The sequence below is a fragment of the Nannobrachium achirus genome, assembly GCF_963921795.1.
Source record: "Nannobrachium achirus genome assembly, chromosome: 6".
NCBI lineage: Eukaryota > Metazoa > Chordata > Actinopteri > Myctophiformes > Myctophidae > Nannobrachium > Nannobrachium achirus.
The window spans coordinates 33,658,868-33,802,469 of record NC_137815.1 but is presented as its reverse complement, the minus strand read 5'-3'; the positions used below and the strand labels follow the sequence as shown (position 1 = coordinate 33,802,469).

Sequence of the window (143,602 nt, the reverse complement as noted above, 5' to 3'; positions counted from 1 at the left end):
CAAAAAAAGGTAATTTAAGATCCACCCTAAGGCACCCTCACAAAAAACATGCAGAAATCCTGGTCTCTATACTGCCTCCCCCTGGCCAGCCTGATGGAGGGGAAAGGAACTGGTTGGAATAACATGTGCCTTCCACACACTAAATCCAACCGGGGGAAACTCCCCCTGTCAGGTGAAAAGAACCGACTTGGACTCTTCATGCATAAAAGGAAGCATGAGGTCAGTCTGTTGTCTCCCCAGGTTGGCAGAGGGAGTATAGCGCCCAGGATTACATTAGATAACTGACACCAGGTGAAAAATGAGTTACAAAATCGTGGGATAAAAAATAAAATAATAATAATAATAATCTCCCTGACAGGTTCATTTGGTTCCATTTGTACACTGTCAGACTTATCCACAAGTTTCCAACATCCCATCGTGCATTGCGCAGAAATTGGACGCTCACAACGGCTGCATCTGCGACGCGACGTGAGCTTGTATGTCTGCTGTTAACCGGAAGTGTGGTGCAGTGTGGTGCAAAACATTCTCCAGTAAATTCCCGCGGAAAGAGGTGGATAGACCTTTATGGGTCAATTTAAACCCACAGAGTCCCTGGAATCCACTTTCAGAACTAGAAGTAGTGCTCTTCCGAGCACAGGTCTCCACCAGGTCAGGAAGGTTATTCTGGCCTCTGGTGGCGTTATAATAGGCCAATGTGAAAATGGTGACAGGTCTTCTTCAGCCTTTCACGGACGCTTCATAGACGTTGCATGCATGATTTTGTTAAAAGTCGACCTGATGGTGGCGCTATAACAGACCAAATGTGAGAAGGGTGGCATTTGTTCCTTGACCTAGTGGGAATGTGCGTGCAAAGTTTCACGGAAGCGCAAGCTGCGTTCATGATTTCAGGCATTTTGTTAAAAACGGACCAATCCTGGAAAGTTTGGAGGCCAGTCTAAGGATGAAATATGAAATATCAGACAAATGCGTCTTGATCACATGACTGTAAAGATACTGTGTACTGATTTGTGTGGTTTTTGAAAAAAAAAAATCTGGAGAAGTATATATATATCCAAATATGTGTTTTACATAAGTCGGCCTCCTGGTGGCGTTGTGAAAAGGCTGAAAAAAGGGTTTTCCTTGGGAGTGTGCGTACAAAGTTTGACACGGATGGACAGGGGCGAAAACAGTCTCCCCATGCCTTCAACCTGGTGGAGACAATAAAGAATAAAGTATAGTACATGTACAGTACTCAAGTACTGTACATACGTACAAATTCTACTGCACTACATCTCAGAGGCATATATTGTACTTTTTACTCCACTACACTTATTTGAAAACTTAAGTTGCTAGTTACTTCTTCGTAGATTTAGATTATTATTACAAAACATCCCACTTAAGCCATACAGTATATTCCTTTCGGCCATTTGAAAATAGACAATGTACCAGCTCACAATGTGACAGGGCTTATCAACAAGGTCATAATAAAAGGACTTTTTAAACTGAACGCCTTTCTCTGCATGGACACAGCATGCACCCAATAATAAACTGTAGTAGGCCTACAATGACTTAATCAAGTACCACTTGATTTAGTGCATGCATTGAAATTATTTATAACACTGCATGTACAATCCTATAATTAAGTGAGCTCCACGGATGCACATGCACATTCACACACGCACATTGACACATACATTCTCTCTCACACACACACACACACACACACACACACACACACACACACAAACACTCGCGCGCACACACGCACACACGCACACACACACACACACACACACACACACACACACACACACACACACACACACACACACGCATGTGCGAATACACGCGCACACTCTCACACATGCACGTACGCACACACACACACACATGCACAGACGCACACAGGATGATTTCCTGCCTATCTCAGTTTCTAAATGAAATGGTTTCATTGCCAAGTCAGTGAAATTGCTTCCTGCGTATACCAAATCCTCAGTTGATGGAGCTGAAGGGCAGAGTACACATACTAATATACTCTGCAGTAAGCAGAAAAAACTAAAGAAAAACACACAAAATAAACATGTCAGCAGAACGCACCCTTTTAAAATCATCATCCACTCCACCTCCCACTTTCCAGCAGTGGTAGAAAAAGTACTCACATTATTTACTTGAAGATGGAGTGACATGGCCAAAACAGCTAATTAAATTAATTTATTGTAGTTACTGTACTGAAAGTAGTACTTTCTGTACAGTAACTAAAATAAATTAATTTGATTGGGCTAATATGGGGGGAGGGGCGGAGTCGATTATCCATATCATTATCTTTTGAAACTGCCCCAAAAAAAGCTGTCCGAGGTGTGTTTCCGACTTTCTAAACCAACTTTAAAACTATCAGTTCTAGGGGTAAAAACTATATAGCATTCGCTATAAAATCAATGGTTAGACCGGTAAAAAAGTACATGTCTTCTTCAAAAAAGGTGTCAGAGATTAGTTACGAAGGGTCAACACGCTTCTCCCCGTCTATGAGACGGTTTTGTCGGCCATACCCTGCTGTGTCTTCCCCTAAACCTGACTGGAGGACCTGTCCGGGACACCGGAGCAAGCTTAGAACGAGCGTCCAGCGATCTCCTCCTCCTCGGCAGCTCTGAGCCCTTTTAGCATATATGTCCTGCTGTCTCGGAGGACTGAGGTCCGTGGCTCATACACTCTGTGTGTGTAGCCTGTGTGTGTGTACACACACAATAGCTCTCCAAAATAGCCTTGCGGTGCGGCGCTGCTACACGCTAACAACAACCCATCACGTTGTGCGCGGCACGGCACGGCGGACGAAGTATACATTCACTGCTAACTGATACGGCCCCGCCTCCTTTTCAGACTGTTTAAAGAAACACCACGTGACCTACTGTATCATAATGTTAAATTTCGGCCGGTGTCGCCACTCCTTTAAGTAAACGTATCAATACCGGTACTGCAAACCGGTAAAAGTTACAAGAATTCAAAATTCACTTGAGTAAAAAGTACAAAGGTATTGGTATCAAAAGTAGAAAGTAGCCTACTCATGATGTAGAATGTCCCAGAATTGTTTTCAAATAAAATGTTTAAAAAATCTTTTGAAACTTCCAGCTTCTGTACTAGCGTGTTTGAATACAGTATAGACCTCATATACACACTGACTAGGAGTGTAACGATACATTTTAAGAGCAGTACGATGCGCATCACGATACATGGTTGACGATTCGATACATGGACGATATTGGTTCATTCATGGCGATATGATACGATTCAAATGTATTATTATGGATATAAATAAGTAAACACAGTGATTCTCTGGCAAATAAATGGACATTGTACAGTATTTCAACACTTATGGACAAACCTGCACCTTTAAATGAACACAGAGATTACACACATGTATTGATAGACCAAGAGTAGCTATATGGAATGGAAAAGTAATTAGACCCCTCTTTTACATGTTCTTCTTAAAATTGCTAAATACAGTACAAGGAACAAATACTTAGTTTCCATACATTCGATTATTTGTATTGCAAAACGATTCGATAGCGATTATGTGCAGTGTAAAATGAAACAATACGATACAAAGCCAAACAATACGGTATTTTGCTGTTTGCACATCGATATAGTAGATCGTTGCAAATTAAAATTGATTTTTTGATGGTTACTATATCGTTACACCCCTAACATTGACTGATCCTCCTATTATGTTTCCCTGTCTGATAACAGATGCTGTGTGGTGTTTATTGTAAACCCGAGACTGAGTGAATGGTTTTCTGTGCTGCCAATGTTGCCATGTCTGCTTATTATTATAAGCGACTTTGGGCTTGTCTATCTGTAAAGCTTGTAAATAATTGGTAGTTGTGGGTTGCGTTTATTTTTATTTTTATGGGGCTTGTGTCTAGAGTGTATAGTTGCTTATTTGGGCTTGCTTCCTAAATTATGTTCAAACCAGTGGCTCTCAAACATTGTCAAATCAAGGACTGCCCGTCTGCCCCAGATTAATATGTATTTGTCCACAGACTCCCGCCCTCCAAATCTGTATAATTTGTGCCAGCTATTACAGTATGTTAGCTTTACACGTATGTAGATCTGCCTTTTTCAAATATCTGCTGCAAATAGGTTCAATGTGACCTATATAGTCACTTCTTTTGGGCTTGTTTTCATATACCTCTCTCATAATCTGGCAACAAATCTCTGTACCTGCCCATACCTGCTCTTTCTCTCTCGTTGCACTCCAGTGGAACTGCAGATCTGTCAAGCAAAATTGTGGTTTTCTGAACTGAAGAAGTGCGGAACTTACTGGTCTCACAGGGGTGAAAGTGGTTTGAAATTCCGGAACTGTCATAAATTGGCCGCGCGGAAAAAAATTGGGAGGCTCTAACCCCCCAAAACCCCTGAAATGCATAGAAAACTGCATTTTGGCCTAGTTATACACACAATAAAAACACTACAGGTCCTACACCTGAATTAGGCAACCGCATTACACTTACTGTAACATGAAACATGATTGAAATCCTAAAGGAAATATCTATAATAAGCCTCTTCATATTGTTCATTGTTCCATACAGAAGGGTAAGCATATATAGGCCTATATATTATTATTATATTTATTATATTATTATATATATTATTATTAATATTATTATAACCAGTTATCTAAAGTAACTAAGTACATTTACTAAAGTACTGTATTTAAGTACAGGTTTTAAGTATAGCCTAGCCTACTTTACTGGAGTATTTCCAATACTTTTAATTCTACTCCACTACATCTCCCATTCCCAGATGCAGAATAGAATCATTTTGGTCTATTCTGCATCTAGCTTAAGGCTGCATCGCATCCAGGCACAGACACGAGGGGCTGGCATTTTGGCTGGCATTTCGGCTGGCATTTCGACTACCAAAATTTAATTCCTGGCTACGCCCCTGGACTATACAATACTCACCAGATCTCATCAAATCAATGCATTCTTCCTTGTTGTAATAATAATGTAACATAGTCCCAAATGTCCAAGAGGGGCCAAAGTCCAAAGTCCTGACAAAAACAACAGAACAGTGTTTGAGGCAGAAAGGAGCGAAGGAGGAGTGGTAGAATGAGGAGGAGGAGGTTTGACTATAAAGTGCACTGTAGTGAAAAACCAGCGTGGGAGAGAGGAAAGGGGAGCTAGAACAAACCACAAACCACCTAGCATTTGATCTTCTGAGGGGAAATATGCATCTCGTGATACAGGTGTTAACAAGCAAAGGAAAGTTGTTGTTTTATCACAAGGTTTGAATAACAGTCTGCGGGGCTATTTTATTCAATATTTATAACTTAGCAGCACAGTAGGCCAACCTACTCTTATTATTTTTCAGCATAAGAAGGCAGATCTGTCAGAGAAGAGTGCGCAATGGACTCTACACTGGTGAAAGAAGAAACAGCTGGAACTGGAAGTCTAACTTGTTGCGTGTGATTTAAAACTGGCATCCATGCCTTTTTAATGCTGTCTTACAACAATGAAGTGGTATTTACTCGCCTCTCTGATCCTTGTGGCCCTGCCGCTGACGAGCAACATGCTGGATGTCCCTGACACAGGTGAGCCTACTCTACATCATGACTTGAAGTGCAACCGGTCTGTAGATTTCAAGTCCATGTACTGTATATACTTCCGTCGTATGACGGTAGCGCTCGTAGAATGTACCAGATCTATATACAGTATAGCTTATACTGTATATTGCTATAGCTTATAGATATAAACCATTATCTATAGCTTATAGATCTCTCTCTCTCTCTCTCTCTCTGTGTATGTGTGTGTGTGTGTGTGTGTGTGTGTGTGTGTGTGTGTGTGTGTGTGTGTGTGAGTGTGTGTGTGTGTGCGCGCGCGCGCGCGCGTTTGTGTGGCTTAAACAGGATTTTATGATCTTACAGAATAAGCCATGGGTTTATCATTTGTGCTTTAGTGACATATGGTTTCGATTGTTCTTAATGAATGGCTACACCACAGGTAAGTGTAGGTATACAAACATGCATAATTATGAAAGTGTGTTGGCATACACACAGGCTATAAGTGTAGGTATACAAACAAGCATAATTGTGAAAGTGTGTTGCCATACATTTGGGCTACTATTGAAAGGCCTGTTATTCACTCATTTACCTGTCATGGGGGTACATTATACATGCCACCTTACTTCTTCTGGGACAACATTTAGGATACTTTTAATGTACATTTGATCTCAAAGGTTAGACCAGACTGACACATGATTATTGAGAAAAGGTTGTGACAACAAACCCCAGCTTCCTTGACATAATAAAAAATGTGATGGATGATAGCCACAACTAATTAAAAGTAAACATTTGACCTACTGTATTAGCCTCTGGGTTTTGACTGGAAACTCATATAAACCTCATGAGGCTTACTGTATACGGAATCTGTGGAATGTTCCTTCTTACTTTTTTTTTTGTCGCCTCCCGCCGGAAAATGTACCCACAGAATGATTCTGTATAATTTTTAATTGCACCATCCATCACAAAAGCAACAAAGCTTTATAGTACCTTAACATTCCCCTGAAACACATTCAAAGCATCTGTGATGTGACTAGAGATGCTCTGCGTCCGCGCATAAAGATATGAACACATTTTTATGCATTCATATCCCAAGATATCCCTCCCAACGGAGGCTCAGAGACTTTTGGCACAATTTGAAACTAATCAAGTACCAGTCAGATGACATGCCCAACTCTCTCTCTCTCTTTCTCTCTCTCTCTCTCTCTCTCTCTCTCTCTCTCTCTCTCTCTCTCTCTCTCTCTCCCTCGCTGTCTCTCTCCCTCCCTGTCTCTCTCCCTCTCTCACTCTCACACACAAGCACTCATTCACATGCACCTTTCTCCTGTGGAATGCAAAAAATGGCACCGGTGGTTGCACACTCCTCCTCTTCTCCATCAACGACAGTAATCTCTCCACTTCATCTTTCAGATATCATGCTGCGCTAGCCCGCTCTCTCTCACCAAGCGCTGTTCATTTCAACGGTCCATTTTTTGGTGGAAGCTTCTGATGTTTCTATCATCTGTGTGTTGTGTGTGTGTGTGTGTGTGTGTGTGTGTGTGTGTGCGTGCGTGCGTGCGTGCGTGCGTGCGTGCGTGCGTGCGTGCGTGCGTGCGCGTGCGTGCGCGTGCGTGCGCGTGCGTGGTGTGTTGTAGAAACACTGTACATACAAACAGAGCAATTACCTTAAACCAGGGGTCTTCAACAGGTGGTCCGGGACCCCTAGGGGGTCCTCCAAATCTTTGTGTGATAGAAACTTTTTTTTCTCCTTTTTTATATTAACCACTTGAACCCTATTGTCCATATTCTGAGAACTTTACTGTGAGGCGTTGTGAGCTTGTAGATCTGCTATTTCAGGCTAGCTTGTAGATTGGCTATTTTCGGCAAAGAAGTTTGATGTAGAGGGGAAAAAGAGCAGACTATAAGTACAGAGTGAAAGGTCAAGCTTATTAAGTATTGACGGTTCAAGTGGTTAAATATCTGAAAACACAAATTGTCATGAATCCAAAATACACTGATGATTGTGCCGTCAAATGATTAAACTATATGGTATCTATGGGTTGTGGGGGTCCCTGTTTCATCTCTCTCTCGACTAAGGGGTCAGGGGTTGAGCACAACATTTGCTATGTGGATATATAGGCCAACAATTCCTGACAGCAAAGCAAATGCACATAATTGACTTAATTTTTATGGTTTTTGCAAGTTATATGCCTCAGTTACGTATGTAACATCTCTGGGAACGCATCATTTCTATTCTCTTCAGTTTTGTTTTGGTTGTATATTGTTCCACTTTCGCTTTCGTTAACGCGTGAGTGCGTGCATGTGTGGCGTGCATGCATGTGTGTCATTCTGTCTCCACTCTCTCCACTGTCTCTCTACCTCTGTATCTCTGTCCCTCTCTCTCTCTCTCTCACTCTCTCTCTCTCTCTCTCTCTCTCTCTCTCTCTCTCTCTCTCTGTCCCTATGTATCTCTGTCCCTCTCTCTCTCTCTCTCTCTCTCTCTCTCTCACTCTCTCTCTCTCTCTCTCTCTCTCTCTCTCTCTCTCTCTCTCTCTCTCTCTGTCCCTATGTCTCTCTGTCCCTCAATGTCTCTCGTCCTGCTGCCTCTCTAATCGCTCTAATCTCAGTAAATTGTTATCTGTGCTTTTAGGCAGCTGGTCTGGCTGATGCCTCTTCCTCTGATCGCTCTCTCTCCTCTCGTTTCCCCTCGTTTCCTCTACTTTATAGTGCTCCTTGTTTACTTGCTGGCTCCCTGTGAAAGGTTTAATGACTGTGGACCATTATCATTGCAAGAAAGTATTGGGTGTGTTGTGTTCTGTGTTGTGTTCTGCATCTGCAGAGATCTTCAGATGGTGGAAGGGAAGCCGTGTGAACGACACACAAGGGAGAAAGTGATGCAACATGCATGCATGATCAACGATCTAGCTAGGGACTAAATTAGAAATGAGTGTGTGTGTGTGTGTGTGTGTGTGTGTGTGTGTGCATGCGTGCGTGCGTGTGTGACTGTGTGTGTGTGTGTGTGTGTGTGTGTGTGTGTGTGTGTGTGTGTGTGTGTGTGTCTGTGTGTGTGTGTGTGTGTGTGTGTGTGTGTGTGTGTGTGTGTGTGCGCGCGCGCAGCTGCGCACGCGTGCATGCGTTTGTGCACGTGAGTTTGTGTGCGTGCGTGCATTTGTGTGCCTGCTATCCATTAACACAGTCAACTGTGTTAATGTAATTTACACTTATTGATTATCTGTTCTCCTTCTTGAGGTTTAAAAGCAGAGACATCAAACATGTTCAGCTTGAACCCCCCGAGGCCTGCCTAACAATAATGTGAACGTGTTCTGTGGCATTTACTTCCAATCTGATATGGTGGAACAGGTAGGATTTATTTACCCATAGCAAAGCAAAGACATGTCAGTGCAACTCCAGCAATTAGCAGCACACCACCACCACTGTAATGCTTGGTGTTGTTGGCATGGTTATCATATAAAGACCTCAAAACAGTGATGTGGGCAAAGACATGGTTAAAACTGTGTTTATGGTCATAAACCATATACTGTATATATTCTGTATCAGTGGCAAATGTATTTACGCGTTACCAGTGGTGTAAAGTACCTAAGTACAAGTACTGTACTTAAGTAAAATTACTTAGGTAATTTTACTTACTTGGGTAATTTCACCTGAATGAACACAATGCTCATTACTAGGCCTCATTTTCTGATAAGCAATTGCAGTCAATTTTGTCATGGGGAAAAACACGCTCTATAATTTGCAATAAATGTGTGTGTGTGTGTGTGTGTAGGGGGAGATACCTCCCCCTACACACACACACACACACACACACACACACACACACACACACACACACACACACACACACACACACACACACACACACACACAGTTTAAGTAAAATCACATGTTTATCATTATTACAAAACAATACTACTTCAGATTTCGTCCATTTGAAAATAGCAGATCTACAATGCAGCTCACAATGCGTCACGATGCAAGGCATTGTGAGCTTGAAGGACACAAAAGATTTGTCATACATTTTGAACTTGTTAAATGGGACATTCTACCCAATGAGTACTTTTACTTTTGGTACGTTAAGTATATTTTATTTACTCAAATAGATTTTGTTTCCGGACTTGTACTCATATTTCTATACTGCAGTATTGATAAAAGTAAAAAATGTGAGTACTTTTCCCCACCACTGCGAAAGACACGCGTTATCAAGTATGGTAGCTGTTTTATCATATTGGTGGTTTCCAGGAGGAAGTCACTTGAATGAATGAAGATAGATCACACACATGGCTGACTGTTACCGTGATTTTATTTGTTTTGTTTCTCTCTCTCTGCATGTGTGTGTGTGTGTGTGTGTGTGTGTGTGTGTGTGTGTGTGTGTGTGTGTGTGTGTGTGTGTGTGTGTGTGTGTGTGTGTGTGTGTGTGTGTGTGTGTGTGTGTATCTGTGTGTGTGTGTGTGTGTGTGTGTGTGTGTGTGTGTGTGTGTGTGTGTGTGTGTGTGTGTGTGTGTGGTGGGGGGTATAGGAAGTTCTATTTATTGCAAATTATAGTGTGTTTTTTTCCCCGTGACGAAATTGACTGCAATTGCTTCTCAGAAAATGAGGCCTAGTAATGAGCATGTGTTCATTCAGGTGGTGAGAGAGAAGCCAGGCTTCTCAATCTGTTTTAAATATTTTTTCACTTTCCCTCGTGCCATATATTCTATGGCATCATCATCTATACCAGACATCAGGGACGTGCTGGGCCCCTGATTCAGCCCGGGAAAAAGAGTTGTAGAGGCCCTCATTGCGCGCTATAGAGAGAGATCTCTCTCTATAGCGCTGCTGCTACTCAAAGATTTGCCATTTCAGATCATGACAAGTGACAAGCCAGTGGGCCAATTACATGAGTTATATTTTGTCGTTGTCGGGTGGAAACCTTGTATGTCCAAAACCGTTTGTTTTTTTATTTATCATTTTTAAAATGATTTAAACTAGTGAAAACAGCCGATCTACAAGCACACGCCTCGCACCGCGAGGCGTTGTGTGCTTGTAGATCTGCTGTTTTCACTACTTTTGTGTGATGGCCTTGTATGGTGAAGCAGGGCTTTGCTTTGCGAAAAAATGTACACATTTGAAACTTGGAGATAAAAGGTTTTTGCCCGACAGTGACAATTTACTTTGTTGGCCGCCCAGACCCCAAAATGGAACAAAGGCAGACATTTTATTTTAATTTTTTTCCTAATGGCCGGCCTGGACCGGCCGGTAATGAACCGGCCGTTCGGGAGTTGTCCCAATTTTCCCAATGGCCAGCACGTCCCTGCCAGACATTGTCAAGGACAATAACAGAGTTTCTGACATTAATAGGGGCTGTCTTGCCTCTGTCCCCTTTCCAGGAATGTAAACCTCAGACCATTGTTTTGTATTGTATTTGTGGTAGTTGTTGCGCGTTGTGCTTCACCACTACGAAAGGCTTGTAGTATATTTGAAAACTATATCATAGACACAACAAAGATGATCATATCTGATGGAAATTACGTAGGGGTTGTTAAAAAAGAAATCCAGCCTCTGAAAGGAAAGAGTCAACATATCTTCCTCAAAGGATTCATCATGGTGCTGGGAAGTAACTTCCCAGAGAACATATTAGCCTAGGCCAAGGCTACAGGTGTTAACTAGAACTGCACTCTGTCGAGGTGCCAACTTGTGCCTCGTGCACAAGTAGGCCTTACGCCATGAGGTGCGCTCACCACACTGGCATCACCAGGAAAGCTGGTCCCTCATTGGCTGTTAATGATGATGTTGCCAGAAATGCTGGTCCCTGATTGGGCTACGGGCTTAAACACACACAGCTACCTACCTACATACGCAGCCGAACACAGTACTAATAACGCAGTAATAAAGTAAAGACCACTATTGTGTTTTAATATTAAATAGCTGTTGATATTCCCTCTGTTCTGCTAGCTCTGAACTGCTGTGAAGGAGACATTCTCCTCCTGCTGGACTCCTCGGGAAGCGTCTCGTCCTACGAGTCCTCGCGCCTGTTGCGCTTCGTGGCCGACCTCCTCAGCCCCTTCTCCCTGGGCCCGGGGCACGTGAGAGTGGCTCTGCTGCAGGTGAGCACCAACCCTCGCTTGGAGTTCGGCCTGGGCACCCACCAGACCCAGGGAGGCCTGAAGAGGGCTCTGCTCGGCACCAAACAGCTCCTGGGAGACACCAACACCGAGGCGGCCCTCAGACTCGCCCGGCAGCACCTCCTGGCAGCAGGCACGTGCACACATAGACATCAAAGGGGGCTTGAGCCTCTGCCCTTTTATCCATCTGTAAAAAGTACCCTCTCCAGACCATGAATGCAGTTTTTACTTTGGCGAAAGAAATGCAAATGCCCTCTTTCCATGCCATGCCATACATGAAGGCAGCATTCAAGATAATTGCCTTGTCCAAACTCTCCTGAACATGAATGCAGCATCTTATGTTGAAAGAATAGCCCTCTCTGTGTAGAAATCCATGCCATTACACCACATCTCCAGTATTGACTTGATTATGCTTAGTTCAGCGTGGTATCAAGCACCGAAAATAGCCGTCCTCCAAGCTCACAACACGTTGCAGCGCGACGCGTTGTGAACTTGGAGGTCTGCTATTTTTGATATTTTCACCAAAATGCCCTTTTCAGCCCCTGCCTCTCTAACGTTCTCTGCACGTCCCTGCCTGGCAGGAGGAGCACAACCAGAACAGGAACCGGCGGCGCTCCCAAAGGTCCTGGTGTGGTTGACCGACGGGGTAGATCCTGGCGATGTGGACGGGCCGATGTCGGAGCTGAAGAGAGACGGAGTGGCCGTGCTGGCCGTGTCCACGGGACATGGGAACTTCAAGGTTCTGCAACGCTCTGTGACACCGCCGGTCGAGTCTCACCTCTACTTTGTGGATATCGATGACATCAGTCTCATCACAGAGGATCTGAGGGAGGCCATCATTGGTGTGTGCATTTCATACATTATGCACGTGTCGTGTGTTGTACACGTCTTGCATACGGTTAGTTGTTGAACCTGATAAGAATCGTCATACAGTACTAATAGTTCAGTCAGATAACTCACATAATACCAGTGTGAATATAATATGTGATGCAGTGCAGGCATTCAGGCTCTGATACGTATTACTCCCTGTTTAGAGGGACAACCATTAAAGACCTAGTGAAATGGCTTTTCTGGGCATTTTATTTTGAAGTTTCAGTCTGAAACGCAAGCCTGTCTGTATCTGAACCAAATTGATACTTTACAGTAAAAAAAAGTATCTTTGCCACCACTGACACTGAGTCAGACGACAGGCTGTCTGTCCACAGCTGCCGCACAACGTCACGGCATGTAAACACGGCGGTGTCGGCTCGGAATGAGTCAACAAGACAACAACCCATGGCTAAAATACTAAAATGGAATATATATATCCGACTAAAACCATTGAAAATACAAATATGATAAAACACTACATTTTAAGAAACTACCCTAAAATCTAAAGAACTGTCCGGCTTGTGAGGGAGAAGCAGGAAACACATTACACAGTGAGTGTAACGGCGAGTGGTCTGCTGAGTGCTGACTGCTCTCAATGCAAGTACAGTGAAACCACGCCCCCCTGATTCAAATCTATATGAAACAATCATTAATATTAATTAGATATGCCTACCGGTATGTCACACCACAGAAATATGTAATGAGTGGCGCCAAATATTTATTTTCTACCCAGAAACTGGAACTGTACACAGAAATAGCTACAGAAAGAGCAGCTCTTAATCCACAAGCCTATGGGCAAATTGAACCATATCATTGCTCCCTAGTCACAAGTGACTCATTGATATAACATATATTTATAGAAAAAGTGATTTGGGGTTTCATGCACCTTTAAGTGGTTAAGATCAGGGAGATTACAACATCCGCCATGAGAACACAAAAGCCACAGCTATAAGGTGGCGGTGGGTGAAAAGAAGCAAAAATACAGTGGAATAGTTTTTCAAATGGATTGACCGCATCACATGAGTCATGACTAGGGATGGAGCTGGATGGAGATTTTTATTGATAATGAGCAGCTTATCGATCCTGCTTATTGAGCTAGGCTTTTATCAAGCCCACTATTGAGCGTTTTCTAATATTATTATATTGTGGAAAACCGTGAGACGACAAATTCTGAACAGAACTACACATAGGGTTATGGAAGCAGAAACCAGCAGAAACCCATTTCTCTGCAGAGGTGATAGATTGTAGTCTGGTACTGAGGTGGCAGAGGTGCTAAGGGGAAGCATTTTTAGACAGAACTTGTTATGTTCAATTACAGATTGTGCTGTCAGAGTGCCATTTTTCCAGTAATGGCGAGTGCCAAAGTGCAGCCATCTCATCGAGCCTCTGTGTTGACCTGTCTTCCAATTCAATATGATTCAAACAGGCTTTATTGGCACGAGAGAACATACGTTTACATGATCAACCAAAGAAAATATGAAACAAAACTAAGAAGAATGTTTGTACAATGTGTGTGTTCAACTCTTCCTCTGTGTTCTGTTCTCTCCCATTGTCTCCACTCTAGAAATTATCCGCGCCGAGCGTTTGCGTGTGGTGCATGTGTCCTCCCATAGTGCCGTGCTGCAGTGGCGCCCTGTCCTGAGCGCAGACACTGGTTACTATCAACTCCGCTATAATTGTGTTCGGAAAACAGAAAGAGAACACCTTTCTGGTGCACGAAGCAGGTGCAGTGGTGGACAAAGTACTTAACCTTACCCCAGTATTCTCACATGTTATGTATGTAGTGGAGTGAAAGTCAAAAGAATAGATGCTCCAAAAAAATTACTTAAAGGGACATTTCACTTTCAAAAAAACGTTTGGTCGTTTTATCATCTAATAAGGCTTTTATGAACAGACAGATTTTAGTTCGCTTGATTCAATATTTAGATATTTGATGTAAATGTTATCAGACCCTCCTCCTGCAGGACGCCTCCCCATACACACCCATTGTAACTTCACACTCCATTTTAACCATGATAGATTCATTAAAAACAGACAGTATTCTTTCTGGTGACTCATACTACCCTCGTAATACGTGAGCAGGCCATGTCTTTTCGATAACCTTTTTCATTTATTTTTAATATTTCTTTATTGTATAAAACTTTTTCCATTTTCCCAAAGAATTATTAAAAATAAATGAAGAAAGTTATTGAGAAAACATAGCCTGCTCACGTATTAGGAGGGTAGTATGAGTCACCAGAAAAAATAATGGGTGTTTTTAATGAATCTATCATGGTTAAAATGGAGTTACAATGGGTGTGTATTGGGAGAGGCCCTATCCTGGAGGGCCTGATAACATTTACATCAAATATCTCAATATTGAATATTGAATTAAAAACTGTTCAAGGTGTTCATAAAAGCCTGATTAGATGATAAAATGACCAAAAATTTTTTTTGAAAGTGGAATATAAGTACAGTATTCAAGTAAATGTACTTTGTGACTGTCCACCACTGACCAGCAGGTGTACTGGCCAGCAACACAAACGCACCCAGCCGGGAGACTCCAGCCGGGCAGAGCTGACCAACCTGCTGTCTGACACCACCTACACTGCTTCCCTCACCCCGGAATCCAACCAGCACTTTCTAAACACACTCTCTGTTACCTTCACCACATTGCCAGGTGAGTTTAGATCAGGGGTCTTTAACATTTTCAAGCCAAGGACCCCTTAGTTGAGAGAGAGAGATGAAGCAGGGACCGCCACAACCTGTTCAGAGATTCCTTATAGTTTAATTGTTTTGACAGCACAATCATCAGTGTATTTTGGATTCGTGTCAATTTGTGTTTTCAGATATTTAACCACTTGAACTGTCAATACTTAATAAACTTGACCTTTCTGCTCTTTTTCCCCTCTACGCTAAAGCTCTTTGCTTTAGCCGATCGCCGATCTACAAGCTCACAACGCCTTGCAGCGCGAGGAGTTGTGAGCTTGTGGATCTGCTATTTTTGGTTAAAGTTCTCAGAATCTCAGAACACCACCGTTCAAGTGGTTAATATAAAAAAAGGAGAAAAATGTCTCTATCACACAAAGATTTGGAGGACCCCTTGTAGTTACTCTGAGGACCCCCTAGAGAGACTAGGACAGTCAGGTATATCGAAACCAAGACTGAAGTGGGCTTTGTGTGTGGTGAGTGGAGAATGACAGTTTAACTAGGTGGAAAAATACAGTAAGGCTTGAGAAATGTGCCTGCAGAGCCGAGATATTCAATATGCTGAACTCTCGCCAGAGGGCAGAGGCTGCGCTTGGTTGGGTTCCAACTGAGCTGGGGTAGCTGCTGGATTTGTCATAATCTAGGGTGCTTGATGCCTAAAAACCCATTAAATTAGCCTGGAAGCCTATCGGTTACACCCTGAAAACTGTGAAAGCATATGAGTCATTTTTGATAGTGTGTGTGTGTGTGTGTGTGTGTGTGTGTGTGTGTGTGTGTGTGTGTGTGTGTGTGTGTGTGTGTGTGTGTGTGTGTGTGTGTGTGTGTGTGTGTGCGCGCGTGTGTGCGCGTGTGCGTGAGTGCGTTCCTATCCCTTTTCTGATTTGACAAAATAATGATCATGTGGATCTATACATTACTATACTTATGATGATGATGCCATCATGCTACTCCAAACCACATTGTTTCTTCAGGAAGAGTATTTTCTAGTGTGAAGTGAGCTCTCACTTCAGCTTCACACTAGAAAATACTGTTCCTGAACACCGCTCATTTCACAGGGTGTGATTTATTTTTAACCACGCTTCCCAATGCCAGTGCGTGTTTATCTCAAGGTGTTGCGCAGAAACACAGCTGTCAAATAAATTCCCTTTTCTATATACACAGAAATGTACCTACCTATCAATACCTCCTCTCGTTCCAGAGGTAACAAGTCCGGCGGTGGTTTCGGTGTCGGACTCGGGCCCTCACCAGGTCCGTGTGAGCTGGGGTCCGCTGCAGCCTGCTGTGCAGAGGTACAGGGTGGAGTATGGCGTCATCCCAAGTGGACACGTTCAGACCGTGACACTGCACAGTCACCAGAACTCCACCCTGCTCACCGGTCTGGAGCCAGGCACCACCTACCTGGTGACGGTCAGCGCTCTGTATGCAACGGGCAAAGAGAAGGCCATGTCTGTCAAAGCGTGCACTCAGGAAGGTACGGTTTTAGAATTTTAAGTGCCCTTACCTTGGTAAGGGCATGGTCACACTGCACTTTTATTCTACCTAATGCATTGACAGAATCCGCTCTCATAGGTAGAATAAGGCACGGTCAAACCAGACTATGGCTGCCGGCTAATTAACTAAGGTTATTTGCAGCCAGCACAGCACATACAAAAAAACTGAGTAGCTTGCAGCGCATTCTGTCCAAATAACAAGTGACGCACCTATCACTCACTTTCAGGACCCGCCCTGTAGCTATACAACACACGTAGCTACAACCGGTTGTCGCTTCCTGAGTCTTGGGACAGTCCGCCTTTGACCCGATTGGACAGAGGGCGGAAAGCAGCATCTGCGTCGAGAATGTATCTGCTTCAAATAGACAAGGCGTATAGAACATAAACACCAAGTTGTGCGTGGCACATGGAAAGATGCGCTAGACCATTAAACCATGCCATTCCATGCAGAATCCACCCTCATAGGTAGAATAAAAGTGCGGTGCAGAAATACTCCTGTTACAAGTGAAATTCTGGTATTTAAAATGTACTTGAGTAAATAAAAGTACTGGTCAGCATATACTTCAAAATACCAAAAGTAAAAGTACTCATTTACTCAGAATGTCCCATTTTGAATAAATAATGGACCTTGACATGAAAAAGGTTGAAAACCACTGCTATCAATATTTTACCCCCGCACTACCCTATAGGAGCACTCCCAGCACTGGCCGACCTCCAGCTGACCCGTACGGGGCAAGAGGGGGCCGTGCAGGTAGAATGGCGTGGCCCAAAGGCTGACCTGAGAGGCTATTGGCTCAGCTGGGAGGCCGAAAGAAACACCCAGAGACCGTCGTCAAAGCCTGTGCTCTCTTCCGTATTCTTGCCGCCCGGGACGCAGCGGCACACACACCTCGCACCCAGCGGTCGGGTGTGTGTGTCCCCTGTCTACAGGTCTGGCAGAGGAGATGGGATATGCTGCACGGCAGAGAAGCAGACAGGTTTGTGCAAGCTAGTGATATTCATATCTGATTCCTACGTGAATGGATATATACAGCATATACTATATATACAGTATACCGGTATATAATCTTTATTTCAGACCTGTGGGTCCATATAAAATAAGACAGCTCATAAAGAAACAGCATACAAATACTGTACAAAAAATAGAGACAGTTCACTCAAGCACATTTCCATATTGGGCCCCTGGTTGGTTCCTAACGACTTGTGAGCCATGAAATATTTGAATAACTGAGCCAGACCTAATCTTCCAAGGGAACATGTTCTTTGTAATGGCATATTTGTCTGGCTCAGGAGGACAGTTGTCCGGATTTAAAATGCGTGTTTCCTAAACCCACCAGGATTGAGTTAAGACCCGCCTCGAGGAAACGCGAGGACTTCCACTCCACATGGAGTAAAGGCATGAAGACAATATAAAACTTGTAGGTTACTGAGAAAAGCCTGCATTTGCACAATGCACAGCTATTAATTTGTCACTACAGTGCTCAAAATAAAAACTCTTACTAATTATCAGTTAAATTGTTATAGTTTGGATATGGCTTTGGGCGTATTATGCTGCGTGTAATGGATCGGTAGGTAGTAGGTACAGTAGCCTATTGCTTTGCACTTGAGCGAGCAGCACTAACGTTCATACGCACTTTCATACTTAAGATTATTGAGAGGGGCGTTTCCGCGAGGCGGGTCTTAACTCAATCCTGGTGGGTTTAGGAAACAATAATCTTAAGTATGAAAGTGCGTATGAACGTTAGTGCTGCTCGCTCAAGTGAAGCAAGCACAGAACTAAAATTTCATATGACTGTCTAGTTGCTCTGTTCTGGTACCAAAAGCAACACGTTCTCAATAGGATTCCATTCATTTCCCCCGAACTTTTACATTTCTTACCTTAATAAACATTGTCATAAATACTTTATGGTTCCTGTCGCTAGTTTAAAGCCTTGTTTCAATCATCATGATATGCGTTTTGTGAAAATATGGTCCAATTTATGTTATAATTGATGTTAAAGCAGGTATGCTGTAGGAGGGGCTTGTGATCATAGGCTTGTGATGATTCTTCTTCGTGTGCATTATTTTCGGCAAGCTCAAGACAAATGTCCCATGTATCCCTGCGGTTGCACGTGACCGTTGGCAGCCAATAGCATTCCTTGGGTAGTAAGACTATGGTCTGGCTATGCGAGGCTAGACCCCACCCTACACCACTCACACATACCCACACCAAGCTGTCAAGGGACAAGTCAAAATATTCAGGCAGTTAGATTAATTGAAAAACAATATAGAGGCTATTACGCCAATTCTTTCTGAGCCTGGATGTGTATCAATATTCAGAACAAATGACTAATGTCTAAATAATTATTATATACATGCATGGTGTGTCAGTGCTACTATATTGTACCACCAGAAAATAATTGCCTTTTCTGCCTCTGTCTCTCTCCTCTTTGTTCTTTCTAACAGACACAGTGAACCGTGGCTAGTAATTAAAAAGCTGTGGCAATGAAGCAGCTGATGTGAAGATAATTGGTGAAATCAAGTGTTTTAATGGCCGCACTGGGCTGGCAGCAGTAACCGACCCTTGCTCATTATTCATCATGACCACTGGTGTTGTAGCCGTAGCGCTCTCAAAGGACCAAGATGACGTTTCCTGGATTCTTCAGATCAAAGTAAAGCAGCTCATGCAGAATCAACAGCCCCTGATAATGAAATGTCCATGCCTAAGGCTACTACTACACAGTAACTAACAACAGAGATTATTTATCTCTTTTGTGAATTATTGAATGTTTTAATAATACCTTGTTTACTTTGTTTTGTATTTAACGTGCTACTCTCTTGTTGATGAGTTAATTTATGTAGATGTTCGGGGCGGGGGGAAAGCGCTTAAAGAGCGGGTGCCATGATTCCCCCCCCCCCCCCCTATAAAACATGATTATCTACTATTATGATTACACTAGGAGGAACATTTTTTCCAAAAAAGTGTACAGAAAGAGTTAAAATGATGTTTTTATGTGGCCACACCCACCAGTTCATTGGTATGCGTGGTTATCATGGTGGGTGGTGACCCAGCTGAAGTTAGCCACACCCACGTGTGTTGGGTGAATGATAATTAATTTAGGGGAGGGGTTGATTCTGTGATGTAATAAGTATCTGTGTTTTTGGACCGGCACGTTTGACCCCACAAGGTGGCAGCCTACAGCTAAAACCCAAATAGAAAGGCAATACATAATTGCTCATAACAACCACACCAGGGGGTCTAATGAAGTATACTGTGAACCTCCTAGACACATGAAAACCAGAAAAAGTACAAAACTATGGCACCGCCTCTTTGACATCCTGCTCAAGGCCAACATTAAAGCTGTACTGTGGAAGCTGCTCAACTAATGGTCAGTAGCGGTATTGCTTTTTCCGGCCGGAGTCGCCGCGGCGCGGACCACCGCGGCCGTCACGAGCACCTCCGCCTCGCCGATACGCATCCGTAGAGCCGTCTCCCGTCATTTTTAGACCAGGATTGAGGGAGTAGCAAGCAAGATTCCTTCACCAATGTAAACACAGTTGCTGAGGGAAGCTACTTCCTTTAGAGACAGCAAGACTCGCTGTGATTGGCCGGTGGTGTATGATCTGCCCTGTGATTGGCCGGTAGTGTATCATGTGGGAGATGACATAATTTTGCCGGGAAATTCTCCCCCCCTCACAACTCATAGAAAACATATAAAGAGAAGGCTTCAGAAGCTGAAAATAACAGAGTGGGTGTTCTAAAGCTTTAGCGATTTAACAGTTAGGACAATTTTAAGATTTGTTTTATAAAAAAAGTTACATGGTATAACTTTAAAACAATGTTTTAATCAAAACATGCTATTAGTTGATGTTTTAGCCAGAGGGGAGAGGTTTTTTCATACAAACCACATTATAGGGAAGCTTTCAAGATAGGTAAGCAATCTGGGAACCCATGCTATACAAACCTAGATGTTAGGTTAAATATGTAGAATTTGGTCCAATTTTGAACTGTTCATTAGTTCATTAGTTATTTGTTGAACTGTGCTTATATTTTTATAAGCTCTTATAGGCGGGTGGAGATAAGTTTTGTGGCAGCAAATGTAATGTTTTCAAAATATATATCTAACTATTAATTTACCAAATGTCTGTCCGTCCGGCATCCGCCATCTGACCACCTGTCTGCATGCTGACATCACTGATACTACACAGTGTCACCACCATGGTAACAGCAGCATGCTGAAATAATGCCCACATTTTGAGATGAGCATGCTGACATCACTGAATAAACAGTGTCGCCTCGCCACCATGGTAACAGCCGCATGCTGAAACAATGCCCAAATTTGGAGATGATGTCCGCCATCTGTCTGCATGCTGACATCACTGATAATAAACAGTGTCGCCTCCATGTTACATAACAGCAGCATGCTAAAACAATGCCTACATCACAGACAGGTATTGCACAACTGGACGTCAATGGTGACTGTTCTGCCCAACGGGTACCGGCCTGGGTTCTCCAACATTACTTATGAGACTCCTACATTCAATCCCTCATATACTGTGCACACCCCCGGGCACAGGACTAGTTATCAATTAAAGGAGTGTACCCTTTATATTTAAATGTTACTTTGAGAATTTCATTTTATTTATGTTGTAGAAAGGATATCATTAGTAGAGTGCAATTTCATTAAAACATTGCCATTTGGAAAAGTACATCATAACAACAACACAAATACTGTGACACTGTGTCTCTTCATATTAGTGCTCTCCCATTCTCTCGACTCTAGCTACGCTTCAAAGGAAGAGGGACAAACCCAGTAGGTGTTCCCTTTTCTTTGACGATGGCTAGCCAGATTGGCGCTCTCCAGTAAGGGAACTGGTCAGATATGTTAAAAAAATGGGCATTAAAATGACACTAATTAATAGCAATAAAATGCAAGTCTCTTGCACACCTACAAAGGCGACATGGTGCATATAGTCTACATTTAGGAGAAGACCAAATGACGGTCCAACGCACTGAAAAAACCTGCACAATGTCTTGCAATTGAAAGGTTTTTCATAAGAAATCACAACATTTAAGTCTGTATCAGGTTTATCATTTAGGGCACTGGTTCTCAAACTATTTTGGTTGCAGTACCCCCCCTTATACTGATTTCTGAAGCCAAGTACCCCCTTCCCCTGACTACAGCATTTTGCGTATAAAATTGACATCACAAGTCCAGTTCCAATGCCAATATGTTCAAAATAAAACAGCATCATGGCAAATAAACATTGCTTTCTATTCAATAACAATTTGGTTTTACAAATTTACAGATGAGAAGGTTCACACAAAGACTGGCAATGTTTTGTCATTACCCATAACAGTAAAATACATACCTGTATTGCCATTTTCTCCTGTACTCTCCGGTACCCCCATGTGAGAAACACTGAATTAGAGTAAGTAACCCTAACGCTAAAGATAACCTGTTGAAAGTCTAACAGACCGATTGATTGATTGATTGATTGATTGATTGATTGATTGATTACTTTACAGTTCAATACAAGACATTCAAACCTTTTAATTGCATTTAACGACAGTGATGTGTGGGAGTTGTTTCTTTTTCAGAAATGAACACAAAGTTAGCACAAAAGATATTCAAGAATAAGTAGATTTATTTATAAATTAAAAGCTCAGATGTCAATTTTGTCTAGACTCTAATGTTTTGCTTGTTTAAAGGGCCATCTAGTGGTTATCAGTTGTAATTACAAAAAAGCACCTATGCACAAATACCAAGTTGCATCAAACCACTTTGGGTAAGGCAAGTAAATTCAAAGTGCTTTGCATAAGGCATTTAATAAGATATACAGTATGTCATATATTCACCATCTGTTGGAGAGGGTGTGGACATCTGTTATGCTTTAAAAAAATGTAATAAAAAATACACTACATAAATTCGCATGAAGAAGTTAAAAGTGCAATTTTAAGAAGGCTGAAATGTATAATAAAATACAGTGGAGAACAAACTAAACGTATTTATTGTTTAACTGAATGCTGCCTTAAAGCATGTATGCATGTGGCAAGCATCTACCGGTATGTAACTTTTTGTTTTATGAATAGAATGTAATGTGTGATGATGGGAAGGCACCTTTAGCAATTTTTTTACATCATATTTTAGAAAATATATTAATGTTATCTCACAAAAATCTTTGTAGTTTGACAATTGCACTATACTCCCACTACGTCCACATTGGGAATCACTGATCCAGATTTCTTATTATCCAAGAGGATGAGGAAGGAGGATATACAGTAAGCCATGGAGGATTTGGAAAGGGGGAGAGGATGCAGGAGAAAGGAGCCAATCACATTTTCCACAGACATGGCTCTATGGACCCCGGGTGTAAAACAATCATTCTACCACTTTTTCGAGTCACGTGTTCAAATACTGGATTCTGATTGGCTAAATTCCGGAGGTTATGACAGAACAACTGCCGCAAAGTTGGTAGTATACCTGATTGCAGACCGGAGCACGGGGCGGAGTGAACGCGGCAAGGGGAGTGAACGCGGCAAGGGGCGTAGTGAACGCGGCAAGGGGCGGAGGCGTTTGATTATTGTCCACTACATTGCAAGCGGCGCGCAGGCCAGCGGACCTTGGTCCTGCTCTTCGCCCCCGAGCGCCGCAGGCGCGAGTGGCCGCGAAGAGCGGGCCAGGGCCGCGCGGCCGGCGGAGCGCCGCGCGAGTTACGAAGCCGTGGTGAATGCAATCGTTATATTTATGCCCAGGCCGTAAGGCCTGGGCAAGCCCACGATAAACATCAGCATTGATGGCTGAATGGATAGCGTCGCCGACTTGAGTGCCAGAGATCACTAGTTCGAATCTCACCGTTGCCCCACTGCACACGTCACCGAAGCCCACGATAACCGCCGCGTTCACTACGCCCCTTGCCGCGGTCACTCCGCCCCGTGCCGTGGCCTGCAATCAGGTAAGGCTCCAAAGTTGTGTGAGGACTTGTCACATTTTCCAAGATCACTCCGCACATCCGGGTACTTTGTTTCCTTACCGGGGATTTTGAACACCTTTCAAACCCAGTGCCACAACAACAACAACAATGAGTGACTTCACGATGAACTTTGATTTACTCGGTGGATTATCTATGGACGAGTGGTTGGATTCTTTACAAGATGAAGAGAAACCCAGTGCCAGTAAGAGACACTCGGATATATCCGAGAAGGAATTAGATGCGCTCGAGTTATGTCGTAGTGAGCCCCTGTCCGGTACCGTCAAACAAACTAACTGGAGTATGCGGTGTTTCCAGACCTGGTGCACACAGAAGAAAATTGTCACCGATTTGACAACCATCGGCAAAGAAGATTTAAATAAGATACTACGAGAATTCTACGCTACAGTCAGAAACGCTAAAGGTGATGAATATAGTGTCAGTAGTTACGCTGGTCTGCGAGCAGGAATTAATCGTTACATGAATGATCCCCCGTTGTCCCGAGGCTGGAGTATAATATCTGACAGTGAGTTCAGTAGCAGCAATTCTGTTTTTGTCGCTGTGATGAAGAAACTGCGTAAGGAAGGAAAAGATACCTCGACCCACCATCCATCCATAACAGAAGCAGACTTTAATAAAATCAAACAATCCAGTGCTCTGTCTCCTGCAACACCCCATGGATTGTTACATAAAGTGTGGTTCGATATACAGCTACATATGGGGCGACGCGCAAATGAGGTTTGTTTATTATTATTATTTGTATTATTACTTTACTACTGACTTGTGTATGCACCTTGTGGGACTGGCTCTAATCTCGTTGTTCACTGAACCTGTTCTGTGTAATAATGACAATAAAACTATCTATCTATCTATCTATCTATCTATCTATCTATCTAGGGAAACCGTGCGCTGAAACCAGAGTCATTCGTCATACGTAGAGATGAACAGGGTCTTAAGTATGCAACGCTGACGTTCAATGAAGAGACCAAGAATCACAAAGGTAAGGTAGTTACAACTGTGTTTTCTTTCGTATGGTAGATGTGGTAGAACTATCTATCTATCTATCTATCTATCTATCAAAGATTACTCTGAGAAAAACAAAGAAAGGCTGCGTGGATTCATGTATGAAGAAGCCGGAAACCCACTGTGTCCAGTGGCTTCTCTGGAGAAATATCTTTCACTGTTGCCACCTGGAGCGCCTGCGTTCTACCTTCATCCAAAGAAGGATTATTCCAAGGGTCCATGGTAAGTTCATTGCCTTAATTTGTCTATGCTGTTTTTAGCTGGTCAGCAGGACCAGCTCTTTAAACAGATTACATTGTCCTGAGACATTCAGGGGACCTAGGGGACCTATTTGCCGATTGGCTGTCCATGTCACATGGTCACCGAGCTCATGATCCATTGGCCAGGCCCTCCAGATCTGTACTGCTGTAATGACATATTTTGTCCAGCAGGGAGCACCATTCCTTCACACTGAGGCGGTGCCTGTGGCCAGCCTGCTTGTGATAAATGAAACAGAAGAAAAGAGAGGTCTATACTTGAGTAAAAGTACAAAAGTATTGGCATCAAAGTACAAAATGTTTGTATGATTGCTTGTAGATCGGCTATCATTCTTTGATTTTCACAAGTCATTGTTGACATCATCATCCATTTAAGCTTTATAATTAGCTTCATACTAACATTAACATTATTTTTCTTCTTTCAATTCTAAACGTAGAGATTAGGTTATGAAAGGAAGGTGATTAGGTGATGAAAACTAGCAAAACTATAGCAGCCATTCACTTTAATCAACGCGATGCATCCAATGTAATTGTGATGAGGATGTCAAACAAACGTTAATCACGTCGTATTTAATTATACTTCATCTGTTACAGATGATTGTCCAAAAAAAACGTACGTTATTTAAACTGTGAGCCATTTATAGACAATATGCAGTGTTGCCCTGGGCATCGTTGTAGGCTGTAGTAGGTGATGTGTCACACCATCTGCATACCATCTGCATTAACATATGAACTGAACGAGTATGCAAGTTGTCAATGATTTAACTCTATGACCATGATATGGGCTTTGGTGTGAAGTCATGAAAATATCGTACCCTACACAATTTACAAAAGCAACACAAAGTACATTCATTGATGAGCTGCTTCTTCCTGTCATCTGATCAGTGTCCACACAGTAGATTAATTCGAGTTGCATTTTAATATCAAATGAAACAGAGCAAAAACGATGTGCTGAATGAACCAATGCGAGTCTTTGAGAATTACAGTTAGTATCTTCACAAATAATGAGCACATTTCTAGAGACACGGTAACACATTCATTGTACTAAATGACAAGAAAGCATATATTTAGAACGATATGTAGCAGTGAAATACCACAAGATTTTGGAAAATGCCTACAATCAATACACTTATTTGAACACCTTGGTTACATTAAGTTCTGCATAATGCGTACTTTCTGCTTTTGGTACATTTCAATACAAATACTTTTTATACTTGTACTCAAGTAAATTTTGAATACAAGTCTTCCACTTGTATGATACTTAAGTAAAGAATGCGAGTACTTTTCCCACTACTGCCTAATAAGCATGCTAGTTTTAGTAAAATCAGACATCACAGATAGATTTATAGAGTAATAGGCTATATGGCAACTGTAAACTTAGCAGGAGTCCTCCAGGCTATGGGGGAAAGTAGCTGATGGAAAAAGTACTCAAATGTTTTACACTTGTTTTTTTTAAAGTATCTTAAAAGTATCAATACTGCACTGTAGATGTACTCAGTTATAAGTAAAAGTCACACACACACACACACACACACACACACACACACACACACACACACACACACACACACACACACACACACACACACACACACACACATACACGGGGGGGGGGGGGTGGCAAAATTCATAGATCTAGAACACAGACTTCATAGATATAGAACACAGAATATGTACAGTACAGTACAGTGAGGTACAGTATACAGTACAGTAAAGTACAGTAAGGTAATACGCAGTTATTACTGTTGTTTGAGCACGCCCGAGTTTTTTCCAAAAAACATTTTTTTCCAAAACTTTTTTTTTTTCAAAAAACATTTTTTTTTTTTTTTTTTCAAAAAACATTTTTTTTTTCATCTGACCAGCTTATATATTGACTGTGTCAATTCTTGTTTATAAATAGTCCAGTTTTTCACTGCCCTCTAGTGGTTGCTGTATCAACGTCACTATGCGATTGCATTATGTGTAGACTACACTTCATTGACTCAAATGTTTATTTTTCACGGTTTATTGTTCCTAGGTATGCAAAGAGACCCCTGGGTGTACACTACCTTGGAGAAATGCTGCCTAGGATTTGTAAATTGGCTGGAACGACAGTGTACACTAAGTAAGCATTCTACTTCACTATGTGTCAGTGGCAAAGAATGCCAGAAAAGTCGACCTCTTTCAAAGTCGACCCCAAACTCGTTTCCCAACGGGTCTGAGGCCTTTAGCTAGATGCAGAATAGACAAAAATCAAATATTTGCTTCTGGGGGTCCCTGGAACAAAATATTTTGTGATGGGGGTCCGTAGCCAAATACATATCATTCTGGGGGTCCTTCACATAACAAAGTTTGAGAAACACTGATGGCCACATAAGTTTTTTTCAGAAGATTGTTATGATTTAGAAGACATTTGTAGAATGTGCCTATCAGTGGTTAAGGACCCCCAAAATGTATTTTTGGCCGTGGACCCCCATCTCAAAATAGTTTGTTCCACGGATGGACCCCTATTGCTAACCTTTTTGTTCCAGGGACCCCCAGAAGCACAGATTTGATTTTAGTCAAATCTGTGGCTAATTTTAGCCACAGACCCGTTGGGAAAAGAGTCTGGGTCGACTTTGAAAGAGGTCGACTTATCTGGCTACCGTGGCAAATATCATACTTTTACTCCACTACAATTATTTTACATTTTTAGTTACTATTTACTTTGTAGATTATTACAAAATATAGTTGCCACTTCATCCTTTATACATTTCGTTTATACATCTGAAAATAGCCGATCTACAAACTCACACTTTTGGTAGTTTAAGTACATTTTGATACCAATACTTTTGTACTTTCACTCAAGTATATTCTGAATTCCAGGCTTTTACCTGTAACAGAGTATTTCTACATTGATTCTTTTTCCACCACTGACAGCAGGTGGTCATCTGCTGTGATTCAGGAGCTGCACTGATGGCTCTGCAGGGGAGAAGGTCACAGGCCTGGTCTGACCTCATCTCTGAACACTTGACAGCACTGTACAGAGTCAGAGACCTGGCTAGAAGTATAGAGAGGGGTTTTTAAGCAGGGGCGTCAATTGGGTATGGCAGGGCTATGCAGCTGCCATACCCTGGGTCCAGGGGTGAACATAAAAGTTACTTTTAAATATAAATCCATGAATGTCTCTTTGTCTATCTGTGCTGAATATTAAGTTGTTAAATTACAGTAAAATAACTACAAATGCAAAATTTAACAAAATGGTCACTTTAACAAGGTATTATAATTGTATTCTCCCCATCATGACATAATGGTATATTCCCAGGTTCCGCAGGTCAGCTGCACAGGTGCAATGCATTATTGTTAATTGTGGCACGTTTACTAAAAATGCAACATGCAACATGCAACATGACTGGTGTCACTGTCGTCAAATGCAATTAAAAGGTTTGAATGTCTTGTATTGAACACATCCGAAATCCGAAAAAAAAAAAAAAAAAAAAAAACTCTCAATAACAAGTGACACTGACCATCCTCTGCATCGCCACTTTGACCTAATGCCATCTGGGCGAAGATACAGAACCTTGGCGTGGGAAAAAGTTCGGTTTAAAAGGAGTTTTGTCCCCTCAGCCATTGCTGCACTTAACAATATGTTAAACAATCGCCCCCGTCGCTAAGAGGGTCTTTTTCTGTGTACAGTGGGGTACTGATGACTTGTCTACGTGATATGTTGTGTTGTCTTTTTGGCTATGTGTTACATGTTGTTTTATGTTTGAACAGACTGTGAAGACAAATTTCCCTTCGGGGACAATAAAGATTATTATTATTAACTGTAAAGTAATCAATCAATCAGTGGACACCAGACATCAGTCATGTTGCCATACCTTAGCTTTTTCTGAACTGACACCACTGTTTTTAAGAGTCTCTCAGCTTGTGTGGATTATGATGACAGGCAATGAGGCTGTGGATGTGGCAGGCAGCCCACAGAGTCTTTGTTCGGGAGAGGAGGTGGATGTGTGGGCAGTGATGATGGAAGAAGTACTCACATGTTTTATTTATGGAAAAGTATCAATAATGCAATGTAGATATACTCTGTTACTCTGTAGAAATCCCATATTCAAAATGCACGTAAAAGTAGCCTACTAAAGTATCAGCATCGAATGTACTTAAAGTACCAAAAGTAAAAGTACCGTGCAGAATGCACGAGTTCAAAATGTTTAAAAACTATTTTGAAAATAGCCGATCTACAAGCATTGTGAGCTTGTAGATCTGCTATTTTCAAATGGCCGAAATATAAATAGGGCTTATGTGGTTAGTGTGTTTTGTGATGATAATCAAAATCTACAAAGTTACTATAGTAACTATTTTCATATAATTGTAGTGGAGTAAAAGTACAATATTGTCCTCTGAGGTGTAGTGGGGTAGTGGTAGAGGTTTTGAAAAAATATTAAAGAAAATTAAAGAAAATACCTCAAAATTGTACTTAAGTAGGCTACTTATGTAGGGGCTTATATGTACTGTACTAGTTACTTTACACAGTGGATGTGGGCATATCCTTGGAGAGCATTGTATGATAAAGGAGGAGATAGCTATTAGGGAAACTAGAAATTTGCGGCCGCTGACGCGGCCGCTCCATTCCTAGGACTTCGCGCCCTCCGGGCGCTCAGGCAGGACTGCTCTATATTTGATCAACATAAGGGTTTAGGTTTTAAATCCGATTAAAATGTTTTCAATACCTTATTGTCAATATCTATCATGAACAAAAAGGCACACTTGTTCGGACAGCAATAACTCAGGAAACAGGAACAATTGTGTAAGGTGTCCAGTGTAGGCTGGGCTGACAGAAGACGCAGTTACAATACACAACATTGGCACACGCACACAGTCCCAGATAATGTCAGCACTACTGTCCCGTTCTGGGAAAGGTAATGTCTGCACTACACTGTCCGTGCCACCAGGGGACACAGTAGGCCTACTACACTCATAAGTCCACTGCACCGTGGAACTATTTGTAAGTCTGTGTTTCGGCCGGAAGGTTTATAATGGACGTACTATGATGTAATTCGCCCCATAGCATTAAATTATGTTTTGTTTAATTGTACATCGTGCAAGTACAATATGTTCAGGGAAAGCAGCTAGGAATGTAGGGGGAAAATGCAGCGATTTATGTGTGAAAGGAGGAATCTGTAGAAGCAGTGGTGTGAGAGTCTATCAATGACATGCTTAAACACCACCATGAGCTGGCTTGTCAATTAGTTGTAAGGATGAAAGGTTTTATCATACAAAATATAAAATGAAGGTTAGGGTAACATCGGGATTGAACAGGTGACTATAACATGGTTAGCCACTTCCAACATGGCATATTATATTGTATAATGTGTTGCATAATTGCCCTCTGGCAACCACAGTAACTCATATAACATTGAATGACAGACATAGAGAACACAGTAGGCCCATGCAGAAGATACCATCAGTAAAAACACAATGCAAAATAAATAGTATTTACAATAGAAAGGTCAGGGGGAGGTAAGGATAGGCTTTGTTTTCATTTACCAGTTTCGAGTAGCAGACGCCTCTAACTGCTCTAAGTGGCTTTTCAGCGCTGTTTTAAAGGAAGGTAGGGTTTTACATTCTGTTAAGGCCTTTGGTAGGGCGTTCCACATTTTAGTGCCATAGCAGGGCAACCAACGTATTTGACCCTTTTTGTGCCAAATCTGGGTTGGACATCATCTGTGGAGCTGACCCTGAAACTTTGGTCAGTTAGTAGTAGTACCCAAGTCCAACAGTGGGAGGCAGCAACATGCTATATAGTCTGTCTGCCGTAAACTCGCAAGAAGGAGAAGAGAAGAAGCCTGTTTTTACGACAGTAGTGGAGTACTATCATGGCGCCCGGAGATGGAGAGGGGATTCTCATAGGAAACAAGGTATATTCCGAGGTTTACCTGACTTTAGGCGGCTGCCAGTTACCTCCGGAGCGGCTAAAGAACAGCCCCTCCGCCGAGCATGGGCTGGCGGCCGACAAGGAGGAGCAGCTGAGGCTGCGGGGCTGCGAGATGATCCAGGCGGCGGGCATCCTGCTGAAACTGCCACAGGTTGGTGGTTGGTTAGCCACGTGAGCTAATAATGCTAGCATAACTTAATGATTGTGGTTTAAATCTGTGATTCTCAAGCATTTTAATTTCAAGGACCCCCCAGTTTGACATGCGTAAGGCTACGGACCCCCGTTTAATGGTATTTCTATCTCTGCCTATGTGCTTTCTTGGGTTTAAATCGTCCTTGTATGATCTGAACTGTACTGTCTTGTGTTTTTCCTATGCGAACCGCCAATAAAGTATTCAATCAATCAACCAATCAATGCTTTCAGTCAATAATGCCCAATAATGGAGCTGTGAGAGCTCCAGTGCTCTCACTTCATAAATTAGCTCCTATCTGACACGTTTCTATTGGTAATCAATAGTAATAGTAATAGTAAACAATTAGTAGAAGTGTTAATATCCTTGAAGTGGAAAAAGACTTCTCTATAAATAAGAACGTGTGTATAATCAGACAGTCTTGCATTCTTTACTTTGGAGTGCCGCTGTTATATCGCCTTTTCCACTTTGATGGTATTTGAACCTAGTTATTTATAGCTGACCAGTGACCACCCACTGAGCACTAGTTTAAAATGTGTAAAAAATGTGTCTAAAAGTGATTAGAAGTCTAATCTTAGATTAGACTATATAGAGTATAGACCGTCTATATAGACTAAGATCTGATGTTTATGATGTCAGTCATCTCCAAATTTGGGCACTGTTTCACCCTTTTATGTCCATATATGGTGTCCCGTGATGTCAGTCAGTGATGTCACTGTCAGTCATCTACTGGTCACTGTTTCAGCATGCGGTATATAAAATGTAGTATCAGTGATGTCGGTCATGAATTCATCTCCAAATGTGGGCACTGTTTAGTATCAGTGATGTCAGTCATCTCCAAATGTGGGCTGACTGATGTCAGTTAGCCCACATTTGGGTTGTTTCAGCATGCAGCTGTTACTTCTTCTTTCGTGTGTCATCGCCCTTGATGATTGGTTGGCGACATTTTATTTCACAAGATGTTGGCAACTTTCACTTTTAGACCAATTTTAGACTAGTGGTCAGTGGGCACTGGGCACCCCACTGCCTATTGTGCCTAAACACAAAAGCATCCAGAGGAAGCGCACCTGCTTCTTTCTCCTTCTTAAACTGTTATCATCCTTGGTTGTATTCCTCCAGGTTGCCATGGCCACTGGACAGATTCTCTTCCACAGGTTCTACTATTGCAAGTCATTTGTTCGACACTGTGCGGAGGTAGGCTAAACTATTATTGCTTCCCACACAACACATCTAAAAGAAAATGGGCTCATGAAAATGTTCATTATTTATGTCTATATTATAATTAGTATCTTGAAAAAAAAAACAGACCTTCAAGGTCAGAGGAAGAGCCGCCTGACTCGAAATGTTACCAATAAATTAACCCACGATTGAAGCAGCATTCTGGTGTGTGGAGAATGCTGCTTCATATATATATTATATTGTATATATTATATACTGTATATATTATATATTACCGGTATATATACACATACATACATACATACATACATACATACATTTATTTTTGATCCAGCACAGCAGGACGGAATGTGCCTGCCTTTTTGCCACTGTGTGACACCTTTTTCATAATGATTATCTTCCCAGGATTTGTCCCTTCATCATGTACACTTTTCATTTCCAGATGGTTGCCATGGCATGCGTCAGCCTGGCCTCAAAGATAGAGGAGGAGCCGCGCAGGGTGCGGGATGTCTTGAATGTCTTTCACCATCTTAAGTTTCACAAAAGGGGAAAGTAAGGCATCTTCATTTTTTTGCCATCTTTGTAACAAACAACCTGAAATGCTATTTCTGCTTACCTCCTAACCAGGGTGTCTTTTAAAATTCTGTCATCTGTTTGAAAGGGTTACATTCCTGTTTGTGTTAAGCCTAACTTGTGCTTTGTCGTTCAGTGGTGTCATTCACCAAAAAAAAACTCAAGTGAGTAAATTAGTCTTTTAGTCCACTGTTTCTGACACCAGCCTTACCTTGGTCTCTTGTTTGGCTCATAGAAGCATGTATCCCCCCTTGTCCCTGGATGCTGCCTACATAAACATGAAAGCAAAGGTCATCAAAGCAGAGAGAAGACTCCTAAAGGAGCTGGGCTTCTGTGTGCACGTCAAACATCCCCACAAGGCAAGCTTTAGCAGCAGCAACATCTAGTACAGTGGTTCTCAACCTGTGGGTCGGGGGGCCCAGATTACATTAAAGTGAGAATTTAAAGACATTTAAGACCCTTTTAATGCATAAGGGGAAAACAATACCTTTACTGCATCAAAAATAATCAAGAAACTACTATAAAAACTTTTACTGGTTAAATAAAGGTTAAATAAAAAAAAATAAAAAAAAAATAAAACTGGTCAAACATTGGCAAAATTGTCAAATACAATATAGACTCTCTCTCTCTCGCACAAATTGTGAAAATAGCTTGTAGATCGACTACTTTCCCAATTGTATCTGTGGAGCCGAGTGAAACAAAATGTAATGCCTCAACTCCTACATTCCAAGTGCTTGTCAGGGTAGGGCTGACCCATGTTCAAATACGATTATTTTAGGAGGGTCATAGCCTGAACAGGTTGAGAACCACTGATCTAGTACCCCGCTTTCTCTCTTGGCAACACATCACACGATTTGTTTTACCACGTTCAATTAAGGTGTATTCACTTGCATCATAAAGCAGTATTTGTATTTTGACATACAGTATGAGCTTCCATGCTGGCAATGTTGATTTAAATTGTGAGATTTCTTTACTTTACTGGTCTCTGTCCTTTGTCACAGGTCATAGTCATGTACCTTCAGGTGCTGGAGTGTGAAAAGAACACGAAGCTGGTACAGATGGCATGGTAGGCACTTGAATATATCTTATACCATGTGTTTCTCACATAATTGTCATCTGAAAACTTTGTTCCATTGCAATAACCATAATCTAAGAGTAAAATGTACTGCTAGACTTAGTATGTTCAAGGTGTCACCATGGTGATTATACAGCTATTTATTTACACATTACTCATGTTTTCACATCCGTTTTCCTTTTGTCTTTTGCTGATTTAGGAACTACATGAACGACAGCTTGAGAACGGATGTGTTTTTGAGGTTCAGCGGCGAGACGGTGGCATGTGCTTGTATCTACCTGTCAGCCAGATTACTACAGGTTTGCAAAATATTAACTCGGCTGAACATCAGTGACCCAAAATGCCTGATTAACTACTACAATGACATACTTGGCTTGTGCACCAATGATACTTTTGTGTTTCAAGTCGAACCACACAAACACTGACGTTATGATGGTCATTAGGCTGTCAGGAATATGACATTTTACAGTACATGACAATTAATTGTCACTCAAATAATTGTGATTAACAATTTAAACGTTTTTTGTCGTTGACATTTATGTTTGGCTTTTAGCCTTTGAAGTTGCACAGGCTTTGAAGTTGGCAGATATGACTCATAACCTAAATATACAAAGAAATTATATTTAACAACTTTATACTATACAAAGAACATTGATAGTGGAAATAGCCGATCTACAAGCTCACAACGCATTGTGAGCTTGCAGATCTGCTATTTCTACTATTTTGGAAAATATCGTAAATCGCGATTTCTTTTGTCACAACATTTTCATATTGTCCCATCGATACTTCCTACAGATTCCCCTCCCAGAAGAGCCCCCCTGGTTCCGGCTGTTCGGAGCATCAGAGGAGAACCTGAAGGAGATCTGTACGAGGATTCTGAGGCTCTACTCCCTCCCGTTCGTCTCCTTCTCCAGTTTACTGCGTCATGTGGAACAGTGTCGGCAGGCTCTGGATGAGGCCAAAGTCAAGCTAGGAGTAGGAACCAACCCCAGTGGAACCCCGACTTTAGAGCCTCCTAGCTGTTTCTCCCCAGCGTCAGCATCTAAAGCAGGTGACGATGTGTTAAAACGCTCTTTGTTCTTTGCCTTTTCAGTGGAAAGCAGCACAGTTCATGTTCGAGAAGCATTGACTGATAAGAAATATATATCTTATATGTGTTTGTGTGCTGCGGATTATTTAGCTGGTGGAGCGGTCACACACACGTGCATGCGAGAATGGGGAAACTTTTGCGTTTTCCTAATTATGTATTTACCTCGCAGCCACCTGTAATTTAATTAGTTCATGAATCCATCAGCCACTGTTATCCAACTCTTTTGACTGCTTCAGACAGAACACCTACTAGGTTACTTAGCAGGTCACACAATGGATGCTTCATTGATATGCATCAACCAGGTCGTTCATTGCTGTTAATTCAAGCTGTGACACTCTGGGTCGATCGGTAGGTTTCGTAAAGGTTGGACACACTGTACGATATTTAAGTGGTCTGCGATTATTGGATTGTTAAAGTATTTCACACTACATGAGTGTCTTTCTTGAAATCATAATATCATGGTTTTCACACTATAAGATTGATCGCCGACAAGGGATCACACACTGACAAATATTTCACTAGGATGCGATAGCCAACATTTGTTTTTATTCTAATGTCCAACGAAAACGTGAACACACACACACACAGAAATGCTCGGGAAGGGATCGCCGAACGTTATTATCACGGCCAGATCTTCTCGCAGTGCCTTTCACACACAACAAGCAAAACCTCTGCGAGCAAAGTCCAATCTTGGGGCAGATTGGCGGTTTTTGTTGGCGAGCGCCAAAAATGGTCGGCGACAGCATAATCGGGGCAAAAAGTCATGCAGTGTGTACAAGCCCTTAGCGAGTTGCGGAAACAGCCAATTGTGCATGTGCGGGCGTGCGTGCAGCTTCAAAGCTAGTGGAGCTGCGCTCCACATAGCTCCACCGTCAGCACACCGCTGTACATACTGTAGAGTTAGATCCCTGCACAGGCCCAAAACTCCAACCCGAGCCCTTGTCCGTGGTGTTCAAGCCAGGCTCGACCCCAACCCGACAAGGGTCTGTAATTTATTTCCCCGAGCCCGACTCGAGACTTGACGTCAAGTCAATGTAATCTCTCTGATGTGCGCTGTCTGATACACACAAACAGAACACACATGGCAGGCCATGGGCCGCCGGTGCGGCGGTCCGGGCACCCTAAGACTGCAATGCCAGCCTGACGGGGGTTCGAATCTCGTTCCCACCGACCTTTGCTTTGTGTCACTCTCTCCCCATTTCCTGTCAGTCTACTGTCCTATCATTAAAGATAAAAACCCGAATATAAATCAAAAAAGAACACGCATACATACCATATGCTACTAAGAGAAGGTAAACTTGTTATAGTTTTAGTAAACATAACTACTAGTGCCACTGACTTCTCAAACATTAATAGGCTCAAAGAATAAAGCCATATTACATGATCCAGCAAGAAATAAGTAGGCTAGGTTTTATTATCTTGCGTTCTTTTTTATGAACTGTGAAGAATGATCCATTGAACTGTGTAGGTCTAGGCTACTTGTGTTATAGTGAGCCTAATGGTGTATAAGCCTCATTCATGTTTGTTTTGTGTCACGAGTGCTGTGCGTCACATCCACATTTCAACTTCAGGCTTCAGAGATGTTCAGAGGGCTAACATAACTAACTTAACATAGCTAACAACATGGACTCACTGAAGGAGCGCAATGAGAAGGGTTCAATTCACTGTTGAATACTGTTGCTCGGTTGTTCACAAGAGTTATTCATTATTAATGAGTCTTAGTCCAACCTACAGTATCGACAAAATAAATTAATCGTCTCGGTCATTGGATCGAGGCAAGGCCCTCCGCAACTTGACGTGCTTGCAGAACTCTACCGTAGAGGGCTTGTAATTAACACCCATCAACCTGCCAAATTGCTGTTGTCGGGTGACGCTGTCAAGTTACTAGCCAATCTGGCACGTAATGAACCAGGCTCTAAATATCACTGTATCTGTGAAGTGGGCTGAAGCCTCAACAGGAGGACACAGTTCTCTCAGTCCTACAATTTTCAGGAACAGAGTGTTGTGCTTGTGTAATGCAACTGCTCTGACACTTGCTCTAAAATACCCACATTGGTAATCCAAAAAGTTGATGTTAAACCTTTAAAGGTGATACACCATGAAATTTCACTTTTCCTATTTTAAAACCTTTTTTTGGGGTCCCACTAGCACCTTCTATCCTCACAAAGTCCCATTTCTGACCGGTGTGTCTTTCTCTGGTTTTGAGAAGGCGAAGGTGGTACTGCAGCTGAAATGCTCTGAGAGCCATTCAAAAATGAGAGAGGCTCTCTATTCAGGAGTGGTAGTTTAGCCTCAAACCTTTTGAAAAACGTTTTTGGGACATAAACAATATGACATAAATACTTTTTAAGTGCATGGTGTATCACCTTTAAGTACTGTGTGTGCGCGCGTGCCTGCATATCTGTTTTGCGCCTTTTCTGACACTTGAACTGCATATTGATAGAACATGGATTGTTTCTATTTTTCCTTTCAGTGTCACCTTCTGCAACACAACCTATTCAGGAGTCTCTGTCTCAAGTTGCTCTCAGGAATGTCTGCCGAAAACTCACTAATGGAGACGGGTAGGTTTGCTTCGTTCTATATTGCTTGGAGGCAGTTGATGAAAATAGATTTCAGCCATTTGCCCCACATGCTTTGCACATGATGGTTGTGGTGGTGATGATGACATTGATGCTTGTTGCTTTTCATTTTACCGCCCATTCAGAAAGACCAGGAAGAGTCGTAGTGCTGAGAGGAGGAAGGAGAGTCCCCTCACCCCTCCTAAACGCAGGTAATGGAGATCAGCCACATGCGTAAAACATTCACAGTTTTTGGGGGTTCTTCTGCCAAAGAACATGAAATGTGAACTCTCTCTATTCCAGAGGTTTTCAACAATTTTCATATCAAGGTCCATTATCTATTTGACATTTGAGCCACGGGCCACCATTTGATGAGATGTAGCCTCTCAGACCCAAAACGTAGAATATTTTGTTATCGTTGAATAGATTTTGATTTTTCAATTCCATGCTGTATTTGTTGGTACAGGAGAGATAAAACAAACGTTCATCAATTCTTCTACATTTTCTAATTGTGTAGACTTCTTGTAAATTAAGTAATGCAGATGTTTAACAATAATTTAACTCTTGAGTGTACTGTAAACATATACATTTTACATTTACACTCTCAACAGTTAAAGATCTATAAGGGTCCATTTGGTTACCAACTCCATCATTTAGCTGAGGACCACCTGGAATCCCTTCAAGGACCACTGGTTGAAAACCGCTGCTCTATTCTATTCCCTCCCCTTTTCCCCATTTCTCCACCCACCAGAGAGAGAATATTTTCTCCTCACCTGCCATGTTTTCCCACACTCACAATTAAAAGCAGATAAAACTCTCCTGTGATTTTCCTTTTAGTTGTTAGTCTGTGTGTTTACTAACATTGTTCTCATGAAGCAGGTTTTTTATGCATATTGATAAAAGATAATAAAGATCACCATGCGGCATTGTGATTTGATCTGACTCTTGAAAAGAAAATCGGAGTTGAAAGTGATATCTTACAATATTCTTCATTGTATAAATAAATGTCATTCTCCATGGCGAGTCACTTTGGCGTTTCAAAACAATTATTTTAAGCTGTTATCAAAGCATCATATGAACCACTTGTTTACAAACGGAGACAAAACAGTGCTACGTGACGTCTTTACCATGGTTGCACAACATACTAAAGTATCAGTTACGGAAAGGTTTGGTCCCGTTCTTGACTATCTTTACTGCATGTCTCTCCCTATTTCTCTCCCCGTCCCCCCCCGTCCCCCCACACACACACACACACACACACACACACATTCTTTACACAATCAATTAAAGGCAGAAAAGCCCCCCAAAAATCTAGCACACATTTTGAAAAGCAGATAGTGCCCAGATGGATAATGAATGACCCAAATCTACTCCTGTACTCCTTCTTTCAGGCGCAGTCGCAGTGTCTCATCTCCTTCCCGTTCGAAAAAACACAGAGACAGAGAGAGAGACCGAGAAAGGAACCGAGCCAGAGAGAGAGAGCGTAAGGAACGTGAAAGGGATCGGGGAAGAGAAAGGAGAGATGAGTACTCGCGCAGAAGGTGATTTATCATCAAGAGGAATTATCAATCATGGACCAAGCAAAGGCTTTTTCCAAATGGGTTACTTTTGTACATTTTTTATGTTTTTTATTTTGGAAAACTGCCCCAAGATCATGAATGCAACTAAATGCAAATTTGTTTTTGTATTAAAATGGCTTTAGATTATATCCTACTTGTGGGTTTTTTTGTTTGTTTTTATGGGTTTCTAAAATGGCATTTGATTTTAAAAGTATGGTCTTGTCTATAGCAATGTTTCCTTACCATAGGGTCACAGCCCATTTTGGTTTGCAGACCCGTTTGTATGGGTCGTGACTGAGTGAGGAAATATCGTTTTTTTTAACCTACAGTATAGTATAAAAAATATATTTTCTGAAATAAAACCAGATATTTTTTTCTTCATTTTTTTCCAAATAGATGTACAAACTAAAATGTGTAGACATGTGAAGTTCACCTTATAATGTAAATCATCTAGTTTTACTATTTTCTAAATTACCGCTTAAGTGGTTAATTCATACATTTGTACAAATTTCTCTTTTGGGTCTCAAGCTCAAACGTTTTGGGAACCCTTGACATGGATGTTGCAGCGATGTAAATAAATAAAAGGAGGTAACAAAAAAAATAAACATTGCATGGATGCAGCTGGGACGTATCCTCAGTGATGTCGCCCAAGGTCAAAGGGGATTTCGGTATCGCAACATCACACCCCTCGCTCAGGTGACCCAGACGGGGTGATCAAGTCCCGACTTAACGTCCCAGTAGCTGCACGATCAGTCCCTTTAGGGAAAGACAGGGCCACACTCCGCTGGTCCGGAACTACTCTGCTGAGACTGGGAGAGGCAATCTGGTGCATGGAAGGACCAGGCTCTGTGGGTTGACTCCTGGCCGGGCTCCTACGTCTCACCAGGTCCACTCCTGCTCTCACCAGGTCCAGGACCTGTGCGTTTACCACCAGACTCCCAGTACCAAACATTTAATTCAGAAGCAGTTAGGAGACTGGCCCTCCTAAAGGCCTCACTGTCAGTAACATTTGCAGAAAGATTACTGTATGTTCATTAGGTATGCTGGTTTATCTTGTCTCTTACTGTGGAAAACAATTCCACACCTAGCAGTTTACTCATTCTCTTTCAATAAAAGGAAAAGTAAGAAGCAATTACTTAAAATGTGCTGCCTGCTTAGATACAACCTCAATGCGTATGCCGGCCCTAGAGAGTTGAGCAATTTAACACAAATGGAACCAAAGGGATCCATAGTTACAAAGGGGAAAATTAATACAGCGGATTTTACTTTATTAGACGTTGGAGCTGCAGGGAAGGGTTAGTGTAAGGATTGGGTGATCTTTGCCTTGATTTGACTGATTTGCATAAGTGCATAACATTGTTTATGTATTTACTGTAAACCTCTGTACCCAACACAAAAACATGTAGGTACATGCACTCGTGGGCAAACAGGATTCCTCTTCCCTGGGGATGTCAGCATGGCTCTAATGAATCCAGCTGCAAAGGAAGCATCTTTCAATAAGGCAAACTGATTAATCTCTTGTGTTTTATTATGCACTTTGAGGTCCCTAAGGCACCTTGAGGTCCCTAAGGCCTAAGTGATGTAGTAAAGTCCTGCCAGTGGAAGTCTACTTAATAGTAATAGCAATAGCACAATGTAGAAATACTTTGCAAGTAAAAGTCCTGCTTTCAGAATTTCACTTGAAGTGAAGAGTACACATGTTTTAGCTTTAATATATACTTGCAATATCAAATGTAAAAGTACTTATGTAATGCCTCCATCTCACAATCATATTATTGGATTATAATTCGTAGTGTTATTTGTGTTTATCACTTTAATCTTGCACAGCTGGCAAAGATGGGACCAATTTGAATTACGCATGTCCTTTTGGGTAGCTTAACCTATAATACATCATAATTGATCAGCTAATATATTTAGTAATTATCGAAATCTGCAGAGTAACTGTTGTTAAATTAATTGTTAAAGTACAATATTCGTTTCCGAGTTACAGTTTACAGTTTAGGCATTTAGCAGACGCTTTTAATCCAAAGCGACTTACAATAAGCAGGTAATACATCACTATAATAAACAAGATAATATTTCAGAGCATCAACAACAATAAACAAATGTATATGAATATCAATCTACAAAAACAATATAATCAGTAAAGAAAAAAGGATTCTAAAAAAAAACTAAAAACAAATGCTAACTAGCTTCATGTATGTTGTATTGGAGTGCTATAAAGTATTAAAAAAAATACTAAAGTAAAAGTATCTAAATTATACTTGAGTACAGTACGTAAGTAAATGTACTTACTTTACACCATTGAGTGGTGCTCTGTAATGCTTCCTGTGGGTATTCAGTGTTATCTCTTAACAGGACTTGTGTTACCAAAACAATGCTGGAAAAGCTGTTTGGCTGTCAGTTGAGGTCAGGTGAGGTGCCGACGACGTCTTCATGCTGCTCAGTCTTCAGACACCCAAGAGAAGGAGCATCCGAGTCATTATATAAAGACTTGAAAATACTGGCTTGATTTGCAGGTTGCCTAATAAAGGACTATTGACCTTTTGGAATAACAGAATGAAATCAGGTTGGAGGCTGATGATGCCGGAGTTGGGACAGTCATCTGAGGAACAACAAAATGAAGATGGAGAGTAATATGAGGGCAATGATTTAGGTTTTTACATTGTTTTGCCTAAAAAGAAAAAAGGTGAATTGTTCATGTTCTTACTCAAATGGATGTCTCTCTTGAGGATCATGGAGACCTGTCAGCGGAGGAGCTTGTGGGGATGGGACTCCGTGTCTCTGTGTCCCCAGCACAAACGGCTTTCTACATCATGCTGGTGCTGCTGGGCATTCTGGGCAATGCCACCGTGGTGGGGGTGATTGGCCAGAGTGTGTTCAAGGACCCCAGTGGTGGGCGTAACTCGGACATCATTCTGATCAACATGGCCCTGTCCAACCTGCTAGTGTCAGTGCTGAGGAACGCACTCCTGGTCATCTCAGATCTGGGACTGGAGGTACAGTAGGCCAGTGGTTCTCGACCTTTTCAGGCCGCGACCCCCAAAATAATCATATTTGAACTGGAAACCCCCCCCTACCCTGAAGAGCAATACATTTTTAGGCATTGCATTTTGTATAACACGGTTCTAATGTGAAAATGGCGATCTACATGCTCGTAGATCCGCTATTTTCACAATTTCTGCCTCTAATATTTGACAATTTGGTCAATGTTTAATTTGTCTTTATTAAAAAGTCCTTAAATTGTCACTTTAGAAATGTGCAGATACCCTCTATACCAGGCGTCTTAAACGTTTTCAGGCCAAGGATCCCTTAGTTGAGAAATAGATGAAGCAGTTACCCCCACAACCTGTTCATGGATTCCATACCGGTAGTTTATTGTTTGACAGCACAATTATCAGTGTATGTTGGATTCATGTCAATTTTTCAGATATTTAACCACTAGTACTTAGTCTGCTCTTTTTCCCCAATACACCAAAGCTTTTTGGCTAGATTTCTCAGAATATGGACACTAGGGTTCAAGTGGTTAATATAAAAAAAAAATATATATATATATATATATATATATATATATCACTCAAAGGATTTGGAGGACCCCCTGTAGTAATTTTAAGGACCCCCTAGGGGTCCCGGACCCCTTGTTGAAGACCCTTGCTCTATACACTTAAACTTCATGTTGGTTAGGGTTGAGTGAGAAAACAATGTTGCACATCAAGTTAATCAACCCCCCCAAATAATTTGGGGACTCCTCTTGGGGTCCCGAACCCACGGGTTGAGAACCACCGCAGTAGGCTACAGTATTTTGGCTAAAAACAAGTTGTGTGTTATGAAGGACAAAGAAAATGGAGTTAGTTTAGGGGGACGGAATTGATAAAAATGAGGAGTGATTCGCAGTCTTGTATTCGTGCCAGTGAATAATATTTTTCAAAAGTTTTGTTTGGGCACACACCAAAGGGCATAAAGATTTCACGGCACAACTGTATTCATATCCATGCAAACATATAACATATAACATGTTATCACTCTGGAAATGTTTATTTATTCACTTACTAAATCGGTGCCATGGCATTGGTCTGAAGGTTCATTAGTCCTAAGGTTCATTAGTCTGAATTTGTTAAGAATACTATGCCTAACTCTAACCCTAACCCTAACCTTAACCTCAGTAACCCTAACTAAATTCGGACTAATGAACCTTCGGACTAATGAACCTTCGGACTTATGGGCAGTCGCCACTAAATCAACTTGCCAAATCAACATTGATAACTATTACTCAAGAAATATCTGTTAAAATAATTCAAGAACTCATTTCAAACTTTGCAAAATTACATCAAAGCAGCTCCTAGGGCTTTTTGTGTTAACCTTTTAGCACCATTGTAAAAAGGTACCACTGTACTACAGTATTTGCAAACTGTTAATAAAGTATTCAATCAACCAAACCCACCTCTCTCCTCTTTATAGCTGTACTCATCCAAGGAGTGGTGTCAAGTCCTCATGGGGGTGTGGGTATGGCTTCGCTCGGTCAACGTGTGGTCCACACTTTTCCTCAGTGCGTTCCACTTCCAGACCTTGAGACGTGTGGCCCCGCCCGCAGGCAGCTTTCACGGGCCCCGAAGCCCCCCCAAATCTCTGCTCACGGGCCTGGCCCTCATCTGGCTCATCAACTACCTCTACTCCATCCCTGCACACATTTTCTCTACCAGCGGAGACCAGAACAGCACAGAGGTGAGAGTCTGCTCTATAATCTGCTCTATAACAAGTACAGTGGTTGAAGGATTGTCTGTTCAAATTCCTGTGACAAGAAAAGATGGTGTTTGGAGCTTCAAGCCCCCCCTACACAGTAGGGCAGTGATACTAAAACTCAGACCCGCGGGCCACAATTTTGACTGGCCTGTCAATCAATCGATCAATCAATCAATCAATCAAAAGAATTATGATAATAAATAAAAGACAACTCTCGAAGTGAAGTTATTATCTTATCTTTAATTACATTACTGTTACATGAATAATCATCCCGGAAGGCAAAACTGTGGCACTTTAACCCAAAATGGACCTTCATTTTACCATCTCATGCAAATTCAATACCACCATGCTTAATTTTCCAGAAAACAACTGTTAAGATGGACAATAGGCACCAATGAAAGACAGAATTTATCCAGTATCAATAATGTTGTCATTTTATCAACTGGCCCCTTGCTATTTTTGTAATGTGGCCCACAGGTCCAGCTATTTGTGTATCCCTGCAGTAGGGGGTCATGTTTAATTAATCTAAATCACAGACTCTTACCATATCCTCTCCTTCCCACTAAAGTGTTCACTTTCTCCTCCTCCTTCTCTCCTAGACACTGATGTTGGTGAGCAGCACCACGCGCCCTCTGCTGGGATGTGTGTGGAACTTCCCCTCCAGCTACAGCGGCCTGGCTTATGCCACCACCTCCATGGTGATTCATGAAACGATGCCCATCGTCCTGATGGCCATCACCAACCTGGGCTCCCTTTACACGCTCTATGCTCACGGCAGGATGCGAAGTTCAGTGCAAGATGCACCTGTCATTAAACGGGTACCGGCCGAGAGACGAGCTGCCAAGGTGAGGGGAAGGACATTGACTTGGGCTAGGACGGCTTGTTCAAAGTAACTTTACTCTGAAATTAGGTAAAATTGGAGACTTGTAGATAGATTAATAGGCATATCAAGTTATACATGTGTGTGTATTGTTATTACACTAAAATATTAAACACAAAATGAATCACTTATGTATTGGGGACAAAGTAAACTAAACTGAATCATCAGAAAATATCGCCTTTCTTTTTCTCTTTTCATGACTTCCAGGTTATTCTTGCCCTCATCATGCTTTTCATCGTATCCTGGGGGACCAGCATCATCTCTGTCAACTATTTCAACTACAACCGTGGTTCTTCAGCTGAATTCCTTCTTGTCATCGCTCGCTTTGCCAACATCATCTTTATAGCCATGTCACCCATTGTTCTAGCAGTTGGTCACCGGAAGTTGCGTTCCGTCTTCAGGTCTGTAGTGACTCACTGACAGAACCCCGGGACATAATTGCTGTGCTGTCTTTGATTTCTTATCACGTCACATATCAGCTTGTATGTTCTTTTAGCACGGAAGTCTCAGTTCATACAATACAGCTACTGTAATTGCATATGTCAGGGGGCTTCAACGTTTTCAGGCTAAGGACCCCTTAGTTGAGAGAGAGATGAAGCAGGGACCCCCACAACCTTTTCATAGATTCCATATACAGTAGTTTCATCGTTTGACAACACAATCATCAGTGTATTTTGGATTCATGTCAATTTGTGTTTTCAGATATTTAACCTCTTGAACCGTCAATACTTAATAAACTTGACTTTTCATTCTGTACTTAGTCTGCTCTTTTTCCCCTCTGCACGAAAGCTCTTTGCCAAAAATAGCCGATCTACAAGCTCACAACGCCTCGCGCTGCGAGGCGTTGTGAGCTTGTAGATCTGCTATTTTTAGCTACAGTTCTCAGAATATGGACACAAGGGGTTCAAGTTCTTAATATAAAAAGGATTGGAAGATTTGGAGGACCCCCTGTCGTAACTCTGAGGACCCCCTAGGGGTCCCGGACCCCCTGTTGAAGACCCCTGGCATATGTCATAATGTGTATGTGTATAATGTGTGAGCATCCTAAACGCTTATTACATTATTTCCCCACTGCTGGAAAACAGTAGGAAAGTTGATTGGGGCGATGCGATAGCTGAGTGGGTAGGGCACACGCCTCATGGATTCTCTCTGTGTTTTCTGTCTCTCCATTGTGTACATATCAAATGAAGGCTCAGACAAAGCCCACAAAACTACAACCCCTAAAAAGTTGATTAACAGGCCAGCAAAGGCAAATGTCGATCTGAGACAAGCATCTGAACAGCCAGAGGTGCAGATTTACATTTACATTCCTTTAAATGCTTCTGTATTAAAATATCAAAAAATAAGACAATCTGTCATTTATTGTTTGAGCTACTATATTTACATTGCAACAATGACAATATAAAACTGGATCTGGATTCACATAGTGTCACCCCAGTATGTGTGGAAAACTGCTATTATAAGACTCAAGGACATAAAACATTACATTCACATTGTGTTCTTATTTGATTTTTGCTTTTGCCTTTACACTCTCCTCCACTTTTACGACTTGTCTATCATTTTGGACGGAGAAAATATTTTCTTTTGTCTTTTTGTCTTCATTCTCTGGAGATTGACTCTCACATTCGGTGTCCTCTTTGCGACACCTGAAGACTTTGGCCCACCCCAGCAGCATGCTCGTGATTCGTCTCCTCAGCTTGCCGTGTCCCAGGGCCACCACCGTGGGGCTGAATCCTACAAACACTGACGCAGAGAAATGGGCCACGCTGAGCAGCCCCTCGGAGTGGTGTCCCCCGTCGTGGTTGTAGTAAGTAACCGCAGCAACCTGCAGTACCCAGCAGACCACAAAGAGTGACACCAGGGACATGATCACGTGGCCTGCCTTACGCTCACTGGCCACATGTCTTTCCAGTTCCCCCTGGGTCTGTCCAGACGCCCCCCCGGCGGTGACGGCTCGTATGTGCTTGGCCAGTGCGTGCAGTGTCGCCAGGTTGGTGCAGACCATCAGCACCAACGGTGCCACCTCGTTGAATGCCAACGAGGTGGAGGCGAAGGCCGCGCCCTGTTCGGCCGAGGGGAACTCCCACACGCACCCGAGAAGAGGCCTGGTGGTGCAGCTGATCACCATGAGCTCCACGGTGGCGTTGCCATGAACGTGGGTGGTGTACACCAGAGCTGGCACAGAGAACACCAGGTTGACCCCCCACACCAGCCCTAGGACCACCCACACCCGCCGCCTCTCCCGCTGCTGAGCGAGGGGCCCGAAGGCCACATGCTGGCGCTTCAGGGTGGCACAGTGGAAGGCACTCAGGGCCAGAGTCACCCAGCAGCCTACGGCCCGCCACCACACCCACAGCAACATGAAGAGGCGACACCAGCCGGGGGACAAGGACACATCCAAGCCCAGGTCCGATATAAAGATGGGCACTGTACGGAAAAGCGATGTCAACAGGTTGGCCAGCGACAGGTGCACCAGAATAGTGTCGGAGGGAGGGAGTCGCCGAGACGGACTGTCGTTGGCTGACTGAAGCACCTGAGGTTGAAGAGAACACAGAGGACAGACATCGATTAAAATGTAGCTGTATCACAAAAACACTGAAAGAACATTCCTGGGATCCTTCTGTTTTGATGTGCAACTGTTCAGTGCTCTCTCACCACATGGATGACCACGATGTTTCCCAGGATGCCAGTGAAGACCAGAACTCCAAACAAAAAAGCATCAACAGTGAGAACCTCCGACATCACATCGTCCTCAACATGGCAATGGCATTTCTTCTTTTGTCCGTGGCGATCATATACTTGTATGAAGTCACCGCTACTCACCCTACCTGGGCTTCATTTCAGCCACTCCTATAATGTTGTTCACGGCAGCGTTTTATATAGACATGTACATGTGCACGCCAACAGATCCAGCCCAAAGAAAGAGCTGTGCCTTCCCCGTTGCTGACCCTGCTCAAGGTCAATTTACTTTGATATCTTGTTGCTGGGTAACTCTGCCAGCACAAGCTGATTTGGGCAGTTTTTCCACCTCAGTAAGGAATTGCAAAACACAGGACTCCTGACAATTGAAATCGTAAAGGTCACATTGGATGTCTGGCTGTTATTTATGAGTGTGTATTTGTTTTTTTGTGCCCTGTAGTGTTTTTATACTTGTTTCCCATATCCTTCAAATGGGGGAAAGAGGGTCAGGTGAACAATCAAGCATCATTTGTAAAATATTGTACACTTAATACACTTATAACTTAGTACACTTATAAGTTATTCTTATACAGGTGTTGAAAACTAGCACTCATGCTATATACTGTATATGCATGAGGTTTGTCCAGTGTGATTGTGATGTCCATGCCAAACGCCAAAACAATAGGTATTATACATTTTAGCCTTTATTATTTGTGTGGTTGCTATTAGGCAACACACTATTGTTCTAGGTCAGATAACTTTTATGCCAGCTAAAGTGAACTTGTTTTCTGTTAACCTTTTAACTGAAGTTATCTGGGTTGTAAGGCCAGATATCTTGGACAATATAGATTAATGTCCAATCAGAAAGGATTGGTCATGCTTCAATTGACATCACAATATACAGTATAATATAAATGGTAAGACGGAATTCATTTCCCTGTGGATTCCTCGCTACTCGCGTCAATGCAACCAGACTTGCAATTTACCAGAATTTCTATTTATTATTTTACATTATACTTTTATACTACTTGTTATCTTAATGGTCCTGGACGTCCATAGCTAGCCAAATGCTCATAAAAGCAGATCAGGGATGATGGATCGGGGAGGATGCTTATTCCATATTCTCCAAAGGTCTTGTTAAGACAGTCAGTCCCACTGATGCAGCATTTTCTCTTATTAGTCAGCCCTGCCTACTCTCCCTTGGTACAGATTGTTTACTGGTTTGCAGAGTTTCTCTTTTGGTGGAAGCCATGAAGGGCATAATTATTGATCTGAACTGCCCTCGCCGCGAACTGCTGAGAAGGCCTATCTATCTATCACTGAAGCGTATCTCAACAAAAGAATCAAATGTGACAAATGTCAGTGTTATCTAAATTGTGTTTTTAATTTCTCCCAATTACAGACCATATTCTTAATTTTCAAACACTGCATTTATTTATTTTGTATTCTTGTATGGTCCCCTTGTCCTAACACTGAGACTACCCCTCTGAAACATAGACTGTTGGCTAACTACAAGATGTTTAAATAAACAACAAATGGTAAACTAATAAAATAAATCTCTGATTAGACAGAATAATAATCATTAGACTAATAATGTATATAGACCTATTAGTATTTTCGTAGCCTATGTTGTTACACGGTTTCACCACCTGGGGCCGCTGTAGTCCATTTTAAATATATCCAGCATCCCACCCAGCATGACCAGAGAGAGAGAGAGACGAAGCTAATTTCTGGAACCATAAAACGTATTGGCATCTGTGTTGTGTCTGTATCACTGTAACGTATTTTTCTCTTTGAAAAACAAAAAACAAAACCATATAGATCAAGCCCCCGGAGGAGTTAACATTTTATTAAGGGATGTAAACCATTTTGAAGGGAATGATTTATACCTATCTGTGGCTGTTAGGTGATTATTTATCAGTGGTTGCAAAAGCTCTTGCAAGAGAACCCAGCAAAGGTGGGTGAAGGTAAGTAGGCTTACCGCCAGAGGGACGGGTGCTGAGTTGAGATAACGCTTTTTATTGTTCATCATAGATAGACTGCCTGTCACTGCCATTCACCAAGACAGCTGGACAATTGAGTGGGAACGTGAAAGATAAAGGGGATGACTCTGACTCATTTACACTAATTGACTGTTGACACATATTTGGCACAGCTGGCACGCACTTGAGCTCGCACTCACGCATGCATATGACTGCACACACGAACACCTCCAACCACCAAAGCCTTGCGTCCAGACAGGAAGAAATACAGGCTACAGCAGACAGCACATGTGATGGCACATATAGCGGCATGATCCTTTCTTTCCACCAAAGTAAGTAGGCTAAGTTTGTTTTTCGAGAGACCATAAATGAAGTGTCAGACAGTGTGTGGAATAATGAGTTGACCTAGATCGTAAGGAATAGGCTTTTTTGTTCACCGTTGGTGCATTACATTGTAGCTTAGCCTCTGCAAGGTCATACTTGACTCTCATTCTGTCTCTATCATTAAATGTTATTTTTGTCGCAGATGCTGATTGCTCCCGTTAATGGAGGCGACTGTATTTGCAGACACATTCCATCGTGCGCATTGATATAGAACGACTCTTCTCTATGGCAGACACCAGCCTGCCTTGTCCCTCTGCAGATCTCATCCACTATGTCTGAAAACGATTCAACAAAAGGAAGGGAGATGAAAAGTCAGCTAAGACCAACACTGTTTGCCTTGTCGGTTGTCTTGCTCTGCACATTTCAAGAGACAACCAGCTCGAGCCAAGCAGCACGAGGCAGCTCAGCATCCTCAGCATCAGCACCCACGTCTCCATCAGAGGAGGAGGCGGGCGGCACGAATCAACTGGGTCTGGGTGTGCCCCAAAACCAGCTAAACAAGACCAACACAAGTTGGACACATTTCAGCAATGACACCTCTGTCAATCATGGTAATGACAGTAGGCTTACACCAAAGATTTTCAAGGAGGAATCTGGTCATGTGAATGACTTACTCCACAACACCAGCAGAGACAACATTCCCACTGTGATATCAGAGAGGTCACGACCAAGTTGGAAGGAGGAGGCAGGAGGGGCACCAATCTGTGCCTATCGTGTGATCGAGGGAGGCATCAGTGGGCCGTTGTGTTTTCGAAACACCCATTTCCGTTTCCAGTGCAGTCAGAGTGACTGCAGGACTGTCAAGTCCATGGGGAGCCTGGTGGCAAATATTCTTACCAACGGCAGTGTGCTGTTACAATGGGCACATCATGACGGCACTGCTAGGGAAAACATCCAACGGAAAGCCAAAGAGAAAATGACTGACCATGAAGCAGCAACCGCAAATGTGAGTGGGCAAAAAGCACCTTTTACTCATCCTCCACCAAAGACTGTTTTCAACGGGAAAAGCCGCAGGAGGCAGGGTGGCTTCGAGTTGAGCTGCTGGTGGAACGGAAGCTACACACAGTTTGAGTGTGCCACCGTCCGCCTCGCCGCCGGCTGCAGGGATTTTCTATTGACTGAGTTGCACGAGAACATCCCGTACCGAATCTGCCTGCGCTCCCTGCTGCACTCCGACCCGGCCGTGAGAGGAGCATCAGACCTGGACTGTGTAGAGTTTACCGTGGCCCCCTCTGGGATGCAGGACATTGTGATCGCCATGACAACCGTGGGAGGCGCCATCTGCGTGATGCTGGTCATCATCTGTCTGCTGGTGGCCTACATCACGGAAAACATCATGAGCCCCGCGACACAGCACACATATTCCTACCATACACGCTCTCACCACTGACTGTCATCACACAGACCGTCTAACAACCATAAATAAACAAAAACAAAACAGGCTACACGTCTCAGTCACATATGCAACACGATTGCATTGCTTGGTTAACCATATCTAAATCTCACACTAATAATTATGTTTGATTCAGCCACATAACATGGACTGAACATCCAAATGTGAAAACACAATTTCAGGGAAGGAGTACAACAATAACACTAACCAAAACTGTTGATTACGTGGATTGTGGATGATTACGTGGTCATTCTATACTGTCAGTATAAAAAGTCTGTATGTCATGTTGTAAATGTTTGCAGTGCAATAGGAATGAGAAAAAACAAAGTTGTTTGCTGAATGTTATTAAATACACTTGTTGAATACATACATGCCATTGCTGTTACCAGGGGTCATCGCCATGCTGGCTTGTGGTGGACATTTCTGTCAAAATTCCAGTTCTGCCAAGGACATAGAAAATGATTTGACAATAATATTACCAGAAACACATAGAGAGAGCCCTGGATGACATAACAGGTCTGTAACTCTTAGGGTTCCTTGCAAATAAACCATTTGAGAACCACTAAAGTACTAGTGGACTCCCAATGTGACGTAGTGTCGTAGTAAATACATACTCTGAAGAAAACCTGGAGGCTTACATTCAGTAATTGGGTCTTATGATCAAAATAAGAACATTATAATGGTGTGAAAATGAAAACAATTGCCACAGACAAGACCAAGACTTTCTCACAGACACATTTGTCCGTGTACGGACATATTGATGACCCCTGCTGTTACACAGAAATCTAATTTCATGGACGGGTCATCCATGAAGTTCATCTGCTCAATAACGTATTCTGTCCAGGCTATAGATTCACGCCTGATTTATGCTTCGCTGTACAATGATGTAGCATGCAGAAAATAGACGATCTACAATCTTACAACGTGCACGCGACACATTGTGAGCTTGTATTGTAGATCTGCTCTTTTATGCACGCAACATCATTTATACCATGGAACATATACAAGTCTTTAGGCTATGTGTATTTGTATGATTTGTACTGTCATACACCAGTCGTTTTCAACCTTTTGCATATCAAAGTCCATTATTTATTCGGCATTTGAGCTACGGACCACCATTTGATGAGAATTAGCCTCTCAAACCTAAAACTTCGTTGTGGGTCATCACTGGATAAGATTTTGTCCACAATTCCATTGAAGTGGTACCATAGGAGAGATAACAGGCAAATGTTGATCCAAATAAAAATCCACATTCTCTAATTGTGTAGACTTCTTGTAAATTAAGTAATGAGGTGTTTAACAATAATTTAACTCCGTTAAAGATCTAATAAGGGTCCATTTGGTTACTCTCATTTAACTGGGGACCTCCTGGAACCCCCTCAAGGACCACTGGTTGAAAACCACTGTCATAGACAATTACATATTGGCCCTTAGCCTCATCATATGTAACCTCCACTTACATTTAGAACAGAATTAATTCGCTTTCTTTAACATTTTGCACCATGAAATTATAGAAGGGACAAAGGTAAGGTGTTTTGATCTTTGGGTGGACTCGTCTCTCCCGTTAGTTATGCGTTCGTACAGTCTTTGCAAATACTATAGGCTGCCCTTATGTCCAGTAATTAATTAATTCAGTCAATAAAGTATATACTATAAAAAGGTCCATTGCATAATTTCTGTGGTTTGCTGTATGTGACTGCATGACTGTGACTGAGATTTATGCAATATTTTGGTCTAGTTTACATCTAAACTTGCACTCTACCAGAAAACACCCTTGGGCCTTGTCTGATTGATTGAAGACTTTATTAGAGGTTTGTGTAGGAAAAGGTACAGTACAGTTCATTGGTCTCAGACAAGGATTCACAAGTTTTAACTTTATTTAAACGTTTTGTTGAAAGCATAAAAAACCACTAACCATGGTTATGTTATTAATACACATGCATGTGTATTAATAACATAGGTGTAAGAATGTACACTTATCATCATCTTTGTTTAAAAATGTATTTTATGTATAAATGTTGGCCCTTTAAAGTTGTGTCCAAAACTCCGTCAGATTTCTACAAAAACATAATTTAATAAGGGATAAACAGGCTCTATCTTAAGGTCTCCTGTCTCTCTTCATGCATTTTTAGAAACTTATTTTAAGCTTTCTGTTATTTTTTTGATGAATACATTAAATAATAACGCCATATATAAGATGTGTCTCAGGCTAGCCATAATAAGTCAACTCAAGTCCTAAATCCAAGCAGAAAATAAAAATGATGGTTAACGAAAACATATTCTCTCCCATGCCTTTCGGCTGGTGGAGACAAAAATGATGATAGATAGAAGATGAAGCATGTCTTGTAAATGAAGGTGTAGGCGACATCGAAGAGATGATAAATAATAACAGCCTAATATAAATGTTATATACGTTTAGCCTTTAGATGAAAACAGCAGATCTACAAGCTCACGACGCGTCTTGGACGCGACGCTACATGGGCTTGTAGATCAGTTATTTTTCAACGCGCGACACCGTCGTACGACGAACCCTTTCTGACGTATGTTCGGGGAAAACCAACCCTCCAATGACGTCACCCTTTAAAGCCGTAGTGGCTCGTCGGCAGCTCTGCTGTGCTGTCGTCTAGAGCGTTCTCCGCCATTTTAACATTCGCCTCTTGTGAAAGAGAGATAGGCATACCAGTGTTCAGCCGTTCTGTTCAATGACCTGCGTCTAGTTCAGTTCTATGTAGAAGAGCCTTCTCTTTTTGCCTGTTTCTCGGGAGATTCAACAAACTTTACTTGTTAAAATCCTAACATTTGTTATTCTATTCCAGAACATTCCACTAAAAACCGAAGATTTTCGCAATGCCGAGCCACCCGCTGCGCGTGGCGGTGGTGTGCTCGAGCAACCAGAACCGCAGTATGGAAGCGCACAATATCCTCAGGTAAAAATAACAGCCAGAGAAACCCAAGAAAGAACCAGAAATCTACAGGGAAGAGAAGAACCTGCTACTGCAATTGTTCAAGGCCGTTTTCGACCGCTGCCACCACGCCGTTGTTTTGTACTCTGCCTCCCCGACAACAATTCGTCCTCCTCGGCCTCATCGCTGCCTCAACAATGGCCTCGGAAATCGGCACAGATCTAACATTACACTTCTACCATCGCAGTGGCGCTCGTTTTTCTTTTGGAAATCTTGTTTTTCTTTATAATTCGTGGTCATCAAACCTTTTAACATTTGTTTTCGTTACATTGACACAGGTTCTTAAAAACGTCACTCTAGATTGGATACATCGATACTAGTTTTTTTTTTTCTCTCCACAGTTTTCTGTACGCGAGCGCCCTCTTTAAACTAGACATTCCCCGGAAGAGTAAACTTAACTCTGGGGCGGCTTGTGAAATTTCTTTTTGTTTGTTTTAATGTTGTTCTATTGGGCAAATAAAAGTTTGTTCAAAATGTCCTTTTAGCTTGGCTACTGCATAGCCCAATTCGTATTGGGTAAATCCTGGACTTGAACAACGGATAGGAATAGGATTGTCAGTTGTTTAGTCACTGGCACTGCACCCTTTTAGGAAATGGAAAGCATTCTAATCTATTTGACGGATCAAGATAGCCCCCCCCCTAATTTTTTCCCTTTTCTTTAATTAGTCTAGTGTGGTCATCTAAAAAGGGCTTTGCTTTAACTTTTGACACATGTTGGGGAAGAGCCTCATCAAAGCTAGTGCAGAATAACCGCTTAAAGGAGCATTTCACCCCAATACATTACTTATTTTTTATCAGTTACACACCCCACAAAGCCTTGAATTCGTGGAGATTTCTTTTTTTTTTTGTCACATTCCTGAGTCAGTCATCAAATTATTGGCATAGGAATGTGACAAAAATAACCAATAAATGTAAGGCTCATAGGGTGTGTAACTGATTTTGGAAAGGGGTGTTCAAATATGGAAAAGAGGTGTTCTTATATAAATTGCTTAAAATAGGTCCAGTACAATTTTGTTAACCTTTTGTTTTGTCTTTTATCTCCGCAGCAAACGTGGATTTGCTGTGCGTTCATTTGGGACAGGGAGTCATGTGAAGCTGCCTGGCCCTGCCCCGGACAAGCCCAATGTCTATGACTTCAAAACAACATATGAACAGATGTACAACGACCTGGTCCGCAAGGACAAGGAACTGTATCCCCTGCATTCATACACACACACCACACCACACCAATGACACACTCATACAGAGGCAGATACAGATTTTAATACTGAAGTGAAAGTGAACACGTCCTGCTTACCTTTGTGTGAGGAATTCATGACGGCGAATTCAATTCAGGAATTCATGTGATGGCTTTGGAGCACGACATTGGAGAGATGGGTGACTTATATGACATTTGTATTGTGGTATTTACTTATAATGGAGAATGACGTCTGCACATTGTTCTCATCTCCCAGTAAAAAAAAAGGAAAATAGATTTAAATAGATTTTTGTTTTCTACTGGGAGCTAAGAACCATGTGTGGACGTATTTTTGTTCAGCATCTGTACATTTAAGTTGTGATGTTTTCTTCCCTTTGGACTCCTATTTCTTTAGGTATTAACTGGTAGGTGAGTTAAACATTAACGTTAAAATAATACCTATTTATGTAAATTGGAAATCAAAGGTACCATAAACATTTGCATTTAAAAGTTAGCAATTTGTAAGGGGCAGACATGCCCAAGACATAGGCCTAATTACTTTTCCATACATGCTACTCTACCATTTCCCTTTGGCAATTTTGGTTGTAGCTGCAATTGAATACGCCTTAAAGAGATATTCCACTTTCTGAAAGACTTTTGGTAATTGTATCGTCTAATCTGGCTCATGTGAACACCCTGGACAGATTTTAATTTGCTTAATTCAGTATTTAGATATTTGATATTCCTTTTATCAGACAGGAACGTCCTGGGCCCCCTCCCATACACACCCATTGTAACTTTATTTTAACTATGATGGATTCACCAAAAACAATTTTTCTGGTGACTCATACTACCATTCTAATACGTGAGCTGGCCATGTTTTTTCGATTACGTTTTTCATTTATTTTCAAGATTTTTTTATTGTATTTAATACAATATGTACAATGTTTTACATTTTACAAAACGATTATTAAAAATAAATGTAAAAAGTTATCGAAATAACACAGCCAGCTCACATTAGCAGGGTAGTATGAGTCACCAGAAAAAAGAATGGGTGTTTTCGATGACTTTCTCGTGGTTAAAATGGAGTTTGAAGTTACAATGGGTGTGTATGGGAATGGGCCCAGGACGTTCCTGTCTGATAAAATTAATATCAAATATCTAAATACTGAATCAAGCAAATTCAAATCTGTCCAGGGTGTTCACAAAAGCCTGATTGGACAATAAAATGACCATTTAAAAAATAAAAAGTGGAATATCCCTTTAAATAGCATTTCAGTCATGTAGTGGAAAAGTTTACATTTGTTTTTCTGGAGGTAATAACGTAGGTGTGCACCAGGTTCCTTTTTCAGAATATTTAAATCTTTGTAAAGTAATGGTCAAAGTTGAATTGCTGAGACACCAAATAACACATGAATATATAAATGTTGGTGTCAGTGGTATCCTGGCTTTTAAATTGTTCCTGTGACTCACCACGAGAGGGCACTGTGTTTCTGTAATGCACAAATGGTGTCATTATTTATATGTACACTGTTACACTAGTGTATATATTTTTCAAGATGTCTGTGAGAAGTCCTGCATTCACATAAAAAAAGACAAGGTGGTGTTTTACTAGTCTTGCCACCCCTATCCAACGCCATCATTCTGCAGGTTTGAGGAGGGAGTTGAACTGTCTTGCGTTAGAGTTCTTTTGCTTCCTGCTGCTTGTGTTCCTTAGCCTTCTGATTCCTCAGGTACACACAGAATGGAATCCTGCACATGCTGGACCGCAACAAGCGGATCAAAGCGAGACCTGAACGTTTTCAGAACTGTAAGGACCTGTTTGACCTAGTCATCACCTGTGAGGAGAGGGTTTACGACCAAGTGCTGGAGGGTGAGGCTTTTGACTTGTAATCAATTTAAGCATGTCATGTTGAATAACCAAGATATCAATATAATAATGAAATGATAAAAAGGATGTGCACAATTCACTAGCATACTGAAGTAGCATGTTGGTCACTTGTCAGTAGTGGGTAATTATCCTCCACACTCCCATGAGACGAGTCCACCTTTGTCTCAGTCCCTTCATAAGTGGTGTGTGCATTCAGTTTCTGTTAAACCCAGAGGAAGACTGTATTGTCAAAATGTTGGTTTGTCTTTTTAATAAACGTTTGCATTGTGGCTAAGAGCTGTGCGTCCTCCTTGTCAACAAAACAACCAAGAGGTGACTTAAATGTACTCAAAGATTTGCTTTTTAGGGGGGACTTTTATGCCTTTATTTGATAGGACAGTAGACTGACTGGAAATGGGGAGAGCGATGGGGAGTGACACACCGCAAATGTTGTCAGGATTGGGACTCGAACCATGGAATTACAGCCTATATGTGGCATGCGCCTGGACTGCTAGGCCAGGAGGCGCCCGACTTAAATGTACTCTTGTTAGGCATTTCAGTGACACTTTTCTGTACATAAAAACTGTTGTGTTCTGTTTACATGTACTGATATCAAGTGTTGAACCCCACAGATCTGAGTTCCAGGGAGCAGGAGACGTTACAACCAGTGCACGTAATCAACGTAGATATTCAGGACAATCACGAAGAAGCCACACTTGGGGCCTTCCTCATCTGTGAGCTGTGTCAATGTGTGAGTTTCTGCCATCATATATATTGTCTCACTTAATAGCATGCTTATGTAGAACGATTAGAATTGCTTACGTTTGTACTTCACACAATGGTATAAGAGGCAAATTATTTAAACTTGGTAGATTAGATTGATTTGTAGTCATTGTGTGCTGTGTGGAATGTGTTTTAACTCTTTAGATCCAGCACACAGACGACATGGAGAATGAAATCGATGAGCTGGTGCAGGAGTTTGAGGACAAAAGCAACAGGCCTTTCCTCCATACTGTCTGCTTCTACTGATGGCCCAGACAAGTTTGCAATAAAAAACATGCCCCTGCACAACACAAACATTAGTACAAACATCTATTTTCCTCTGTCTATGGCCCACACCCACAAAAAGCAACTGCTGCTGTTGGAACAGACAACGTTTATCTGCAAAATATAAGTTAGTTAGGTTTTTTTTTTTTTCTTAATTATGCCATTATAATTTGATATCTACATAACTTCAGAAGGTTTCGAGGGCCCAAGTTAAGTTTTGCAGCAGAAACCACTCAAATGAACACAAATTTCTTTCAGTTCAGGGGTGGGTGTGTAGCGGGTTCGCAGTTGCGTTGTCTCCAAGACAGCAGTGAAATTGTGAGGGCTTTTTATTCTACACAGGAACAGAGGGTTCATTGCTTTAATGCTGCCTTCCCTGTGTGGATCAAGGTCAGGCTAAGGGCATCCTGCAGTGAAACCACTCAACCGTGTCTCCTCAGGGAGAGCAAGTCGCCTTTTGTCAGACAACTGATTATAATAGTTCTTTGGTTTAGTTTTTTCTTTTTTTTCCTGTTTTTGTCTATCATTATTGCACATTTATGCTAAATGAGTTTATATTACAAAGACAGAATTGTAATTGTGTATGACATGTCTCATTTGACCCCTCACTGGGGATAGTGTAAATGTGTTAATTGAGATCAGAGGGGACATTTATTGAACTGAATGCGTGTTTTGGTGCGACAGTGAGTGTTGTGTAGGTTAGAATAATTGAATGTGGGGTTAAATAACCAAACTTGAGACCACGGGTCTCTCTTTTCCCCACTTTTGTTTTCCTTAATTAATGTGTCGATTCATATTTAAAGTCAGATTTGTTACCTTTCAGGGCATAGGATTTTTCTTTTTTTTCCCTTATTTGTAAATTGAAACATTGTAATTATTTGCAATCTGCAAGCTCAGTCCAGAGTGCCTGAATTTCCGTATGTACATATGAATCCACTAAAAAAAACATCTCTTGAAAAACACATCTTGACTTCTTTATTTGACTTCAAATTTGTTTTATTTTTGGAACACTGTATAAAGTTGTACATTTATTGAAGTATAGGCTACTATTCTATTGCAATACACAATAATTTAGGCTGCTTGGAGCAGTCTGTATTGCTCGGTAATTATTTATTACAACATAACTGTTCTGGAGAGCTATTTAATTATCCTTGTGCTCCCTTTTCTAAAGGAATTGAAACATGTTTAACTTTATCAATATTGGCCAATAATCAGCAGGCTGGCTTTGGGAATAGCCTCGGACAATTATAATAGACATAAAGGCTAGATCTGTGCTTTTAAACCCTTTTCATATCAAGGACCATTATTTATTTGGCATTTGAGCCATGGTCCATGGACCACCATTTGATGAGATTTACCCTCTCGACTTAGACTCAAAACTTTGAATATTTCGTTATGATCAGATGAGATTTTGTCCACAATTCAGGCCAATGTTGACCAAAATAAAACATATTCTACATTCTCTAACATTCATTTAACTCTTTGAGAGGTCCATTTCATATTATGCTTCTAAGAATTAATCTTTAAAGATCAATTGAATTTGGTTACCAACTCTTATTTATCTGGGGCCCACCTGGAACCCCCTCAAGGACCCGGACCATTGATTGAAAACCACTGATGACTGACAGAATATCATGTGAAATAAATATTATCTGTGCTAGATTCACACAACTATAGCCACTCAATCAGAATCCGTTTTGTTGTCACACTCACATATAGGCTAATGCTGTTAAAACTAGAATCGGTTTTATGAATACTTGACCACAACAACTCAAGTCATGTCCTTTCTGTCAAGCTGAGTCGGCAACAGCAGTAGAGCACAGATATTCCACTCGGCGTCTCCCCTCCCTACTAGAAAACATCTGGGCAGCTGACCTGACGGAGGCATCATCGACATCGCGTTGTGTAGCTACTAATAGTTCGTTCTCAGTTCAAGAATGCCCAAGAGGTTTCCGACCGTTGTGCAATGGAAAATATATAACATATGGTGGTGGGTTAGGATGGTGTGAGACGAGCTCAGTCATTCAGTGGACAGAATGATTCTCTTTCTTTGCATGTGTTAACACACCACGGCACGGACGTCATGGACTTGTGAATTAACGGAAGAGTTTGGATACAACACGAGCGCACGCGACCAGACGCACCCCGGACCGCACCAACCATGTTCTTCATGATTTCGGGGTCTTTGTTATTAATGGTAAGAACTAATTGTCAACGTAAAGCTCCTGTTATTTTAAAAGCACTCATTTTCAGTTGCGTGGCCATTACATTTATTATTATGTCTGTGCGCTTGTCCGTCTCCGTCCCACTCTGACTCCACGACTGTTTGCAGACTGCAGCTGGTGTGATGGACATGAACGCGCTTCTGGACCGCTTTCACAACTGCATCTTGCCATACGTCCGCGGGGAAGAACGCATCTGTGGTTGCAAGTGCGGAAGGTAACAAACAATCTATCCAAACTAATAACAAGACAGGCTACGGACTCACAAGGCTGCATGGAAGACGCCTCTGTGTTTCAGTGCAGGAAATCACTGTTTTTGCCTATTGAAATATAAATAATTCTAATTTTATTATTTGGTTTTGTACTTTATTTTTGTTTATTTCTTGCTCCTTTCTCTCTCTCTTTTCTTTCCTTTGATTTTGCTGAGACAGTTGGATAACATTAATTTTGTGATTCTTGATAATCTGTTGGCAATAAAACATATTTGACAAAAAAATAAATATGAATAATTCAATTGGAAGTATAAGAAGAACACAAGCAAAGTTATTTTTGTTCAGGCAGGCCGCTGGAGGCTGTGTATCCATCTGGCTACTCGGTTCCTATTCATTTAATAACTTAATAGACTATTATTAGACACTTATAGTGCATGTGTGTGCACTCAGTGGACTAGAAGTAGTGCAACTTCAACATAATGTAGATCCATCCAATTGAAGCTACTGTACCTCAGCCCACAGGGGACAGAGGCCAGGTGTTGGTGGTATGTTACTGTGCTGTTCAGTGTTCACTGCATCAGCTGTTCATCTCATCTGAGTGGGTCCACAATCCCCCAACTCCATAACACTCAACATACTCACCTTCTTTAATGTCTCTTACTGGTTGATAGAAAAATATTTGAGATACAATTGGGCTGCATATTTTGAATTTTGAAAATACATTTTATATAAACCAATGCAATTATTAGTCAATTCATTCAATAATATTTATTTTCTATGTCAGAATTTATGAGAATAAATGGATCATACAAGTACTGGAATGCACCCCCAGGAGCCCTCAGTATGCAAATAAGCCCCATCTGCAGCAGTATGAGTGTTGTTGTCTGTTCTGTTGCTGCATGGAGAATGAGATATGCTCAAACGAGTCATGCTGCAAGAGAGACAAAGCCCGTCTTACTTTGTAACTAGCCAATCAGGGGCTACTCACGACTCTGGAGCCACAGATTTGAAGAGTTGAAGATCTGAAAATGTCTTATCTTTTTCCATCCCAGCCAAATACAAATGTCAAAATACAAAAAAAAGTATTTCAAATATGTATTTAAATACTGCAAATCTCTGCTATCTCTCTCCCACACGTCTACTTCCTGCAGGCACAATGTTTATCACGTCATTCCGTACGATGGGGATGAGTCCAGCAGAGTGGATTCCAGATCGGTGGCAGAGAGTGTGACCAAGCAGGAGATTGACTTGACGTTAGGCTTGCTGATGGGTTTCTGTCTGACCTGGTGCTTGCTGTGGTTGGATGGAGCAGTGAACTCTGTCCTCAGGGCCCGGAGGGCCAAACAGCACAACGGTGAGTTAACTTAACAGCCTGTTCACTGCACAACAACACTGAAGGTACATATTCAGTGTTCATTAAGACTGGTTATCTAAATCCTGAGTTGGCTTAAACACCGAAACTTGTATGAGGAATATACTGCAACTAGAAATACTGTTCCTTCGAAACAGTGTGGGCTCGCTTCCAACCCAACAAATAGGATATTTTAAGGTACTGTAAGGTACAGTACCTTACAGTATTGTACTGTACCTTACTATACTGTACTGCACCTTACTGTACTGTACTGTACTGTACTGTACTGTACTGTACTGTAACTTACTGTACTTTACTGTACTCTACTGTACTGTACCTTACTGTACTTTACTGTACTCTACTGTAACTTACTGTACTTTACTGTACTCTACTGTACTGTACCTTACTGTACTTTACTGTACTCTACTGTACCTTACTGTACTGTACCTTACTGTACTGTACTTTACTGTACTCTACTGTACCTTACTGTACTGTACTGTACCTTACTGTACTATACTATACTGTACTCTACTGTACCGTACTGTACCTTACTGTACTGTACTCTACTGTACCTTACTATACTGTACTTTACTGTACTCTACTGTACTTTACTGTACTCTACTGTACTTTACTGTACTTTATTGTACTTTACTGTACTCTACTGTACTTTACTGTACTCTACTGTACCTTACTTTATGGTTTTGTACTTTACTGTATCTTACTGTACTGTACTCTACTATACCTTACTGTACTGTACCTTTCTGTACCTTACTGTACTTTACTGTACTCTACTGAACCTTACTGTACTTTTACTGTACTCTACTGAACATTACTGTACATATTCTATGTGTTCTAGAGGTGTATATTGAGTGCATATACTGTAGGTTAACAATCCCAGATCACATCTGTCCTCCACTATGTCTATAACCAAGGCGTTCTTCTATGTGGCCACTCCAGACTGAGGAGTGGAGCATGACTTTTATTGTGTTTGTGGATCTGATTTGAAAATGCATTGGTTGTGATATCTCCCTGAAAACCAACAACAACCACTAATACGGCTGATTGTCCCTGCGGGTTCTAGGATATATACTGTAAATCCCATTGCCCGGGATCCTAAAACCTTATTCTTTTTAAGTAAAATTTCTAAAACACTACAAAACATGTCTCAAAGACAAATACAAGCAAACGTCTCCACAGTAACACAGTAACAGTTGTTTGTGTGTGTGTGTGTGTGTGTGTGTGTGTGTGTGTGTGTGTGTGTGTGTGTGTATGTGCGTGCGTGCGTGCGTGCGTGCGTGCGTGCGTGCGTGCGTGCACGCGTGCGTGCGTGCGTGCGTGTGTGTGCACATTGTAGATCAACTTCATAGCAGTATTAAGTGGTCCATCTATGTTTTTTATTAATAATAACATCTGCAAAGTAACAAGTAACTGAGGCTGTCAAATGCTGTATTTATAGTAGAGTATATGTAACAAAAATGGAAAGTAGAGTAAAAGTACCTCAAAATTGTACTGTAGGTACAAGTACTTGTATATACTTGAGTAAATGTACTTGGTTACTTTGCAGCACCACAGAACAGCCAATGACAGACAGGCCTTTAATCACAGCTGTCTCAATCAGTAGAGTGGAGAGGGACATTTATAGATATTTGTAGTTTTAACTCAGAATATATACATCACACAGCTTAGATATTTGGATCAAATCAGAGAGCAGACCTGTGTGAACGCAATGATATAAATAGCATATCTGAAGTGTGAACACTGCAGCCACAGCGCCTTAACATAAACATGGGTCTATTATCCTTCTCTCCACTCTGTCCCCACTCACTAAACCCATTGGAAATGCATTGGGTGCTTAAAGTTAAACATTTTTATTTTTTTATATTTATACTACAAAACATTTCAAAACAAAAAATACAAGCACACGTGTCCTCAGTAAGCTGAACACATAAAAATTTGAATGGTGTTGAAAGGTGTAAGCGTTTAAGAGATGAATCGCGCCAAAGTTTTGAGGAGATACTGACTGACTGACTGATAGATAAATAATGAAGATAACATACGTGTGCTCGCCTTCCAGGCGAGCCCACAATAACGGAAATATCCAGTCTACTAGTAAGCCAAGTCAGGTCGCGCCATGTCTTAGCCGTCTGGCCAGTGATGTATATTGGACCAGTTATCCATATGGAGACTCCTGTTACCCATATGGAGATCCATGTACTGTATATGGAGGGGAAAGTCCTGTTCTGGCGAAGCCCGAACAGGCGAAGTGGGGATTTGTCTCCTACCGTAGCGATCTGGCGAATCGATTGTCCACGACACTGCAAGCGGCGCGAAGGCCAGCGGACCTTGGTCCTGCTCTTCGCCCCCGAGCGCCGCAGGCGCGAGTGGCCGCGAAGAGCGGGCCAGGGCCGCGCGGCCGGCGGAGCGCCGCGCGAGTTACGAAGCCGTGGTGAATGCAATCGTTATATTTATGCCCAGGCCGTAAGGCCTGGGCAAGCGCACGATAAACGCCCTGTCCAGAAGACGTTCGCCAGATCGCTACGGTATCGGACATTTCCCCACTTCGCCAGTTCGGGCTTCGCCTAAAAGGTACGTGCCCATATGGAGATATCTCCGAGTTAACGAACACTCAGAAGAAGAGTGTATGTATGTGTACTCTTCATTTTACTGTCTGTACAAATTGAGAGCATCCCCCTCCTCTCTCCCTTGCTGTCTATTCTGATTTGCTGCTTCCTCCTCCTACAGGTCAAATTCAAGCCATTTGTTCTCCTCCTGTCTCTTCTTTAGGAACTCGAGTTATCAGAAGGGTTTCCATGTCTTAACCTCTCTTCATCTCTTTGTTCTTTGCTAGACCTTGCTCAGGCTTCCATGTTCTCAAAACTTAATTAACATTAATTTAAACAAACCAGGGTCAGTTTCAGGTGAACTGGATTCAAATATATTTTGACTTTTATCCATTATTTCCAGTCTTTGCTGTGTCTTTTCATCACAAACACAATCTTTACCTTTTCCCTCCAGATGTTGATTCTTGGTGGGTCCTCACACTTTGTAACATAAAGGAACTGTGTAGATGGGGCCACTGGAGACAGATGGGGGAATCCACTGGAAACATGACGCACAACAAGCAAACGCTGATCCATAATGGTCACCACAAGCCACGACACCTATATTAGAATAGAGTGCCTCGAGATGTCACAGCTTGATCAACGACCATGGCGCTGTGGTGATTTATTGTTCTCTTCCTTGATGTGCCTACCTATTGAACACTAAAACCTATCTAGCAGTCCTGGCTAACTAGACGACGACCAGACACCATTAAGCTACATAACGACTGTGGATAAACAAGACTGAATAGCAAAGATCTAAACCTTTTGAAATTGGGACGCTGTGCTTAAGTTAACCACTATAGGCCTACTTGGCCTATATACTTAGTTCTATGTCAAATAGCAAAATAGATCTACAAGGTCTTATATCTGCTATTTTCACTGAATGTTGTTTAACTATTATGCCCTGGCCTTCACAGATAAAGGGCCACAATGGTTCTGATAAGCTCCTACTTTGGACGTTCTAAAAGATGCAAGTGCTCCTGGCTGGGTCTACCAACAAAACAGCTATCATCAATCTCTTTTTTCCCTCCATTTTCCCTCCAACAAAGCAGTAATGTTTATCTCCCCAAGGTATGCTATTGTTGTTTTATTTAGACTTAACTATTAGGTAATCCTGTATAATGTGAACTAGAAAGACGTTCTCCTCGTAGTACAGGTCTCAGCCAGGCCGGGTTGCCTCCCCCAGGGCCCGCAAACTTTGAAAGGAGGTCATAGCCACTTGGAATGGGATCTGTGTGAGTCTTGGACAAAATCTGTAGTAGTAGTTGTAGCAAAATGTATATTTAGAAGAAAACGCACATTGTGTTTTGTAGGGACCTGACATACAGGTACATTCATGTAAACATTGACAATGAATAGACTTAGTTTTCTGACATACAGTCAATGATTTGAACCAGCACCTTGTGTATTGTGGTGTGCGACAGTGACAAGGTTTTATCATGTAACCACAGCACAGCAGGGACCACTTCATGCCCTTGACTTTCTTTGTAAGAGGAATTGTGATTGGCTGTCTCAGGTCATCAGCTATTACTGTGAAATATTGAACTCCCAAGTGGTTTTCCCCATAGGAAATGAATTACTGCCCCTCAAATGATCTTAAGGCCTGTACAATACTTTGTTGTATGACAGTGTCGCGCAACGAAAATAGCCGACCTACAAGTTCACAGCGGATCCGTTACTCCATCCATCCATTACTAGCCCTGCTATTTTCAGTGCATAACACCGTCATATGACGAAGCGTTATAGGTTTGACCCTTCCTCACCCTGATGCACTGTGATGCCCTAATTCAGTGGTTCTCAACCTGTGAGTCGGGACCCCCAAATTATTTGGGGGGTCCCCAGATGATTAACTTAATGTACAACATTGTTTTCTCTCTCAACAGTAAACAGTTTAAGTGTATAGAGGGTATCTGCACATGAAAGTGACAATTTAAGGAATTTCTAATACCTCTAAAATGACAAATTAAACAAATTGTCAAATATTAGAGGCAGAAATTGTGAAAATAGACGATCTACATGCTCACAACGCCTCACACAACGCGAGGCATTGTGAGCATGTAGATCAGCTATTTTCACAATAGAACCGTGTTATACAAAATGTAATGCCTTGACTCTTAGTACTCATCAGGGTGGGGGGTCCCCAGTTAAAATATGATTATTTTGGGGGTCACGGCCTGAAAAGGTTGAGAACCACTGCCCTAATTAACCTGTCGGTCTTTGCATTTTAAATCATTTATTTAAATAAAGCTTGATACTGGATTCAAACACTGAGCATTATTGTACATGTCAAGTCTCTGTGAACCAATCTTTCCTCCACCTTAAAGGGGAACTCCACCACTTTTCAACCTGTTCATATAATTGGTACTCACTCAAAAAAAGCTTTTTCTTTTTTTCTTTTTTTCTCAGAGGGCAGTGGGCAGGTCAGAAACCCATCGTCTTGTGACATCATCGATTGCCAATCCAGCTTATATAAACTGCAGGCTTTCTATTCCTGAAAAGTTGCAATTTTAAAGTGGAAGCCATTGTTCTCACAATAATAAAAATCTAAATATTTTTTTCAAAAATATTGATTAAATTTCTTTTTTGGAAAATGATGATGTCACAAGACGATGGATTCTGAACTTCCCACAGCTCTCATAGGAGACTTGGACCGAGTAGAAAAGAATTGTGATATTTTATCATGAACATTAGTGAGGACCTATTATATGAAGACAGGTTGAAAAGTGGTGAACTACTCCTTTAAGCATAGGTTAAGACTTCCTAGGGTCTGACCTATAGTACCGACAGTTGGGGCTCAAAATAAATGACCATTATTAGGACATTTGTTGTTGTGCAAGCATAAATAATGAGACATTTCATATTTTAGTTTAAGTGAAAGCTTTCAAAGATAAATTGGGTCGTCTCATGTGATAACATGATTTACAAAATAAGTCTTTGTAAGAAACATGGGTACATTAATACTTTTTATATAAAAACAGTCACCTTAATAATTTGAACAGAACTCTCACTGTGCACAACATCAATATACTTACAGACACATGGTTTCAATGTAAAGTAAACTTTTACAATCTTTACATATTATGCAATATTTTAGAATTTGTTCAGGCATAACAAATGACAGAAGGTGTTAACATGAACTGTCTCCTATCTTGTGTCACATACAGTAGGCGGGAGACAGACATACAAAGTAAGACCACGTACAGTAAGACTACCAGTCCCCCATTGTGGCTGAGGTTTGTTTTGCTCAAGGTTAGGTTTGGCCTGTACTTTTAAAACGTGTTTCTATTTTTTTTTCATTCACCAGAGTCCTGTATTATCTTGTGTATATTGTATTGCTGTTGCTAGCAGCCTTGCTACCACGTTCTAAACATTTGACACTCCAATTAGCCCTATTCACGGCCCGCCCACTCAGCAAATTTCTCATCAACTTCCTGGTGCTGACGTCAGTTTAGAAGGGGAAATTAATACAGAAATAGCTGGACTTAAAGCCAACAAATCATTATTAAAGCCAACAAATCATTATTTCGAACGGTAAAGTAAATTATAATGCTTTGTGCCATTTACTATCTTGTGTTCTTGATCATGCTAGCCGTATTTTATACTTTACTATTCGGAAATTGCATTAAATTTGCGATTTCTGTGTTAACTCTATGGGCTTTTAGCAGGGTTTTACCCTTCAAAACGTGACTTCAGCACCAGGGGGATGCTGAGTGGGCGGGCCGTGAATAGGGCTAATACCCTGGTCACCAGCATTTTGAGATTTGAGCATTTAATCTCAAATCTCAAACTGGAATTGCATCCTTAGGAGGAGAAGGAACACGTTTGGCTCTCTTCAGTCCCACCCTCACAAGGAGCCTTGGCAGCAAGATCACCTAAACTCTGCGTGATCTTTCGATCCTGCATCGCAGATCTCTGTGACCGCTAGGCGCAGACTAAGAGTCGAAGCCCATTTTGACAGCGATGCCTGGCGGTCCAGATTGGAGAGGTGGAGAGGCGCTCTTGCCCTCGTCACTTCCCTCTGCATGCAGCCAGTCCATCTTCTGAAGATGCTGCTTAACAGCGTCCTCAACACGAGCATCAATCATAGCCTCTGTTAGGACCCCGTCTTGAGAGGAATACGCTGCAGCCTGGGGAAGCATGAAACACCGGCGTCCACAACGTTACATTACTTAACCCATTTAGGGTTAGGATTATTGAATGCTTTAGCAATTGAAAAATAGCAAGATCTACAAGCTCACAGCGCGGCACCGAGTGCCGCGCTGCGAGCGCGCTGCGAGCTATTTTTGAAAAAGTCGTGAAAATGTGTGCAAATCTTTGAATATATGTATTTTCAAAGCGAACGTTTGTAACTCAAATTTTCCTTCTGGGTGGTCCCTGGAACTAGATATTTTGAGATGGGGGTCCGTGGCCAAATAAATATCAGTTTGGCGGTCCTTCACATGAAAACGTTTGAGAACCACTGACACAGTAGTCTCTCAAGAACAGACCAACTGAGCTCCAGTTAAGTGAAAAGGACCTTTTCTTTGACGATGGCTGGCCAGATTGCTGACATAGACATAGAAGCATATGTTTTTCAAAAAACCTCAGAAGGATTCAAAAGACACTTATAGAATCGGGTCAAAATTCTAATTTTCACGATTTTTCAAAAATAGCAGAACTACAAGCTCGCAGCGCGGCACTAGGTGCCGCGCTGTGAGCTTGTAAATCTGCTATTTTTCAATAGTTAAAGCATAAAATAATAATACACAATAATATGTACCCGTTCTAAATGGGTGAATGAGAACACTTGGATAGATGCAGTGTTATTTAATCACTTAAAGGGGCATGAAACCCTAGGCTGATTTTGTAGCTTTATTTCCCAGTTCAAGTAAAAAACTACTGCAGGGCAGGCTAGTTAAGCAACGCTGCTAAAGCTAATAAAATGAATAATGGTTATGATAGATTTAGGTGTGCCCAGAACTATGGGTGTTGCCATTGGTCAAAGCTTGCACAGTCACACACACATTATATGTAACCACCCGTTAGTAATTTCATTAGCTGCATGTAAGCACAGCAATTAGCTGGTTTAAAGCACTGTACTGCTTACATCACAGAGTACTATAACGTTAGACTCATCCAGCCTGCTATGCTCTTAGCCTGTGATCGTTTTTAACCAGAACCGGAAAACAAAGTTTTATCTCACACTTTGTCAACAGTATCATGGCAAACATAGCAGATACAAAAAATAACAAATCTACAAACTCATGTGTTGTGTTGTGGCATGTAAGCTTGTAGATCTGCTTTAAAAATATATCTATATTTGTGGATAAAAAGATATATACACTGTATATATTTGTAAACTCTTAATAACCATTTGTAATTAACATACACACCTGCCAGGCCACACCCAGTTTGGAGATCTCTCTGCCTGACATTCCCTCTGTGTGTGCTGCAATCTCAGAGCACTTCTTACCATAATCAAACTGGGTAAGCTTCATCCTCCTGCGGAAAGAGGATGAAAAATATTAAGATTCCCTCCCAAAAATATTAAACACTTAAACCCTCTAGTCTAGACTTCAAGATTCAAGATTATTTTATTGGGTCCCGAGGGACCCAGTACAGGCTGCTACTGTACATAACATACAAGAAAACAGAAATAAAGAAAATTAAAAAGAATAGTGCAAAACACACAGTGCAGACATACAGTCTAAGTGCACATTACATTACATTACACTACATTATAGAGTCACCATACCCCACCAACAGCCTGAGTTTAACAGAGTAACAGATATGGGAATAAATGAGTATTTGTATCTATTCAGTCTTCTTATTTTTCACTGGGACGCTACAACATCTGCCAGAAGGTAGCATTTCGTATTCTGAATACAGGACATGGGAGGGGTTGGCAATTATTTTCTTAGCTTTCCTAATTACAGTTTCCTCAAAGATTGTTTGAATCTTGTGGGTGTGTTTGTGTGTGTGTCACATGCCACCCACCACTCAGCTGCCAAGACCCCTAAGACTGCTTTGTAATTAATGCCTCAGCATGACTGGCTGGGCTCCATTTTCACAACAGGCTGTTTCTGAGCCACCACCTCAAAGAGCCTGTATCTACAAAGCACTATGCTAATGATCATCTCACACACTACTAAAAAGGACGCCATTATATCTCTGCATACAAAATCTTTATAGTAAAACCTGACTAATTTTGTACACTCAAAAAGGACTCGAGGTATAAATTAACACTGAAAGTGTTACAGTGTATATGTGGGAGGTTAGATACGGTGTGTGTGTGTGTGTGTGTGTCTCTGTCTGTCTGTCTGTCTGTCTGTCTGTCTGTCTGTCTGTCTGTATGTCTGTCTTGAACATACAGTATACACATTTACAGGAGTGAATAATATTTACAAGAGTGTAAAATATGTGTGCACACGTGGAACTAAAGTCATGGTTCCATCTGGATGAGCAGTGGCTTGGTTAAGAGCACATTTAAAACACCTGTGTGTTGCTGTGCAAGTGTAAGTACTCACTGCCTCCCTCCGGTGGCCGGCTCTAGCACGTATTTGTCAAAGTACAGTCGCACCAGCCGCTCCCTCTCCTCAGGACCCGGTAGAGCAAAGTTCACGATTTCATCTATGCGGTCATTTATGGCCCAGTCAAACTGCTCTGGTTGGTTGCTGGCAAGAACCATCATGAACCTACAGACAACATACAGAACCATCATGAACCTACAGACAACATACAGAACCATCATGAACCTACAGACAACATACAGAACCATCATGAACCTACAGACAACATACAGAACCATCATGAACCTACAGACAACATACAGAACCATCATCAACCTACAGACAACATACAGAACCATCATGAACCTACAGACAACATACAGAACCATCATGAACCTACAGACAACATACAGAACCATCATGAACCTACAGACAACATACAGAACCATCATGAACCTACAGACAACATACAGAACCATCATCAACCTACAGACAACATACAGATGGCAAGGGGAGAGGAATGAGAGGAGCAATTTACCACACAAATACAGTATTAAGGCTAAAGTGGTTCCAGGGTCAGTGTTGTTTTGGTTCCATTTGTACACTCTTCAGAGTCAAATTGTGTGTTATAGTGTCCTGGGGGATACATATATGAGGTTCATATTGAGTCAGACAGTATGATGTGAATAAATTGAAGTACTTGTTGCTCTGTTCTCCAGTGCGATACAGGAAAGCATTCAGCGTGGCTCGGAGGTCTTCACTGATCTTCTCCTAAAGCAAGGACACAGAATACAAATCAAAGAGATATAAAACAAGGGGAAAACGTGTTTTGGGAGCGCCAATACGTGGCATAAAGATAATGCTCCTAGAAATGTACAAAACACAGACTCACAGTGGCTCTCTTGCGAAGGAATGCATCAGCCTCATCAACAAACAGCAGCAGACTAGAACAGAAAAGAGAGACAATTTATTATTATTACTACATTGTCAGTATTACGATGGGCAATCTTTTGTTCTTTAATATTCGGGCATATACTGTAACCTGAGGCTCCATTTAAAACCACATTAACCCTAGCCTCCCTATTTTGGTTATGTTATTATAGACGAACATTCTCAAAAGACCTAGGCCTATATCTGTAACTTGGTCTTTATGCTTAAATAGTCTGTCGTAGCAGCTCTGCATGTTCAAACACGTTTGTCGTATTACAAATTATAAATCAGGCTTCAGTGGATCAATTTGCCTACCATGATGAAAGCGTTTGTTCTGTATAATTACTTACCCGCGGCGACTTGTATTAGCCCAGTCAAAAACTTTGTGCATTGCAGTCACACCGTCACGACCCATAGGCGCCACATCACCACCCGTCATAATTGCGTAATCCATTCCAGAATGCATTGCCAGTTTCTGCTCAAAACAAGGAAAAGTAAAGTAGCCCACAGTAGTGTAAAGCTGTCATATAACTGTATACAACCACAAACATATGCACGTGATCATGTGTGTGCATCTTTCATCTTTTGTAACCTTGCATTTACCTTAGCAAAGAGAGTTTTTCCAGTGCCAGGAGGTCCGTACATGAGAATGTTTCTGTAAAGGCCACGGTTCTGTCTTGTGTTTCTAGTTGCTATGGCAATGTCACGCACACGCTCTTCCAGGGACGGCTGAGTGACCAGAAAATAATATAATTATTTTGTGGTTATAACTATGAAAAATAAATACACATCTTTGTCACATCTGCCCTTTGTGTGGTACATAAAGTCTCACCAGCTTGAAGTACAGGCACTTACACTGAGCACAACTCCTTCAAGGGCATCCTGAGGTTTGCTCTTCAGCCGTTTGGCCACCTAAGAGGTGAAGGTAGAGAGACGGAAGAGATGTCTGTCAACGAGGCAGCGTCACTTGTCTATGGAGTGACGTCAACATTACTTGTCTAGGTCTGATGATGTGACTAATGTGAATGTGTTTTTCTCCATCCAAAACTGGGTAATAGGTCTACATTATATGGCAGTGGATCTTTAAGTAATCACATAAAGATGAACAAAACCATACAGTATGGCTTGACCACATGAACCCCAGCGTCCCTATTCTGGGAGCGAGCAATCGGCAAAAACAGCAGATTTACAAGCTCAGTTTGTAGATTGTTTAATTTTGGCAAGCGGATTTGGTGTAGAGGGAAAAAAGGAGTGAATCAAGTATTGAGCCATTGGGGATCCCGGTCATCTATGGTTAGGTTATAAGTGGTTGTGTTCAATGCAAAAAAGAAAAAAAAAAGAAAAACTGCTAATAAGGAACCAAAAACTATTCCTAAACGTGCTACCTTGATGGGATGCTTGATTGCCTCTGCAACGGTGAGGCGGGAGGTCTCTCTGACCAATGACGGCTTCCCAAGGCGGGCCTCAATGTAGCGGCCGGCCACTCCCGTTGCATTGCGGGCTGTATACACTCCCACCGCTAACAGGGTAAGTCCTGCTACCTGGTGACAGGAGGGAAGATTTGCACAGCATTCAATCAATACAGTATTGTCAAGTATTACAAAAGACAATACTAATTCAATCATTTAAAGTCATACTGTGAATAACATTAATTTTAGCAACAACCCTCGTACCTCCGTCGACATTTGAGCGTTTGTCTATTAAAGGGACGCTGAAAAAGGAATGCTCGAGGACATTTTGGAAAGCAACAGCAAGTCATCAGAAACAGTGTTTAGAAACAGTAAAAAAAAAAATATATACCAATATATTTTGGCATGAGTCAAATTGAATAAAAATATATAAAATGTAATAGTGTTTAGAGAAAAAAAGAAAAAAACATTATGTGGAATGGTTATTGTGGAAAGATATACCAGTGAAAGATTATATAAAACATATCCTTTGTTTAATTGAAAACATTACACAGAATTACTTTAAACTCTATAACTGTACAGGAGAATATGCCTTCTACAAAGCCCAGAAATGGTTTTCTTGATAGTGGTATTAGCAGACTTTCTCCAGTCAACTTAAAGGAAAGATTTTAATCTATGTTTCTCTTTTACTGCAGACAGTGATTACCCAGTGTGAACTAGTGGAAAATGAACTTGAAGAGTAACATATTTTTCTTTCCTGTAGGATAAATCAGATGGTTCACAAACAAAGTCATCGTGGAGATGTCTCACCGTAGCTGTGATTTTGTCCCAGTCTGACACAAAGGCCCGAAAGCCTTCTCCGAACACAGTGCCGGCAGTCCTAAAAGAACATGTGGTGTAGTTACAACCGGGTCCCGTTTTCTCAAAATTATTGTTCCATTGAAAGTCCTTACTATTCTTCTTGCATTTTATTGTTTACTTTGATATGCAATTATTACATTATGTAAATGTAGTAATTTATATCAAAATAAGAAGATGTGCTAGACTAAGACGCTATTGGGTTACCAAGGGAGATTTCTATTCTGTCCATCAGTCCTCACACCATACTATCAGATAGTACGTATCGTTGTTGAGCAGCATCTCCATATTTTTATTTTAGTTTTTTGTAAATGAATATTAAACTTCATCGTACAACAGTGTCACACGCGTGAGCTTGAAGATCTCCTATTTTTGCTACTTTTGAAGACTTTTTTAAAAGTGAAAAATGGTTAAGTCTGTCTGTGGGTTTTATAAATAGTGAACCAATGACAAGTATTAGCAAGAGCTTATGATGACTAAATGATACATTGGATCATCTTTGGTAACACAAAAATGTTGTTAGACATACTGTACACCTTGTACAACACTAGGGATGGGACGATATGAAAATGTCATATCACGATTATTGTGACTAAAGAAATCGTGATTTACTATATTATCGCGATAATCAAAATATCCATTATCCTGGAGCGGAATATTTTCCAAAAAATTGCCGATCTACAAGCTCACAACGCGTTGCAATTTGGTAGAGAGTGAAAAAAAGACTGTATCAAGTACATATATTATAAGTGCCTATTACCAATTATAGAGGTTTTAAGTGGTACCGGATATGCAGCTCTGCAAATAAAAGGTGAATTGAATTGAAAGGTGAAATTAAATCTCCACGATACAATTATCGCGAGTTCTTTTTAATCGCGATAATATCGATTATCGTCCCATCCCTATACAACACCCGACAATAGCAGCGATATGTCAGTGCATTTCTTACTTTATGGACTCCAGAACAGTCTGCCTGTGTTCCGCTGCCTTCAGACGGATCTGTTCACGGATCAGGTCAGCGTTCTCTCTCTCCACGTGGGCGCGCGCTTTAGACTCCGCCTCGATGCGTAGAAGCTCGTTCTTGTGCCGCAGACCCATCTCATGCTCTATCGTTGCTAGAGACACCAGCACAACAAGACACGTGGATGAAGAAACACCCCTCTAGAGCGGTGGCTCAAACATTTTCATGTCAAGGACCCCCAAATGTATGTGTTAGGCTGTGCCCCCACCCCCATCTGAAAAGATTTTCTGACTGGGACGGCTTACGAGTGTTTTTTGGAATACATTTTTAAATTTATTTTTGTATTTTGTTTTTAGAAAATAGCAGATCTACAAGATCTACACGTCACATGGCGTGTTGTAAACTTGTCGATTTGCTTTTTTTGAATAGCCCAAGAATAAAATAGGGTTAGAGTGGTTACGCGATTTTTGATGCTATTTAACTAATTCTGCTAGGGACCATCTGGAGAACCCTCAAACTAAAGACACATGGGGGTCCCTGGACCCCAATTTTGAAAACAACTGCTCTAGAGTGTTAATCTGTAGTTTTCACACAACTGTGTTATTTGCTTTACAGAGCAAAGCAATACCTTTCCTCATGGCCTCCTGTTTATGCACCGACTCTTCTTGTTTGCGAAGGTTCTCCTCATTTATGGCTTGCTGCAAGAGAACAAAATCCCAATCCCAATCAGATTTGAATTACCACCAGGGCAAAAACGAATTTGAATTTAATATAATGGATATGGCCTAACCTGTTGTCTCAGTTGGTCCTCATACCTCTGTCTGGCAAGTCTGTCTTGGTACTGAGCTCTCTGTGATAGGCCAGAAAAGACAGTTAACCATACTGACCACAATATACTGTAGCACCCCCTGCTGGACTAACAGAACTCATCATTCTAGTTCGATGCTGGGCCATAGATGGGGCTGGGCAATTAACTGAAAATATATCAAAACCGTTATTTCAATAACCCAATTTAATCTTGCTCATTTTTATTATTATTTAATTTTGTTCAAATAATCGAGGCAAAAGTTTCAAATATAGACTTTTTTTTGTCATATCACCCAGCCCTAAACATGGTCACATTCTTTTTCTTCAAAACAATTAGTCGGGGGGCTAAAAAGATCTTATCACTGAAATAAAGACCCTTGTGATGATCTAATTCTCACTGCTTGATGCTGTTTGGTCTCCTCGTTCACAGTTTTCCTCTTCTCCTCTCCCTGAATGCGGAGCTGGTCTCCTTTGAGCTGTTCAACTGCAGCCTCATACTCCTAGCACCATGACAAAAGGAACACAAACAACAGAGAAATGAACAGAAATAACATCACAAGGAAGGAACGCCAAAAATCTGTTTAACACAAATACTACAGCAATGCCATGCTGAATATAAGTGATGTGTTGAACATGACGCCCTGTAAATTTTCAGATGCATATTGATTGCAAGCAGAGAGTACACATGCATTTGAACCTGCCCAAGTATGCGTTGTCTAATTCTAAGAAGGAAGGGTTCGCAACTCACTTTACATGTTCCAAAACCTTAATAAACAGTCAAACAACGTTTCAACCTTGCGGTCTTCTTCAGTTTAGCCGTTTGTTTGCCTGCTGTTTATTAAAGTTCTGGACTGGAGCATATCAAGTGAGTTGCATTTCTGTATGATTTTGCTGCTCTTGCAGTTTTGCTCAGCACCAAAGACAGACGATGAGTCTTTTATTCACCATTTAATTAGCAGGAAATATTGTGAAAAAGGTTTTTTTTTAACACTGCTGGACCCAAAAATGATTAAGTGAAGAAAAAGGGAAACCCTACACAGGATAAACATTGTTCACTATGTTTGGTTAAATAAATAAAAAAAGACGCGAGAGCAGTTTATCGTGTGCGGACATTCCCTTTTTCTTTGCAGGAAAATGCTGTGCCAGGACTAGACCAGGTTATTGTTGGTCTATGGCGCAATCACATTCTGCTCAATCTAGATAGAAAAGCACCAACAATGTGCCCAACCACTCCTCAAGACCAACACACCCATGGGCGCGCAGATTAGACCAAGTACCCAAGTACTGATTTGCTACTTACACAATGTGGATGCTGGGCATGAAAAAACTGTAGAGTAGGTTGTAAACTACAGTATAGCAACGGCACTTATGCTGTGCCCCGTTTTATGCTGGGTGTGTAGCCTTACATTAAGACACCTCCTGCCGAGACTTCTGCATTGTGACGTAGGGGCGAAGGCAGGAGGGTCTTACCGAATTTGTGATACACTCCTGCTGCATGCTCGGCAAATAGTCTCTAGCGACTCGACACATGCACAAATGCCGAGCATGCAGCAGGAGTGTATCACAAAGACAGTAAGACCCGTCGCCCCAACGTCACAATGCAGAAGTCTCGGCAGGAGGTGTCTTAATGTAAGGCTACTGGGTGTGTATAAGTATAGAGCCTAATGTTGTAAATTGGTGTATGCGGTCAGCTCCAGCACTACAGAAAAGATACATCAGCCTATGAATCTGTTGAGAAAACTTTGACAGTACCTTGATTTTGGTCTGGTGTTCCATCTGAACACTCTGCTCCTGCATGCGAGCCAGGTCCAACGCCTCTTTGGCATGACCTGAAGTTCAGAGACAAACATAGGGTTCTAGTCCAGGCCCAGGGGAATTCAACGTTTTCAGGCCAAGGATCCCTTAGCTCTGAGAGAGATGAAGCAGGGACCCCCACTACATATCATATAAAATTGTGTTGCAGATAAAAAATGTGCATGGATTATTTCTTATACAGTTTAGACTTGACAGCACTATCATCTGTGTAGGTTGGGTTAATGTGTATTTTCATATATTTAACCACTTGAGCTGTCAATGCCTACTAGTCAAAAAATAGCCGATAGCCAAGGCGTTGTGAGCTTGAAGATCGGCTATTTTTTGGCTAATATTCCACTAAGAATAGGGATGCTAGGGTTCAAGTGATCAAACATGATCAGATAAAGATTTGGAGGGACCACCTATATTAACTCTGAGGACCCCTGGGCCTAGGGATCCCGGACCCCCTGTTGAAGACCTCTGCTCTAGTCCAACACACAGACGACTTTACACTATTACTATAATAGGGATCCAGTGTTACTTAACTTTGGGTTACATATACAGCAGATCAATCATGATTGATAATCAAGTGATTAGTGTGATGATCATTCATTACAAAATGAGTGTGCCTAATGGATTGATGGATTTTGATTTAATGACAATTAATTTAAAAGCACAGTACAGTTCAGATACAAGGTCTAATAATAGGATTTAAACTCAAGAAAGCACTATGGCTTGTTTACATTGGGCTCCTTTGGTAGGCCTACTCAATTCATTGAGGAACTGGAGGTAAGTGGGATGAGCATGAGGCAAGTTTGCTTGTGACCTTTGGACTCTTCGCCTAGAATGACCTAGAATGGTTGAATGAGTTCAACCCTCTACGATGGAGGTTGCATCAGCATCAATCTGCATGGTGCTCTTGCCTGCATCTTTTGCTACTGTACAGTCGTGATCTCTTGCACAAGAGTCATGCTGCTAAAAAACAGTTTAAGACTCATTGTTAAAGAAGTATTTAGTAGCCTATTTTCCCTCGATGACTTACGAGACTGGTCCAGGTCCTTGGCTGCCCGGGCCGCTCGCTCCAGTCCCGTCGGATCGAAGTTGCTCCATTTGTCCTTGGGTTTATCTCCTCCTCCTCCACCGCCGCCGCCGCCGCCGCTAGATTCGGGAGGAGGTGGCGGGGGCTCCGGGAGGCCGGGCGGAGGCTCGGGCTGACCTCTATTGAGTCCGAACAGCCAGGACATTGCGGTGTCAGACAAGTGACAATGAATGAAGCGCTACTGTACTGTAAATGGATCCGCCGGTGCACAGATCTGTCACCTCTCACTTCCTCCACACGCGTGCAGCTGTCATGCTTGCTGCAAGTGTCTACGCAAGCGCACGAGACTATGACGAAACACTGTGTTCTGAATAACGGCCCATATGATTGGCTAGCGACAAATACGACACTTTCTCATTGGCTATCTCCAGCGGAGGTTATTGTGTGACTCCGCCCATGCAAATCATACGGTGGCCGTGGAGGTAATTTTTCCAAGGTTTAATCATTCTTATTGGCAGTTGGCACCAATGCCATAAAAAATATAAATAATGCCACAATAATGAATATTTTGACACTTGCTTTGGCAATGTAAACAAACATGTTTTCTCGTGCAAATAAAGCTCCTTTGAATTTAATTGAATTCCACAACCAGCTAATTTCCTTCTCTCGGTAGCTTCACAGACTTTAATGAATAAATATTGACCTCTCAGTAGTCCGTAACTCCGGGAGCATACCAATATATAATATATAATATCTTCTTGAACTTTAAAGACTGCCTTATGTCCCACTAGGGACGAAGAGGATGACGTAAGAAACTAATGCACACCCTACTCACTAATCAAGTAAACATCATGACATTACATAAGAAATTAGGGCAATGGCCGTGAATAACAAAATCTTTAATCAACAATGACATTTTTACATACACGTTTACCAGAAGAATTGGTAAAATACACATAATGTACAGAGGCAAAGGGTTTTATGGTCAACATAATCTGGCTGCCTTACATCAGGGACATGTCATAGTTAAGTTGGTTTGTGACTGATTATCAAATGTATTTGGAAGAGATCATTAAGATCATCGCTATTCATAATCACATTCACAAATCAAAGGAGTTGTAGCAGTGGCTCTGCCGGAGGTAGAGTGGCTGCTTGGGGAAACCGGAGGTTCCCAGTAAGATCCATGGCTTCCCCTGGCCTGGGTCAGTGTCAAAGTGTCCTTAATAAGGAAGACACTGAACCCATAAGCTGTTCCCTATGGGCAGGCTGATGCCGTGCATGGCTTCCCCTGCTGTTTTAATGGCTGTGAAAATAAATTTGTGACATCTTGTTCACAAATATATTGGAAGGCCATTTGACGATGAGCCAGAATGTTAAATAAATACTGAATCTAGCCGCTGCTTTTAAAATCGACATAGGAAACAACTGTAGTAGATATGCAGTAGTAGGGCTGCACGATTATGGATAAAGTGATAATTGATATTATTTTGCATATTGCAATCACGATTATAGGTGAAAACAAACATTTGACCAAATACAGTGTTTGAATGAATTGCCAACTTTCACAATTACATAATTGTGAAACATACAATCACTAATTAATCATTAATTAAATAGTGCAGCCCTATTATGCAGTCTGCTTAACCATTGCATGTACATAATCCAGAACCCAGGAGCAGCACTCTCTACACAACATAGCAATAGGAGGTCCACACATCAAAGGCAGGCTTGTTACTGATGATGAACAACACGAGAGAAGACACCAGCAGGTTCTGAGCCATCGCCCAATGCCGCACGGAATCCCTCCTCTCGTCTTGCTTGTGCCAGCTTCGTCAGAGCGAGAAATGACCGAGGTTCGGTGACGGCAAGATCACTAAGAACACGCCGATTGAGTTGAACACCCGTCTGTATGGGAAAAACACAAAATTGCAGGCAGATGATCTCAAAAAGCACCAACTAAGAAAATTGAGCTACCACAAAACAGTATTGGCGATAATGATCAGTATTGTAAAGGGGAAAAGACACAGTGGATTGATCGATTGATTGATTACTTGTAGTAAAACGATTATTAACAGTACAGGTAGTACAGTCAAAGGTTATGCTGATAACACAAGAAGCAAGCCCCAGGGGATTGTTTCCATTGTGATCCATCATACTCAATTAATCAGTAATACATATAATACAAAACATATTGGAATAAAGCTCAGGGGTGGGGGCAGAGGATTCTACTATTAAGGTCAGAATCAGATTCAAACTTTATTGTCACATCACAAGTAATATGGGTGAAATTCTTAATTGTGCAGGCCCATCAATACAGTTTAAAAAGATAGATCAAGCGTTCAAGGAGTTAAACTATGTATTTTGAGGACAGGAATTATTTTGATTAGTTTGGACAGGGAGTTGAGAAGCTCTGTTTCTGTCTATGTCTTTTGCTAAGTCATTCCACATTTTGGTGACAGCATAGTAGAATTTTTACCCATATTTTTGAACAGAATTTTGGGGGGAACGAGCTGAGGTCAAATGATCTCCTTCTTGTGTTATGAATGAATGGTAGGATGAATAGTAGAGTCATGCAAGTCTACAAACCTTTATCATGTTGTGCATAAGGGCAGGGTACTTCATACCATGCTCTCGTGATGCTGCTGCGATGCGGGTAATCCACAGCTTAAAAAACACACCACAGAAAAAAAGGAACAAACAATGAAAACCATAGCATAGATCATTAGAAGCAACCGGCTACATTCACATCTATTGAGATTTAAAATGACATAATTAATAATTGGATTCTTATTCTCTATACTAAGAAAATGTAGTGGCACAACTTCACAACGTGTTGTTTGGACATTTTTGTTTAGTCATAGGAAATTCAGGAGCCTACTTAAGCAAATAATTGTCATATTTCTAAAGTTTTCAGAAAATTAGAAATTAAAAGTCACTACCTGCCAAGTCAGCTAGTCGACTGAGATTTTTTTTTTTGCTGATTCACCCTGCCTTATAGGATTACGAAGGCCATAAGGCACAATGAAGCAGCTGTGTTAGGAGAGTAGAATTAGGCAGACATGTCAATTTTGCTAACGGTAGGCTGTGGATCAGAGGAAAGGGCTGAGCTGAGCAGTGGAACATCTTTATTTTTTTTATTGAATAAAAAAAAAACAGGGGCACAGATTCATACAAAAGCATTCTAAAAGGATAACAAGAAAGCCTATGGCTTCGTTCCTGTGTATTCCTACTGAGATGTGCAGCATCCAATGATCTTGATTGTATTATTATAAAGCAACAATGAATCATCTTGACATAATGAAGTTAGCTTTAGTTTAGGTTCTCAATAATGCCCACTGGGACTGTGAGGGAGGTCCAGGGAGTCCTTAGATAAATTATTATGATAGTTATAGGGACCAAGTGGACCTTTACCGGTCAACTTTCCATTTGTACACTCTGAGATATAAATAAACTGTATCAAGTGGGGGCCTGCATAATCAAATTGGGGTCCTTTAAAAAGGCTAATAACTAAAGCCATCTGTGAGAGTTTGATTGATTGATTGATTACTTTATTAGCTGTTCACATAGGAAAAGCACACAGTATAGTACAGTTCAGATACAAGGTCTACTAATAGGATTTAAACTCAAGTAAGCACTATTTTGGGGTCCTTTTTTCACTCAATTCATGAAGAAAATAAGTGCGCCGACCGGGAATCGAACCCGGGTCGCAAGAATGGAAATCTTGCATGATACCACTACACCAGCGGCGCTACGTCTATACAAAACATGTTAAGTGATTTATAAGAGATACTCACCGATCGCATGTTACGTTTCTTCTGCTGCCTAGCTTTGGTGGCGTAGACAAAGGCCCTTCGTACGGCTTTCACAGCCAACCTGTAGCAGCGATTCTTTCTGCCCCTGAAATGCTGTTGATATAACCAAGAGAACAATGACTCACATTGTCATCATCACCATCATTTGATATTAGATTAGCTAAGACAGTGAGACATCCTTTTCACGTGGTCAAAGGGCATCTCCAAAGACAAAACAAAACACAATCTATTGCAATTTGCACTCATTTCAAAGACATCATCACAGATGTTTAGTAATGTGTTCAGGCTAAATTACAATTCATACCAGAACAAAAATTAAATGTACTCTTCTGTAACTGTAGAGTAGACAAGATGCAACAAAGATAAACCTGGCTGTCACAACTAGCTAACATTAGCCTCTTACCCGTGCATGCTTGAGAAGCTCTTGAACCTTCCAGTATCTGTCGGGTCCACGGCTTCGGATCCAGCATGATGATGTCAGAAACACCATTTTCTATTCGGCCAATGTTGTTTATACTTATAGACTACTTTAATTAACACTTAGCACATTAGGTGACCTTAAACTACAGCTCCATCTGCGTGGGGATGTCACTGGTGGTGGTGGGTGAGGACTGGGTGAGTTCAATGTATCAATGCACACACAGGTGCACTGAGTTTGTTGGATTTGCTTGTCCTAATGTCCTTGTATTTCAGTTTGTATTATAAGTAAACAATATTGACGATATAAAAAGCGTCAAATAAAAGAAGGGCGATTTAATCACTAGGTTTGGAATGAAATACAAACGGATCTTTTTTCTCTCGGGCGGTTTGTTATGGTGTAACCGGGACACGCCGCGATAATTAAACGTGCGTACCCTCCGACTGGTGGCGCAGTCGCAGTGCAGGTTGGGATCAGGTTGCACAATCGCGTCAAGATCCAATTTGCTTTTAACAGGCAGATCCGGTCTGGCTCTAGAGCGGATACGGAAACGATAACGTGCATGTGTGTGTGCGTAGAACCTACCGGATACCAGTAGGCGGGCTTTAGACCGGATCACACTGTTTGATTCAGAGTGGGAAAAACAGGAGGCTTCGTACCCAACCCTGGCGGTGACGTGAGCGGTGAGCTAAGCTTTAGCTGCTGCTGGAAACTCTGAGGTCAGACCTGCCAACATGTCGGCTACTGCTCTGTCGTCCTTGAGTCGCTGTGGTGTTTTGGCGTTTCGTTCCCCCGTCGCATTGGTGGTATGATGGCATTCACGTGCATAACACACATTGTAAAATCATCTGTCCATGTGATTGTGTGTTATAATTATAGTATATGGGTGTTATTATAACAAACATAGATGAGGAAGGGAGGGCTATGGCTAGTTACAGACGTCTAGAAACTGTAGTTGTAAAGTATAAACATATTAGGTGTTTACATTGACTTAATATGAAGTAATTTTTATGTTGTTACTAACATTACATAACATAATGCTAAGTTATGGTTCCAATTAACGTTATCTACCGTTGTATGGTTTTACACACCGTCACCTGGGTAGAGATAACGTTAATGCTACTACAGTCACAGACTCACAGCCAAGATATGTCCTCAGATGCACCCTTCATAGGCTACACTCTATCCAGGAAGTCTTGTATTTTGTTTTCCATGTGTCTCACGAGGGTGTTGGTCAGTGGTTTTCAACATTTTTCATATACCAAGGGTCATTATTTATTCGGCATTTTAGCTACGGACCACCATTGATGAGATTTAGACTCTCAGAGCAAGACTTGTTATCATTGGATAAGATTTTGAATTCCATGCTGTATTTTGTTCTGGTACCATAGGCGAGATGACAGGCAAACAAAATAACAATTCTACATTCTTGTAAATTAAGTAATGCAAATGTTTAACAACAATTTCACTCTTGAGAGTTTAAAATGAAACCTTACACTCTCAAGAGTTAAAGATCTAAAAGGGTACATTTGGTTACCAACTCTCCATCATTTCGCTGGGGACGACCTGGAACCCATAGGACCACAGGTGGTCCCCGAACCACTGGTGTAGGTAAAAAGCAAAGCCTAAAACAGTGCACTCCAAAGGGAGGATCGTGGCCATTAACTTAATACCTACCCGTAACATGAGTGTTTGTCAGGGTGTGAGTTTGAGTCACCCTAGAGAAACTGACTGACCCTAAACCTGACTAGAGCTCCGCTTGAAACAAACATGTAAATAATAGTCTTCAAGAGACAAGAATGTGGCCGCCACATGGCAGCCAAAGTACCAACGTTATATTTTTAGGACGCAGAAAAGTAAACAAAATTGAAACAAACGTACAGGCAGAGACAAGGCAACTTGGACTTGAATTCTATTTGCATACTGTATGTCACACTTAAGACTCAAGAGCACCTTGTTTTTTTCTCTTAAAATTCTCTGCTAGTTATTTAAAATTAAGGATGCAATCCATTCCTCCTTAAATATGCCTAGGATTCTTGTTTAGTGTTGAAACCCATAGTTTTCTCTCTATTTCTCATATTTTCAAAGCAAAAAACAAAAGTGGACTGCTCGTTGTAAATACATTGAAAAGTTAATACTTGTCCGTTATCTTACTCTTACTCAATACCTAATTAGAATGGCAGAATGAATTGTAGTGACCTGTATGAAAAACATAGACAGAAAATGATATTGTCTCGTCTTTTACTCCTCTGCCGTCAGGCGGTTAGGTATGCCCAAACAGCAGCAGCTCCAGCGCCAGAGCCCAGAGTAAAGAAATTCCAGGTGTACCGTTGGGATCCAGACACTCCAGGAGACAAGCCCCGTATGCAGACTTATGACATCGACCTCAATACGTACGTAAAGTTTCGGCGAAATGGAAGAAATTCGCAAAATGTGTTGGATTATCTTATATACAGTGTCAACAGCAGAACCTGGTCTTTGGTTATTCTGTTAATAGCAAAACGAGCATACCAAAACCAAAAAATAGTCCAGTGATTGTTCCAGAAATTTAACGATAACCATAGCTCATCATAGCACATGGAAAACTAATCTGAGAACAGCCTTCAGGTGGATTTAATGCTGAGGGCTCTGACTGATACCGTTGCACTTTCCAAGTGCTGTTCCTTAAGGCATTCCATGTACTCTGGCTCCAACTCATTGTTCACCGATGTTGTCTACATTATTAATATTCGTATAATCCTGTGATCTACAATTTTACAGTGAAGCGTTCCATCTTTTGTAGTGACAGTGATGACTTTTCCTGTCTAGCTTTATGATTTAATTATTTGTTATATAAAACAGAATTCATCTATGTGGCACCTGACCTTTTAAAATATAAATATTACAATAATATTGTATAATATTTACAGCTATACACCACAGCCAAAATAGTCTGAGAGATGCATGATGTAACTTTTACCTTTTCATGTTTTGACTATGGATTTACTGAGTAGCTGTGTTCTTCCCTCTAACAGTTGTGGCCCCATGATTCTTGATGCTCTTATCAAGATCAAGAATGAAATGGACGGTACTCTGACCTTCCGCCGCTCCTGTAGAGAAGGTGAGACTACCTTTTAGAGTTTCAACAACACATTGAGCTTTAGTACTAACAACTGTATCTTAGACTTAAAGGACATTATTTTTGCATGTTTTAGTCAATTGGCTTTACATTACTGGCAGCATCTGAAGCATACATACCTCAGTTTTTAAGATTTTGTAATATTCTTTTTAATCTCAGACATTTAGGTGATAAAATCACTTTAAACTGATCTGCTTCTAAAGCTAATATTGACATCATCATGTAGAAGTCATGGACTTTTGAATTTCATTCATCATTTCTCCAGAGGCTATTTTCAGTTAGACTTTTCAAACAAATCCTAATCCAGATGGTAAAATGTTGCACCAACTGTGTTAACAGTCAGCATTCCCATTAACCATTTCAGCATTGGCATACTGAAATGAATGATACCATTGTCTTCCTGGAAGGACATTTGAATAATTAAAATAATAGATAATAATAATAATAATAATAAATGTAGTAACCTAAAACACTTGTTTGTTCCTTGAGATGGTTCAGTCTCAGAAAAGTTAGTGTATGTGTTCTCTAATTCTTATATTGCAGGTATTTGTGGTTCTTGTGCAATGAATATCAATGGGGGCAATACGCTGGCCTGTCTCAACAAAATTGACACCAACATCAACAAGCCAACAAAGATATATCCCCTGCCACACATGTATGTGGTCAAGGATCTGGTTCCTGTGAGTACCATAACGCAGGATTTTTGTGTAATAGTAAATGCATGACATTCAAAATGTATGCAGAAACAACATTCTGGTGTAATTACACATTGTTTGCATATTAGATATATAAACAAACTTGTTTACACAGGACATGAGCAACTTCTATGCCCAGTACAAGTCCATCGAGCCGTATCTGAAGAAGAAAGACGAGACGAACGAAGGGAAGGAGCAGTACTTGCAGACTGTGGAAGACAGACAAAAACTGGTTTGTACTGCACATGTGGAGATTTTAAGTAAAACACAGACGAGCAATTTGTTTTCCAGCTCTGATGAGAACGATGTGAAATTAAACTGGATGTTGTTCTCTGTGCAGGACGGCCTATATGAATGTATTCTCTGCGCCTGCTGCAGCACAAGCTGCCCCAGCTACTGGTGGAATGGAGACAAGTACCTTGGACCGGCCGTTCTAATGCAGGTTTGTATTTTAATGAGTTTCCCCTGTGTGCATGTGCCAGATTGGACATACAGATGCAAATTGACAAATTGTCAATTCATAAATAAATATTATGCAATTATATGTAGCTAATGAATGGTTGGTTCACACTTGATTTGTACTTAGTTGCACTTGGGTCCAAATAAGTATACTAAGTCTACAAGCTATGAGCTTGTAGATCGTCTACGTCTATTTTCCAATAACTAAGTATAACTCAGACTACATCACCACTTTCTTTCAGGCCTACCGATGGATGATTGACTCACGAGATGAATACACAGAAGAGCGCTTGTCTAAGCTGCAGGATCCTTTCTCCCTCTACCGCTGTCACACTATTATGAACTGCACTAAGACCTGCCCGAAGGTACGGGACACGTATCCCATGTCACTTAAGACCTGTGCTGCATATTGTCATCACAAGCATCTTTTCCTATCTGACAACTCAGTTCTACTCCAACGGAGAGCACTTGAAGATTTTGTACACTAGCAACGTGGCATTCTGTGATTCATGGAGTGACTTTTCCAACATTGACCCATCAAATGCATCTCCTCATTCTCATACGTGTCTCTGTTTCAGGGTCTGAATCCAGGAAAGGCAATAGCTGAGATTAAGAAGATGATGGCCACTTATAAGGAGAAGAGGGCTCTTGCATAAAGAAGACATTCGTCCTTAAACCTTTCCCATTGTCTTCTAAAATTATATATTGGTTTAAATGCATACAGAGGTCTTCTGATGAACCTGTTCACCTTAACATCGTGGCACTCGGGCATGGAAGACAGTTAACTCTATCTGCATGGGTTTGAGGTCTTATTATTCTGCCAACGCACAAGTATGTGTATGTGTCCAAGAGAGAGAGAGAGAGGATGTGTTAGGGCCATAAGATTATAAAGCTTTGTAGATATTTATCAATGACCCTAGTGTTTGTACTGTACTGTATGTTTGTATATTTGAGCGACATTACTTTGCATAGGGCAAGAAACAATGCATTATCTGGTTCCGGCCCATTTTCAGCTTTGCTTGTAACTGCGTGGGACTGTGGGTGTGACTGTGTGTGTGAGAGAGAGAGAGAGAGAGAGAGAGAGGAAATTGTTGGTTCACAGACACAGTGAATATCATTCTCTAAATCTTCCACCACACCACCAGCAGTCTTGTTTTATTGTAAAATAAATCACTGTAATACATACCGTTATCATTACCATGTTTTTACTTTGTCTCCACTGGTGGTATATGGTATCATATCTCACGTATTAGTACAATAGAGATGCTGTTTTGTACTGTGGTTATCAAACCTTTTTTGGCTTCTATACCCCCTTTTCCTGATTTCTGGAAGTACCTCCTTTATCCAATTATGTTGCTTAGACTAGAAAACTATAACTATATTTCTTCTTTTTCTTTTTTAATGAATGCCCTCCTTTACCATAGTGGCATAAGTAGAAAAAAATAGATCTATTTTGCCAAACTTTCGTTTTGGGCATATGAGGTATCCACCCGATGCTGTGAATGAGCGATAATCCACCTTTTGAAGAATATAACATTACAAATAAGAAAATTAGTGAAAGAAATTATAGCATCCTGAGCACAATTCATTCTTCCATCGTTCACTTTTCCCACGTTCTCACTGTATTTATCTGCGTACCCCCAGGGGTACACGACATGTGCCCCAATTTGAGAACCACTAGTTTAGTACACTACAAATTAATACTGAGAGTAGGCCTATAGCATTCCATGTCCCTAGATGTCACCCTTGTGCAGTTTCCAAACTGAGGGGTTATAGGGGGAAAGTAGGGTTCTAAATTGGATGTTGAAAAAGTAAGTGCATTGCCTTGTGTCAAGTTGAATATCAATATAATATTTGCATCTAAAAGACAAAAGTAGACATTATTAGTATATACTTGACATTTCTAAACTGAAATTTGAAGATAGTCTATGAAAAGCTGATTATTAATTAATTAACTGAGAACAAATGTCAATAATATCAACAATCTGTCAATTGCATAGTAATCATGTATTCAAGCTATTAAAAATGGATAGAATCATGATTTATTTTTTAACATAAATGTGAAAAATGGAAAAAAAAAAAACATTTTTTGAAATCTTTTTTTTTTTAAGCAATAATTTAGCGGACCCCCTGCAGTACCTCCGCGGACCCCCTGTTGAAGACCCCTGTTATATAGTATCAAACTCTTACTGGTGCGAAGAACTCCATCAAACTATTGTATTTGGTTAAATTTAGATGTGAACAGTGAATGCAGTATTTATAATATAGGTCTAAATGTGCATCATTTTTGCCAGCTGGGTGGGGGTCTGTGCTGGGAACCCAGTGGAGGAAGAAGTAGGCTAATCAAATGTTTTACTAAAAGTATCAATACTAGGCCTACAATGCAGAAATACTCTTATAGTTAGGGCACGGTCACACCAAACCAAAGTTTGCTTGCCAGCTGATAAGCTAATTCAGCCAATGCATTTCAATGGAAAGTAGAGATTGTTTTGAGAAATTTTCAAATTTTAATACCAATACTGTTGTAGACTACTAGTAGGCTTACTGTTACTTTATGAATTCCGGACTTTTACTTAGCCTACAACAGAGTATTTCAACATTGCAATATTGATACTTTTACTTTAGTAAAACATTTGAGTAGTACTTTTTCCACCACTGTTGGAGACTGTAACGGGGAGGAGACAAATGAGTGGAGGTGGTACAATGTGGCGCTCAACGATCCAGCAGCTGCAGCACTCTGGAGAGGACGCATGAGACCTGACGAGTGAGGATAGTCGGAGGAGAGTGAATCAAAGTTATAGGTAAGCATTTAAAATGTTATATATCATGTGCATTTGTGCATTGAATGCATGACTCCGAAATAAAAAGCATACAACTTTCATAACCAGGTTACGTTTCTTTGGTTGAATATATGACCTTTTAAAAGTCATTGGTTTGTAGACGGTTTCCGAGAGGTAGGCTAATAGCCCGTTCAAATCTGCAGCTCCAAATTGTTTTTAATAACTGATACTGCAAATTGCGCCTGTTTATTAATCGCATTTGACACTGGTTTATTACACTCTCGCACGCACCTATAGGCTATTGTTGTGTAGACTATGGTTTGTTTGATTGATTGGTGATTGAATAGCCCCTTTAATTAGAAGTTTGCATAGGAAAAAGTACAGGACACTGGACAGTACAGTTCACTGATACAAGGTCAAGTAGAAATTTTGGGAAATTGCAAGTGGGGTTGCTTATTATAGTCTGGAAGGGCCAAAATGTCATGTCAAGCTTGACCAATATCCCCAAGCTTGCACTGCTCTTCCATTGAACTCAATTGACTTTTGGGGTTTACTCTATAACACATCTCCTCCATTGAATACAATGGGTTTACTCTATAACACCACTCCTCCATTGAACTCAATGGGGTTTTGGGATTTACTCTATAAAGTTGAAAGAGAACAATAGTGTGTTGCCCTATATGCAACCACACTAACCAAAAGGATAAAGACCACAAGAAAGCTGTTAGGCTTGTTTGCATTGTGGGGTCCCTGCATTGATGTTGCTGATGATGAATGATGATACATTTTGTGTATAGCAGCCTAGGTTCTTACCAAAAATGACATGTGGTCTTCTGTTTTCACTGGAGAAGATTCTGTAATCCTGGGGGGTGGGACTTCCACAGCACAGCCTGTGGCAATGACATTACAATGGAGCAAGGTTGGCCAACACAAATACAAAAAAAAAAAAAAGTTGCAGAGCAGAGGGAGACATGTAGATATTTTTGCTTACATCTTGCAAACAAAAGCCAAACTATGTTTTAGTAAATAAATGACAGCAAACCCATCCCCTCTTTCCTTTCTGTCGTGCTTGTGCCCAAATCCTCACTCACAGTCCCTTTGTTTGGGGGAGGGGGGGGTCTTTGGGAGAGCACAGACTAAATGGGGAGGGGGGGGGCTAATCGCTCCCAGATGTGTGCTGTGAAAACATATGGTTTCCGATAGCCAGTGTGATGCACAAGAGGAATGTGTGAGCAGAATCACGTGTTTGTACTCACACACACACACACACACACACACACACACACACACACACACACACACACACACACACACACACATACACACACACACACACACACACACACACACACACACACACACACACACACACACACACACACACATACAAAGTTATTGATGCACGGGCAAACCATGTCCAGGCGTGTTTACATCAGATCACAGCCTGCTTTTCATGGGCCCTCTTAACAATAACAATGTAAACCACTTGACCACCTCAAACTCTATCATCTATGATGATGAGAATTTCAAAGCAAAACCATCTCAAAACGAGACTGAGTTTGGTCATTATGGACTCAAACTAAGGAGCTCTTTGCAAAACCATCTTAAAACCTATGCTTAAAACAAGTGTGAGTAAACTGAGTTGGGTAGTTATGGATAGGTTAGTGTTTAATTGTGATTTGAATGTATAGATCTATTGGAAGGACTGCATCACTGTCAATTTGTCCAAATTACATTCTTTTGCTGAGGACTCAAAAACTGAGGAGCTCTTTGCTTGGTGGAAAGAAGGAGAGAGGGGAGCTAGGGGGAGGGATTCAAGGAAATGACCAGTGAGTGCGACAAAAGGGAAATGAAAGATGTGGAGAGAGAGAGAGGGGGGGGGGGGGGGGGGGGGTATAAGAAGCGAGAGAAGGAGGGGTGGGCTGGGGTAGAGGGATTCTGGGTTCAGTGTTTCTTTTCCTGGAATGCAGCCCCGAGACGTCTGCTCTGCTGTAGTAGTGAGTTCTTTGCTGTTGTGAGCCGAGCGAGCTCTCGCAGTGAAAACGGAGAAAAGTAGGAAAACAGAGAGATTGTTATAAGGAAGACAGACGTGCCACATTCTTGCTGTCAATGTTTTCCCCTTCTCTTCCCCATCATGACTGTTTGGGGCCAGGGGAGGAGCAGTGGAGCACTGCAGGGGGGGAGGAGAGGTGAAGGAGGGCATAGAAAAAGGGAAATTGGCGGGGGGTTGCAAAAGGTAACAGAGGACAGAGGGGGGAAAACTGTGGAGGGAAAGCAGAGGTGAATTTGGGGTAAAGCGGGGGGAAGAAGTCCAGTAGGTAGTGGTACACAGAAGAAGTACCATGGTAATGTCACTTTTACGACTGTTCATTCCCATATATATCCTATTTTTCATAATATGGCTGATTTGTACCGGTCCACAGACATTCAACATAATATAAGTTAACCCGTTCTTCTTTCTTGCTTCTCTTTCATTTCCCCCTCAGTGTCAAAGTCAGTCTACCTCCTAGAGTGACCATGAGAGTACTCCTATTACTATGCATGCCAGGTAACTCCTCTACAGAAGTACTACTACATGGTCTTCTACATTCCTTTAAACATTACACTACGCATAGGCCTACTGCAAGATGTTCACATTATGTTCAATTTCACAGTTTTGTAAATACTTCTGTTCTTCATTTTCGTTTTGTCTTTTTTGCAATCTCAACAGTTCTGCTATTCGCCCAAGGCCAGTACCAGGAACCTGTTTCTTTTTTGGGTGAGTTCATTAAGCTCAGTCATTTCTTTTGGCTTGAATTGTTCCTGCTCAGCATCAGTATTGTGACCATGATCCAGGGACGTGCTGGCCATTGGGAAAAAGGCCGGCCATTAGGAAAAAAATTATATTAAAATGTCGGCCTTCGTTCCATTTTGGGGGCTGGGCGGCCAACAAAGTAAATCGTCACTGTCGGGCAGAAACCTCGTATCTCCAAGTTTCAAATGTGTACATTTTTTCGCAAAGCAAAGCCCTGATTCATCATACAAGGCCGTCGCACAAAAGTAGTGAAAACAGCAGATCTACAAGCACACAACGCCTCCTGGTGCGAGGCATTGTGTGCTTGTAGATCGGCTGTTTTCACTAGTTTAATTAATTTTTTAAATGATAAATACAAAACAAACGGTTTTTGAAATACAAGGTTTCCACCCGACAACAACGAAATATAACTCATGTAATTGGCTCACTGGCTTGTCACTTGTCATGATCTGAAATGGCAAATCTTTGAGTAGCAGCAGCGCTATGGAGAGTGATCTTTCTCTATAGTGCGCAATAAGGGCCTCTCCAACTCTTTTTCCCGGGCTGAATCAGGGGCCCAGCACGTCCCTGCCATGATCGCACTCCACTCCACATCTGTTTACCATTCTGTGTGTCACCTGGTCTTAGGGATTTATTTACTTTCTTGTTTACCCCACAGAGAGGAACTGTTGTCATTAGGGTAAACAGCACGTTGGCCACTAAAGCACATTATTGGTTAACATCTTGAGCATGAAGTCATACCATACGTTTGACCTGAGAATGCTTGCAGTCTCCGGTGTTGGCAAGCAGGTGGTACGTTTTATGGGGTGCGGTGCTTTATGTGAGCATGTGTGTGTGTGGGGGGGGGCTGTTGGAGTGGAGCTACAGAACTAATTGGTTTCACAATGCTGATCTCATGAAAACCATTTTCTTCCCCTTTGCAAAACCTGCCGTTCACAGAGGACTATGACCCTGATTATTTCCCAGGTAAGATATGTCGGCGCTTGCACAGATGCAATCTGAATATCATATTTGAAAACAAATGTATTCTTCACAGAGGTCCTGTATACACTTTCTCTCTATCTGTTTTTAGAAACCCCTGACCCCATTTCTGACAACCATCAGTCTCTCCCTGGAACTTTCCAGCAGCAGGTTCGGCAGCTGGTCCCGGTACGTCCAGGACAGACAGGTATGTATGCACTGACTAGGCAATGTGCAGCTCCTGAATTCTTCTGGTGTCGCTTTCATGAGATTTACAATTCTTATAACCGTGCCTGCATGTGGACTGTAAAATCCATTTATAAATATGTATCTTCTTTGTCTCTGTCAGAGGCTGAATTGGAGACGGAGCCGACGGAACCGGGCCCTCTTGGTGAGAAAGCTGCACGACACCGTGTTCATTTTGACAGAAAATTCAGATTTAATCTTATTTTCTGATTTAGTTCTATTTTAGTCATCTGAAATCGTTTAGTTTTAGTCTAGTCTTAGTCGACAAAATGAACACTGGCCGGACAAAAACTAAAATGCTTAAGTGATTATTTTAATGTGTTTTGGATCATATCATGAGGTTGTTTTTTTCTGTGCTGTGCTGTAGATTGCAGAGAGGAGCAGTACCCGTGCACTAGACTCTACTCTGTTCACAAACCATGCAAGCAGTGTCTGAATAGCCTCTGTTTTTACAGGTACGTAACGTTGAATGTGACACAGCTCAGAGGTTCTTTTTTAAACGTCTTTTACTATTGAGGTACACAAGTGAACCTGTGTTTTTTGTGTGTGTGCAGTTTGCGACGGGTGTACGTTATCAACAAGGAGATTTGCGTCAGGACTGTGTGTGCACATGAAGAACTGCTCAGAGGTGAGTCCACTGTGTGTGTGTGTGTGTGTTTGTGTGTGTGTGTGTGTGTGTGTGTGTGTGTGTAGACAAAGAAGTGTAATCTGTACACTAGGTAATGGAGGTAAAAAGATACCGTTTATATAGACAGATGAACTGAAACATTGTTAAAGGACAACTTTGTTTTTTTACAACAAGAGTTCATATTTTAGATAGTCATTAGAGAAAAGAAAAGATGAGTTAAAATGTTTCATTTACTTAACTTCTTTCTATGGTTTTAGTGATTTTAACGATTTTGATTCGCAAGTGGCTAAATATGTCTTTTTAGACACAATAAGCCCATTCCCAAGATGCACTACAATCTTTCATGGGCAGATGTGACTTATGGGGGCTGGTGTCAATAGTAACAAAGAAATTGCCAGCGTATTGTGTCTAAAAAGACATATTTAGCAACTTGTACACATAGCCCCACCCACTGAAATCAAAATACTAAAATCGCTAAAAACAATAGAAAGCAGTAAATGAAAACATGTTAACACTCATCTTTTCTTTTCTCTATTTACTAAAATATGAACCCTTGTTGTAAAAAAACAAAGTTGTCCTTTAAAAAGTGTGTTTTTTTTTTAATGAAATGAGAGTGTATACAATACATCTTTGCACAAAGCACCCAAAGTTTGTTGTACACCCAGGGTCACATTGGCCATGCTTCGCGGGACGCTAAATGAAATTAACTCATAAAAAGCACCACTCACTTCACACTGGGTGTGATCTATTCCAATGTGTGTGGGTATAGAAAATGAACAAAAAAGATGCAAGCTACAATCAATGGGAGAAATGCTCCTGTAACCCTCCCCAATCTCTCTCTCTCTCTCTCTCTCTCTCTGTTTTAGCGGACCTGTGCCGTGACCAGTTCTCTCGCTGCGGCGTAGCGGCGCTGAGCGGACAGTGTGGCTCGCTAAGCAGCAGTTGTGGGAAGAGCTGTGGGAGCTGCTGAGAGAACATGATGGGAGATCATCATCAGATCAGCCAGGATGGATGGCCCCGCCCACGTACTGCCGTAGCTCCACCCAGAACACACCCACTTCCTGTTCTCTTCCTCCCAGCCACGCCTTCTGCTCCATAGATCTAAAACAGTGGTTCTCAAACCGTGGGTCGGGTCCCCAAATTATTTTGAGGGGTCCCCAGATGATTAACTTAATTTTCTGAACAGTAAACAAACCAACATAACGTTTAAGTGCATAGACATTTCTAAAGTGACAATTTAAGGACTTTTTATACCCTTAACTCATACAGTGCCAAACGACTTTTAGATCAACTTTCTCACTATGGACTTCCCTGCCAGACGACTTAAATCGACTTTTACTTAGAAAAAAAACATTTTTTTTTTTTTTTTATAAATTTCTTTTTTTGGACCACATTAAATCTAGTAAACATGATTTCAATCGCGATTTTGCATGTTCCACCCCCCATACAACCCCATCTTTCATACAGGGCAGCCATCTTTGCTTACATAATGTAAAACATAATGGCTATTATCTCAAGAATGCCTGAACGGATTTCCAATCTTTTTTTTTTGTTTGAAAGCTGTGAACAGCCTGCACAAACATGGTGCATGATCTGTGCATGGGCGTGCATGATCTGTGCACTATAAATTACATGGAAGTCTATGGAGATTTTCTGGCAATAATGCCACTCGAGGGCATATGAATGACAAATTAAACATTGGTCAAATTGTCAAATAGTAGAGGCAGAAATTGTGAAAATAGCCGATCTACATGCTCACAACACCTCGCGTTGAGCATGTAGATTTGCTATTTTCACAATAGAACCATTTTTTACAAGATGTAATGCCTCAACTAATAGTGCTCGTCAGGGTGGGGGGTCCCCAGTTAAAATATGATTATTTGGGGGGTAACGGCTTGAAAAGGTTGAGAACCACTGCTATAAAAAGCTAGATACCTCATTCGCCGCTGCAGTTCAGTGGAGCGACCTGTTAAAAAAGGATAGGCGGAATTGCGGAAGGCACGCTGCCACTCAAAGTGACTACTGGCCAATCACAGCGCGTCTTTTTTCCGGCACTTGTCAGAATCTAGGGAGCGTACAAATAAGTGACCGACCAGAGTGCTCAGTTCCTATATCCCTGGGTTACGCAAAATACCTGCCCCCACCTGCCTCTGATTGGGCTACGAAAAGACAGTTGCCTCTGATTGGCCTACCGAACTTCCGTTTCTGTGACACAGGCGGAAGAGCGCTTCAGAATTCCGGAAGCTTGCCTTAAAAAATTGCCTATCCTTTTTTTACAGACGCCCCAGAGCAGAAGGAGGCGTCTACCTTTCTATGTCTATCTTCCCTCACCTCAACTCCTGTACTGCATAGTTCCCCCTGCACTAAAAGAACTTTGATATGTTCTGTTCTCCTTTCTGTTTTTCATCTCTGCCAGCTTAATGACCCCCGCCCCCACCTCCTGCCCATGTATGTCAGACCAGTAAGCTCACGTGTGTAAGGATAAATATACTCAAAAGAGCATTGATGATTGTATAATTCACTGGTGCTATAAAATCAATATCACACATGGTGCTATGAGATCAATGTCACACTGGTACTATAAAAATCAATATCACACTGGTGCTGGAAAGGCTAGCACACATTCAGAAATGCACATAAAAATGCGGAATGTTTTTGTTGTCTTTTTTTTGTTGTTGTTGCCATAATTCGCTATATTAATCTCATCTTTTTGTTTTGTCTTGTAATTTTTTACTGTCTTGAAAAGCAGCCTCAAGTCATGACCAACTCAACACTGGTGGCCTCTGTGTGCACTGACATCAGACAGAAATCAATATATGGTCATCAATAATCTAATTGATTGGGAGGTATAGATCATGGGACATAATTATGTGAAGATGTGTGCTGACTGACCTCAGTTCATGTATCATTGCCACTTGGACCTGCACTCAGCACCCCAAGCAGCATATTGTCACCTTCTTAAGTCATTTTTTTTTAAAGCTTTTCAGGAAAAATAAAAAACTGATCCAAAACAAAACAATATATTTCTTAATGCTTACACCCAAAATGTTCATAAATATTTATGACTATTAACATAATAACACTGTCTGTCTGCTATAACAGCAACGTCAGTAAATAACTTGGCCTAAGTAAAAGAAAACGTGAAAAAAAGGATTTTGGCCTAAGTCACAGGCCATTATTACTAAAAGAGTCTGTAACAGTGTGATCCTTTTCAATTAGGAGATACGCGATTTTACCAGAGGTGGCTGGTGTCATGAGGAGTGGACAAAAATAAAAAAAATCCTCAAAAAATGACATAGGCCATTAGTTTAAGAAGGTGACGATTATACATTCATATTCCAGTGGCAGGAAGTGCTTTGAAAAAGCATCTCACAAATGACCTCTGTACTACTGCTTTGTAAAACTGTCACTATAAAGACTGAGAAAAACAAAAAAAGTTTTGGTTTTGGTTTATTACTATAACTTTGCAATGGCGTTGTACAGCATATATTCCAACACAAAATAATTAAGACTCCAAAATAGTGTCTTAAAAGTGTTTATGCAATGCATTATTTATTGGCTACACGTCATGTTTATTGCTCTCGCAAAGATATTAATTCCATGTGTTCCCTGCAGTCATAAAATAGTTAACGATGGTTACTAATCACTTAGTTTGTGTCAGTTACTCATTAGTAGGGGGAGTTATGCACACTATATTACAGAAACTACAGAGTTTACCATCACAGATAAATACTGGACTTCTCCAGTCATATGTAACACCATTTATAAATCGCAGCCTAGATGATCAGTCAAATCTTCTGCATTTTATGGGGAGAAAGTGCAACGCCTCCATCTGGCCATTCAGTTTGGTCCCTGAGGGGCTTGATGAACTTCCCTTTCTATCCCCAATTGTTAATACGAATGTGAACAGGACCACGGTTTATGACTTAATCTATGCTCTGCAGTAGGACGGTGCTGCACGCTGATAATAGCCACTCTACAAGCTCACAACACGTCACAGAAGCGGCGCGTTGTGCGCTTGTTGATCGGCTATATCGGCACACAACGCCGTCGCACGGTAAAGAATAAATCAGGCTTAACAGTGGGCTGGCAGAGCTGTGGTTTTCATTCCTGCTCCACGTCCAGACTGTCTGGAAGAGAATCCTGTGGCGTCTTGGGTTTCTTTTCTGAATAAAGAGGATGAAGCCAGGGACGATGTTGAGTGGTGGGCCAGAGAGAGAGAGAGACGGACGCTTGCCAGCAATCAGCAGCAGACTGCTGGCATTCACACTAACTACGTTACCACAGTGTGAGACTGTTGGTTGTTGATTTATGACACAGGTATTGTAAACCACTGTAAAACAGTCAACAAAGCACCATTGTGTTAAAGGGGCCACTCATTTATTCACTTGTTAAAAATAAATGCTTCCTTTGGCTCAATAACTCAATACCAAATAAACATTGATGTCAGGGTTTTTCTTCATGGTTTAAGTAAGGATCAGTGCTGTTTTCTTCATCTTTGTATACAAAACAATATAATGTTTTGTTTTGGACATTCATGTTCAGAGGATTCACCCTGGATAAGATATGTTTCCCCCTGTCAAGACGATTCGCTGCTGGTCTATCTTGAATCTGTGCTGCCCGGTAAACGGAGCGATGCCTCTCAGTTTCCTCCAGATAACAATGTTGTGGGTAAGGAAGGCTGTCGTCTTTTCATCTCCTGCTGAAGTTGTTCTTTCAGTGTAGATACCTGTGGAACGAACAGCAATGTACAGTTTTAAAGTAGTGTGTACACACACAGGCCAGGAACAAGGTTGCACACATTATTCTACGGATTCTTCTGGGAAACGGGCCACGTATTCATTATTTGCACAGTATACAATTACACACCGAAGCCATAAAACCTGCTGCATACATTGTGTCTTTGAATGGTCATAGAAAAAGAGGCAGGACATGAATGGATTTTTCAACAAGAAGGACCGGAGAGTGACCGGCACTCAACACAGGAAAAGTCTGGAGTGTTGAATGAACTCTTAAACCTCCGGAACACTAGCGTCCATATTCCCCGCAGAATATTCAGAAAGAATTGGAACACAGTTTTAGGGTCGGCAACCTGCTGCCATAGAGCCACGTGTGGCTCTTAGGCCCTCTCCCGTGGCTTTCTGGAGCTTAGGCAAAGAAGTATAAAGGAATACAAGTTTTCTTTCTTTTTTACATTTTAGTCATAATTTATTATTGTAGTAGGTATACAGTTATTCTGACATTCTCATATTGTAAAGGAAAATGTTTCGCCTATACACCAGATAATAAGAACAATGTATTCATTTGGTTGCTTTCACCAACAACACTGCTGGCTTTACTGGTATACTTAATCTGCCTTGAGAAAATAGCAAACAATTAAAAAAAATGTGTGTATATGTGTTACAGTCAGTTTGGGTAACTTAGTGAGATTGGGTTAAGAGCGCTCGTTTTGTAGTTCACCACACACCCCTAACACCACCTGGATCAATTCACTTTGATAGTCTCTTATCAGCGCACCTGTGTAATTTTGCATATTCACCATGAGATGGTGACAACAGCCATTCACTTGTGTAGTCGCTGATGTCACTCGTTTGCGACCACTCTTTCTTTGTTTATCTACTAGCCTAGCTCAGCTGTGTTTAGCCATTAGCTTACTATGCCTAACTCTAACCCTAACCCTAACCTTAACTTCAGTAAAACTATGCCTAACCCTAACCTCCGTGGGGTGAGGCGATATCATTCCTGCCGACGCTACGTTGTCGTTGTCTTTGTCGTTGTTGTGGATCAAAGTGACCGCTTCTTCCGCCCCGCGCCGCACGACGAGCGCTCCTGTTCTCAATTTCACTGAAACTCAAAAAAACTGTGACATATATTATTTATTTATTTTTCTCCAAAAATCAAGACTCTGGATTTTACTGTCTATACTGGTCCTTTGACCTGATGGCCGTACCTGTTCCTCCAGGCCTTTGACTCTGTGGCGGTGGGCTCTCTCCCTCGCTGCCAGGGTCCGCTCTATCTCCTTGTAGTTGGACCTCAGCCTCTCAGACTCGCGGAGGGCTTCGTCCCAGAGCCTCGTGGAATTCTCACACGCACTGTGTGACTGCTCCATGTCAGCCAGCTGAGTCTGCTCATGAAACACGCACACACACACACGCACACGCACACGCACACGCACACGCACACGCACACGCACACGCACACGCACACGCACACACACACACACACACACACACACACACACACAATAAATACCATAACCAGCAGCAGTGATATGACTTCTATCAAGGTAAAAGAAAACATAGAAACGTCCAACAATTAATCTCTCTCCATATTCTTCTTGATCTCACTGTATCTGTATGAGTTTAATGGACATGATTGAACATGTTTGATGGGTATGGATGGGTTAGGCAGGCTGCAAGGAGAAGAAGCAACAGAAAATAACCAATATATCCCAGGCAGCTTTGGTCTTTACATTCTTAAAATGTAATACTTGTATGCTTGTAAAAAAATCCTTCCCAAAGAGCAGTAGAACAAAGACAATACAATTCTCTTAAAGCTCAATATTTATTTTCTAACAAAAAGCAGATGTCACCAAGCAGCGCTGGATGCCCACAGGCTAGTAGTATACAAGTACAGCCATTTTGCAATGATTCCTAAACCACTTAAAAATGGAGTTACATTCGCCTGGCTGTAAATAACGTGACCGTGTCTTGAAATGGTTGGCTAGTTATGGTGCCTGTGGTTGGGGACTGAACGAAGGGAAACTCATGTATGTACCACATAAGCACATTAAAGTCTGTTTCTATGGAATGTATTTGGCATATTGAGAACACAACAGTTTTTGCTGCTTTAAATGGGGGCTTTTAGTAGCCAGAGAGTGGGGGATGACAACAGGGTCCAGACACTTCAAGTCTCTCAAGCTCTCACCTCACAAAAGGTGTAAAAACAACAGCAGCAGCTAAGAAAACACATTTCATGGCCCTAGTAAAAGCAGATCACTGTCACCAGAGAGATGGTTCTTTTCAAACAACTAGATCATTTTGTCATTGCTATCCCCTTGTTTCTCCCTGTTATTACAAGCACATTCTAAGTCTAACTAAGACCTGAGGCTGATTCCACAAATGTCTTCTGAATCCTAACAGTTTTCTGGAAAAAACAACAACAACAACAACATATTGTCGTTGTCGGGTGAAAACCTTGTATGTCCAAAACCGTTCGTTTTGCATTTTTCATTTTAAAAATGATTTAAACTAGTGAAAACTGCCGATCAGCAAGCACACAACGCCTCGCACCGCGAGGCGTTGTGTGCTTGTAGATCGGCTGTTTTCACCTCTTTTGCGCGACGGCCTTGTACGATGAAGCAGGGCTTTACTTTGCGAAAGAACATACAAATTTGAAACTTGGAGATACAAGGTTTCCACCCGACAACAACAATATGTTTATTAGCTATTTTTGAATAGCTAAAACCTAAAATGACGCAGATGCTTTCTCGGTTTTAACGGGTTTAAACAATAAAAGCATTATGACATGCTATTCCTGCATGTTTGGGAGATTGTTTTATTCCTTCCTTCCTAGAAGTTTAAGTGCCTGTGAGAGAGTTCATGTGTGTTGTGTTAGTTTTAGTGCTGTAGTTGAAACCAACTAATTAAGAGAATCAGGACTCTAACCCTAACCCAGAAGAATTCGAATCTTAATTGAGACCAAGACCATAATTGTATAAATATGTTGGTCTGATTATAGTGAGGGTTCAGAATTTACACAATGTCATGTATTTCTCTGCCAATATTTCAAAGGGAAAAACTCAGTAATCAAAGTGAATTAATACTGAGTCCTGTGAAGATGTTGCCTGGCTCCAGACCATAGACCCGCCCACTCTCTGAGCGGACTTAGCGCTGAGTCTGAAATCAGGCTAGTGAAGATGAGAAGATCTTTCTGTTACAGCTTCTGGATACAAACAGTAGACATCAATATAATAGTCAATCGAAACATTGACACGATTAAATCTTAGAAATGGAATAATCTGTGGTTTGCCATTTGCAACTTCAAAATATTAATGCTCATCTTTGTTGCATATTTATAAAATGAAAAGTTATGTTTTTTATTGCTGTGTAAACATATTAGCCTGATCAATTTCCCTGGTGGGCAGAGACAATTCCTTTAAAGGAGACATCCAGACCAAAACACATATAGTGTTAAATCTGCCTTTTATCATACCCCTTCATACCTGCTTTAGTCGATTTTTTTCATAGCTGCCCCTGTTGCTAGATTTCGGCTGCCCCTGTTGCTAGATTTCGCGGGCTCTCTCATAACTAACACAGTGGATTGTCCTTAGGCTAGTGCGGTCATTTCTTGAGCTTCAAAGTTAGTATTTTTTTATTGGATTGTGTTTACACAACGTGCTGAGACGAACCACACCGCTGTTTTGACCTCACAGGCACCCTTACTTTTTCAAACAGACCCCTCCCTCCCTCCCTTTCTAGCCTCTCCTCTCCCTGCTCTGGTGCAGAGCAGAAGCCATTTGACAAGTAAGGGTGCCTGTGAGGTCAAAACAGCGGTTTGGTTGATCTCAGAACGTTGTGTAAACACAATCCAATAAAAAAATACTAACTTTGAAGCTGAAGAAATTACCGCACTAGCCTAAGGACAATCCACTGTGTTAGTTATGAGAGAGCCTGCGAAATCTAGCAACAGGGGCAGCCGAAATCTAGCAACAGGGGCAGCTATGAAAAAAATCAACTAAAGCAGGTATGAAGGGGTATGATAAAAGGAAGATTTAACCCTATATGTGTTTTGGTCTGGATGTCTCCTTTAAAGTTTTATCCCACTATTTTTGTAACTCATCTTTTTCACCCGGTGTCAATTATCTAATGTAATCCTGGGCGCTACTCTCCCTCTGCCAACCTGGACTGACCTCCTGCTTCCTTCGATGCATGAGGAGTTCAAGTTGCTTCTTTTCACCTGACAGGGGGGAGTTTCCCCTGCTGGACTTAGCACTTGGAATGAACCTATTATTCCAAACAGTTAATTTCCCCTCCATCAGGCACGCCGGCTGGCCAGAGGGAGGCAGTATAGAGACCAGGATTACAGCATGTTTTTGTGAGGGTACATACCCTCACAAAACGGGGAGAAGATGCAAACTCCACAAAGAAAGGCCCTTTCGCCAACCTCAACCCTGTAGTACAGCCCAAGTACTACAGCAGTGTCAGTCAAATGCTCCTTCTTCCCACCTGCAGCAGTGCAATCTGTTGTTGAGCTTCTTGTAATTCCTGCTCAGCTGTGTTCAGAGAGCGATCCAAGCGGCTCCTCTCTGCAGAGAGACGCATGCTGCCTTCCTCCGTCTTCAGCTTCTGACGTTCAATCTAAAAAGGACGATACAGTACAGTCCCGCATGAACAGAGGAGGAGGATGGCGGGGTAAACCACATGTTGCACGGGATTAAGCACATAAAGCACATACAGTACATCTTGTGTGGCCTGTCTGTACATAACAGACGTGTACTGTAGGTACGCCCAGTAATTATAATTATAATTTATAGTCCCCACTCCTTGGGGTGTTTTTGTCATTGTATACGTATATATATTTAAATATTATAATAATATTGAATTGCATTTTTATAGCACTTTTCCAAGTACTCAAAGCACTTTACAATGGTTTATTCATTCATACATTGGGAGGGGAAGCGGCGAACAGTCGACGCCAGCGTCCTCACTTCCCACATTCACACACCAATGGTGGCAAGCTTGCACCGACCGACTCATTGGAGGCAAAGTGGGGTTCAATGTCTTGCCCAAGGACACTTCGACAAGTGGACAGGAGGAGCCGGGATTCGAACCGCCGACACATGAATAATTGGACAACCTTCTCTGCCTCCTGAGCCACAACCGCCCCAATATATATGCATACAAGTGAAATATGTCCTCTGCATTTATCCATCCTAGGAGCAGTAAGCAGCCATTCTACGGCACTCGTGAAGCAATTAGGGGTTAAGAGTCTCAGGGACAAACATCGAAACATTGCTGGCCTGGACTGGAATCAAACATGAGACAACGGCTCACTCACCAAAAAGATGACATTTGTACTAGATTTGCATAGGAGTTAAATTACATTGTGTGCATTGATTCTACGTCTTCAATTCTATTCAATTTCAATTGTTCCCCACCTTATCCAGTGTGCTCCTCAGTGCGTTCTTATCTTTCTCCAGCCTGACTGCCTGTCTCTCGGCGTCCTTCTTCTCGGTCTCCAGCATGGCTACAGCTCTCTGCAGTGCACGCAGTCTCTCCTCCGCAGACGCCCGTTCCACCAGGGACGACTTGGCACCGCGCTGGGCTTCCGCGAGGGTGGCCGAACGCTGCTGCAGAGCCTATATATGATACAGCATGGTTCCCCAATTAGTTTTCCCCAAGGGCCGAATTATGTCTAGGGTACCAAGCCGAGGGCCACAACATTGCAGGGGGCGATGCCGGCGTTCCCGCTACTCCAGCGACAGTTCAGATATCGTCATTGTCAGGTGAAAATCTTGTATGTCCAAAACCGTTTGTTTTGCATTTATCATTTTGAAAATGATTTAAACTAGTGAAAACAGCAGATCTATCGCGCGGCACACATCGCGAGGCGTTGTGTGCTTGTAGATCTGCTGTTTTCACTACTTTTGTGCGACGGCCTTGTATGATGAAGCAGGGCTTTACTTTGCGAAAGAACATACAAATTTGGAGATAAAAGGTTTCCACCCGACAACAACGATATACTAGTGCTGTTGCTGCTCTTATACCACCATTATTACTGGGGTTGGTGAGGGTCAGACAGTAGCCCCCCGCGGGCCGCAAATGGCCCGTGGGCCGCCTATTGGGGAACCCTGTGATACAGCATCGAAGGACGTCGCACAGAGTTGGTTCAAGGAGCACACACAACAATAAAACAGCTAAGATGGATGGAAAACAATACTGATTATGATCGTAAGGTTCTCTCTCTCCTTCACCTCTTGAGTGCTGTTGAGCTCGGCCTCCAGCTCCTCTCGTCTCAGCTCACTCTGGTTCAGCTCGCACTGCAGGCTCTGCACGCGCTCAGTAATGGTAGCGATGTGTCTCTTCCCTTCCATCAAGGACACCTGTACTTCATCCATCCGTTCCTGAACAGCACAGAGGAATTGTTTCATCAACCGCCATCTTATTAGCAATGGTCTCTTAATTTAGGCCTAGAATTATTGAATGCTTTTTAACCAGTGAAAAATAGCAGATATACAAGCTCACAGCGCGGCACCAAGTGCCGCGCTGCGAGCTTGTAGATCTGCTATTTTTTTTAAAGTCGTGAAAATGTGTGCTAATCTTTGAATATATGTATTTTCAAAGCAAACGTTTCTAACTCAAATTTTGCTTCTGGGTGGTCCCTGGAACTAAATATTTTGAGATGGGGGTCCGTGGCCAAATAAATATCATTTTGGGGGTCCTTCACATGAAAAGGTTTGAGAACCACTGACATAGTAGAGTCTCTCAAGAACAGACTAACTGAGCTCCATTTAAGTGAAAAGGACCTTTTCTTTAACGATGGCTGGCCAGATTGCTGACATAGAAACATTAAAAAATCTTAGAAGGATTCAAAAGACACTTATAGAATCGGGTCAAAATTCAAATTTTCACGATTTTTCAAAAATAGCAGATCTACAAGCTCGCAGCGCGGCACTCGGTGCCGCGCTGTGAGGTTGTATATCTGCTATTTTTCAATAGTTAAAGCATAAAATAATGATACACAATAATGTGTACCCGTTCTAAATGGGTTAAGGGTAATTATTTCATACTTCGTCCCCAGCTCTTTCTCACCAACCTGCAGTAGTCTCCTGTCCTGCTCTGCCACACTCAGAGTCTTCTGCAGGGTGGCCAGGCGGCCCTGGGTGCTGCTGTGAGCGGCCGAGGCCTCCTGCAGGTTCTGGTTCAGGCTCTGGTTCCTCTCTTTAAGGAACGACTCACTCTCCTGAGCCTTGACCAGAGACTGGCTCAACCTCTCCGCCTCTCTCTGGAGCAAAGCCACGTGGCTTTCTCCTTCCGCCACCTGAGATATGATACAAATTAATTAACGTAGAAATCACAAAATATTATTATAAACCCCCACAACATTTTCATAGATTTCATAGTTTCATTGTTTGACAGCACAATCAGCATTGTATTTTGGATTCATGTCAATTTGTGTTTTCAGATATTTAACCACTTGAACCGTAAATAAACTTGACATTTCACTCTGTACTTAGTCTGCTCTTTTTACCCTCTAGTCTACACCAAACCTCTTTGCCGAGCTTGTAGATCAGCTATTTTTGGCTAAAGTTCTCAGAATATGGACAAAGATTTGGAGGACCCCCTATAGTAACTCTGAGGACCCCCTAGGGGTCCCGGACCCCCTGCTGAAGACACCTGTTATAGACCAATGGTTTTCAACCCTTGCCCCTCGGCATTTGAGCTTTTGCCACGGACAAGACCAAGTCTTTGCCACGGACACATTTGTCCGTGTGCGGACATATTGATGACCCCTGTGCCCGCTGTGTACCTGCTTGAGCAGGGAGTCATGACGCTGCTGTGAAGCCTGGCTGTCAGCCTCTCTGTCGCCCAGGCTCAGCTTGGTCCGCTGCAGTTCCCCCTCCAGACTGCGCCTCCCCAGCTCCACCCTGGTGCCCCGAGCCTCCGCCGCCTCCAGGGCCTCGCGCAGACGCCTCCTCTCCGCCTCCAGGCGCATCTCGGCGGCGCGTTGCTTATTCAACTGCTCCTGCAGAGAGAGAGAGACACAGCAGCAGCAGCAGGGAGAGAGAGAGGGAGATGTTTGAAACCATTTCACGTATCATTTTTCCCCAGTGTTGTGGCAAATCATTTATCGCATGATGACCGTGCTGCTTGCCCCAAAATCAAGTGCTTTAAGTTACATTTAAGTATACAGTTGGGCCAGCGGATAGTCTGGTTCTCTAATGAGGATTCAGGGTTTGGAACTCCAAACACAGACGGTCCACAAACACTGTCACTAAGCAGCCAGACAGACATAAACTACACACAGTTGATCTATAGCTGGCTGCCGTCCATCTATCTGAATACTATACACCTTTCAATTCAAGGGTTTCTTCCCCTTCTTACCTCATACAACCATTTGAATCTTTTCAACGCCCCCTCTCCCTTTCCCTTCACATTTTGCCAACCAAATCCCTCTCTCTCTCTTTGAATGGTCACTCTTCTACACTACAGTATGTCCATGCTCCCCCTGTTGTCCAAAAAGGTGAAATGTCTCTGGACTCACTGAATGGAGCTGGAGCTCAATTAGAAAACTAGACATATGGAGAGTTGACATGGGATGTCACATTTTTTGTTTGCAGCATCTGTTGTTATTGCAGTCACCCGCCATTTTGTTCTGTTCACTCACGCAGCACCGCTGAGTGCTGGCATATGGTAGCGTCGTTGTACAGTGCGTACGCACGTGTGTGTTCACACTTCACACACACACACCAGCGGGCGGGCATCTGTACCTGTGTTTGTTTCTTATCCGTCTCAGCCGCTTGCAGTGCTCTCTCCAGATCCTTGATTCTGTCGGTGAGCGAGCGCCGCTCTCTGTCTCCTCTCCTCACAGCCTCCTCCTGCTGCTGGAGCAGTGTCTGGGTGGCGCTCAGACGCCCGTCCACACCACGCTTCCCTGGATGGACAGAGATCAGCACACACACACACACACACACACACACACACACACACACACACACACACACACACACACACACACACACACACACACACACACACACACACACACACACACACACACACACGTTGAATACGTTTTCATTTAGTTTTTTTATCATATTTTAGTCATGTGGATGGTTTTTGAGCGGTGGTCACAACGCTCCTATACGTGGCCGTGTGTGTGGGTATGTCTCCGTGTCTGTCTGTCTGTCTGTCTGTAGCCTGTCAGTACCTTTTTTGACCACACATGTTAAGGGAGGGGCGCTGTTGTTCAGGCCAGACCAGACACACACACACACACACACACACACACACACACACACACACACACACACACACACACACACACACACACACACACACACAGGGGGGAAGGGGGGGGGGGGGAACCACCGCTCAGTTCACACGGGTGTGATTTTTTGATTCAGTCTAGTTTTAGTCGACTGATTCAGTCAGATAAATCTACAGTTGATTTTGACAAAAATGTATTTTGGCGGGCCTTGATGGCGTCATAATGGCTGATTTTGCACTTGGTTGCATGCTGAAAAATTTTGAAAATAGCTGATCTGCGAGGCGTTGTGAGCTTGTAGATCTGCTATTTTTAAAGCACAACCAAACATTAAATTACTTGTCTTGTAGTTCTACTGGATCTCTTCTCCACTAGTCCCTCCCTAACATTGTGGTCTAGTTTTTATTTGTTGACAAAATTATCAATATATTTAGTCTTAGTTTTAGTCATCATAGCTTAGTCTTTTTTTTTGTTTTCATCAGTGAAAAAAAAGGTAGTCGATGAACATTTTTCTTATAGTTTTAGTCAACAAAATTAACACTGAAACACAGACACACACACATTGAAAGATCAGGCAGGACACCAAAGGCACAGTGTCAGGGGTAGAGAAACGTCATTAGAACACGGAGGGTTCCCAAAGGATTCCCAGTTCGAATCCGGGCTCCCCCAGAGTTAGTGTCAAAGAGTCCATGATCAAGACTCTGAACCCCTAGTTTCTCCCGGTGAGCAGGTTGGTGCCTTGCATGGTTTCCTCCACCATTAGTCCATGGGCCAGACGGATTGTCGGTATCAAAAAGGTGGCAAAGGTTACCATGCATTTTTGAAAAGCTCTATATCTGTAGATTATATTTTGGTATGATAACTCTTTCTTAGACACAGCTAAATTGGTGTTATCAGCCTCTAGAGGTGGTGTCCCATTAACATTACATTACAGGAAAAAAGCTAAAAAAAAAATAATCTGCTTTTAGTAGCATAAGAGGGGTCAAACTAGGGGGTTTTCATGATGCCGAATCCATTGCAAGCATCTGTTTTGCACAAAAAACATTCCTTGGGCTATAAATGGCCTCAGAAGGCGATGCATGTATGGGTGTGCATTCATGTTAGTCGGAGGCCTTAGGGTTTTATTTCTCATGCTAATCAGTCTAAAAGCGCCAAATTTTGCACAGATGTAGCCCAGGGCATGCTCTAATGATTTAGCTAGGGCGCCCGAGTCGGTGACCTTCGGGCTCCAGAAAACATCCACAAAACTCTGAAAAGTGATGACTCATCACTTTTCATCACTAAACCATTGTTTGTCTGGAGCTGTGTCGACCCCGAAGGTCACCGACTCGGGCGCCCAAGCTAAATCATTAGAGCATGCCCTGGGCTACAAAATTTGGCGCTTTTAGACTGATTAGCACGAGAAATAAAACCCTAAGGCCTCTGACTAACATGAATGCACACCCATACATGCATCGTTTTCTGAGGCCATTTATAGCCCAAGGAATGTTTTCTGTGCAAAACAAATGCTTGCAATGGATTCGGCATCATGACAAACCCCTAGTTTGACCCCTCTTATGCTACTAAAAGCAGATAATTTTTTTTAGCTTTTTTTCCCTGTAATGTAAAGTTAATGGGACACCAACTCCAGCGGCTGATAACACCAATTTAGCTGTGTCTAAGAAAGGGTTATCATACTAAAATATAATCTACAGATATAGAGCTTTTCAAAAATGCATGGTAACCTTTGCCACCTTTTTGATACCGACAACCCGTCTGGCCCATGGACTACATTGGTGTATGAATGTGTGTGTGAATGGGTGAATGTAAAGCACAATCTATGTAAAGCGCCTTGGATAAAGGCGCTATACAAATGCACCATTTACCATTTCTTTTGAGAGTTTGTTTGCATCTAGAGAGAGAAAATCATTAAATCGTGGCTATCGGCCTAAAGCTTGTATCTCCATATTTCAACTTTTTAGATTTTGTTTGTTAATAATGCCCTAACTGCGTCACATTACTGCGTCACACAAAAGTATAAAAAATAGCCGATCTGCAGGCTCACAAAACATCATGATGTGACACGTTGTAATATTGTACATCTACTATTTTATATTTAACTATATTTAAAATATTTAATGAAAAGTCTTAACAAGACTAATTAATAACTATACACCGGATCTATCTGAACAGAGGTTCTTTTGTCCATCCTGAAAGATTTTACAGTTTTCGACTGACAGGATTTCCACCCGCCGGCAATGAAATGAATGAGATTGGTCAATAAAACACTTCTAACCTTCTTGGCATTCCTGCAAGGAGTTCTGTAGCTGAGTAAGACGGTTCTGAGCCGAGTCCTTCTCTCCGCTCACCTCCTCCAGCTCTCGTTGCAGAGCCCCTAACTGGCATCGGGCATCGTCCTGTAAAAACCATTTGGAACCAAACACTTGAATTATAAACAAACAAAATGTTTTTCTTCCAGTGAAACTGCACTGTGCCGGTGTCATCAATATGTCCATACACAGACAAATGTGTCTGTGGCTAGACTTGGCCTTGTCCGTGGCCACAATTACTGAATGTTAACCCATTTAGGCCTAGGAGTATTGACTACTTTAACCATTGAAAAATAGCAGATATACAAGCTCACAGCGCGGCACCGAGTGCCGCGCTGCGAGCTTGTAGATCTGCTATTTTTGAAAAATCATGATTTTTTTTTTGCAAGTCTTTGAATATATCTATTTAAAAGCGAACATTTGTAAATCAAATATTTGCTTCTGGGGGGTCCCTGGGACAACATATTTTTGAGATGGGGGTCCGTGGCCAAATACCTGTAATTTTGGGGGTCCTTGACATGAAAAAGTTTGAGAACCACTGATTTAGAAGAAGGATTTAGAAGTCGGGTCAAAGATCGGGTCAAAGATATTCATAGACTTGCACACATTTTCACGATTTTTCAAAAATAGCAGATCTACAAGCTCGCAGCGCGGCACTCGGTGCCGCGCTGTGAGCTTGTATATCTGCTATTTTTCTAAGGTTAAAGCATACAATAGTGGTTAAAGTGGTTAAAATCTAACGCGACTCGGGCGCGTTCCAGGTATTTGAGAGTTAAGTCTCCAGGTTTTCTTCAGAATATGTATGGCACTGCATTACCCGGTCTCTCTGGGCGTCTCGTAGCTCTTGGAGGAAGTCTCTCAGGCCGCTTCGCAGAGTCTCAGGGTCAAGCTCCGGCAGAGGGAGAGGAAGGGGAGTATCGCCCCTCTCTGGAGAGAGAGCACCTGAACATAGCGTATTATCAGAGGTGCTCAACCCGATGTCTGTGGAAAAACAACATTCACAATTACACTTTATACACTACAAACTACCATAACTATCTTTATCTTATGAACAGTAACATATTGATGTCCTATTAAACCTTTGTTAGATTTTTATTATGAAAGTTATCCTAAAGTTGTTCTTAAGTGATTCTCTACATCGCTACATCGTTACCTTTCTGGGGTGACATGGAGGAGCGTAAGGGTGACATGCTGCGGTGCCGTGACATCATGCCGGGCACCAGGGACTGGGAGCCTCCTCCCCCAGGGCTCCTGCCCCTGCCTCCTCCTCCTCCACCCAGGCTGGCCCGGCCCCCGGCACCGATGCCCAGCGTCCGCGTCAGCGCCGACTGCAGGCTGCCCAGGCGGAACTCCAGCTCCCTGCGGGCGCACTCGGCCCGGGCCAGCTCGGTCTCGGTGGCGGCCAGGCGGCCCTGGGCCTCGCTCAGCTGCAGGCCGGACTGGACGGCACAGTCCTGGGACGTATGGGCCCGCAGCGCCAGGTTCCTGGCCTCGTCCTGGAGCTTCTTCTCGCAGCCGCGCGCCTCCTGCAGCTGAGTGGTGAGTTCTCTCTCACAGCCTCGCCAGCCAGACTCAGAATCCAACAGCTGCTTTTGGATCATGGTAAACTAGAAGTACACACAAAATATAGAAAGTATTACAAGAGTTCTCACACATTTTTAACAATTAGCTTTTCCCATTTCCAGGGCTATAGCAATCATTATGGTGCAATAATGAGTTATAACAGTGTGCTATCAATGCCCCGAGACAGTCCCATGACAAAAAGAACATATCTAAAAGCTAACAATGTATCACGTAGCATGTAGCATTTTACCATGTTACATCTTTCACGTAATGTTGCACAAAAACAATGTATTTTGTTGCTGTGACACAAAAGCATCAAAAGTAGCAGATCTCTGCTACTTTTGAATTTGAATCCTAAAAAGTAACAGTTTTGGACATATGAGGTTTCCACCTGACAGTGATGATATTCAAACCGTTTCCAAAACATTTCATTTCATTCATGACCGTGGGAACCCTGTATTAACAAATTAATGTGGACTCCACTACTTTTAATCAATGTGATTTCTCATTCATAAAGCTGCTTCATGGAAATGTTTTTGAATGTCTCGTCACCTCTTTCTTGATGGAGTTTCTGGCTGAATCGGCCTCCGTTAGCTTTTGCTTGAGATTGGAGATCTCCTTCACTCGCTCCTCCTCTCTCTGCTCCTCTAGTGACAGACGGGTCTGCAGCTCGGCCACCTCCATCCCTTTACGCTCCTTCTCCCCGTCCAGAACCTTCACCTGGAGCCAGGAGGAGCAAAGATCTCATCACCTGCACTCAACTCGGGTAAAACTCTCAGTTCTACAGCTGCCAAAAAGTATACACATATGTATGTTGTTTTGTTTACTGTTTAGTGAGAAAACAATGTTGCACATTAAGCTAATCATCTGGGGACCCCCCAAAATTATTTGGGGACCCCCAATATGGGAACCACTGCCTTTTGACAGGGGTATAAATAGGAGAGGCGCTTGTTCTGACCTGTCTGCGTAGCTCCTGGAGCTCCCGTCGGGCCTCGAGTCGTGACCTTTCGACCTCTCTCAGACAGCTGCGGAGCTCGCTCACCTCCTTCTGAGCCGACGACAAACTCTCCTCCAGCACCGCTACTCTCTGATCCTTCTCCTCACACTGGCGCTTCACACTGAGACGACGTGCACACACATATTATCATGACGTCACTTTAACATTATGCCCAGACAACAACATTTCGCCCATGCAGAAAATGCCCAAAACTGGGGAAATCACAATTATGTGGTTGAACCTGCAGTGCGCACCTCTTATTTCATTCAATTATATCATTTCTGTATTGGATATTACCTGATTCGCTCGGTTTCTGTGCTTCTTAATGTCTCCCTTAGCTGGACATTTGACTGGTTGAGAGTGTCTCGCTCCTTGGTGACATCGGCGAGGGTGCGTCGTAGCTCTATCCCGTCTCGTCTGCAGCCCTCTCCCGCGTCCCGGGTTTGGCTGAGGCGTCGCTCTGTGTCCAGCATGTCCCGTCTGGTCTGGTCTCTGCTCTCCTCGCTGGCTGCCAGAGCACCTCGGCATTGCTCTAACTGGAAGGAAGAGCAAGAGGAAGAGAACCAAGTCAATTCAACACAGAATTAATCAGAACATGTTGTGTGTTGTTTCTTTTCTACGTGGTCTCTTTTTCACATATTCCTACAGTCCATACACTGCAAAATCCTCAGGGTTTTTTGGGTCAATTTGTACGCGCTAGGATGTTCTACCTCTCTGAGAGCGACATCAGCTCGAGTCTGTAGTTCAGCACAGGTTTCCCGGAGACTGTGTAGGCTCCTCTCGTGAACACCGGCTGCATCCTCCAGCTGAGAACTTAGCTCTTGTAGCTCGCTGGTCAGAGCGCCAACTCTGGTCTGGAGGTTAAAAAAACACACAACATAATGTATGATGTCATGCCAACAACAAAGGACAGAGGGAAACGCTTTAAAACACTGACTGGTTTTGAGGGGGTCCACAGCAAAGTGAGTAATAGAAGCTAAATGGACCCATACGGATCTGTAACTGTGGGAGTGTACAAATGGAACCAAATGTCTCCTTTGGAACACTCTCAAGAGTTAAATCTGAGACACTGGTTTTACAGACTCAGTGTAGATTGGGGTCCCAAGAACCAAAAAGGTTTTATTTATGTCACTAACTTGTCACTTAACTAAAATACATATTCACATTTCTAGTTATTTCTCACGTACCCCCTGCAGTACCTCTGCGTAGAAGAAATAATATAATAATACAAATAATAAATATATACAGTATAAAACGGGGGTCAATAGCCTAATGTATCAAACTGTGGTAAATTGAACTGAACTAGGTTGAGAACCACTGCTCTAACAGACAGACATCATTACCCGCTCCTGCTCTTTGTAATGAGCTGCTTCTCTGGCAGTCCTCTCCGCCTCCAGGGCTACAGTGGACAGCTCAGCCTGCAGGGTGGACACCCTGTCCGACAGAAGGGCTTTCTCCGCCTCCTTAAGGGAAAGGGCCTATGGGGAGAGAAGAAAGACATTCTGTTAGTCCTAATAAAAGCAGACAAATTGCTGTGTTAAACGTACTATTATGGCTATAATTGTGGTTATATTCATGAATGTTGATAACGTATTGATAAAATAAAGACTCAGTAGTAAAACGGTTATATATATATATATATATATATATATTAAGGCTGGGACTTTAACTGATTAATTGCGATTAATTAATTACAGAAAATTAACGCGATTAAAAAAATGTACGCATTTTAATCGCACTTAGTTTTTGCACCACAGAACCTTCAGTTTTGGGGGCATACCGATCATAGCGATGCACCAACCAAGAAGAGACGGCAAACGCAAAGGGAGAAGTAGCCGATCAGAGCGCTTTGCTTGGCCCAGTGGATGCGAAATTTAGATTTAAAAAGCTCACTCGTTGATTCACTCGTACAACAAAATGTGTTTTACTTTAAAAAATGCTTCTCAGGTCAAATATCGATGTGCGATTAAAATGCGATTAATTGCGATTAATTAATCACAGAGCCTGTAATTAATTAGATTAAAAATTGTAATCGCATCCCAGCCCTAATATATATATATGGATATATATATATATATGGATATGGATATGGTGGCTACAGTATGATGAGGAGTAATGCAGACATTGTATACGGTATTGTCGGCTACACAACAGCACATCTCTCTCTCAGAACCTGGGACGCAGTTCAGACAGACCTGTTGTTTCTCCGTCTCGGCCTGTAGGAGACACTGGTCTCTGTCATGGTGGAGGCTCCGGAGTTCGTCCCGCAGTAGCTCCCTGTCTCTCTCCACTCTGAGGAGCTGCTCTTCAAAGTCCTCCCTGAGCTTCCGCAACGCCCCCTCGTGCTCGGCCAAGAGGGTGTGGCGCAGGACCTCCTGTGGAACATGACGGCCAAGTCAAATCAACAGTCACAGCCCCAACATCCAACCTTTAACCACTTTAAGCCCTTTAAGACCTGAGGCCGATACTACAAATACTCAAACTTTTCCATGTCAAGGACCCCCAAAATGATATGTCAAGGATGTCAAGAACCCCCAAAATGATATGTATTTGGCCGCTGACCCCCATCACAAAATATTTTGTTCCAGGTACCCCCAGAAGCAAATATTTGAGTTTTAAAATGTTTGCTTTGGCCTAGGACGCCAGCCTTGTGGTTCCTGGCACCCCTAGGCTGCAATGCCAGCCTGACAGTGTCGCGTTCCCGACGATCTTTGCTGCGTGTCACTCCCTATATCTCTCCCCATTTCCTATCAGTCTACTGTCCTATCAATAAAGGCATAAAAGCCCCCAAAAATTAATATTTCTGGAGTCTCTGAAAGCTCTCTGGAGTTCCGCCTGGGCACGCAAAGTAGTAACAGTGCAAATGAAAATTCTCACCTTTTCTGAGGCCAATCTCTCCACCTCCTCCTGGTTGTCAGAGATGGCTTTCTGTATGGTCAGCTGGGCCTCTAGCTGGGCAGCGATCAGCGCCTGAGCCAGAGACTCTCTCTCCCTCTCATTCTGGGAGAGCAGGTTCTCCCCGTCCACACGCACACGCTTCAGTTCCGCTGCAAGTGCCATAACAAAGAGACAATCACACAACCAAACAGCCAGACTTTGAGTATTCTCTTGTTATTCTCTTTTGCATTGGGGGGGAATGATCTTTGCCAGGACATGCTATAGTTAGGTCAAAATAAATGGATCAATTCTCGTCATCTAATTTATACTGTGACGTACAATGCCCTTGAAAGTTATTGTCTGGCTATTGTCAGGAGTAAAGTTTCTGGCCACCACTGCAGAAACTAGGTGTTTGAATCTTCTGTGGTGCATCTGTCTTTTAGGGCAGTCTCAACAAAAACGTGGAAAGCCAGGTGATGAGCGTAATCTCTGTCACTGCACTAGCGACTCCTGCTGGGTGGTTATGGTACCTGTTCAGTGGGGAGCTGTGGGGAGTGTGTGTGTGTGTGTGTGTGTGTGTGTGTGTGTGTGTGTGTGTGTGTGTGTGTGTGTGTGTGTGTGTGTGTGTGTGTGTGTGTGTGTGTGTGTGTGTGTGTGTGTGTGTGTGTGTGTGTGTGTGTGTGTACCTAAAAAATCTATCTGTTATTGTTTGCAAGCAATACTGTTATTAGGCTTAACCCTTTGCTGTCAATCTTATTTAATTCAGTCCTCTGTTCATCTTCTTCCATCCTTTTTATTTTAGGGGGGGGGGGCGTTCATCACTTACCTTTGATTCATACAGTACTTGTTGCGTGACACCTACGCGCAACTAAGTACTGTATAACCCAGGCTTAATTTATTCCGCTCACCTGTTGCATTCTCACTGCGGAGCCGAAGACTCTGGGTCTCTGTTTCCAGCTGCTCTCTGCGAGACTCCACCTGAGCCAGCTGCTGCTGCACCTCAAACAGACTGGTCTCCAGGGACTCCCGCTCGGACCTGCACACGTAGGGAGTAGAGTTGGATGCTGACGGAAATGGAAGTGGATGTGTGGGATGCAGCACAAAGTGAACTTTACTCAGGTATCTGGTTTGTCGCTGTCTGGCCTTCCTAGCCCGTGTTATTAAAGAAAAAGGGCGACAATAGCCAAAACTCATTCAAAATGGCCTTTTTCAAGATGTTTTGGCCATTATCTTTCGAACGGAAGGTCCAATCTGCTCAGTTCAAAGCTTGTTAGATACGGACACCAAGGGCATAACGACACATGTTCGGGTTTTTGGGCCTAAAAGAAGGTAATTATTCAGGCCGGACCGAGCCTCGGGCCGGCCCAGTAGGGCCCAGTTAGGGCCAGGACTTAATTTTCAGGCCTGTTGAGAACTCTAGTAGGGAGACAAACACTGATAACACAAATTATCAGAAAGCCTTACTCATGTACACACACGCACTCACTCACACACACACACACACACAGGCATGCGCGCACACACACACCTGAATGCGGTCAGTTCCTCTGTCAGCATGGCGTTCTCCCTCTCAGATGCAGTCAACTGGACAACCAGTGCGGCCTTCTCTCTGGCCAGCTCTGAGCGGCCGCGGCCGACCTCTTCTAAGGTGACTCCTTGTCGCTGGCCCTCTCCCCTGACCATGCCCAGTTCTGACCCCAGAGAGCTCACCTCGCCACACAGCTGCTCAAAAAAACGATAAGAGGTGAAACTAGTAGAAAGGTCCACGCAGTAAAATCACCTGTAAGGGTCATTGGTTTTACACTTTCAGAATGTGTACACGGAAGTGGAGTTAAAGGGATAGTTCACCCATAAAATATCCTTTTTTCTATCGATTGCTCACCTCATGGATATTTTTTTTAGTTTTTGTTGCATTCCTAAGACAAACATGGAGGAGTGTTTAAACGATGAAGATGTCATAATGTAGAATACCTGCGTGATCTTATCCTGTAGTTTAAGTCTCTCTGCCCTGAGACTGTGGAGCTCCGCCTCCGCCCCGACCCTGCTCTGCTCAGAGTCCTGCAGTGATTGGTGGAGGGCGATGCGGGCGGAGTCCAGCTCCAGCCGGTCCTGCTCCACTCGGACCAGCTCGTCTCTGATGGTCAGCCTGTCCTGCTCCGCCTCCCGCTTCTGGATCTGCAGAAGGGCCTTCTCCTCCTCCAGCTAGTGTTGATTTTGACAGAGAATTTTGATTTAATTTTAGACATAGTCTTTTGAATAACATTTTAATTTTGTTTTAGTCATATTTTAGTCATCTGAAATGTTTTAGTTTTAGTCTAGTTTTAGTTGACTAAATACCATAATATTTTAATTTACTAAATCTACAGTTGAATTAGTGGACTAAAATGTATTTTGGCAGGCCTTGATGGCGTCGTAATGACGGATTTTACAAACGACTTGTCTTTTAGTTCTACTGGATCTCTTCTCCACTAATCCCTCCATAACATTAGTAGTAGTGGACAAACATAATTTTCGTTTTAGTCAACGAAATCAACACTAGGTTGAGAAAGGGACTGGAGACGTTCATATGGACAGGGCATATACTTCATATACTCATGAAATAGCCTTACCTGGATGATGATGGCGTTAAGGTCAGCTTTGTCCTGAGCCAGGCCTTCATTCATGCCACCCATTTTGGCCAGAGAGTCCCTGAGAGACGCCTCCTCCGACTGGAACTTATTAACCATCAGGGTTAGTTCTGAATTATTGCTTTCAGCCTAGAGAGGAGGATGACATGTACAGGAGCCACAAAATCAGAAGAACGCAAAGAATGTATTTTCTTCCAAATTAGCTACAAGCTAAACATTTTGAAAACAGGACCAAGACAAAGCAAGAGTGTTGCAACCCCTCCTGGCATCCATCCTGATGCCGGTTTTGACATTTCCTCACCCGAGCAAGTGCTTCAGAGAGCTGGGTCTTCTCTCCCTCTAGCAGCTGCCTCTCAACCTCCAGCTGTTGGTGAATCTCCCTCACTGCAGACAGCTCCCCACGTTGGGAAGAGGATCGACTCTCACTCTGATCCCGCTGCTTCTGACTGGGAAGAAAATGTACAGTATTACATTTTTTTTAAAGATCTTTTTGGGGCTTAAAATCCTAATCATAAAAAAACTTTATTGTGTATTGGAGATGGACAGGAAACAGGGAGAGAGAGATGGGGAGAGACATGCAGCAAAGATCGTCAGGGACGGGACTCTTAGAGCCTAAGAGCCCGGACCACTAGGCCAGCAGTCCAGGCCACAATAGCAGCATTGAACCTTTAAAAATACTCCAAAGACATTGCATATGCAAAACAAATAAGCTTACAAAACAGGATGCTATGGCAGATCTGTGACACCAGTTTGAATGATGGAGGGGCCAAAGTGGCAAGAATCAAAGGAGGATGTTGAGTTACATTATTTATTTGACTAGTTGTCTAGTATCATCTTTGGAGAACTGCAGGGTTGTGGTCACCTGAACATCTACTATATGTGAGAATGTGGATTGTCCATTTTTTCTGAGCGGTGCCAACATCTGGCTTTGTCCGGGCTCTGAAGCGTGGTCTACATCTTGGCACAAATCGCCCAAAGTTTGTTGTACGCCCTAAGTCCAGGCTCTAAAGCGTGGCCTAAATCTGGCCTACATCTTGGCACAAATCGCTAACGTTGTTGTACGCCCAGGGTCACATTGGCCGAGCTTCGTGGGACGCTTAATGAAATGAACTCAGAAATAGCACCGCTCACTTCACACTGGGTGTGATATTTATTTATTGGAGGTTTATAAATCCCCCCATGCATGCCATTCACCGATTTAGCCACACTTTTGTCTACTTACAGTGTCTGAGTCTCAGCCTTGGCCCAGTCCCTCTCTTGAATAGCAGCCTCTTTCTCCTCCCTCTCGTGATCGCGCTCCCTCTGTGCAGATGTCACCGCCAGCTGCAGCTTCTCACAGTCCATCTGGAGGATGTGGGCGCTGCTCTGTGCTGCCTGGGTCACCTTCTCTAGGCTCGCCTTCTCGCTGGGAGATGCATAATGGAAGGACATGAGACACGAGTTACAAAATATGTGCCAAGGATAGTACTACTACTGAGGATACACAATTTAATAATATACTGTATATTAATCATTTGACACTAGAGGATTCAGGAGAATTTATAACTACAACCATTAGTTTGTCGTTACTACACTGATGTAAGTATCCATTTACCTGGCCAGTGCATCTCTCTCCTGCCTGATGCGTTCCCGTTCTCTCTGTGTGGTCTCCCTCTCTCTTTGTGCAGCGTCCCTCTCTCCCTGCAACGCTTGGTTGCGCTGTTCCGTGTCCCTCTTGGCTGATTCGGCTTCTGTTAGCTGCCTGCGCAACTGTTGAACCGACGACTGAGCAGAGAATAAACGTCCTCGAACATCCTGGGATCAAAAAACAGAAATCAGTACAGTAAATAATTGAATTGAAAAGTAAACCGACTATTATTTGCACTATTATTTGAATGCAAACAGTGGTTATTTGCATTCAACAGCAGACTCTAAACAGGAATATGTGGTAAAGGTGATGTATGTTAGTTGTTAGGCATTGGCATCAGATAAATAAATGATTATAAAATATGAGGACGCGGGCACTACTCAAGTTTCTAATCTAGACAATGTATTTTACAGCCAGAGGGGTTACCGGCAAAGAAATGTCTTCAAGGTACTTCTATTTAATTGGAGGAGGTAACAAACAAAGCAATGCACTGTACATGTTTCGGCACAGAGCCTTCTTCAGTGTTATACAGTACCAAACTGAAACGGAAGTGCCTCTTCAATATGTAATACAACTAGATCATTAAAAGCATTAACCTGTAGCTGTAGCTGCCTGTTGGTTATGGCAGAGCGCAGAGCAGACAGGCTGGACTCTGGGAGAGGAGGCATCGAGGAGGAGAATCGAGTCGGGGAGGAGGATCGCCGTGGAGATGAGGAGAGGTGAGACGAGGGGCCGTGGATCAAGGCCAACAGTGGTGCACTAGAGTTGTCCTGATCAGCCTCTGATGAAGAGTCTCCATCAGACAAGAGAGTCTAAGATGACATTAAAAACAGGCATTTAATTCCTTGTGTGGTATTTCCTGATATGAAAATGTGTTTTTGTGAGAGAAAGTGAGAGTCAGTCAGTGTGTGTTTGTGTGTGTTTACCTGAGCAATGTCACGCAGTGTGTCCAGCAGTGTCTCACTGTGTGCTTTCATCACCTGCATGTCTGTCTCGTCATTGTCGTTCTGTTCCTGAAAACACGAAGGTCAGAATAAGGCACAGAGACCTGGTTGTAGGGATGGAAGGACCTGACAAATATGAACCCAGTACAGTACATCCAGGGGCCATAATAATGGCCCAGTGTCTCACCTCAAGTCTTCTGGTCAACATGGTGATATCTCTGTCTCTCTCATCAATTTGCCCCTTCAATCTCTCCCCCTCTCGCACTGCATCAGACAACCTGATGATTCAACACATTGTTACTTTATTGGCAGTATAAAAAAAACACAAAAATGTAATTGATTGGGGAAAACACCAACAAGGATTATACGCAAGGAAGGCCATAGCTTGTTTCCATTGTGGTCCACCTTCCACCATAGACTGACTTTATCCAATGACGAAACTGTTACAGGCTTGTACAATGTACAATTTAGACATTTAGCAGACGCTCTTAGACAAGCGCGACTTACAATAAGCAAGAACAGCACAAAGTAATAGCCTACATCAAATGCATAGAAATAGTAATCTAAAAAATGCAGGTAGACCAAGAACCTATCGTCAGTCTAACAATAGAATAATCCCCAAAAATAATAATAAAATAAAAATCTAAAATCTAAAAGCCAAGTCATCTCCCTGACCTGGCATTGAGCTCAGTTCTCTCTGCGTCCGTCCTGGTCTGAAGACTCATCAGCTCTGACACTCGTTCTCTCAGCTGGTGCTCCAGCTGTGCTCGCAGAGCGGTCTCCCGCTCCAGCGCCAGGGCCATCCCTCCCTCCCTCCCGTGCACTGCAGCGGACAGACCTGCGCAGGACAACTGGGTGGAGTGGGACACCCGAGCCAGCTCGTTGCGCATGTCTGACAGATCCCTGAGGGTAATATGGGGACAATAGTATAGTGAGAGAGAGAGACAAGAGTGCAATAATATAAGCATTGTATGACCATCATTACAGTAGAACCATATTCTTCTGAACTCAAAAGCCAATGCAAATGTGATACTGTGGCAGTACTTGGGGTGTGGTTTGTTTTCGAGCAACAGGATGGTGCTCTGGTGCAGCAGTTAACACCTGTAATTAAATTGGCCTTTGACGGTCTAGGGTTCTTTAGACAGTGAATCAGCCCTCTTTCTCTTGACTGGGGCTCTGTGACAATAAAAGAACTGTCTCTGTGGAAATGGAACAATGTGAGATTCCACCCCGTGTCACCCCGTGGCGCTCCACTTTCAGTTGACAATAAATCACATCCTACTGCCACAGAAACACGTGGAGACATTCTAAAATATCTCAAGATGTCAACCACTAGGTCCACTTATTATGATTACAAATAAACTAATATTTATGCCCATCTGGCTTAACATAATATGTATCAGCCCAAGCTACAATATAGATCATTTTAAAATATTTGTTGTTGTTGTTGTTAATATTAACCTGTCAGTGGCACTCTTCAGTTCACAGACATGCCTGCGGAATCCAACCACTTGTCGCCACAGTGTCAAGAGACGACTGTGTTCACTGCTGAAATAACTATGAAAAGACTGAAGGAAGCAGAGAGACAGCAGGGACAGATATAAGTAAATAACATGAATTTAATTTATTCAATAAACGTGTTGTTGTTTTAATGTATCCATTCTCCACCTCCTCCTCTCTCCTCCAATCAGACTCCCTTTGCTCCAGTTCCTCTCTGGCTTTTGTCCAATCAACTGTGAGCCTGCGTATGTCCTGGCTGAGAGCCTCATTGGCCAGTCCAGCCTGCTCCAACTGCTCTCGCAACATGGCATTCACTGCAGACAAACTGCTGCTTCTGCAAGGACAACATAATGTACAGTACCTGAGCATTACATAACATTTCTTACTGCAGATGAGACAGACAGAAATATAGCAATAAGTGCTTCATACTGCTGACTATGGTCAGTTAACTGTGGGACAAGGTGGGGATGGAGCGATCTTTCCATTTTTACATCATGTTCCACATAACTTTATGCATTAAAAACAATCACACTAATATAGTATAGATCCCCCAGACAAGACAAGTATCGACATAATGATCAGGTACCTTTGCTGTTCTTCCTCAAGTCGGATTAAAGCATCCTCTAAGTTGCTGCTTTGTTCGTTGTTTGATATTTCACTGTTACCCTGAATACGAAGAAATTAATAACAAGAAAGGTTTATGAGAGACGCTGTGCTTGTTAAATGTAGGCCAGACAATCTCGGAGTGAATCAAATATGCAAGCTTTGTCTAAAAGCTTGAATCGGCTCATAATTGGGACTCACACTGAGCCTGCGTTGCTCCTGTTCAGAAGATCTCTCCTGCAGTGTCTTCTCTAAATCTCCACACCTCTTTTTGTATTGTAGCACCTGAAAGGGTAACAACGTTTCACTCTTCTACGGCTTGAAGCTTTACAGTATGTCACAGGAGGAGAATAGTCTACTGTAAGCAGGGATATACCTTGGCCTGCAACTTCTGTACGAGCTGTGCCTGCCTCTGCTGTCCCTCCTGGTAGGCGGTGAGTTTGCGCTTGTAGGCCGCTTGCTCTTCGTCCAGCCTCCTGCGCAGATCCACGTTCTGTTGGGCCAGGCTGCGTGACTCGGCTGAATCATGATCTCCCTCCCCCGTCTCAAAACGCAGAGTCTGCTCCAACTGTGTATTTGATCAACAGTGAGGAACAGATAAAACATAAGCTCCAAAAACATACTTTTTATTAACGCAACATTTCGACCATTAGGTCTTCATCAGGCAAATATTTGCCTGATGTTTTAACATGGAAGACAATAAAACAATAAATAAAAAGTCCTCATAAACTTACAACAAATCCGAATTTACCACAATTCATGCAATTTTAATTGACAATGTTTCATTTCAAGGCTGTAAGTGATTAAAGGATGACTTCACCCATTTTCAAACTATCTTCATAGAGTTGATCCTCACTAATGCTCATTATAAAATAGTATGATTTTAGCATGAGCATTATTATATTATATCTTCGTATAATTATACCAACTAGAAGCTGGGCCGCCCGAGTCTAGTCGGCGACCTGGCCAACTCGGAACAATGTAAATAGGGAATGAATGCCCCGCCCTTTAATGCAAACCCCATTATACCTGTTTTCATAGGACCCGTTTTGACCATCTGTCTGCCTGTGTCCATTTATGCCCATATATGGAGATATCTGTATCTGTCTGTCTGTCTGTCGGCGTCCATTTTATGTCCATATATGGAGATCACTGCAGTTATAGTTCTGGGTCCATTTTATGCCCATATATGCCCATATATGGAGATATCTGTCTATCTGCGTCCATTTTATGCCCATATATGGAGATCTCTGTATCTGTCTGTCTGTGTCCCTTTTATGCCCGTATATGGAGATCTTTGTGATTCTGCGTCCATTTTATGCCCATATATGAGATCTCTGTCGCCTTTTTGCCCATATATGAAGATCTCTGCACACACAGTACCGGTTGCGGAAAACTCTGATGTCAGACATCAGCTCCGCATACGGGCATTCATTTTATTCCCATATATGGAGAACGCGCGTGCCGGTGGGACGAACGGTTCTCGAGATACGCGGATTACATACATACATACATACACACTCACAGAGATTTTTTGTTGACTCATGTGGCGTACGTGATGTCAGAGCCTTTTATGATGTGATGTCACAATGAGTCAGCGCCGATTTCCTCCGGAACAGCCTGATGTCAACAATCAACCCCGCATAAGGAGATTCCGAACGTTTCGCGCCGGTTCGGGAAAACCGCGCGTCGGGTCGGGTCGAGACCCGGCACTGCACTCCGTGCCGCGGCGGGGAACGCGCGTGCCGAATCTGAAGCCGGTGGGACGAACGGTTCTCGAGATACGCGGATTACAGACAGACACACAGACAGACAGACAGACACGCAGAGACTTCTCGCATTTATAGATAGATTAGCATATACGAAGATAGGTTGAAAATGGGTTTAGTCGTCCTTTAAGTCCGTCTGTGGGTTTTATAAACATTTAATTTAACCGATGAAAAGTATTATTGTGACTAAATAATAAATACATTGGATCCATTGCCACACAATGTTTTACATTGTCCGGTTTCCACGAAAAAGGTTGGTTTGATGAAACTGTCACGTGAGAATGTGCCATTAAGCCTTTTCACAAAACTTGTAAACCAGCCATCAATTACTTTTATAGGGGACTGAGATTTTACAACGGAACTAGATAATTTGTTAGTTCAATTGTGCAAATCTGTCACTGACTGTATGCCTAAATGTGATCAATGCCACAACACACAATTCAGCCTAAGTTCATTAGAGTTTCATTTCGGACCCGATCTTGCAAGGTGCCTTAGGTAATGTTTAATCCAAATCAAGTGTACAACTGTACTGCCCACTCACTACTAGACCACTTCTTCTGACCCTCTAAATCTCCTGTTTACAATCACCAGGGGTGACAAATGCCATAGCAACTACCACTTCAGTTCATTCCAGTCCCTGTAACCAGGGAGACCACCCAATCTCTCCAGAAGAGACAAAGAGAATCCTGAAAACGGGAGAGAGAGGGAAAAGCAACAGTGTTTGTTCTAATCATACATACATAACCTCTAGATAGAACCTGGCTATTTTAGCGTCTAAAGAACCTGGCTCACTTGTAGATCTGCAAATCAATTTTTTATGTAATTTTTTATGTTAACAACACAAATCTTATATAGGGATCCCTGGCACAAAATGTTTTCAAAATGGGGGGTCCTTGACATGAAAAGGTCAAAGTTTTTTAGTTTTAGTCAACGAAATCAACGCTGTGCGTCACTCTCTCTGTCTTACCCTTTCACTAATGGCACTGTACTTGATGGCCAGCTCGTCTCTGTCCGCTCTGCTGTGAGCCAGCAGGTCCTCCAGCTTCCCCAGCTCACCCTGCAGCACGCGGTTCTCCTCCTGAAGGGACATGACCGAGGAGGACATGGCTCCTGCTGCTGACATGTACAAGACACGAGGATAGATAGATACCTTTATTATCCCACGAGGGAAAATCAGTCGCTCAGCAGTTACGGTTACAAAGTTACAAGTATGAAAAACAAAATAGTACTGTTGTGTACGAAGGTAAAAAATAAAAGTGTCCAGAACAGACATTGCTACATAAGTGTCTCGCCGTTATCTCGTCATAACACAAATAGTGATACTTAAAGTACTACTTATCAGTGCAGTGCCAAACAAGAAGAAGCTCAGGTGAGGAGAAAGATTCAGAGCTCAATTCTTCATTGACCTTCAAACATTCTCTAAAGGTGGTCTCTAAAGTGGTCTTTAGTGACTCACAGCTATCGTTGAGGTTTTTGGTGACGATTTCTCGGACTCGTGCAGGTAGACATGTAGGAGTGTCATCAGGGGATGGGCCCCGGAGTGTCAGCCTCTTCTCCTCAGATAGAACACTTTCTTCCAGCTTCTGAAGAAAGGATATTATGGCAATTAACAAGGAGATCATCTGCATGTTGGAACAATATGCTTAACATATTATCAGTGTACACTGTGGTAGAACTATAATCCAAGCATTCAGTGAAAATACATTATAGAAAAGCTTTAAAATCTAAAGCCCTATATACTTTGTTGTACGACAAATAGAGAAAATAGCACATCTACAAGCTCACAACACGTTTCGATGCAACACGTTGTGAGCTTGCAGAACCACTATCTTTGTTATTGTTGAACTTTTTGAATAGTGATATTCCCAAAATAGGGATGGCAGATTGAAAGTGGTTAATTATGCAGCTAATGTCACAAGAGACCAGGTGGTGTCACAGCAGTCACACTAGAGAAATACTGCTGCCTAATGGAAATAGAGCGTGCGCACGCTCACACGTGCACACACACGCACACACACACGTTGATTTGGCTGAATGTTCGACTTCTTAGTACTGACTGTAACCTACTGTATGTTAAATAAACCAGAAAAGAACACAGGAACACAGAAAAATCCCAGCCTACACAGAAGAAATCCTGAATTATTAGACTGTAAAACGGCCCTGCAACTAAAGGGTCCATTTTTACACCAGTTCAATTAACTCTCAAGATTCTTGCTGTGTGTTGTAGTGTACATCACCTGTATCACAGATTCCAGTTTGGAATCCGCCTCTGAATTTTCCGTGGCACTCATAGAAGTTGCAGTTTAGTGGATTATTAATCCTCCTTACAAATTCTCTCCTGTGTGTGTCTTGTCTGTTGGCTCCCACTCAATGTTGTTCAACAGGATTAACCGTTCAATTAATAAAGTAATTAACTAATTCACAAGTTAGAATGTCCTTTCTTTTGAACTGGAAAAATAAATAGAAACCCAGATTTGAACAAAGGAAGAAGGAAAACTCCTACAGCTTCAACGTAACTTGTAAAAGTTGATCATGGCTTGCTCTAGTAAGGTCTGCAAGTGCGCGTCCTGCTTGTGTCCCTCCTCTGTGAGAGTGCCAGGAAGAGATTGAGGACAGTGAGTGGGATAAGCTGGGTTTAGACGACGCTCCCTCCCACTCCACTGTCCACTCTCACATCCCGTGAAAGGTATACTATAGCCTGCTACAATTCATACAAATCCACTCTCACTCATAATTTGTATAGGCTACATGTTTTTTTTTTATTATTACACTTACACTTAGACTTTATTACACTTTTATGGGTCAGGATTTTAGATTCAGGATTCAGAATTAGGCCAAGTGATGTCCGTTAAAATGTAACTATTTGGCCTTAATTCATGTATTATTAAAAGAAGGTATGTTTAAATTGAGCCTATACATTTGCACAACAAACAAGAATAGGCCAAAGCATGCCTACATCAGACCACTTGTTTGCGTTGTCATGGTTACAGACAAGTGGTTCAATATCCCCAACCCCCTCTCCTCTCCAACCAACCTCTTCAATCATCCCCATAATAGACTCAGCCTACAATCATAATAGGCTGGTTTTTGAGGCACAAAAGTTGTATAGTAACTGTTAAATAGTGTTTGAAACAATAATATGCATTATGTGATCAGAAGAACATTCATCAATTTAAACACCACAAACCCAAAAGGTACTGAAGCCTACTGGTTGCTTGAATTTAAGTTAATATGTGATGTATGTGTAGCCTACTTCAAGCATACAAACAAGTACATAGGCTATGTAAATCAATGTATTGAACATGAACAGCTTATGTGGCGCCCTCTATTGATCAACAGACGGGCTGTGATTTGAGTGGGAGTGAGAGAGAGGGAGTCACATTTCACACTCAACTCGAATGAATAAGAACCCTACTTTCACTTTCAGCACCATATGGACATCTGTGACGATTGTAATAACATGTATACAACGATGAAATGCAACATAGCTCTGTTCAGTGTTTACATAATGCTGTACCCCATTCAACTGTATATGTGAGTGTTCCCCTTTTCAACTGTTTTTATTCTGTTTTGACACTTGCTTTGGCAATGTAAACGTATGTTTTGTCATGCCAATAAAGCTCCTTTGAATTGAATTGTAATGATCTCAGATGGAACATTACTATGGGTTTAACAGGTCAGATGAATAGACCTGTTGTTACTTGTTACAATGAATAATACAGTAGCACACAGCCACTCTCATAACGATGCTCAATGCTTCTCCAAATTGAAATTCACCGGAAGGGCAGTAGGGCACGCCCAGTCTATTAAAAAAAGTTTCTAATAACATGATCATGATCGATCCAACACATAATTAATCAAGCCGCATAATCAACTCTACTGAATAGACTCTTTAGCTAAATGGGAGTGTGATCATGTGATAGATCTCATCATACAGCATTTTCCAAAACATAGTTCAGTTCCAACAACACTGCTTTGAAAGAACCCCCTGCACATAAATAAATAATGCGGCGGCAAAGGCATATTTATAGCCCTGCTCCTCACCTTAAACGAGCGTCTGCCTGTTGCATAGGACTTCTCTCCATCTCTTCCCTTCTTGCATGAAGCCACACAGCTACAACCGAACCGAACCCGCCGTTGTGACCGTTAGCAGTTTGTTGGCAGAATGCTACATTGTTCCGAAATCTTCTCCATGCTTTTTCTGGGGAGGGACTTCCAGTTCACACACACTACACTAGCGCCTGAGGATAATCGTTGCCATCGCACATGTATACAAGATCAAAATGCTGTCAACTGGAACTATTCACAATCTAACTAATGTTGTTGTTGGAAGGTGAAATTAATCAAATATCCATTTCGAGACTACTTTTAGCTAGCTTATAGTAGGCTACAGCAAGCTGTCATTTATTCCTACAAGATCGGACCATTTAACTCAGCTGTGTGAAGATGCGTGGATGAGCAGTGGTGCTGATGCATTTATAGTTGTCATTAAGAGCCATGGAGACCAGTGTAGTGCCAATGCATTGTGTGTAGGCTATGGTTACATCATCTATCCACCAGGCCAGGGAGTGACAGTAAATAACACCAAACTAACAGCATATTGTTTATTTACAAGAGAGTGTAAGTTATATTTTATACATTTTATTATGAATCTCCAGAAAAGGCACATGGGAAATATCCATTGCAAACTATAAACATAAGATTCAGAAAATTCCAATTTGGTAAAAGGCACATTGGTAAATGTGTGGACAACAGAAAGAAAACAAACAAAAAAATTATGAATGGGTATGTAAAAAATACAAATAAAAACACAGCCTAACATTTTCAAATCCTAAGACAACCAGATACGCTGGCAATCGTGACTTCTTCTGAACACCATGATGCTACTACACAAGTACATGTCGATTTCGTAGTCTGGCGTGGCCAAGCAATCAGAGATCTGCACCTATACCAATTATGTATGGTGAAACCTAGAGTCACATGTGGGGCCTAGAACTAGAACAGCGGAAAAAAACTCCACCAACAAACCTACGTGCTTTGAAATACAAATCATAATCAGTGTCCCAATATGAAGGATTGCCCCTAAAGTATTAATATGTTTTACATTTTAAATTGTTTCCACAGTTTTAGCGGCTACATTGAATGTAGGTGTCACTACCAGTAGGAATGGGACGATAATCGTTATTGTCGTTTATCGTGATAAAAAGAAAATGCTCACAATAATCGTATCACAGAGATTCAAAGTTTTCGTTGAAATGGTCTTCCGTCGTACACCAGGATGATGAATTAGCTTTTGTTGAGCTGCAAATTCAGTCCCACTTAAACCCTCTATACTTACTTGATAAAACAGACCTGTAAAAAAAGCACATTTGGTACACTCTTATTTCACTCTACACAAATAGATTAGCCAAAAATAGCAGCTCTACAAGCTCACAACATGTTGTGGGCTTGTAAATCGGCTATTTTTGGCAAACATGGGGGTTCGAGTGGTTAACAAAGGTTTTTGATTTATCGCGATAATATTGTTAATCACAATATTTTATTTTTTGCCACAATAATCGTGACATGCAATTTTCATATCGTCACCATCCCTAGTCACCAGACGTATGAATAGGCAGAGATCTCCGATCGTCTGGCTACACTAAACACCTTTTTTATTTATGATTATGAACAAAATGGTCAGGAAAATGTGACTTAACCCATTTAGAACGGGTACACATTATGTGTATCATTATTTTATGCTTTAACTATTGACAAATAGCAGATATACAAGCTCACAGCGCGGCACCGAGTGCCGCGCTGCAAGCTTGTAGATCTGCTATTTTTGAAAAATCTTGAAAATTAGAATTTTGACCCGATTCTGAAAGTGTCTTTTGAATCCTTCTAAGGTTTTTTTGGAAAACCTATGTTTCTATGTCAGCAATCTGGCCAGCCATCGTCAAAGAAAAGGTCCTTTTCACTTAAATGGAGCTCAGTTAGTCTGTTCTTGAGAGACTACTATGTCAGTGGTTCTCAAACCTTTTCATGTGAAGGACCCCCAAAATGATATTTATTTGGCCACGTACCCCCATCTCAAAATATTTAGTTCCGGGGACCACCCAGAAGCAAAATTTGAGTTACAATTTTACAAACGTTCGCTTTGAAATATATCCAAAGATTTGCACACATTTTCACGTCTTTAAAAAAATGGCAGATCTACAAGCTCGCAGCGCGGCACTCGGTGCCGCGCTGTGAGCTTGTATATCTGCTATTTTTCACTGGTTAAAGCATTCAATAATTCTAGGCCTAAATGGGTTAAATCATCTCAGCTTTGCAAGGTTTCCTTCATCTTATAAAAGCAGGAGGAAACAGAGGAACGTAAACACACAAAAAAAGAGCTATGCCTACACAACTAAACACAGCATAAACAATAGAATCACTAATCTTTCACCAAATGACAAAAATAATATTGAGATGAGTGGTGCTGCTGATGCTATGATGAGAAATATGGACATTTGGAACAGGGTCATATCAAGTTTGACATAGCTGGAAGGTATGGGCAACATTAAGAGACCTTATTGAGAGATGACAGGCTGATTTCCAATTTCAGGTGATTCATGGACACAAAATGGACATTTTCACCTGGGTAGGGGGACAAGACAAACATTCCCTTCAAACTTCACTATACCCATCTGTCTCACAGAGAGCACAATTTAACTATATTTGACGCAGCCCTGTCTGACATGGCAAATGATGACACATTTCTGACTGACTACTGAAGTACAAGGCAGCTCCAATTGCATAGTTTACTAGTGTAGGTATTCATCAGAACTGATTGAAAACACTTGCAGTGATGGAGCAAGTCAAGTTTGTTTACAGTTCACCACTTTTCCTTACTTTTGCCGCAATCATTATGTCCATGGAATGTATGGATCCTGAGTGTGTGTGTGTGTGTGTGTGTGTGTGTGTGTGTGTGTGTGTGTGTGTGTGTGTGTGTGTGTGTGTGTTTGTGTGGATGCGTGTGTACATGTGTTTTACGTGACAACTAAAATTGCACCCATCCTGTTTGGACAGTCTCTTTACTGGAGCTGTAGAGAAGATGGATAGAGGATGAATACGAGGGGGAGGGGGGATGGTGACAACAATGAAGACAAACAAAGACATATATATGATGATGCAATCAAAACAAAATTATGAGACAAATGATCTACTGCAGTGATTCTCAACCTGTGGGTCGGGACCCCCAGGGGGGGTCCCCAAATTATTTTGGGGGGTCCCCAGATGGGGTCCCCAAATTATTTTGGGGGGTCCCCAGATGATTCACTTAAAGGAATAGTTCACCCCCAAAATGACTTTTTTTCTATTGATTACTCATGCCATGGAGACTAGAGTTCAATAATAGTTTTAGTTTTTTGTCGCATTCCTAAGACAAAAATGTGATAACAATAAATTTACCCCCATTCGTTCCGGATGGTGACCCGTTTCGAAACGGGTCACCATCCGGAATCAATGGGGGATAAATTTACTCGAATCAAATTTTTGTCTTAGGAATGTGATAAAAACCAAAAAATATTATTGAACTCTACTCTCCATGGCATGAGTAATCAATAGACAAAAAGTCATTTTGGGGGTGAACTACTCCTTTAATGTGCAACATTGTTTTCTCACTGAACAGTAAACAAACCAACATAAGGTTTAAGTGTATAGAGGGTATCTGCACATTTCAAGTGAAAATGTAAGGACTTTTTAATACCTCTAAAATGTCAAATTAAACATTGGCCACATTTTCAAATCTTAGTGGCAGAAATTGTGAAGATAGCCGATCTACATGCTCACAACGCCGCGTTGTGAGCATGTAGATCTGCTATTTTCACAATAGAACCAACCGTATTATATGCCTCAACTATAATGCTCGTCAGGTTGGGGGTCCTCAGTTAAAATATGATTATTTTGGGGGTCACGGCCAGAAAAGGTTGAGAACCACTGATCTACTCTACTCAAAAAAGAAAAAAAAACATACCTGGCACCAGCAGATGTGAAATCTCCCCACATGTCAGGTGTTGGCTGTGCTGCAGGGCCCGGGGAACCAAAGTCTAAAATAGAGGCTGCCGCTGCAGTATGGGGAAAAAACACAACAAAAACAAATCCCTTACAGCAGGGGTCTTCAATGTTTTTCAGGCCAAGGACCCCTTAGCTGAGAGAGAGACGAAGCAGGGACCGCCACTACGTATTGTATAGAATTGTTTGACGGCACTATGATCAGTAATATGTTAGAATCATGTTATTGTATATTTTCAGACATTTAACCACTTGAAGACCTTTCACTCTGTACTCGGTCTGCTCTTTTTTCCCCTCCACACCAAATAGCTTTTCTGAAAATATCCTATGTACAAGCTTGTAGATCTGCTATTTTTGGTTAAGATCTCCTCAGAATAGGGATGCTAGGGGTCAAGTGGTAAATGTAGGAACACTTTTAAATAAATCCTGTCACAGAAAGATTTGGCGGCCTCCCTGTAGTAACTGACCTCATAGGGTCCCCCTGTTGAAGGCCCCTGCCTTACAGCTAACAGATCTGTAGTCAATACGCAAAGGATATCATCTGTATCAAAGTTTAACGAAGACTGCGGTGAAGAGTTAGAAAAACACAACACTCACCAGCGTTTATTTGTGTAGCTGGGGTTGTTTGCTGGCTTTCAGGAGGTGCGTGGAGGCCTCCAGCCTTTGGTCCCGGGGGAGGTGGGAGAAGACCGCCGCCCATGGGCCGTGATTTTGCGCCGTCCTTCTTTTTGATGTTCTAAAGAAATATACATTGGAGTTTTTAAATGTCCTTTTCTTAAAGTGTATTTCTTTACCATTCTTAAACAGTGTGAAGCTCACCCCAATGTTGATCTTGATAGTCTGTCCCTCTTTAAAACCAAGATCCAGCGGTGGTGCCGCTGGAGAGGCTTCTTGTTTTGCCAACTCACCCTCTTGCTTTACCCACCTTCAGGGTCAAAAGTGACAAGAGTTTCAGAGTGTGTTTTGTGATTCTAACTGAAACACACAGTAAAATCCAGAGTGATCCGAGCAACTTACTTAAAGTGGTCTTGTAGGGCCACGTTGAAGTCAAAGGAGTCTCCACGATCAGCAAACCCCAAGCCAATAAATGCGTGACGTCCTTAATCCAACATGTCCCAGAAAGATAAATAAACATTAGGGTCCATCCATGGTGATAACTGCGTTAGAGTACTTTAAGGATGATTTGATTAGGACAAAAAACACCCAATTTCCAATAGCTTGCTTTTGAATGAATAAGTGTTGTTTCTTTATTTCAAAATAAAATCACACATCTCCTTATGGTGTGGCTCTGCAGGAGTATAATCGTCTCTAGAAAAAGGTCTGTCTGTGTGTGTGTGTGTCCGGAGCTAATCTCGCAAACCGCTAGAACAAACACCGCCAAATCTCTTGTGCACACTGCCACAGAAGTACCTCTTCACACAGTGTATATAATATAAGAGTTGAACATTATACTACAAAAAATTATATAAATATTCATGTAGTAATTCTTATTACAATGACTTACCATTGCCATCCTCTATTCGTATCACAAAATATCTACTGGAGTCTGTAACTGCTTCAACAATAATTCCAGGATAATGGTCCACGGGAGCCTGGGCAAAAAGCTCTCCTGAAAAACACATTTATATTCATCATTGCCTCACATACTTTGCAGTTTTGTTGTGGATATTTTGCTGAATAAAGCAAAAAAGAAAGATCTTTTGTGATATATTCTGGTTATCAGTGGAAAATAGGGCTGTCACGATCATGACATGATTCAATCATGACATGGGAGACACAGAGAAGGAGAGAGAAATAGAGAAAGAGCTGCCTTAAAAGGCCAGTCCACACCAATGCAACTACTTGCGTCTACTTGCAACAATTATCCCCAATGGCAGTTGCAAGGAGTTGCATTAGTGTGACATGGCCTTAAAACTGTTTTGTTGCAAGGAGTTGCATTGGTGCAGTTTGGCCTTTAACTGTGTTTTAACAGCGGGTGACAGCCTGGCGTTTCCATCTATCCAGGGATTATGTAATAATTTTGACAGGCCTAGTGATAAAGTGAAGGAAACGTTTAAGGTTTTCAAGATTGACAATATATTTGTCAATAATGTTTCTTTTCTTCAAGAGTGTATTAGTTGTTCTCCAATGTAGCCAACATAACAATGAGTAGTTACCTGTGTTTTTGTCCTCTAGCTTGATGAAGGCTACCTTTCCTTTGGCAGTGATCTTCAGCCTGCCACTCCATGAAGGTTCGTCCAGCTTCCAGTCTGCTGCCCTGGAACAAGACAAAAACAAAACTCCTTTATGACCCTGGCTGTCTGTCATAGGGCAAGTAGACTATGTATAACTCAATTCATTCAGCTACAGCAGTGGTTTTCAACCAGTGGCCCTTGAGGGGGTTCCCGGTGGTCCCCAGCTAGATGATGGAGTGTTTGGTAACCAAATGGACCACCCTTATAGATCTTTAACTCTTGAGTGTTACTGTAAAATGAAACCATCTGAGAGGCTAAATCTCATCAAATGGTGGTCCGTGGCTCAAATGCCGAATAAATACGCCCTCATATGAAAAGGGTTGAAAACCAGTGAGCTAAAGTATAATGATTTGATGGCAGGAGGAAGTGAGAGTCTGAGGAGAGGATTAACCTTTATGCTTCCTCTAAACAGCCCAGAATCACAGACATCTTTTGTCAGAGCACAGGAACATTATATGTTGTTAAAAAAATGGTCAGGCACATATCACCGGTGCTTAGCCTACTGCATTCAGGGGTTGACAGTGAGTAACGGTTTCCTGACTGCCCCGTGGCAAGTAAGTTAAGTAAAACGTTCGGGCAAGTAGAGTTTGTTTTCAGGTTGCCCGACTGGCAAATGTGTTTTAGTGGGGAAGCAACTGTCTTTAGTTCGCTATAAACAGAGCACAAGATGTCTGTGGAATTTGAAATAAGAGAGAGCAGTTGACCTGAAATGCAGGTTTTTCTTTTTTTAAGAATTTTCACTGTTGCTACAGTTGTTAATAACATCAAACAACAAGTGTGAATCCATAGTCTTAATAGCTATTGAGATATTTGGCATAACTATTGGGTAAAGTAAATTAAAAAGTGTTAAAATTAACGGTAATTCTAAATGCAATCTGGCTAGCCATCGTCAAAGAAAAGGTCCTTTTTCTGGTGTATGGAGAACCGGAAAGATTGGAGACTCCGATGGAAGCTCGTCTGAGGACGACCGAGAGAGAGATAGAAGTCTGTTCTTGAGAGAAAATTCAAAATGTACCTATCAGGATTCAGGATTTTTCTGGGCAAGTGGGCATGACCTTTGGGCAAGTAGAACATGGCCTGTACTTGCCCTACGCGGGCAAGTGTCTCTGAGACCTTGCACTTAGTCAAATGCACCTAGTGTCAACCCCTGTGCATTTGACATATCCAGCTGAAGGCAGCAGACATATTTCTCACAGTATCATGTACAGCAGCCCGTCCCTAACAGGAAGAACCAAGATGATAAAGCTGATTGACATTAACAACACTGCTCAAACCCTGACAGTTGAGTTACATGTAGTTAGTTAGTAATCGTTTATTTTGACCATGCATCTACATCAGAATCCACAACATCACATACATCAACATAAACAAAACTGTAACATAGTTAAAGGTGATCATGATGATGTTGCACTACATCAGATCTGCAACAATACATACAACACTCACATAGTCTTTCGCTCAAGCACACACACACACACACACACACACACACACACACACACACACACACACACACCAGACCTGTTGTCCTGTTAAACGCCTCAGTTTGCGATTGACGACTACGCCTGTCACGTGATTATTGCCCAAATAACGTACATGTTGTACTACTGTAACTCAGTCAGCTCGCATAATAACTATGAGTAGTATAAACGCAATGCTATAGTCGATCACACGAGTGTGACCCAGTCTGTAAAACACTCCCTCATAAAGACAGAGGTTGCAAAATTGTTCCTCATAGCAGCAGGCTTCCTGATAAGATTATTAGACGGCGTTAATGTTAGCCAAGTTAGCTTGGCTGATTGACACTATGGCAGTTAAAATGTGTCAGCTACCATAAGTTCTTCTGACCAAACCACGTCAGCTTACCGATATCCACGGTTAGATGCGCGAGGTGGAATCCGGTACACGTGAACCTCCGGCTTTACGCAGACAATAGATTCATAACTGTTGTCATCTGCCAGTGCCATTTTGCTAAGTTTTACTTTTACTAACAACAAAACTTCCCGAAATTCAATGGACGAGCCTGACTTGATTAGAGAGAGAGGAGGGGAGGGGAAGATCGAGGAGCCACGGAGCTCACATCACAGTGCCCCATGTGGTGAGGATGGTCGTGTGTGTGTGTGTGTGTGTGTGTGTGTGTGTGTGTGTGTGCGTGTGTACACGCGCGAGCACCCACGCACATGTTTGTGTGTGTGTGTGTGTGTGTGTGTGTGTGTGCTGTGTGTGTGTGTGTGTGTGTGTGTGTGTGTGTGTGTGTGTGTGTGTGTGTGTGTGTGTGTGTGTGTGTGTGTGTGTATTCATGTATTATTATATTCTATACATAAGGGTATATTCAGGTCTCACCCATCTTTTATTTTTATTTTTCACTTGAATGAGGGATTCATACATTCTATGGGTTGTCTTTTCTTAGATGGACAAATTTCCAAACTATCTTTTGACCTCTTTATCTGTTGTCAATAGATATTGATACATTTTCAATGTGAGAAATCCCAAATAAAGAAACACCAGACTCATATAAAATATACTTTAAGTTGAATTACTACAGGATATTCTAAATTGCTTATGAAGTAAACTAATGTTGATGTCTACAATTCCTCCAATAAGTGTTACTGTATGCTTCCTGTAAGTTACTGTAAGTCCTTTATATGATGGTGTGGTGTTTAACTGTACATTTATTTATGTTTATATCAGAAATAAAGTATCAGCAATGGTATATCTTTTTCTGTCTTTATTTAAGGACAGTTCAAAATGACAGTGGTTTTCAACTTTAAAAATGAAAAGCAGATGACATAAATTCAGCCTTGACAGGAGGCTATGAAGCAGTATTACTTGGATTTGCTACTTTGTGTTCTCAAACCCTTTTGAATATCAGCATCTTTTTGGTGGCTCAGTGTGCCAAGGTCACAGACCACGTTTTTATTGTTTGGAAAATTAACAACCTTGCATGTCACCCCACTGTTTCTCTTCATTGTAACTATACACATTCACAAAACCTGTGTATGACTGTCTGTTTGTACACCCCATAACAAACACGGGCACACTGTCCGACCTAGGACAAGGCATATCACTCTACTGTGTGAATTCAGCCTAGGAGGCCCCAATCTGGCTAGCCATCTCAAAGAAAAGGTCGGTCCTTTTCACCTCTAGGCAGAGCATAGAAGTCTGTCCTCGAGAGACTAATGAGGCCCTGACAAGTAACAACATCATGGATCCGCTTATCTCAATGTATAGCAAATCAATCGGTCTATCATAGTGGGTACAGCATTGGGTGCTCCGACAACAAGTAACAAGTTCAACAGGTGGGGTGTGTATTCCCAACTTGTATCGTTCACAACTTGCATTGTTCCCAGTAAGCCAGTGCCTGTTTAGAATAACACATTGATTGTAATATCTAATGTTACTAGTATTGTGGTAAGAGGTACAACACTGGGTACCCTACTCCAACAACGGGTACAGCAAGAACTTTGACAAAAGTTACAACCGCTATTGCATTACCGGGTGAGACATGCATTCTTGCACTTGCACTGTTCCCGACTTGCATCGTTCCCGTTATGAGCTTTTAGATAAGCAATTTTTAATATTAGTCATATGAAGAAGTTTATAGGGCTTAAGTGGTTATGGCATACAAAATGAAATAAGTTAATTTCTTCATTGGTCACTCAACACTGAATTTCTGCCCAACAGAATGAAAGTTAGCTATTACGCCATTACAATTTGACATTTTGGCACTTAATACTGTATATCAATATTACCGCCTAACTACAGCACTCAATTCTTTTATATCTATATTTCATTGAAATCACCATGTGACAATTCTAGTCTTGACAATAAATCAAGTCCTGCTATAAACTCCATTCAATAAAAGGTGACAGGAGAGTCATATTCTAGTCTACATCAAGGGCTTGACAGAGGCAAAATGGAATTCATGTTAAAGCTTATTGGATACAATTTTGGTTTTGGTCTTCCAATGTTCATTTTAGGTATTGCCATTTATTCTACCTACTTTTCGTTTCCATTATCAACTTGGCTGACCCCCACAACAATCCTAACCAACCAGTCAGGACTGTTTACCGAGGTCACCTGTTTTTTTTTTCCTTTTTTCAGATGAACACCTTGCTGGCACTGTTGGCCTGCTACCCTACACCAACTGCTACCTTTACACTTGAAGGTTACTCGCCGCATGGAGACATGAATTCATGGATATTTTGTTTTTGTCGCATTCCTAAGCCAATAATTTGATGAATGTAACACACTGTAAAGTGCTTAGGATAAAGGTACTATAGAAACATGTGAAGAGTAGTATGAAAAGTTGCTATAGAGCTATATAGATAGTATTACAGCTGGCTGTAAGAGGTTTGGCTTGCAAGGTGTATTAGAAATAGGAAGGCTAAGCAAAAGCTGACATGTATACAGTACTGCTTTTCAATTTTCAATCTACTTCATTGTATTTGTTCCTTCCCAACATGTCATTTCCCAATTTTACATGTCATTTCCCAATTTCAGAATAGATGAAAAGTGTTACAAGTAACACTTTTCATCTATTCTATACCACGTCATTTTTATACCACTTATAAATGGTGCATTTCTGCCCCAAAATGCCAGTTAAAAGAATACATTAAAGGAACTAAACTATATAAAACAAAAGACAATTAAAAAAATAAAAGTAATTATTCTTAGGCTGTCTTTAAAAATAACCCATGGGTTTGTTTTATATTTATTGCTGTATCAAGGTAAGACCTAGTGGCACACTGTCTCCTCCTTACACAATTGATGGCCAGAGGCCTTGTGTCCAATGAACACCCTTTTTCTAGCGAGTAGCAATAAAACAGAGGCTTGTGGTTCTAGATACTGCTGCTATGCATCTTAAAACGTTATTTGAAGGTGCACTTTTGCACACACACATTTGTTTGGGAATGTTTGCAGCTTCTACTTCTAGTGTCTACGGCTCTGAGTGCTAAACACAGGCTTGAAATCACAAACAAGAATCCAATACTTTAATGGACACAAAGCCGTACTCCACGTTGCATCAGTGATATGGCCAGCTCAGGCGTTCACATGTCTCCTGAGAATTACCCCAATTTTTCTAACTTTTCTTATTCTCCTGGAGGGATTGCGAACCCGATGCCCTGGCTTAAAAGTTATAGCAAATGACATAGTTAAGGGCGTCATAGGGCTGCTCGTCGTGGTACATCGTATCACAGTGTGAGGGGACCTGAGGCAATACTCTGTTCACAGCGTGGAACAGAAGGGCTTTCTGATCCCCTTTCCAATGTTACACACAGGAAAGAGACAATGCAAAAAGCAAAGTGCATGCCAGGCAGCAGAGTGAAGAGGGCACCAGTCTTCATTTCATTGAGTATTCCATCTTCATATTTCTAATGTCAGTCAATAATTATCATATGCCAACACTCTGCTCTTCACAAACAATGCCACTTACACATGCCCTTTAACCTCCACCCTACATGACCACTTGGGAGCGATGGACGATTTCCTCTCAACAGCCATCTTGTTCTTGTATTTATCTGCAGAGGCGGAAGCCTGAGGTACCATCTGGGCCGATTGGTTGACGGATCAATTGATTGTTTGGACGAACTGGTTCCGACGTCTGCTGTGCATTCGCACGAATGTGTCTGTAGACGAATTAGGTCAGATCAAGAATTGCAGACCAGCATTATACAGTATAACCCACCCACACACACACACATTATTACCGATAGTATAATTGAAAAATCTAAAAAAGAAAAGTGTACCTTTCCTGACATGGTTTGTCCTGGGGCGCATCTTCAGAACTGGCACTGCCTAATATTCTTCTACGAGCCTCCGCATACTCTGCCTCCCGTTGTGCCAGAGACTTCATGTGTTGAGAGGGACGGGAGGAGGAGGGAGCAGAGTTTCCTGTAGTGCCATTAGAAGGACGCTTCAAAATTCTAATTTGTGGTGGCGGTGCTGCAGGCAGAGAATCATCCTGAATTACAATGGCAGTCCGCACGGGTGAGCAACCTGAACTCAAACTGGACTTCCTACGTGGCAGAGGCAGAGAGAGAATACAACCATTAATTAATAACTTGTGGCTATATAGTATATACCTAGCCACTGTAGTCACATTTATCATGTATAGGCCTATCTATTTTTGCAAAAATCTTCCCTCTTCACTTACTTTGAGCTTTGATTTAGTTTGAGCTTTGCCTCAAGTCTTCTCTCTATTTCCTGAAGAAAATAACAAGAACAACAAGAACACTTAATAGGAATATCTGGCATGTGAAAACATTGGATCCGGTCATATCATATCGCAATAGCCTATGTACGATGTTATGTTGCTGATTGTGTAAGCTTCCCTCCTGGCATGCTAGATATATAAAAAACTGCCATTTCATTTGTGGAAAACAACTACTTGAAATGTCCCTGTGCTACAAATAATGAATACTTCAACTCCTTATTTCAGTGGTTTTGTATTTTACACAAGGGTCTGTCTCTGATCACACCTACAATAATAAACCATTACTTTATTAAAATGTCTCTCTTTCACACACACACACACACACACACACACACACACACACACACACACACACACACGTACACACGCGCGCACACACACGCGCGCACATTTTTAGAAGCTCAGTTGTTTAAATTGTGCGACTGTTGTTTCCGCAATGGGTGGGGCATATTTAGTGGTAGGACATTGGAATATCGACGACTTTTTTCTTTCTCGATTGTACTACACTATTTAGATGAAGGTGTGTACACAGCTACAGTTTGTCCACGTCAGGAAGTTGTTTTCAGGGAATCTCTAGATAAGAAATGAACGCAGTCCGTCTATCTATGCTAACTGGGGCCTTGAGCCCGTGTGCAGGAGGAAGGAAGTCAAGCTAATCTGTACACATTTGGAAACCTCGAATTTTAGACCGATAAAGAAAAACACTAAACTACCTGCCTATGAATATGGAATCATCGCTATGCAGCCCAGCTCGTTAGAAAATGAAACTTTCTTACCCCGCTATCTGCAGCTTCTTCCCAGTTCTCTGCAACCTCCTCATCCTCCATCATGTTTACAAAGATTTTCCTTTGGTTTTTCTTTTTCTTCAGGGTTAGGTGATTTCCCTCATATCCGCTGAGGCCGTTACAGCGCTCTTGCGGTCTGGAGTGGTAGAGCAGGCTACAGATACACCACTCAGTGCTGCGTGATCAACATTGAGCATGTCAATGTGTGTCTGTGTAAGTATAAGTAACTATAGTCGAGGACCCACATGGCCAAAAGCTCAAAGAAAAGAGGGGTACCTGTGATTTTCTGCCGTACTTTTTATTTCAGTTTTATCTATTAGGTTGGTCATTAAGGTCCACAGAATGAGAGGCCTGCTCTGCCGGAAACATCGCGAAAAAAAGTTATGGTCATTTGTATTCACTGTCCCATTGACTCCAATACACTGTGACTACAGAGGAAAAGAAAAATATTTAAAAAAGAAAAGAATCTACTTTAAGTAGCATGTGAGGGGTCAAACTGGGGGTTCTTAATGATTCTGAATCCATTGCAAGCATTTGTTTTGCATGAAAAACATTCCTTGGGCTACATTTCGACCCCAGAAAATGGTGAAAAGTGATGAGTCATCAAAGAAAAGTTTAAAAAATCCATTGCAAGCATTTGTTTTGCATGAAAAACATTCCTTGGGCAAAAATTCAGACCCAGAAAATGGTGAAAAGTGATGAATCATCACCTATTTTTAACTTTTTTTTGATGACTCATCAACTTTCACCATATTCTGGGGTCGAAATGTAGCCCAAGGAATGTTTTTCATGCAA

The 143,602-nt window shown here is 41.9% G+C and overlaps 13 protein-coding genes and 1 long non-coding RNA gene across 14 annotated transcripts; 8 read left to right on the top strand and 6 right to left on the bottom strand.

The window, feature by feature from the left end:
• Positions 1–5,487: 5,487 nt before the first annotated feature.
• On the top strand, positions 5,488–21,504 carry LOC308287035 (von Willebrand factor A domain-containing protein 1-like; the record flags this gene model as incomplete). Its single annotated transcript, XM_080728156.1, has 9 exons — positions 5,488–5,566; positions 8,352–8,378; positions 11,462–11,764; positions 12,213–12,473; positions 14,066–14,225; positions 15,003–15,160; positions 16,388–16,660; positions 17,369–17,656; positions 21,443–21,504. The coding sequence occupies 9 exons, from the start codon at positions 5,488–5,490 to the stop codon at positions 21,502–21,504; spliced, it is 1,611 nt and encodes a 536-aa protein (XP_080584282.1).
• Positions 21,505–23,998: 2,494 nt separating this feature from the next.
• LOC308287714 lies at positions 23,999–24,863 on the top strand. Its single transcript, XR_013962154.1, has 3 exons — positions 23,999–24,368; positions 24,528–24,630; positions 24,713–24,863. It is a non-coding gene; the product is annotated as an uncharacterized lncRNA (long non-coding RNA).
• Positions 24,864–30,747: 5,884 nt separating this feature from the next.
• LOC308287693 (cyclin-L1-like) lies at positions 30,748–39,128 on the top strand (the record flags this gene model as incomplete). Its single annotated transcript, XM_080728936.1, has 10 exons — positions 30,748–30,957; positions 32,116–32,190; positions 32,618–32,727; positions 32,984–33,107; positions 33,750–33,814; positions 34,023–34,122; positions 34,619–34,874; positions 37,387–37,474; positions 37,618–37,683; positions 38,863–39,128. The coding sequence occupies 10 exons, from the start codon at positions 30,748–30,750 to the stop codon at positions 39,014–39,016; spliced, it is 1,248 nt and encodes a 415-aa protein (XP_080585062.1). The 3' UTR covers positions 39,017–39,128.
• A 2,616-nt stretch (positions 39,129–41,744) lies between these two features.
• ora3.1 (olfactory receptor class A related 3, tandem duplicate 1) lies at positions 41,745–45,141 on the top strand (the record flags this gene model as incomplete). Its single annotated transcript, XM_080728154.1, has 4 exons — positions 41,745–42,029; positions 43,489–43,752; positions 44,370–44,615; positions 44,858–45,141. The coding sequence occupies 4 exons, from the start codon at positions 41,745–41,747 to the stop codon at positions 45,068–45,070; spliced, it is 1,008 nt and encodes a 335-aa protein (XP_080584280.1). The 3' UTR covers positions 45,071–45,141.
• Positions 45,142–46,151: 1,010 nt separating this feature from the next.
• ora4 (olfactory receptor class A related 4) lies at positions 46,152–47,392 on the bottom strand (the record flags this gene model as incomplete). Its single annotated transcript, XM_080728153.1, has 2 exons — positions 46,152–47,183; positions 47,306–47,392. 2 exons carry the CDS (start codon positions 47,390–47,392, stop codon positions 46,152–46,154), a joined length of 1,119 nt encoding a protein of 372 aa, XP_080584279.1.
• A 6,327-nt stretch (positions 47,393–53,719) lies between these two features.
• On the top strand, positions 53,720–59,105 carry ssu72 (SSU72 homolog, RNA polymerase II CTD phosphatase). Its single transcript, XM_080728949.1, has 5 exons — positions 53,720–54,015; positions 55,098–55,241; positions 56,962–57,101; positions 57,731–57,849; positions 58,026–59,105. The coding sequence occupies exons 1-5, from the start codon at positions 53,936–53,938 to the stop codon at positions 58,125–58,127; spliced, it is 585 nt and encodes a 194-aa protein (XP_080585075.1). The 5' UTR covers positions 53,720–53,935; the 3' UTR covers positions 58,128–59,105.
• A 1,393-nt stretch (positions 59,106–60,498) lies between these two features.
• On the top strand, positions 60,499–68,458 carry LOC308287031 (transmembrane protein 240-like; the record flags this gene model as incomplete). Its single annotated transcript, XM_080728152.1, has 3 exons — positions 60,499–60,584; positions 61,731–61,933; positions 68,442–68,458. The coding sequence occupies 3 exons, from the start codon at positions 60,499–60,501 to the stop codon at positions 68,456–68,458; spliced, it is 306 nt and encodes a 101-aa protein (XP_080584278.1).
• Positions 68,181–79,024, bottom strand: atad3 (ATPase family AAA domain containing 3; the record flags this gene model as incomplete). The annotated part of the gene is made up of 16 exons (XM_080728933.1): positions 68,181–68,660; positions 69,906–70,014; positions 71,040–71,207; positions 71,722–71,792; positions 71,914–71,965; positions 72,302–72,426; positions 72,555–72,680; positions 72,807–72,863; positions 73,337–73,492; positions 74,171–74,240; positions 75,168–75,333; positions 75,808–75,877; positions 75,970–76,029; positions 76,385–76,486; positions 77,739–77,815; positions 78,823–79,024. The coding sequence occupies 16 exons, from the start codon at positions 79,022–79,024 to the stop codon at positions 68,466–68,468; spliced, it is 1,806 nt and encodes a 601-aa protein (XP_080585059.1). The 3' UTR covers positions 68,181–68,465.
• A 678-nt stretch (positions 79,025–79,702) lies between these two features.
• Positions 79,703–83,230, bottom strand: mrpl20 (mitochondrial ribosomal protein L20). Its single transcript, XM_080728956.1, has 4 exons — positions 83,035–83,230; positions 82,614–82,724; positions 81,406–81,483; positions 79,703–80,724 (listed from the first exon to the last, which is right to left on the bottom strand). Exons 1-4 carry the CDS (start codon positions 83,119–83,121, stop codon positions 80,551–80,553), a joined length of 450 nt encoding a protein of 149 aa, XP_080585082.1. The 5' UTR covers positions 83,122–83,230; the 3' UTR covers positions 79,703–80,550.
• Positions 83,231–83,776: 546 nt separating this feature from the next.
• Positions 83,777–88,498, top strand: sdhb (succinate dehydrogenase complex, subunit B, iron sulfur (Ip)). Its single transcript, XM_080728946.1, has 8 exons — positions 83,777–83,855; positions 85,309–85,442; positions 86,064–86,149; positions 86,711–86,847; positions 86,978–87,094; positions 87,203–87,304; positions 87,564–87,686; positions 87,900–88,498. The coding sequence occupies exons 1-8, from the start codon at positions 83,784–83,786 to the stop codon at positions 87,975–87,977; spliced, it is 849 nt and encodes a 282-aa protein (XP_080585072.1). The 5' UTR covers positions 83,777–83,783; the 3' UTR covers positions 87,978–88,498.
• Positions 88,499–90,078: 1,580 nt separating this feature from the next.
• Positions 90,079–95,699, top strand: mfap2 (microfibril associated protein 2; the record flags this gene model as incomplete). Its single annotated transcript, XM_080728955.1, has 9 exons — positions 90,079–90,122; positions 92,588–92,649; positions 92,812–92,859; positions 93,835–93,861; positions 93,968–94,063; positions 94,205–94,246; positions 94,469–94,556; positions 94,656–94,729; positions 95,596–95,699. Exons 2-9 carry the CDS (start codon positions 92,619–92,621, stop codon positions 95,697–95,699), a joined length of 510 nt encoding a protein of 169 aa, XP_080585081.1. The 5' UTR covers positions 90,079–90,122; positions 92,588–92,618.
• Positions 95,700–99,323: 3,624 nt separating this feature from the next.
• Positions 99,324–127,825, bottom strand: crocc (ciliary rootlet coiled-coil, rootletin; the record flags this gene model as incomplete). The annotated part of the gene is made up of 37 exons (XM_080728921.1): positions 99,324–99,458; positions 100,680–100,853; positions 103,957–104,088; positions 104,889–105,089; positions 105,705–105,854; positions 106,547–106,771; positions 107,261–107,476; positions 108,222–108,385; positions 110,994–111,114; positions 111,845–112,008; positions 112,181–112,634; positions 113,143–113,310; positions 113,549–113,708; positions 113,885–114,123; positions 114,298–114,441; positions 114,931–115,065; positions 115,783–115,962; positions 116,465–116,634; positions 117,373–117,500; positions 117,993–118,186; positions 118,436–118,666; positions 119,074–119,220; positions 119,393–119,537; positions 120,314–120,496; positions 120,686–120,885; positions 121,315–121,530; positions 121,645–121,731; positions 121,850–121,940; positions 122,338–122,565; positions 123,124–123,230; positions 123,331–123,496; positions 123,749–123,828; positions 123,967–124,050; positions 124,142–124,333; positions 126,502–126,650; positions 126,991–127,117; positions 127,772–127,825. 37 exons carry the CDS (start codon positions 127,823–127,825, stop codon positions 99,372–99,374), a joined length of 6,093 nt encoding a protein of 2,030 aa, XP_080585047.1. The 3' UTR covers positions 99,324–99,371.
• A 3,975-nt stretch (positions 127,826–131,800) lies between these two features.
• On the bottom strand, positions 131,801–137,837 carry necap2 (NECAP endocytosis associated 2). Its single transcript, XM_080728948.1, has 8 exons — positions 137,672–137,837; positions 135,728–135,828; positions 135,076–135,180; positions 134,589–134,670; positions 134,391–134,496; positions 134,169–134,307; positions 133,534–133,624; positions 131,801–132,601 (listed from the first exon to the last, which is right to left on the bottom strand). The coding sequence occupies exons 1-8, from the start codon at positions 137,770–137,772 to the stop codon at positions 132,559–132,561; spliced, it is 768 nt and encodes a 255-aa protein (XP_080585074.1). The 5' UTR covers positions 137,773–137,837; the 3' UTR covers positions 131,801–132,558.
• Positions 137,838–140,363: 2,526 nt separating this feature from the next.
• Positions 140,364–142,862, bottom strand: LOC308287708 (SUZ RNA-binding domain-containing-like). Its single transcript, XM_080728953.1, has 4 exons — positions 142,799–142,862; positions 141,963–142,012; positions 141,556–141,825; positions 140,364–141,435 (listed from the first exon to the last, which is right to left on the bottom strand). Exons 1-4 carry the CDS (start codon positions 142,850–142,852, stop codon positions 141,324–141,326), a joined length of 486 nt encoding a protein of 161 aa, XP_080585079.1. The 5' UTR covers positions 142,853–142,862; the 3' UTR covers positions 140,364–141,323.
• Between the last annotated feature and the right edge of the window lie 740 nt (positions 142,863–143,602).

Excerpts from the sequence above, each read along its gene's own strand:
- LOC308287708 (XM_080728953.1), bottom strand. The coding sequence starts at position 142,852 with ATGATGGAGGATGAGGAGGTTGCAGAGAACTGGGAAGAAGCTGCAGAT. Across the intron at positions 142,013-142,798 it reads AAGAAGCTGCAGATAGCGGG|GAAATAGAGAGAAGACTTGA; the intron begins GTAAGAAAGTTT and ends TATTTTCTTCAG. Across the intron at positions 141,826-141,962 it reads AAACTAAATCAAAGCTCAAA|GAAGTCCAGTTTGAGTTCAG; the intron begins GTAAGTGAAGAG and ends TCTGCCACGTAG.
- ssu72 (XM_080728949.1), top strand. The coding sequence starts at position 53,936 with ATGCCGAGCCACCCGCTGCGCGTGGCGGTGGTGTGCTCGAGCAACCAG. Across the intron at positions 57,102-57,730 it reads TTACGACCAAGTGCTGGAGG|ATCTGAGTTCCAGGGAGCAG; the intron begins GTGAGGCTTTTG and ends TGAACCCCACAG. Across the intron at positions 57,850-58,025 it reads TCTGTGAGCTGTGTCAATGT|ATCCAGCACACAGACGACAT; the intron begins GTGAGTTTCTGC and ends TTAACTCTTTAG.
- sdhb (XM_080728946.1), top strand. The coding sequence starts at position 83,784 with ATGTCGGCTACTGCTCTGTCGTCCTTGAGTCGCTGTGGTGTTTTGGCG. Across the intron at positions 86,150-86,710 it reads CCGCCGCTCCTGTAGAGAAG|GTATTTGTGGTTCTTGTGCA; the intron begins GTGAGACTACCT and ends CTTATATTGCAG. Across the intron at positions 87,305-87,563 it reads GACCGGCCGTTCTAATGCAG|GCCTACCGATGGATGATTGA; the intron begins GTTTGTATTTTA and ends ACTTTCTTTCAG.
- necap2 (XM_080728948.1), bottom strand. The coding sequence starts at position 137,772 with ATGGCACTGGCAGATGACAACAGTTATGAATCTATTGTCTGCGTAAAG. Across the intron at positions 135,829-137,671 it reads GCATCTAACCGTGGATATCG|GGCAGCAGACTGGAAGCTGG; the intron begins GTAAGCTGACGT and ends GTCTTGTTCCAG. Across the intron at positions 133,625-134,168 it reads AGCTACACAAATAAACGCTG|CGGCAGCCTCTATTTTAGAC; the intron begins GTGAGTGTTGTG and ends CCCATACTGCAG.
- mrpl20 (XM_080728956.1), bottom strand. The coding sequence starts at position 83,121 with ATGGTGTTTCTGACATCATCATGCTGGATCCGAAGCCGTGGACCCGAC. Across the intron at positions 82,725-83,034 it reads AGCTTCTCAAGCATGCACGG|CATTTCAGGGGCAGAAAGAA; the intron begins GTAAGAGGCTAA and ends TTATATCAACAG. Across the intron at positions 81,484-82,613 it reads AGAAACGTAACATGCGATCG|CTGTGGATTACCCGCATCGC; the intron begins GTGAGTATCTCT and ends GTGTTTTTTAAG.